Source organism: Tasmannia lanceolata, unplaced genomic scaffold (assembly GCF_043159265.1).
Source record: "Tasmannia lanceolata isolate RefF3 unplaced genomic scaffold, GAP_Taslan_0.1 ptg000012l, whole genome shotgun sequence".
In the NCBI taxonomy this organism is placed as follows: domain Eukaryota; kingdom Viridiplantae; phylum Streptophyta; class Magnoliopsida; order Canellales; family Winteraceae; genus Tasmannia; species Tasmannia lanceolata.
The window spans coordinates 12572502-12716680 of record NW_027518689.1 but is presented as its reverse complement, the minus strand read 5'-3'; the positions used below and the strand labels follow the sequence as shown (position 1 = coordinate 12716680).

The 144179-nt window shown below is 42.0% G+C and overlaps 2 protein-coding genes across 3 annotated transcripts; one reads left to right on the top strand and one right to left on the bottom strand.

Moving 5' to 3' along the window:
- Window positions 1–30761: 30761 nt before the first annotated feature.
- LOC143888556 (uncharacterized) lies at window positions 30762–32189 on the bottom strand. The gene has a single exon (XM_077393004.1). The coding sequence runs from the start codon at window positions 32187–32189 to the stop codon at window positions 30762–30764; it is 1428 nt and encodes a 475-aa protein (XP_077249119.1).
- Window positions 32190–40878: 8689 nt separating this feature from the next.
- Window positions 40879–86740, top strand: LOC143887082 (uncharacterized). 2 transcript variants are annotated; one of them, XR_013254021.1, is made up of 2 exons: window positions 40879–41478; window positions 73633–74618. XR_013254021.1 is itself a non-coding variant. In XM_077391193.1 (2 exons), exon 2 carries the CDS (start codon window positions 85572–85574, stop codon window positions 86676–86678), a length of 1107 nt encoding a protein of 368 aa, XP_077247308.1. In that variant the 5' UTR covers window positions 40879–41478; window positions 85564–85571; the 3' UTR covers window positions 86679–86740. The 2 variants fall into 2 exon arrangements, 1 of the variants encoding a protein (XP_077247308.1); XM_077391193.1 differs by lacking the exon at window positions 73633–74618 and adding an exon at window positions 85564–86740.
- The last annotated feature ends 57439 nt before the right edge of the window (window positions 86741–144179 follow it).

Below are 144179 nucleotides of genomic sequence, written 5' to 3'. Positions count from 1 at the left end.
ATTTCTGGTCATTTTCGGGTCCTAGATCTCTTATCTAGGTGGCGATTGTCATTCTCTTTTGTGTGGAATTCGGTTTGCTTCAGTAATCCCAAGTTCACGGAAATGATGAATTAATTCAAATAATAAACGGCACACGCCAACCGCGTGGGTACGAGAGACCAAGAGAGAGGGAGGCGGCTCGCGTGCCATTCCCCTCTCGCGAGATCAGGTCCAACAGATTGGCAACTCTGCTGGGGACCACCTAACTTCATTAAAATTCCAAAGGATAACTCATTTGAATTGATTTTAATTGGCTCATGAAAACTCTATCTTATATGCTTGATAGATTAGTTTCTCATCACATCATACTCAAACTTAATCTAACAAAATCTGAAGGCATCATAGATTCCTCAAACTTATTTCACACACTTACATCACTTGCATCTAAACCATTGCATCTCACATGTACACACATCCTATTTTAGGAATCCGGAGTGTTATCTAGCATGGTTGACTGGGATTTCATCACCTGGTGCCTCTGTGCTAGAGAAGCATTCTACTCTTAGCCTAGTACCTTTATGGTGCGTAAACAGATCTCTTATTCACGTACTGGTACGCCGGACACTGGTACAGTATATTGAGCACGGATTCGCACTAAGAGAATTCTTGGCCTTACCCCTAGATTACCCCACACATGCATATAGTATAAGAACACACGTGCATCACGTGTGTGAGCCTAGTTTAGGATATCTTACCTATTTGTGTCTAGATTAGGCCGTAGCCCATCTTCCAATGGCTACGATTGGTCCTTAGGAACACTAACAATGTCTTGAGTCGAGATCCTCTCTCCACTCCGTTAGATTAAGATTAGGGTTTGATGCCTTCAGGTAACACTGTTAAAATGTACGAAGATTAAAAAACTTTTCCTTTGGGATTAGGATATAAATCCCATCTTTCCTAAGATCTCATAGGATTAGTCATTCTTGATCTACCCGTTGACAGCAATCCTATGTAATCTCATCTAATCTTTTGATCATGTATCTTTCATTATTCTATCATGCGATTCGATCATGTCTTCATACTTTCTTTAAGATGGCAGGAACTTGTCCCAATCTCATGTTTATGTAATCCTGATCCTTCTTGTATCCCTTCTCTTGGCTTACAGGCACCATGTCTACTCGTAAAATTCTAGATTGGATCCGTGGTACATTAAAAGAATCACACATATATGCCTTAAGTGAGCAAGGGAAAAATCTCTTCTGCTACATAGCAACCATTAAGCTCGATTGAGGATTACTCTATGCCGCATCAGAGTGTTGGGATCCCGATCATCATGTCTTCCATTATGGCAACCAAGAAATGTGTCCCACCTTTGAAGAATGGTGTGCCTTGTTGGAATATCCTGTAGATGGCCCTCTCATGAAGCCATCATGTGTGCCAGATTACTGTCTTTTGTTCCTTCGTTTAATGAACATTCCAGATGAATCCATGGACTCCTTCGTAAAAGGCCAAGAAGTGTCCATGCAACAGCTGATCGACATTTACCCTCCTATTGGACACATTGGCGATGTTGATATTCAAAAGGCCCGACGTCGCGCTTTGAGATTCTGCTCTTTTGCTTAGGGCTGCAACTCGGGTCGGGCGGGTCGGGTTTTGGAGAACCCAACCCTACCCGAGAAATATCTCGGGTCGGGTCGGGTTTTTTTTTTCGAAAAACCCACGATTCCCAAACCCGGCCCTACCCATGATAAATCTCAGGTCGGGTCGGGTCGGGTCGGGTTTTTTCACGTTGATGCAATTTTTTAAGGAAAACTCTTGTTTGGCAAGGCAACTCAACTCATAGAAGCAGAAATTACACTCACATTGCACTTGAATCAAACAATGATGTAATTACACTCACATTACACTTGAATCCAACAATGTTGTAATCAAACAATGCTGTAATTACAATCAAACAATGCTGAATCAAAGACTTGAATCAACTCAACTCATAGAAGCAGAAATTACACCCACATACTATAACAGTGGGTGCGTGGATTTTCACTTTTAACTTTTAACTAACAATAGAAAAAAAATACATACTATAACTTATGTAACTCGGGTAGGGTCGGGTCGGGCCCCTTCAAACCCGGCTTGACCTGAGATTCATGCGGGCTTTTGGATGCTCAACCCGGCTCGACCCGAAACCCATGAAACCTGAACCCAACCCAGGCTATTTTTGGGTCAGGTCTATGCGGGTCGGGTAAAACCCGGCTCGAGTTGCAGCCCTACTTTTGCTAGGTTCATCACTGTCCAGTCTTCTCACTTTGCATAAGCAATTCTCTTATATCTCGTCGATCAAATGGATCGTGGTGCCAATCCAATCCCTACTATACTTGCAGAAACCTTCAATGGGTTAGATGATATGGCTCGCCTTTGTGCTAGCTCAGATCCAGGTCATTATGTTCGCTCTTTCAATGGGTCCTTCTCAGGATGTCCTGCATTACTCCAGGTGTGGTTGTGTCACAAGCTGAAGATCGCAGCTCCTGTCCATTTGATCATACTTTGTATACCTTTAGCGAGTGGCGTCATGACGTTTCCTTTGATCACAAAAATGATTGGGTTGACTGGTTAAATTCTCGCCAACAAGATCAGATTCGTTGGCAAATTCCTGGAATTCAAGAAGCTATCTTCAGCACTAGAGAGGTCAACTATGTTCGCCTTCTTGGTCTAAAAAAGACTTCCTTTTATGTTCCTGCCAGGATTCTACGTCAGTATGGAAGGGAGCAATCTATTGTGCCTCCCCTTCATCATTTCTATCCGCTTGAGGATCTCAAGCTCTAGATTGTCAGAGCTGTTTCATTTGCTTGGGATGTCAAAATCATCAAACCTTTAAAGGAGTCAGTTGAGGAAGATTATCGTCCGAAGAAAAAGTCTAGAAAGATTGTTTAGTTTCATGTTTAATCCTATCAGTTTATCTTTGATTTAATAAGAGTGAACCATGTACTCAAGCTTTAATGATTGCTCAATAAAGTTCATCTTTCTCTCTCATTATCTTTGTCTATGTGTGTATCATTGTCTATTTTCTTCTGTGATTTTAAAATATGTCTTTCAAATATTTCAGGAAAGTAACACCATAGCTAAGCCTACTACTCCTTGGGTTCGGATTTCTTCACGGTTGGAGAGAAGATCTGTCTCTCCACCACCTTCTCTGAGAACCCTGCCATCTCCTTCTTTCTCATCCTCATCCTCACCAATGGCAGAAAACCAAGATAATCCTCCACCCGTTGCTGTTACTGATACTCTCGCCTTAATTCTCTAACAACTTCAAGAGCTCAAAGAGGAGAACCGAGTTATCAAGGCTCAACTTTCCGAGAAGTTGGGGCCACGTCTTCCAAAGATAAGGGACCTATGCACCATACAGCTCCTTCAGCAGCACCTCCCCAGTCAGTGTTCATCCCTATCCAGGATAAAACTGAAGAAGAGTTGGAAAAGAACAGTATAGGGAGGATCACTGTAAGCCTTCTCAGTCCACGGTTGATAAGACGGTTATGGAGAAATTAGAAAGTCTTACCAGGAAAGTTCAAGACATCCAGCTTCAACACCAGGGTGGTTTCAACCCAAGTGATCTTACATTATTTCCAGAAATCTGTCTGCCTGCAAATTTTCAAATGCCGGATTTTGATAAATATGATGGTGTGGGTTGTCCAATCACCCACTTACAGATGTTTACCATCATGTGTCAGCCTCAAGGCTTATCTCCTGAGCAAATGGCCCAACTATTCCCCGTTTCGCTCACTAAAGTTATTAGGAGATGGTTCATGGTCCTAGACAAAACTCATTATAGGACATGGAAGGACATTGGTGAACAATTCATCAAGCAGTTCAAATATGATGATGGGACGGAGATCACTAGAAAGGATTTGGAGAGAACCAAGCAAGACTCAAAGGAATCTTTTCTAATTTTTGTGAAAAGATGGAGGAAACTAGCAGTGCAAATGATGGAGCGCCCTTCTGAGGAGGAGCAAGTCCAAATAATTATGAAGAATATTTTTCCCCAACTTCAGTATCACATGTCTCTACAGTATTACCCGGATTTTAAACATTTCATCGTGGCGGGCACCCAAATAGAGGAGGCTATGGCTCAAGGTGTATTCAACCGTAGTAACCCAAACACCAGGGATTTCAAAAAGTCTCCCCCAGCCTAAGTTGGTAGCATTTCTCGTTCCAATGCTCAGTCATCTAGGTCCCAAGAACCTCTAGTGATAGACTATGCCCAATTTGCGGCTGCACCTCGACAACGAACCCAGGTAGAATTTACCCCTCTGCCTCTTCCACCTTCAGAGGTACTTAAGCAGTGTCTTGCCACAGGTCGCATAACCCTACCCGCCATCCGGCCTCCCCCCAATCCTCTACCTACAAATTGGCGAGCTGGCCAACACTGTGAGTACCGCAGGGGTCCAGGTCATCTTACTGACAACTGCATTGCCTTGAAATTTAGAATTCAAAAACTCATTGATGAGAAAGGCATTGCATTCCAGCTAAGACCTAATGTTACCCAAAACCCGCTACCTGATCATGCCAACCCTCCTGCTGCCATTAATGCCATAACCATAGGAGATTCTGATTTTGACCCTCTCACCCTCATATGTGCCTTAGAACCTGTTTCTGAACCTCAAATCATCTTCTGTGATGAGTCATACCTAAGAGAGTCTGTATCTCCTTTATGGATTCCTACATTTTTATGCTCGTTCATAGTTACTTAAGGAGAGTGACTTATAGTTCTAAAGAGTTCAATTTAATGTGGACACAGTTTAATTGTAATTAGGCATTACACATCTGAATTTCTCTCTAATTCCCTGTAATTCAGTCCCATGTATGTTCAGATTGTAATTCATCCATGTTGCAGGTTTAGTAGCTATTGTTTTTTTTTTACATTTTTGGAATTTTGCTTATGCATGTATGCTTGGGTTATGATCTGTTATTAGTATGTTATTCATTGGACATATAGACTGAACTTTGCTGATGATATGGGTCCTTGGTTATATACCCGTAAAAAAAAAGAGGGTCTTCAAAGGTTCATTCCTCTGTTATCTTTTAAATATCATGAATATTGTCATGGTTATTTCGGCTTTCTCCTAGCTGATAGTTAATTCTAGATGGAATGTGAATTGTTATACATTATATTTTTGAGGAGGGGACTCATGATATGTGACTCCTTTATCATGAAATGAGGAGCTTTTCCTTGTCACCTATGTAATGGCAGTATGATATGCTATTCTATACTCATTTGTGGAGGCTCACTTTGTACATGACATGGTTTGGAAATCACTTTGATTGAACATTCCTAACCATTTGATAAGGGAACTTGACTGTGGACTGTTCCTCATTTATCTTTAATTGTTCTTTTTTTAAAATGTTTTAATTATTGCAAAATAGTTCTTCTTTGAAGACATGCCTTGTCGATTAGAGCTCACCCTTAGGAAGTTTACCTTGGTTTTGTAGAGAGTAAGCCCATAGGAGGCATGCTTGGCCTCATTTATAGAACCCCTCTCTAACTCGTACCCCAACTTGTACCCCCTACTAGTTGGAGACCAACTTGGTCCGTTAGTTGCCTTGAAGACATGCCTTGTCGATTAGAGCTCACCCTTAGGAAGTTTACCTTGGTTTTGTAGAGAGTAAGCCCATAGGAGGCATGCTTGCCTCATTTATAGAACCCCTCTCTAAGTCAAACCCCTACTAGTTAGAAGACTAACTCAGTCTCATAGTTGCCCCATCCTTCTATCATTGCAAGGGCGATGATAAAGATACTTGGAGCCCTCATTAGGAGACATGCTTTGTCTCATGAGTGTTAGTGGTTTTTTCTTTTTAGAAGACAAGCTTTGTCTCATTAGAGAGGTCATACAGTAGGAGACAAGTTTTGTCTCATTAAAAGAGTCAGCCATAGGAAGCTTGTTTAGCCTTATTTGTAGAAACCCTTCTAACTTGTCCTCCCTGTTTAATGATACATGTTTAGGAGTTTATCTTTTAGGAGTATATCCTTCGTGTGGTTGTCATTTTCTCAAAGAGTCTTGTTAGAACCTGCTTATTTGGGATCTAAATTTCATAGTGAAGACACTAGTTTACTTGTTTGTGTGTGTGGACCCCGATCCCGAGGACGGTGGGCGAGGGACACGAGATCCTATGCCGATCCTCTAAGATCTCCACAATGTGAAGGAGAGCTCTACCAAAGAACTCTCAAAATGGTGCCACTCACAGCATGGGTGGCGATATAAATGAGATACCTCTCGATTCAAGGACTAGCCCGGAACCAAGATGTACCTATAACAAAGAAGAGTCGACATCCAAGGAAGTAGGCCCTGGATCCCATGAAATACTCTGTTACAACGGATAACCAGAGATACAAAAGTCTGTACCTGCTGACGAATGGAGAAGGTGTTAAGCGCCCCCAATTCGCCCAAGTGAAAGCACCTGGTCTATTATGCCATTTTTAATTAATTTTGAAGAGTTTTGGGCTAAAATCATGTGAAATGGGAACAAGTATCCCCGAGAAAATGTCTATCTAAGCATGCATGACCCGGGGATGGGCAAAAAAAAATAAACATCCAAATCGTAACTCACCGCATCTAATCCTAACCCATCACATCTAGGAAAGCAATAACATCCGCACGCACAGCTATAGCTAAGCAGATAATCAAGATAATATGAATAAATGCTACAACTAAGCAGGTGAGGGGACAGATAAGCATAGCAGTACACTACCAAAGCAATAGAAAAAACACACTAGCATGCGAGCATATGTAAGAGATAATGCTACGAAAATAATAATCAATCTCATGCTAGGAAAGTAAGCAAGCTAACAGTAGCACATAAGAAGTCAAAGATAAACACACAATGAGCTAAAAGATACAGGGAAAGAAATGAATCGGAAAATCAACGGTACATGAGGACCAAGAATGCCAGGGAAAAGAAAAGGGAGAGTACGATAGGCTCAGGGAGCGATTCTAATGAATCAAGCTCGGCGATCCTGATCCGCTAAAGATCGGATAAGTCTCACGAACGTCATAGCATATCGTTGGGCTCAGCAAGGACAATCCCTGTGAAGGGGCCACGCTACGTCGTCGCCCGTCCCAAAACCCGATAAAAAGTCAAAAAACCAATAAAATCGAAAAATCACGATCAAAATCGGAAATGAAATGAAAGGAAGGCTCCGAGTGACCTGGTAATCATTCATCCTTGCCCATTTTGAATTTTGGTGTGAAAGGTTTGAAAGATTTTTTAGAAAATGTTTGAATGATTTTATTGAAAAGTTTGACCGAACTTAGGACGAGAATCCCAAGCTGCCTACGTACCCTGTGAAAAGGGATCAAGCCAACGTAGTTCGAAACAGCTTTTCGAAAAACGCTTTTGTTGTTTTTGGATTTTTATGTATTTTTTATCCCTTTTGATTGAAAGGGGGTTTTGGCTCAAGAGGTTGCCGTCCGTCATCGCCTAAACCCGATAAAGTGTTCCTGTAATCGAGGGAATCCTGAAGCTCGAAAAGGATCCCGAGAAACATAAGGAGAATGACTCTGAATGAAGAAGAAACCCATGGAAATGTCCATATAGTCGAAAGAATCCCGAAGCTCGAGTAGGATCTCTAAGAACGTGAGCAGAACGAACCCGAAAGAAGACAAGATAGAACCCCTGAACCCTATGAGAGTTAATGATCTCGAAGAAAAGGGAAACCCTTTAAGCCCTGTAAGAAAAGATGACCTCAAAGAAGGGGAAACTCCTAAGCCCATGAGATAGGAAAAGGGATATGAAGGACAAAGGGGTGGCTCAGGAAACATTCTGTCATCGCCGATCACGAAAGGAAGATCCCGAAAAATCAACGGCAAGGTCAAATGCTAGTGATAATCCCCAAACACCCATGAAGATCTCAAGATAAGAAGAAGCCCTAGAAAGGAGAAGTGAAACCTAAGCATACGCTTAAAACCTACACGAGAGAAGGAGAAAAGAAATAGGGGCTCCGAGCTCGAAAATCACGAAAGAAACGGGACTAGGCAATCCAAAGTTAAATTTGCACTGTTAGAATCAAAGACATGGGGAGCCACAAGAAAAACAACACTAAGGCTGATAATCAAACCCCTACTCCCTTGCCATTTCAATGCACTCATGCCATTTGAAGACATACAGAGAAAGTCTAAAGCCTATGACCAAGTCCTAATTCAGTATCATTTAATCATACACCCGCAGTCAAGATGAAACGGCAATTCTAAACAAAATCTTATCTATGCCTCCCCTTAAAAATGCCAAGACTGATGACCCAAATAGAAATGAAATTTTAATGAAAAGAGCCGAGACCTCTTTCAGCCTCTTTAGCAGAATGTAGAAGATTGATCGTTGTAATAAGTCTCAAAATATATATATATATATATATATATATATATATATATATATATATATATATATATATATATATATATATATATATATTCGGACTGGGCAATGATGGTATGGAGTCAAGATGCTTAAAGTTAGGGAATTGGACATACTAAAATGATAAGGTGATGTATCAATCCCCTCCTTTCTCTTGGACCAGCCACTTGTAGCATAGGAAGACCAAGGAAAAGCTTGGGACGAACATGCCATTTCCCAAGATTTGCTTGCCCCATCACTACTCATCAGTGTTTGACAAATGAACTACAGAAATGGAAGTGACCAACCGACCCTTTATTTCTCATACACCACAAAATTTTCCTAAGCATATTTAGAAAACCCATCCCAAATACTCAGTTAACTAAGAGCAGATTTGAGAAAATCCAACCAGAAATTTTAGAGGATTCAAGCATTAAATGACTCGTCAACTTCTACTATAGATTTGAGGTCATGATATTTGAAAGGGTAGGAAATTACCTATACCAGGTGAGTGCTCTTGGATGTCCATTGTCATCGTTGCTGTTGGGCAAAGCATTGTTGGTGAAATCCAAAGTTAATCACTAATCTTCTCTTAATTTCTTCTCCTTCTTAGACTATGAAACCCATTTGGAACCCTCGAATCCAGTTGCCAAGGAAGAAGGATATGAATGAAATGGCGCGTATCGAAGTTTGCCCGTATTGGACAGGCTATGATGGGTAGAAATTAGATGAAAATGGATTGGTTCTTTTAGAATAAGATTATGGAAATGATATGGGTTTGATTGTTGGGCTGTTGGGAATAATATAGGCTGTTGGGAATGGGTTTCTACGGTCTGTGAAATGGTGGGGATCTTGGAGGTGAGATGGGGTGAAATTGACGTGGGTTTGAGATAGGTTTTGTTGAGAGTGGGGTCTGATGGTAGTGAAATTGGGGTGTAGGGAAGACAAAAATGGGTTTGTGGCCGAGCAAAAGGGAATGAGGGGAAGGGTGGATTTGCTATAAAGGGGATGGTGGCTATGGGAATAAGATGGAGATGATGGGTTTAAAGGGATGATGGTGGCAGGGTTTGGACGAAATAGGGTAGGAGTTGGTTTGGTCGGATTCCGGCAAGCTTGCCGGAATCAATGGAGATGGGGGTGAAGGCTAGTGGTGGAGATGAAGAGAGGGGGTAGATGATGGTGGCTGATAGGGAGGTGAGAGGCGTCGGCAATGGGTCTGTGAAGGGTGGTGGTGGTGGTTCGGTGGAAGAAGAGGCTGGAGATGGTCGGAAGTGATGGAGGTGGATGTAGAGAAACAGGAGAGGTGGCTGGCTGATGTGGGTTTGGGTGGTCAGATTTGAGGATTTCCGAGGTAATGGATGATGGTAATGGAGGTTATGGTGGTTGCTAAGGTGGTGAGGATTTAAAGCATTCATGAGGTTGGGGAAAATGGAGAAGATGATGGTACGTGGAAGAGGGTTTGGGCGAAATGGGGTTATGGTAGTGGCAAGGAAGGTGATGAGGGTGGTCGGATCGGAGATAGGGTATGGGTATGGATTTCGGATCCGAAACAGAGGGCAGAATGGTGAAATAAATGGTGGAAATGGAGGCTGGACAAGGGAAGAAAATGAGGTTATGGTGGCTGGTGGTGGCTGGTGGTCGGAGAAGATGGGTTGGAGAAGATGAGGTTGGATGATGATGGCTGAGGTGGTGGAGGAGGTAGCAATCAGAGGTGACGATGAAGATTGGCCGGCCGGATTCCGGGTGGAGGCGATGGGGAGGTTGGGGAAGATGATCGGCCTTGCTCTCTCTCTCTCTCTCTCTCTCTCTCTCTCTCTCTCTCTCTCTCTCTCTCTCTCTCTCTCTCTCTCTCTCTCTCTCTGTGTGTTTTTGTGGCTCCCAAATGGGGCTCCCCTCCTTTGCAAAATGAAGAAGACTCCCCTCTATTTAAGCCCTAATCGATCCTCTTTATAGAGGAAATGACGTTGCTGCCCCTACTTTTTCCATGGACAGTCCCCTGGTAGATGAATTTATGACCATTCTTTTACCCTATAGGGGGTGTCTAGATAAGGAAAAGGGGGGATGAATTTTTTTACTCATAGGGACTGGTATTGGCACACCCCTACCAGGATAGTGCACCCCTCCTCTGCCTAAGTAAAAAACCAAGAAAGAAATGACATCAGTACAATCATTTCTTGGTATTCGCACTAAACTCGATCATCTTGCCTTTTCTCAACTTCTTTGTCCATTTTCTTTGAAAATTTGCAGAGACGCCCTCAGAAACAACAAGCATTCAAAGGTTGCACAATTAAGCCTCGGAACTCGGAGATTTGGGGGGGGGGGCAGTACCAAAGCTCTGGGATATTTGGTAAATTTTGTAAATTTTGGGGAATCATTTGGGCTTACAAAGGTTTCGACAATAATCTGCAAATGAAGATTTGTCGGGGTCTTTTGCATTTTGGGTTCGGCTCTTCAATTTTCAAAGTTGAAGTAGGGCTTTAGGACATCAGGGAATTGTTTTTGAGATCCAAGGGTTCAAGAACTTTACTCGATTTCAGGATTTTTATTCGATTTTGGGAATTAGGGTCTGGTCAAAATGGGGTGTCTACAATGTGCCCTTGCCATTTTTGGGACACAGGTTTGCCTTTTTAGGTTTTCCTTATTAGCCTTAGAGTTTTTTACCTTATGGTGTTTACATTCTGCCGCAATTTGGTTTACAGAGTGTGTTTTCTTATTTGTTTCCTTTGGCTAAAAGGGTGTATCATTTTTAAAATCCAAAAAACATCGAAAATTCAAAATTCAAAAACATTCAAAAACTTTAAGATTTAAAAACATTTGAAATATCTCAAAAATTCAAAAGCATTTGAAAGTTAAAAGATTTTAAGTGTAGTCTAGGAAAATTTGTTTCGAACTACGTTAGCTTGATCATCTTTCACGAGGTACGTAGTGCAACTCGGGATCTTTATCCCAAGTGCAGCCAAATTTTGTAAATAAACCATTTAACTCTTTTTAAAAATGCAAAAAATCTTTCATAAAACGTGTTTTTCGAAAAGATCTTCCTCTAAGAGTTAGAATTTTATCCTAGATAGAGTGTTTTGGTGTTTTGTGTTTGTTTTAGAGTTAGGAGTTTGTCTAGCTAGGAGTATGACGCCTCCGTCTGGTCAGTTAGCGATACACATCACCGACTGATGACTAGATTATGATGCATTAGATAAACCTATTATTTTTCTTAGGACATACAGCCTAGTTACACATAGGATATAGGAATCACCTGCATTAGCTTAGGGTTAAAAAAACTTGTATTTAGTTAGGGCATATAGGGTGTCCTAAAATCCATAATTCACTTGAATTTAAATAAGCGTTCTAAAAACTTTAAAAATCAGTCAAGTCTTTTAGGTTAAGTCTAGTTTAGTGGTCTAGATGTCTTAGGCATCATAGTTTAGAATAGGCGCGAAGAACTACGTTGCTTTGATTCTCGTAGAGGTAGGGATACGTAGGCGGCTTTGGATGATTACCAGACCATCCAAAGAATCGGGCAAAATCGTTTAAAATTTAGGGTTTGTTGTGTTGCGTCGTGCGTGGTATCAAGTTGTATTGCATGTTTTGTTGTATTTTCTTACTTTCCTGTGCAGACATTATACCTTTAGCTATAGCATGCATGTGTTTGTCCGCCAGAACTTAGACACCCATTAGGCATGACACTCATAACCTAGCAATGCTTAAGTGACACTTATCTTTTATTATTTTGTTCGTGCTTGTTATTTCTATCCCCGGATCATGCATGTTTAGGTAGACGTTCTTTCTCGGGGATATTTGTTCCCATGTCACATGATTTTCGCCCAAAACTCTTAGACAGATTGAGATGCTCTTCGGACCTTCCTCATCAGTAATCAGGCACGGACCCATATATATTTCTGGTTATCCATTGCACAGAGGATTTGTTTTTTGGGTTCCATGGCCTATCCATGGATGGCGACTCTGAGTTATTTTAGGTACATCTTGGTTTTGAGCCCTGGCTTCGGATCAAGAGGTATCTCTTTCATGTTATATCGCACACGTGCTTTGCTAGGAGGTTGGCACCTGTTTCGACAGTTCCTTGGTAGAGCTCTCCTTCACGTGGATGATCCAAAAGGACCGACGGGGGACTCGTTTCCTCGCCACCACCTCCGGATCCGGGTCCGCAGGTGGTAATTCCCCATACCTTTCATTCTCGTAATCAGGTAACGAATCTAGATTTCTGATCACTTATGGGTCTTAGATCTCTCATCTAAGTGGCGACTCCGTCATTCTCTTTTGCGTGAAATTCGGATTGCTTTAGTGATCCCAAGTTCACAGAAAAGATTAATTAAATCAATAATAAACGGCATACGCTAACTGCGTGGGTACGAGAGACCAAAAGAGGGAGGCGGGTCGTGCCGCCCCTCTCGCAGGATCGGGTCCCACACGCATCGGCGCCTTTGATAGGTAGGATGAAAAAGTCAATTGTAAAATCATGATGCTGCAAGGAAAGTGGGACTTGAACACATTTCTTATTACACAGTAAGGATTCGCCATTGCCAATGAGTACTTTGAATGGAGGAGCGCGCAAAATGGGCTAATTGAATGATTTTTCCACTTTCTCTTTGATAAAATTGTGTTTGGAGCCACTGTCGATCAATACATGAATGGATTGGTTCGCAGACACACCTGTAACTCGAATGGTATTGGGGTTTTGTTTACCAACAATGGCATAAAAGCTCATATCTGCTGCTTTGTCCTCAGTTATGGCTATCTTGATGGTCTGTGGCAATAGGAGCTGGCGGATCATCGTCAACAAGATCAAGATCATCATCGAAAGCGGCCAAGTGATACAACTGGTTGCGACAATCATGCCCTGGGGAATATTTATCATCGCAATAATAGCAAATCCCCTTTTCTCGTTTAGACTTCATTTCTTCCTTTGATAATTGACCTGTTCTAATAGGTATTTGTTTTAATGGCTGTGGTGGAATGGCTTTGCCAGGAAGAATTGAATGAGTAGGTAATATACCAGGGCCTCCGATGGGTTTTTGCCAAGTAGAGCTCCAAGACTTCCTAAGGTCATCATATTTTTCCTCATAGATTTTTGCCAGGGAAATCGCTTGTAAAAGGGAAGAAGGTTGTTCAACGAGGAGTTCCCTTTTAAGCTCTGGTTTGAGGCCGGAGATAAAAAAAACTTTTAAGGAACGATTCTGAAAGACCACTGACCTGATTGGAGAGCTCCTCAAATCGTGACTGATAATCATCAATTGAAGAAGATTGTTGTAATTTCGATAATTCCCCTTTTGGATCTGTATATAGAGAGCGCCCAATTCGCAGTTTGATTGCGTCCAAGAACCCTCTCTAAGAATTGATCAGATTGCTTGCTTTGGCCCATTGAAACCATGAAAGGGCTGGTCTTTCCAAGTGAAAAGAGCTAATTAGCAAACGTTGCTCATCTGGAGTGCTGTAGTAGTTGAAAAACTGCTCCACCCTGAAAATCCAACCAAGCGGATCAGATTCATCAAATTTCGGAACATCCATCTGAATGAATTTGCTGTAATTCTGTTGATTTGAGGCCATTACTTCAGCAGCGCTACTAGGAGACTGATCTTCGCCATGGATGAGAGGAAATCTTGTTGATAGAGGACGAACTTGCAATTGCTTAATCATATTGACAAGCTCCTCATGTTGCTGGGTTTGGGTAAGACGAAATTCATTCAGTTGATGCTGATGCAACTGGAATTCTCGTCGAATTTGCGTGAGCCCTCGTCTTATCTTATCGGCCATGAAGCAGATGAGAAGGATCAATGAAAGCAGCACCAATGATAGGGTCCCTACCCTCAGTTCTGTATGCAGAACAAAACTTAGAAAACAAAGGAGACGAGGAATGGAGAAGAAGAAGAAGAGAAGGATGGGAGAATTAGGGAAGGAATATTTCCATTTCATACCCTTTTCTGACTTATGATCATTCCCTTATAACAGAATGTCACTGTCAGTTCGTTATAATGACAGCTTGCACGTGGCATATATTCCTTTTGGGATTATTACAACAGAACAGAAATTAAAATGGTAAACTAATAAGCTAGACTAACTAATCTGAGATTATTTACTAAGTGCTAATGTAATCCTTCATCCATGTGGGCCTACGCTTCAACCGGTTCCCCCCATTCAAGCTTTCCACACTGTCTCTCAGCCCTTGATCCATGTACCTTGTTGATCCGCATTTGTATCAGTTAGTTACTATTTAGAGCTCTAAAACTGCCCCTAAATTTGGTGGTGGATATACCAACCTTGGTGACCCCACAAAAAGGCCTTGTGAATCTAATTCTCGTTGGCCTCTCACATGACAATGTCTTACCTGTCGACGTGGGTCCCACAAGATATCCGGATCGTCCAAATGATCACGATTTGGAGGCCATGGTTTAGATGGTTGGGATCATTTGACTAGTGGTGTTTTACCCATGAAGAAGATTTTTAGGACAAGATTTATCTAGGGCAGAGACCAACAAATGAGTGGGACCAAAAAATGAGTGGTTTAGATCATCCAAATAGGTAGGCCCACTACTTTTAACCCGGCCAACATATAAATTCTCTTGGTGGGGCCCATTTCCCAATACCCTCCGATTATGATAAAACCATGATAAGATTCACTTACATCTTGCCGCTTATGAATGGCATACGTGGCATCTTGCATGGATATAATGTTTGACAAGGGCCGGAAGTTGATTTGGAAATGGGACAATGATGTCAGAAGAGTGGGCCACAAGGCCCACAACCTAAAAGTCCACCAAATTTTTAACTTGCCAACAACATTTAAAGTGTACTTTTTTTCAAAAAAAAAAATTTCAGTTTGGTCTACGTTGTTTAAAGATCTAAACCGTTCATTTGTTCGGCCTCAACGTAAGCATGGTTTTAAATTTCGACCGAATTTCGGTGGGGACTGAAACTGAAATTTACCGAAATTTCATTTTTCGCCATTTACCAAATTTTGGTAATTTCGGTCTGAAATTTCGTTTAAATGCCTTTTTTTTTTTTTTAAAGTGTTACAAAATTTCAGATTTCGCCGAAATTTTGGTTTTCGGTGGGGTCCGAAACGGTTACCGAAATTTTAAACCATGAATGTAAGTAGGCCCTCCCATAAAGTCATCTCTGTAGGATGATCATAACCCTCCATTCTGTAGACGGATCATACCATATATAAACCTCTACAGAGATGGGGCCCACCTTGATCAAATATCTACACTTTTCAATTGTTGGGCCCTAAGGTACTGTACTCCGAAAATCATCTCCATACAATTATCCCAAGCGTTTGTTTGTCGATAGAGGGCTGGAATCATCCTATCAACGTAAATAAGCTATCGATCTTCCTAAGTATCTTTTAGGATAGAGCGTAAATGTGACCAGTTCTCCCTAGGTTGCACGGCATAGACTAGGATAGCAGGGAAATAAGTAGTCAAACGAGTGGAGACAAGCATTGGATTTGCCTAAAATTACCTTGAAGAATAGTGGTTTGGTGTTTGGTTGCGTAGGAATAGACTCAGGGAGTAGGAAAATACGTAGGGGGTGCCATTACCAATATAGAGAAGAGAAGAAAAGATAGAGAGAGAGGGCACATTCTCAAGAAATTTCAAGAATTACAACCCGGCTAGTAATCATTGATTTCCCGTCATCCAATCAAGCCTATCAGGCAATCAGCGGTCCCAATTGATCTTAGCCAAGGATAATTACCAAGCTACCCTAACTCTAAAAGGCTAAATTCCGACAATGCTCTTTTTCTCTTCAAACTTCTAAAACTACGCATAAAATCCCACTTTATTCTAAAATAAATATCCTAACAAGGTTTAGAAAAGCACGTATGTATTGCCGGGATCAGGGTTGGTAACGGGATGTGATGGGACATAAATACGGCGCTACTCCCAAATCTCGCCACGTGTCGTCCATGCACCAATGAAGCCTAACCATCATGAAGAAAGGCGCTGATAAACAGCAAGACCATACGATTACGACACGTGTCACCTTCTCGCCGTCCAAGCCTCATCATCACAAATTATGGAAGGGTTTATCCAGCGAAACCACGCGCGTCGTCAAAACAGGAGAACGGCCCAATCCCGCAAAGGAAGGTTCTCTCTCCATAATGATGAAAAGATCCGCACGCCACCCCTTAAATAGGAGAGAAGGGAAGAAGAAGAGGCAGATTTTGGATCTCCCACAAGACAACCGAAAAATAAAGAGGCAAGACAACAGCAGAGGAGGCCGGTAACTTAATCCCACTCTCCCTGTTAGTCCCCTCCGACCCATCCACCCACAGACCAAGAAAAGAATCTGCGCCTTTGCCTTAGTAAACCTAATCGAACCCTCTCCTCTTCTCGCTGTTCTTTATATTGATTGGTCGAAGAATCTGACTTGGGTGTCGAAGTGGTCGTCCGGGACCCATCCCAGACCCCCTGACCCCCTTTGTTTGTGATTGCAGACCCCGCGGAGGCTCTCTACCGACCGCGCGATCGCAGACCCGGATTCCGACGCCATCATATTGGCGCCATCCGTGAGACTCGTCCAGTATTGAACGTCTTACGGTGATGAGAAACCACACCCAACAGCAAGAAATAGGGGTAATGACCAAGAGCCAGGCCCAACACGCGCAAACCCACGCCTTAAGTTCCCGGGAGCCAAACTCGCCGCTCTCGGGCCAACACCAGCCCTCCTCCAGCACACCGCAAATGGTCCCCACCATGAAAATGTTTAACGAACTCCGCCAAGAGCTACTTCAACGTTTGCCTCCGCCGGAACCTCCGGTCCCGGGGAGGCCTCTGACAACACATGACCAGACGGAAGCCTATGAAGAAGGTGACAAGGAACAGCCGGGGGAGCTTCATCCCCGGCGAAGGCGAGTACCGGCCCGCCGGATGCCCTCCCCATCGGCGAATAGCCCTTTGCTCCCCACAGTTAGGGGGCACCAGCGAAACGACGGGAAGCAAGCTACGCTAAGCCGCGCTCCCCCTGTCCGGACGGCTCATTTCTAGGGACCACCCCCAGCTCGGACAGAGGAGGTAGCGACCTCAGCGCAACCCCTCGGTATGGACCCGCTAGCCGACCTGCAGAGGCAAATCCGAGAAGTAAAACTGGAAATGAAAAAGCCTTACGCCCACGACATCCTTGACGAATGGGAGAGGGAAACGGCATCCCCGTTCACCTCGGAGGTCTTAAAGACCCCAGTGGAAGTAGGAATAGACCTCTCCCGTTTCGGTCTGTACGATGGGAGCACAGACCCTCTTGAGTTCTTCCAAACTTTCAAAAGGGTAATGACGCTCCGGGGCGCGTTGGACGGATTTATGTGCAGAGCCTTTGCCTCCCTGTTAAGAAAGACCGCTAACGACTCGTACATGAGGTTGGAGCCCGACTCCATCGCATCCTTCCACAAATTCGAAAGGAAATTCAGCGCAAGATTCGCCAACAACCGCCTCCGCCACGATCCAGCAGCTCTTAGCCCTCCGACAAGAAAGAAACGAGACTCTAAGAGACTTCATGTTGAAGTTCAACGCCGAGCTAGCCCAACTTTCCAACATCGACATCCAAATAGCGGTCGCAACACTGAAGCATGCCACCACCGACCCGAATCTCAAACTGCATCTTACCCTCAAGCCACCACGGGACCTGCAGGAGCTTGAATCCAAGGCCAACAAATTTGTACGAGCAGAAGAAGCCTGCGCACGAGAGCGGAGCCGGCCCGGCCCCGATGAAAGAAAAAGCAACGACGGCCGAAGGACCATGAGGCCACAGGCCGAGGAAAGACAAGCGAGCCGGAACCCCGTCCCGTCTTCGAAAGACTGGGAAGCGCCCCCCTGAAGGTTCCCCTCTCCCATGTCCTGCTTGCTATCAGAGATCAGGGTCTCCTGACCCCCCCCCCCAAGAGAATGGCCACGGACCCGAAGAAGCGGTCCACAAGAAAGTTCTGCGATTTCCACGGGGACCACGGCCACGAAACCGACCATTGTTTCCACCTCCGGCTCCAGTTAGAAAAACTGGCCGAGGAAGGGCATCTAAATCAATATCTCAGGAGCCCTGTCGAAAACTCGCACGAGGCCCATCACCCCGCCGACAAACCCAGAAGCAGGCGTCAGTCACGTAGCAGGCGCCGGTCCAGTAGCCGACGCCGATCCACTAGCCGACGCCGATGCCCGAGCAGGCATCGCTCCCGGAGCAGAAATCGATCCCGCAGCAGACACGACACACGCCGCCACCAGCGCCCCAAGAAAGAAGAGCCCCCTGAACGGCCGCAGGCCCGCGAACAGCCGCCTACCATTATCGGAAAAATCAACATCATCGCGAGCGGACAGGCGGCGAGAGGACCAACAACAGCTGGCCGGCGAGCGTACGCGGAGCAGGTGTTCTCCCTAGAAATGCCTTCCAAAAAGGCCCGGACGGATCCTCCCCATGAAGATCAAGTCATCACTTTCTCCTCCGAAGACCTCAATGGAGTACAAGTTCCACACGACGACGCACTGGTCGTCAGGCTAATCGTCGCCAACTTCGACATAGGAAAAATTTTGGTTGACACGGGGAGCTCCGTCAATGTGCTGCACCTCGGAACCTTTGAAGAGATGAAACTGGGCGAGGGGAGACTAGGACCAGCGGAGTACTCCATCTACAGGTTCTCCGGGCGTTGGTACGGGTCAATGGCAAAATCGACTTACCCGTAACCTTTGGGACGTACCCCCTCCAAAAGACTATCTTGACCACCTTCATGGTCGTAGACATACCTTTCACCTACAGCGCCATCATAGGGCGCCCCGCTCTGAGAGACTTGGGAGTGGTAGTCTCCACCCCCCACCTCAAAATGAAGTTCCCCACTCAAACCGGTATAGGAGAAGTTCAGGGGCAGCAGATGATAGCACGCAAATGCTACGCGGCAAGCCTAAGAGGAAGCAACGCCCCGGCCGAAAGCTTCACGATCGGGAGTGAAGACCCCCGGGAGCGGGCCCGCACGATCAGAGGAGAGCCCGCCGAGGAGCTGGACTCCATCCCTATAGCCGAAGATCAACCAGAGAAGCAAGCCTGGATTAGTTCCTTGCTGAAAGGCACCTTACGAGACTGATCAGTTTCCTCAGAGCCAACAGAGACGTGTTCGCATGGTCCGCTCAGGACATGCCCGGTATACCCCCGGAAATGGTCGTTCACAGGTTAAACGTCAATCCGGCCCTCAAACCCGTCCGACAAAAAAAGAGGAACTTCGCAGTAGAACGCCAAACTCACATAAAAGCCGAAGTGGAGAAACTGCTACAAGCCGGATTTATCAGGGAGATCCGGTACCCCGAGTGGCTGTCCAACGTAGTCATGGTCAAGAAGAACAGTGGGGGCTGGCGGGCCTGTATAGACTTTACCGACCTAAACCGAGCCTGCCCAAAAGACCCCTACCCCCTCCCGCGTATAGACCAGTTCATCGACGCCACGTCCGGGCACGAGCTCCTCACCTTCCTAGATGCCTTCTCCGGTTACAATCAGGTAAAAATGCACGAACCAGACATCCCGAAAACTGCATTCATCACTGATCAGGGCGTCTACTGCTATACCGTCATGCCCTTCGGATTGAAAAATGCGGGGGCCACATACCAGCTGCTCGTAAACAAGCTATTCCGGGAGCAGATCGGAAGAAATGTGGAGGTCTATGTTGATGACATGCTGGTAAAAAGCCTGGAAGCTTCCAAACACATATCCGACCTTCAAGAAACCTTTGACACCCTGTGGCGAGCCCAGATGAAGCTGAATCCCGCAAAATGCGCCTTTGGGGTGACTTCTGGGAAGTTCTTAGGGTTCATGGTTAGCCAAAGAGGCATCGAGGCCAACCCCAAAAAAATCGAGGCCATCCTGGACATGGAGCCCCCGGCAACAGCGGTAGAGGTGCAGCGTCTCGCGGGACGAATCACCGCCCTCGGCCGTTTCATGCCCAAGTCGGCAGAGAAATGTCAGCCCTTCTTTAAACAGCTAAAAAACATACGAGAATTTGAATGGACCCCGGCCTGTCAAGAAGCTTTCGACGCCTTGAAATAGTACCTCCAAACACCGCCCGTACTAGCCAAACCTGAGCCTGGAGAGGAATTATTTTTGTATCTAGCCATCAGCCCTACGGCGGTAAGTGCGGTATTGGCCAAGCAGAGCGACAAGAGGGAGCACCCGGTGTACTATGTAAGCAAGACCCTCCACGGTGCGAAAGTTCAGTACTTGAACATAGAGAAATTCGCACTCGCAGTTGTCAGCGCCGCCCGGAAACTCCGCCCCTACTTCCAGGCCCATCCCATAATACTTTTGACTGCCCAACCCCTATGGAGAATTCTCCAAAAGCCAGAGACCTCGGGCAGGATGGTAAGCTGGGTCGTCGAGTTATGAGAGTTCGACATACAGGTCCGACCAAGGCCGGCCATTAAATCCCAGACCCTTGCCAACTTTATAGTGGAATCCACAGCCCCGGCCGCGGAACCGACAATAATGGAGAAGACCAGGGGCCCCACTGGGCAAACGGCTTACGAAGACATGGGGACCGACTCGACAGAACAGAGCGGCGAGATTCACTGGACCCTGCACGTGGATGGCTCAGCAAGTAAAACGGGCATGGGGCAGGAGTGGTCCTCCACGGCCCCGACGGATTCACAGCGGAGTACGCCCTCCGGCTAGATTTCATAGCCTCCAACAACGAGGCTGAATACGAGGCCTTATTGGCAGGGCTAAGCCTAGCCGCGGAGCTCGGCGCAGGAAAGTTAAAAGTCTATCGCGATTCCCAGCTCGTCGTCAATCAAGTAAACGGTGCATACGAGGCCAGGGGCCTCAGAATGAAGAGATACCTCCAGAAGGTAAAAGAAAAGCTGCAGAGAATGGGGGAAGTTGAGATTCTCCAAGTACCGCGAGACATGAACAATCGAGCGGATGCTCTGTTGAAAATGGCCTATGAAGAAACCCATGACTTCGGTACCGTGCTCACAGAAATACTGCTCCACCCCAGCATCAATGAGGTACAAGTCTTGGAAATTCCACCAGGACCAAACTGGATGGATCCCATCATGCGGTATCTAAAAGACGGGATACTTCCCGAAGACAAGCTGGAAGCCCGACGCCTAACCGCAAAGGCCGCCCACTACGTGGTACACGGACCCAGGCTGTACAAACGGTCATACACATGGCCGTACCTTCGATGCCCGGTACCCTCCGAATCGGAATACGCACTACGGAAGGTACACGAGGGAATCTGTGGAGACCACGGAGGCGGCAGGATCCTAGCCCAGAAGATCGTAAGGCACGACTACTTTTGGCCTGCAATCCTCAGAGACGCCAAGGAATTCGTCGCAAAATGCAGCCCGTGCCAGAGGTTCGCCACCACCCCCCGTCAACCGGCCACCCCATACACCGCGGTGGCAGGGCCCCTGCCTTTCGACATGTGGGGAATGGACCTGCTCGGGCCGTTCCCAAAAGCCCTGGGGGGGCACACGATGTTGTACGTCGCCATCGACTACTTCACCAAGTGGGTCGAAGTTAAAGCCGTAGCAAGGCCCAATTCAAAAGCAACAGAGAAGTTTTTCTATCATGATGTGGTCTGCCGCTTCGACATCCCAAGAATACTCGTAACAGACAACGGACCCCAGTTCCCAAGTGCTGAATTCGGCAGATGCTGCGATAATCTGAGCATCAAACACCGTTTCGCCTCCATAGCACACCCGCAGGCCAACGGACAAGTAGAGGTAACTAACAGAATCTTGCTTCAAAGCCTCAAGAAGCGATTGGGAGAAGCTGGAAAGAGCTGGGTAGAAGCACTCCCTAGCGTCCTAAGGGCCTACCGGACAACGCCACGGACCGCAACTGGAGACTCCCCTTTTAGTTTGACTTTCGGGGCCGAAGCGGTCATTCCGTTGGAAATCGACCTCTCCAGCTTCCGCACGGAGAACTACAACGAACAAGGAAATTCTGAGCTCCTCCGGAACGCTCTCGATCTCGTACTCGAAAAAAGAGAGCAAGCCCTCCTCCGAACCGCCTCCTACCAGCAAAGGGTAGCACGATACTACAACGCCCGAGTAAAAAAGCGCACGGTAAAGCTCGGATACCTAGTACTACGGCAGGCGGAGGTATCCGACCCCTGAAACACCGGGAAACTCTCACCAAAATGGGAAGGACCCTACAGGGTCGTTCGAGCGCTCCGCCCCGGGGCCTACCAGCTAGAGCACCTCGACGGGGCCCCAGTCCCTCGAAGTTGGAGCATGGATAACCTCCGAGAGTTTTACCAGTAAAAAGGAGGGGTAAGGTCTGTGTTTTCTTTTAAGTTATGATGGATGTTTTGTTTGTTTTCTTTTTGTTATTTCCAGAAGCGAGCCATGTGCATCTCCACTTTCCGGCCTATCATGAATAAAGGGCCGGAAAAAGACAGGGAGTGGGACAGAGGTAGCATCTGGGCTTATCCCCCCCGAAAAAACCATAAAACGCTCCACATGAAAAAAAAAGACCTCCCCTTTTTAAAAGGGCAGGCGGGACCCATTAACTCCGAGCTGATCACTCGAGGGGAAGATGGTCCTTCCATGAACAAGATGCCCTACAGGGGCGCACTAGAAGTATTCTCGCCAACCAAAATTAGAATTTAATAACCCACCGCAAAGAAAAATACCGAAAAGCTCAAGTGGCCCACGGCGCATTGTATATAAAAAAAAGAAAAAAAGAAAAAGAGTTCAAATAGTTATTACAGACCCAGCACGTCAATAGAAAAAAAAAGAATCAAAAAATCCCGAGGCATCCGAGCCTCACCGACCCCCCTCAGAAGTCTCAATAACAGTAGAAGCATCCGGGGCTACCGCCGGATCCTCAACCAGTCTCGTGGTATCCACTGGTTCCGGCGAAAGATCCTCCGGGACTGTTTCCTCGGCCTCATGCACCAACTTCTCAAGAGGAAAGGAAGGATCAACCTCGCGAACGCGCCGCCGGCACTCGACGAAAGCATCTATCTCAATATCCACGCTGAACGAGGCTGCAACCTTGAAAAACTCCTCAGAATCTCGCCATTCCTCCCGCGCTTTCACCAGCTCCTCAGCGAATGTTTGACGGGTCACCACCAAGTTATTTTCCACACGGTTCCTCCCGTCCTCGGCCAGCTGGAGTTCCCCCCGGAGTTGAGAAACGGTGTCGTCAAGCACTGCCTTTTCGGCTTGGGCCTTCTCCAAGTCCTCGCTCAGCTTGCGGACTCACTCCTCGAAAGCACCGATCTCGGACTCGTCCTCAACCATGTACTGCAGCATCTTCCTGGCGTAACTTTGAGCCTACAAAAGCCCCCGCCACAAGCAAACCATTAGAGAATTGCCGCGTGCGGTCTCACAGGCAACAAAAAAGGGAAAACACAAGAGAAAAAACCAGCCACTCGGTACTTACGTAGGACATCGACTAAAGGTACCGAGCCCCCAGGGCCCTACGAGGGAAGCTTTCCAACTCAGCCTCATCGCCAGGGAGGGCGGTCATCAACCCAAGCTCCACCCCAACCAGGGGATTCCCAAGGACACCATCCTCAACGCCGATCTTCCAGTCAGGCTTAAACAGTTCTCCTTGCACCCGGTAGCCCTGCGGGGAAAACTCCATTTGCTCCAGAAGCAGCTTGGTCATAACCGACCCTTCCAGCCGACTCGACATGTCCTCCGCGAAGGCGGCAGGAGGACGGGCCCCACGGCCGGCTTTCCCCTGCTTAGTGCCAAAAGGGGCAACCCTCTTGGCAGGAGGCTCCAACTCCCGGGGAAGAGACCTAGCTGTACCCCTCTCCCCGACCGATCGACCGGAAGAGCTAGACGGCGCGGACGGGGGAAGCTTAGTTTGCGACCGATCTTTCCTGGCCGCGGCCATAAAGCCGGAAGGAATCTTCTGACGGCTAACCGGACCTTTCGCCGCCGTCGCCGCAACCCCCTTTCCCCTACCAGCATCACCATAAGAAGACATACCTGCTGCCAAAAACAGAAGAGCAACAACAACTCAGAGCAAAGAAAATGACAGCTAAAAAAATGCTTGAAGTACATGTAGGCAAACCCAGGGAGAAAGGCTCACCGTGATGACTGGCGGAACTCTCCCCCGCCTCCTCGCCCGTGCAGCGGGCCCTCCTCTCCATAGCACCCAGCAAACCGAACCTCCTCAAACCCCTCTCCCATCTAAACTCAGAAACATCAATAGGCTCCCCGGAGGCAAGCTTCTCCAAGTTGAACTTACTACAATCGGACTCGTCGGGGAGGGATTTCCTTCGCCACTTGACGGAGCGCCTCCAAGAGCGGGGGAAGCCCCAACCAGCATCCGACGGAGGAATAATAAACACGTACTCCTCTTTCCACTTCTTAATGGAAGAGGGCAAGTTTGCCGCGATCTTCATCTGAGGACGCTGGGTCACCAATGGGCTAAGGGCAACGCAACTCCGAAGCAGAGGAAGAGTAGGCTGAATCTTGTGAAGACCCGCCTTGGCCACAAAAGCCAAGAGAGTACGCCAACTATTGGGCTCCAGTTGAGAGGGGGCCACCCGGTAAAACTCGAGGGCCTCTACTATGATACCCAAAAGCGGAAACCTAATCCTCGCCCGAAAAGCCTCCACGTAGAAAGCTACATCTTCCTCCGTAGCGCCCTCACACACCCCATCCCTAAAAGAAGGAACCCTAATCCCGTAATCCTCGAAAATGTGAAACTCCCTCCTAATCCTCTCTGCCGCCCCTTCTTCCAAAGAACTCTTACAGCATGCCACCCGACCGGGGCGGATAACGGCACCAGACCGAATGTCCCTAATCTCCGCCTCACGAGCAGAAGAAACTCGAGTGAGAGATTCAAAGGGAACGGCCCCCAACGACGATCCAGAAGCCCCGGAGCTATCTTCCAACTCCCAGGGAAGCTGTTCATCTCGAGAGCCGCCGCCCCCGCCTTTTACCAACCGCCTCCTTTTCCTTGGCGGAGCCCTCTCCACTACTTCTACTGACTCGGAAGACGGACTCTGAGAACCGGTTGCGACAGGCATCGTAAAATAATCAAATATCAGACGAAATAAAAAGCACAGAACTCACCGAGGCAAATAAACGAGGAAGGGCAAAAACCAGAGAGAAGTTGGTGAAAAGCAGCACCCAGAGAAATCGTCGCAGAAGGAAGCCCACTTCACCAGAGAAAGACGAAGAAATAAGACAAGAATGAAATCCCTAAAAAAGGCCTTAAAAGGAGCTAGGGTTTCGACACGCGTCGATTAATCTCCCTCCCTGTCTAATCAAATGGGACGCGCACACGTGGTGCCGATTGGGGAATTCGAGGAAACCGCCAAACAAATCGAAGCGCCATCCCCCCCCCCCCCCGACTGAAAAGACGTTGCTACCCCTACCACTAAATAACTTCCCCAACAAGCCATCCCTATAACATCCCCGCCAAAGAAAGGGCTCGGACTTCAAATCGCCCGCGCTGGCCCAGTTTCAACCCCTCCCCCCTGATGAAGAGGAAGGGTCCGGAGATGGGAAACCAAACAAAGGGATCCGACCTCAAAGCCACTAGGGGAAATACGCGCCTGGACCCAGAGCCACGGCACGAAAGCTCGACATACGAACCCAACAGGCAGAGGAAAATAAACGCGCTCGGTAAAGGCTCGGAACCCGCACAGGTTCAGGCGAAGCCGTCACAATTCCTCGAAACAAGGAAAATATATACCAAACACAGTGGAAAAGCAACCAAACAGATAGGAAAAGCAGCATAAGAAACACGGCACAAACTCATAAAAATCATCCATTCACGTCCTTTTGGCCCGCAGGCCTACAAAAAAGGGGGGGATAAGAAACCAAACATAGGGCATGCAGGCCCCAAAATCCCCGACAAGAAAGGGGAGGAAAGGAAAAAGAAACAGGAAGACAGGAGAAGCCAGAAACTAATCAAAAGAAGACTCCTCTCCCAAAGGGTTCCCCTCCTCTTCCCATGAGCTCTCCAGCAAGGGGTCCACCTCGTATTCAAGCAGCTGCTCGTTGAGGGAGTGAACATTTCTCTGCAATGCCTCGTTCTCCCGCTTTAAATCCTCAATCTCCTTACCCATCTTCGAAACCCGGCCACGCAGTTCCATCCCCTGGTGATAGGCCCTGGAGAAAAAAGACCACTCCCTGATGACACGGGAGCGAGACGACTTGTCCTTCCTAGGCAAGGAGGAAAGACGAAGGGGGGGAAAGCCCGAGGAAGGGCCCGAGTCCCTCCTAGCCCTTTTCCGGTGGGCCGTAAGGTCCTCCTCCGAGTCGGAGGACAGGTCAGGGACACTCGACGATTCCTCGGAAAGAGGGGCTTTGCTCCTAACCCGCGAAAGGGAACCAGACATGTTACCAAAAAAAAGAGAAAAGGTGCGGAGAAACACCTATCTCAGAAAGAAAGCAATGACAGAACGCTGGGATAGTCTTCCTTTTTAAGCTCGAGGGAGAAACCCTTGTGTCTCGAAACAAGGCGACCCACCCGACACGTGTCTCCTCCCTATCGGGTAACCGACCGGAAGCCACATAATGACGCTACCATTTCCCGGAGATAACCACCGGATAAAACGACACGTCTCCTCGTACTCCGGAGCCCCCATAAATGCCCTCACCATGGCATCGCTTGACCAGACATTACTCCCTTGGCCCATTCAATGGACCAAAGGAGTAAGGGGGTGTTATGATGGGACATAAATACGGCGCTACTCCCAAATCTCGCCACGTGTCATCCATGCACCAATGAAGCCTAACCATCATGAAGAAATGCGCTGATAAACGGCAAGATCATACGATTACGACACGTGTCACCTTCTCGCCGTCCAAGCCTCATCATCACAAATTATGGAAGGGTTTATCGAGCAAAACCACGCGCGTCGTCAAAACAGGAGAACGGCCCAATCCCGCAAAGGAAGGTTTTCTCTCCATAATGATGAAAAGATCCACACGCCACCCCTTAAATAGGAGAGAAGGGAAGAAGAAGAGGCAGATTTTGGATCTCCCACAAGACAACCGAAAAAGAAAGAGGCAAGGCAACAGCAGAGGAGGCCGGGAACTTAATCTCACTCTCCCTGTTAGTCCCCTCCGACCCATCCACCCACACACCAAGAAAAGAATCTGCGCCTTGGTCTTGGTAAACCTGATCGAACCCTCTCCTCTTCTCGCTATTCTTTATATTGATTGGTCGAAGAATCTGACTTGGGTGTCGAAGTGGTCGTCCGGGACCCATCCCGGACCCCCCTGACCCCTATGTTTGTGATTGAAGACCCCCGCGAAGGCTCTCTACCGACCGCGCGATCGCAGACCCGGATTTCGACGCCATTAGGATGTGATTCAGAATTAGAAGGGAGAAATACTGGAATCTGTTTCCCACGCTAAGAGGTGGTATTCTGATTCCCCCTCCTGTGGACATAAGCACACGGTCGAATCACATAAATCTTATGTGCTTGTTCTGTGCGATTGTGTTTCTTGCATTGCTTCAAAACGTTTTGCCGCACATAGTGTTCGATCCTTATTCGAGAAGGCATTTCTCAATTTTCTACATGGTCAAGCCCAAAAAATCGACTCCATATCTAATTAATACGTGAAAAAATGATATGAGGTTGCACTAGTGTCATAATTAGGATGGCCAATCCTTGCTCGTCATGCATGTGGCCAGGTCTGTGTGTAGGGGGTTTTGGTGTGTGCCCCTAACGTCCTGCTACTGTGGCTAGTAAGATATAGTTGGTTAGTCATGTAGTCCAAACCCGCATGCTCATAGGGAAATGATATATTCACCCCCTTTTCTTACTTGGGACACCCGCTCATAGTATACGAAGGTACTCATGAATACACTAGAAGGGGTGACCCAGGGACGAAAATGGGGAGAATATATCACTTCCCAAAATAAATCTATCCCAATTAAAAAATTCTAAGACCATGTTTCTCAACCTTGAATTTTTTTCAATGGAATATTAGATTACCAAGTGGTGAGGGAGGGAGAGGGTGAGTGAGAGAGGAAGAGAATTGAGGGGGCTTGAGTGAGGAGATGATGCCAAGTGGCCAAAAATTAAGGAAAGAAAAACTATACTTTAAGTAGAGTTTTTCCTTTCCTTAGTTTTAAGCCACTTCTCACCCTCTTTTCAATCATTTCCTCTATAATCTCTCTCCATCATTGCCACTCTCCCACAACTTGATAAACTACTTTCCATGAAAAAAATCATGGCAGCCAAACATGGCCTGAGCTTCCAATTTATTCAGGTTTACCATGGTTTTAAATTTTGACCGAAATCCGAAATTTCCGATTTCGGTGAATACCGAAACGAAATAGCGCCGAAACCGAAATTTTGAAAATTTTGAAAATTTTGTTGAAATTTATAATTAAACAATAATTTTGTATTTCGTTAGCTAATTTCGGGCTTAAGCTTCCAATTTATTTAGGTTTCCATATAAATAGAGAATGTTTCTCTTTTATGTTCAACGGGGGTGGATTATGTTGGCTTAACGAATTAATGATTTGGATCGGAATGCAGCTTTTACACATAATTATAAAAGAAATTTAGGAAATTTAACTGTTACCTTAGCACAAAGGGGGTGTAGCTCATATGGTAGAGCGATGCACCTCCATCATCTTTTCTTTCGTGAAGGGTGTTTACGGAAATATTTATACTCTATGCAATTTTGTGGCTAAAATTTGCACGAGAGGACAGCCACAGATACTTGCATTTTAGAAAATTTCATCTGAGGTGGTTGTTCTATCATGCAAAAGTCAGCCTTGAAATTGCCTAGCAAATACCTTACTATTTAGTTTGTGAAATGACATATTTGCCCACTTCTTCACCGGTAAATTTTTTATCCTAGGGAATTTTTAATCCAAACAGTGAAGTCAATGGGATTTGCTAGGTTTTTTTTCCCTACAATTCCTAAAATTCCTGCCAAAATGTAGGGGTGTCATTACCAAATATGGGAAGGGAGGGGAGAGAGAGGGAAGAGAGAAAAAGAGAGAGGACATCATTGCCTAGGAAAGAAAAAGAGGGGACAAGGAGTCCATGTCAGCACAGAAGCAATCATTACAAGAGTGAGATTAAAAAAATTCTAGTGCTAAAAGGCAACCAAATATGGGATGTGACGAAAATTTTACTAAAAACTTCCTAGGACAAAAATTTTACTGGCAACCAAACGGGGAAGGGTATTCATGAAGAGGAATGCTAAGAACAAACGGTTCTTAGCTGCTTGAATAGAAGCGGATGCTCGTTGGGGCACCTGTGACGTAGAATAAGTAAATAATTTCATCTGACGTGGTTGTTCTATCATGCAAAAGTTAGCCTTGAAATTGCCTAGCAAATACCTTACTATTTAGTTTGTGAAATGATATATTTGCCCACTTCTTCACCGGGCCACCCTGCTTTAGGGTATTCATGAAGAGGAATGCTAAGAACAAGCGGTTCTTAGCCGCTTGAATAGAAGCAGATGCTCGTTGGAGTACCTGTAACGTGAGCATCACTCTCAAGCAGGGTTTAAAATTTCGGTTTCGGTACCAGTTTCGGCCCCTGGAATTTTGAAATTTCGGTCGAAATCTGGTACAAAACCCTAAACGAATATTTTATTCCATATTAAATTTCGGAAATATTAAATTAATATTTAAAAAACAGATTGTTTGGGTCAAATTTTGAAGAAACCAAAATTTCGACCGAAATTATGAAATTTCGGCCGAAATAAATGACCGTTTCGGTTTTGATGCATTTCGGTGTCGGTCTCCACCGAAATTTCGAATTTCGGTTGAAATTTAAAACCATGTTCTCAGGCCCCTTCTTGCAACCATGTCGAGCCATTTTCAGGACTCTTTCTGCAAATGATCAGCCGTGCAACGGGCTTTCATCGTCGTTGCATCACCTTTCCACCAAAAGTGATGGATACAAGGAAAAATGTGTTGGGTATATAGTATAACCCTATATATGTTCTAATATAAGCCCAATAAGATAATGGACCGGTGTAGTGGGCCTACATGGGCTAGAGTCCATTAACCAGTCAATAACCCTAGTGTATCTCTATATATAAGGGCTGGACGAAACAAACTTGGTATTCCAAACTAGATACCTAGGGTGTAATGCTTCAAGCAATCATTCTTGATCTAACAATCTTGAAGCATTATTCCTACTTTTCCAAAAGACCTCTCCTCTATCTCTCGTTTCATTTGGATTCAGGTTTTTAGTGGAGGTTATTTTCTCTCTCGTGGGTTAAGGAATCCGACCCTTTCAAACATCAGAATCTGGAATTTTTTTTATTTTTTATTTTTGGTAGGCAAGCTAGCGTTAGGCGGACCCCTACCAGAGGTAATTATAAAAGAACTGAACATTACAGAAGGGGGCCACGAGGGCAGCTACAAGGGAAATATAGGAAAAATCATACAAGATCCCAAAACCACAATAACCTAAAGTCAAAAAACAGACTAGCCAAGGCACAAACAGCAGCTGGAGGGCGTTATGAACGAGTGTAAATTGTGCCGGAGAAGTCGGATCTGATGATGTTTATCAGATCACAAGGGAGGGAATCAGATGGGATGTCTTCACCTTTTATGGGGCATTCGAATTTGGATAGGAAATCTGCTGCTCCATTTGCTTCTCGCCAAGAATGGGTGATTTTCCAAGCAGGGAGTTCCGATAACTTGGCGCTAATAGTTGCAAGGGTTGGAATTAGTTTCCAAAGACATCTGGCCTTTCCACTGATCACACTGACTGAGTACAGGGAGTCAGATTCCAGCCATAAATTACTGATATTGTGTCTCAATGCAGTATAGATACCTTTCTGAATAGCCTCCATCTCTAATTCCTGAATTGTCTTCGGGCTTTTGTTGATGGAGAAGGAGCCGATGATGTTGCAGGCTGCATCTCTAAGTAATCCTCCAATTGCTGCCTTGTCTTCTTTTAAGGAAGCATCTGTATTTAGTTTCCACCAGCCAGGATCAGGAGTAATCCAATTACAGGTTTTGGGGTCTTTTTTGAGGATAAAGTTTGAGAGGTTTAGAGTCTCGGCCAAATTGATTTCCTTAGAACTGGAGTTTCCATCAAGGTTCAGATGTAGGATTTTGGTTCTGATGGTGTATATAATGTCAGTGAGAACAACTTGCTTGTGTCTTTTTTTGTTCTCAAAAACTCTGCAATTTCTTTCCTTCCAAATGAAGTAGATAGCTGCACAGAAGGCCATACGAAGGGCAGTCCCATATCTGGAGCAAGACTTCGAGTTGAGGCAAATCCATTCTTCATTCTTGTCTAGAGTTCGAGCTGGGGTTTTCCGGACGGAGAAGCGCCTCAGAAGAGTTTTCCAGATCCAAGTTGAATATGAACAATTGAAAAATAGATGATCTTTGTCTTCTCTACGAGCACTGCAAAGAGGATAGGAGATATCTCGGATGGATCCCAACATGAGAAGTCTAGCTTTGGTACTCAGTTTGCTGTGGAGGGCTTGCCAAGATACAATGCTATGTCTTGGGACATGGCCTTTGAACCAGATCGAGGGAGTCCATGGGGGTTTGGGGTTGTGGGTACGAATGCATTTCCAAGCACTGGACAGGGAGAAATCCCCAGATGAAGTGGGTTTCCAGATAGCTAAGTTTGAAGGGCTGGGAGAGATGAGAGCTGTATTGAGAATGGTATTAATGTTTGGGAGGGTAAACTGAATATTTGGATCCCATTCACCATCATTCAACAGTTGGTCCACCGAAGCAGTGGGGGAGACAGTATTCGGCAAGGAACTTTCGAGGTATAGATGGGTTAGGAGGCCAGCAGGGTGCCATGGTTGTTTCCAGAAGTCAATGCCTTTACCATCTCCCAAGACGTAGCAAATATGGTATCCAGCTTCCTCTCTAACTCTGAAAATGCTTCGGGCTCCCCAGGAGGGAGAAGCCGCCATTTTCCTAGTCCAGAAATTTTTATTCTTCAGATATTTTCTTGTAAACCACTCAGTCCACAATGTACTTTTACCATTAACGATAGACCAGAGGTTTTTGAGCTGACAAGCAAGGTTAATGTCTCGGATTTTTCTAATTCCCAGGCCCCCTTCATCTTTGGGTCTGCAAATAGTGTCCCAAGCAACTGGATGGAAAGACTTTCTCTCAGAGCACCCAGCCTAAATGAAATTTCTTATGATTTGGTCGATTTTGTCAAGGACACTAGCAGGGAGGTTAAAAGAAGCTGACCAGAACAGATGGAATGAATTGAGGACTGACTTGACTAATTCAATTCTCCCAGCTCTGGAGAGGAGCTTGTTGGCCCAGCTGGCAATGCGTTTTTGTATCTTACTGATCAAGGGGGAGCAGTCTGAACCTTTAAGTCTAGTGGAGATGAGAGGGAGGCCAAGGTATCTCACCGGGAATTGGCCTTCCGGGATATGAAGGATTGGATCAATTGTTGTTCTGAGAGACTTAGCAGATTCAGAGTAAAAAATTTCGCTCTTGCTGATGTTCACTTCGAGACCAGAGCAATCATTGAATTGATGGATGCAATTTCTAATACCTTGAGCAGAGGCAGGGGAAGCTTTCGAGAAGATAAGCATGTCATCTGCGAAGAGGAGGTGTGAGACAATTAAGTCTCCACAACAGAAAGGAGAGGAAAAGGACTTAGAGTGGATAGCATTCTCAACGATGCAGGAAAACATCTCCATGCAAATACAGAAGAGGAGAGGAGAAATAGGGTCACCCTGCCTAATTCCATTTCTGGAGGTGAAGTAACCGACAGGGGATCCATTGATAAGGATGGAGAACGATGGTGTGTCTATACACTCGTGGATCCAGTTGCACCAGATATCATTGAATCCAATTTTTTTCAAAAAGAGTAGGAGGGATTCTCTTCTGATCATGTCGAAAGCTTTCTTGAGATCAAGCTTTATACACAATGCAGCTACATTGGATTGGAGGTGAAAATTATGAACCAAATCATGGGCTAAAAGGATGTTGTCTTGGATGTTGCGGCCTTTGATATATGCAGATTGATTTGGGCTGATAATCTTGTGCATTATTAAGCGGAGTCTGTTAGCCAGGATTTTGGTGATTAGCTTATATAGGAAGTTACAGAGCGAGATTGGCCGGAACATTTCCGGGGAGGAGGCATCAGAAGTCTTGGGAAGTAGGGTGACATTTGTAGCATTAACTTCAGGGAGAAGCTTACCAGAGCGGAAGAAGTGAGAAATTGCTTTGGTTGTGTCTTTGCTGATGAGGTACCAGAAGGACTGGAAGAATTGTCCATTGAAACCATCCGGGCCAGGGGCTTTGCTTCCATCACAGTTCATCACAACTGAGTGGATTTCCTCTGCAGTAACTTCGCGGGTAAGGTAGTCAGCTTCCAGGCTATTAATTTTGAGGCTGGGCTCCGGGACCTGAGATGAGAGGAGAGGAGATCTTTCATGGTTTAGCAGACTTTTGAAATAGTTTACAAGAGTAGAGGCTATCAGGTTGTGATCAAGAGTGAAATCTCCTTCGTCAGTTTTGATGGCGGAAATGGAGTTGGTATTTCTTCTTGCGGCAATAGCAGAGTGAAAGAAAGCAGAGTTCGTGTCGCCTAGGTTTAGCCAGTCAATTCGGGATTTTTGCCGGAGACAACTTTCTTCAAGGTAGGAGATTTTATTCAGGTACTCTTTGGCTTCAATTTCTTCGTTACGAAGAAGGAGATTGGTGGGATCTTGGGCAATTCGGGTTTGGACTTCATCAAGAGCAGCTCTAGCTTCAGGTTTTTTAATATCCACACGGCCAAAGATATTGGAGTTCCAGATCTTGATATATCTCTTTACTTCTTTTAGTTTAGAAACCAATCTAAACATAGGATTTCCTATGGGGTTAATTGTCCAGGCTCTCTCGACAACTTCAAAGAGGGAAGCTTCTTCAAGCCACATGTTATGGAAACGGAATGGCTTCGGATTATGGGGGGAAGGGTTGGGTAAGTATTGGATGGTGAAGAGGGAATGGTCAGATTGGCCGGGATTAAGATGGGTAGCAAATGCAGTTGGATAATTACATAGCAAATCTTCGTTTACCAGGGCCCTGTCTAATCGGCGGAGCTTGAGATTACCTGATTTTGAGCTGTTGGACCAGGAGAGGGTCTGACCCATGGATTTCAGATCAGCTAAGAAGCAGTCGTGAATACAGGAATTGAATTCATCCATATCCACTAAGTTAGGGCTGGCGCCACCAAATCTTTCATTATGGTATCTGACAATGTTGAAATCTCCCAGGGCAATCCATGGCAGGGTGATGGAGGAGCTAATGGTTCGAAAGTCGTTCCATAAAGCTCTTCTTCCAGTGCCAGCGTTATGGCCATAAACAGCGGTAATGTTATAGTGGAGGTTAGAATGGATGTAGACAATTTCCCCATGAATGTATTGGTAGGAATCAGAAATGGGAAAAAAGTGAAGGATTTGAGGGTTCCACAAGATCCACAATCAACCTTTCGTTGTGTGGTTATAATTAGCGAAACAGGACCAGTTTGGGCAAATTTCAGAGGTATATTCAGAAAGAAGGTCACTTGTTGCTTTGGTTTCAGAGAGGCAAAGGAGGGGGAGTTGATGTTTACAAATGAAAAATTGGATATCATCGCGCCTTCGCTTAGAACAAAGGCCTCTAACATTCCAGTAGCCTAGATTAATCATTAGAGGAGGTGGGGAGGGAGATGTGGACACCTTCAGGTGCAAGGCCAGGAGGTGCTTTTTGGTTTGGGTTAGAGCATTGGGGAGGTTGTTGTGGGCAAGCCGAGGGATTTTTCAAGGGAGGGATATTGAGAGGGTCGGGGGTTGGAGTAGAAGGACTAGGCATCAGGTTAGATGGGTCTTCAATCCCAGGGGACCAGTTTCTCCTAAGATTTTCAAAACCGGGTGGGTTAACAGGATCTAATTCTTCATCAGATTTGTAGGTTTCAAGATTGTTTTCAGGATCTTCTGAAAGAAGGATATCAAAGGGGTTTTGGGTTGGGACAGATGGGAGATCATTTGAGGTGTGGATGGTGAGTAGGGGATGGTTCTTAGGGGGCTCAGAATCTGAGTTTGGGGGACAATCCATTGCCGACTGAGGGGCATCAGTTTCCACTTGGGGATAAGTCTTTGAGATCGGTCTCCATTCAGGGCGGGATATGGGAGGGGCTGGTTTTATATATCGGGGGCATTTCCCAGAGGAGTGGTTGAAAATCTTACAGTGGATGCAAGCTTGGGGTTTCCATTCGTATTCAATTTGTTGTGTAACTTTGCCAAGAGGGGAATTGATTTGGATTGTTTCTGGGAGGGGATCATCTGCCTCAATCTCAATGCATAACCTTGCATAGTTCAGTCTGGTTTCTTCAGCTGTTTTAGAGTCCATATAGAGAGGGTTTCCAATTGCACTTCCTATTTTGCTAATGGCTTCCTGGTTCCAGTATTGGAGTGGGAGTCCTGGAAGCCTTATCCAAATAGGGATGGAGGCTAGCTCGGGTTTTTCAAGGGGGACACCAGGGGTCCATCTGCGCAGTATGAGGGGTCTACCTGCATAGGTGTGGCCATCCATTTCGAGGATTTGGTTACAATCTTCTCCGCAACTAAAGCGGAATAAGAAAACCATTTTTGAGTGTGGAGACACTGATATTGCCTTTGGGGTTCCGTTTCTTCTGAAGATTCTCCTGTAGATTTTGAACGTAGGGTCTTTTCCCCATGAAGAAGCCTACAAGGCTATTGTCCCATTTATTACTTCCTCTGTCAACTTCTTCCAAGGTGAATGAGATGATAGTCTTATCTGAACCTGATTCTTTGGGGGAAACTCTTTGTAGTTTGACAGGGACTGAAAGCTTTGCTTTGGAAAAGAGGTTTGTCTAGGGATTTGGGGATTGGAATGATGGTCCACTACTCACAGGAGGGAGGGGAAGGAGAGGAGGGGGAGGTGGGGAGGAGGAGCGTGGGTGGTTGATTTGGGAAGGGTGGGCAAGATTTGATTGTGATGGCTGCCCTTGTTCAACTGGTTTGGGGGGAAGATTTGCAAAATGATTTGAGTGGGTAGCGGCATTTCTGGCATTGCCAGAAATCAGGGAGGGAAAATTTTCGGTTTGAGTGTAGATCTGGCTACTGGTGGGATTCGAATTTGAAAGGGGCGGGTTTTTTTTTTGGAATGGGGATTCAGAATTAGAATTGGGCGGGCTTATTTGGCGGGATTTGAGCTTCTCTGAAATTTCAAGCAAACCCGATTCCGGCCGGCGGCTCTCCGACAGCTTAAGGAACTGGTTTAGCTGGGGTTTAGGGGGGGGGGGAGAAAGTCTTGGATAGTTTTAGGGTCGTATAAGGAAGGCTCCAAAGGTTTCGGATCCGGATGGTTTCTGGGTTTTTCTGATACAGATCTTGTACTGGGTTTTGTGACTGAAGGGTCTACAGTTTTAGCAGGTTTAGGGAAGATCTTATGAGTTCGAGTACCCTTTTGATGATGTGTTTTAGACATGGATTCTGAGATGTTTTCGAGATTAAGGCTCTGGAGTAAAGGGGATCTATCGGATAGAGGGGAATGGGATCTCGAGGAGTGCCAAGGGAATCTGTGGGATGAAGGGATCTTAAGAAGGTCATCAACATGTTTGAGGAAGCTGGGTGCAGGGGAGGATTGCGTCGGCCATCCTTCACCTCTATCTCTCATTCCGTCAGCAAATAGAGCTTCAACTCGATGATCGAGCAGGGGGAAGAGGGGTATATTTTCAAACCCATACTCTTTTTCAATCTCCCGCACAAGGTGCGAAATATTTTCAGAGGCAAAAGAGGCTTTACCTGGGTCAGGCGGTTTCTCCATTTTTGACAGAGGTTAGCTGGTAGAGGATGGTTGCCAAACTTGGCCGAACAGTTTTAGAAAATTGAATGCCAATTTTCTTGGATACTGGAGAATTGGCGTTTAGCAGTAGAGAAGAATCGGGTTTTGGGAATTAAGCTATATTCGGTGATATCGAGTGTGAAAAGAGGATCGCCTCTTTTATCAATCAAGTGCGCTGTTCCACCGAAGATCGCCGGATTCTAGTTCATCCAGAAATAACAGAAAAAGAAAAAGAAAGAGATTCAGAAACGAAAATTTTGTTCCATCTTGTGGTTTTTACACGCCCTCTTCTCTCTCGAATATTTTTGGGTCGGTTGTAATTCTGTCTACAGAGATAACAAAATAAAACCAACAAGCAGGGACGATCTCTCCTACTCGTTTGGGTTTTATCTCTCTTCAATATTGTTTTGGGCGTGGTTTTGGGTTTTTCCCTCCAATTTAGTTTGGGTGTGGGTTATCTTCTCCCTCAAAACTCATTTGGGTGTGTGTACAGACTCCTTTCGCTTTTTAATTTGGAGTAAAGATTGTTTGGAAGAAGGGTTTCCAAACTGAGCAACCCTCTCAACCACTTGCTAATAGGAAGTCTTCTCATACTTTTGATATTGGCAGCACTTTGAGGCCCAATCTAGTTGACCGAACCACTTGGGGCCCAAATCTTGTGGTCGAGCACCCTATTGCCTCGAGCAAGGTTAGTTGACTTCTCTCCCTCACTTCTAATTTCGATTTGTGGTTGGTGCAAATTTGGAGCTGAAGGTGCAAATTTGGTACCGTTTTTCGTTGGTGCGAATTGGGAGCCGAATCCCCTTGGTGGTTTCTCTCTTGCAACCGGTTCAGGCGGTTAGGTTCCTGTGGTTCAGTTCTTGCGAACGGTTCACACGGTTTGATTCTTGCTGTCGGTTCTTGAATTTGGTACTGCGTTTCGCCAATCAGGAGCACTCTTTCTAATTTTATTTTCATCTCCAATGAACAATGGACAAGAATGCTATGCCTTTTGAGATGATCAAACTTCAATCGTTTGGTGGGTCTGAATTTAATTCTTGGAAGCAAAATACTCAATTTGGTATAAAATATCTGAATTGTTTTTACACCGTTTTGAGTACCTTTGCTGAGACGAATGAAGAAGTTGATGAATCTCAATGGCTTAAAGGTGAGGATTTCTGCAAAGACTATTTGTTGAATTGTCTTTCAGACCGTCTTGCAAAAACCTATAGCAAATATAGAATCTGCTAAAGAGATATGGGATAACTTAGATGCTCAATTCAAGAAATATGGTATCGCGAGACGCTTCTTCTGTGCACCGCGGTTTCCTTTGTCGCAATCTTTTCGCGACCACCTGGTATGTCCTTTGGACTTCTTTTTCAATTCAAATCAATTTAATTATTAGATTTTTAGGATGAATGTGTGATTTGATTTTTGGATTTCTATGATAAGTCCCCCCTACCATGACCACAAGGGGGTCATTGAGAGAGCTCTGGATGAGGTGGAGATCTCTCCCAGTCCAGTCCCAGATTCTCTCGAGCGGTCGGGACTTCAGAGACTCCTTTTAGACCCAGAGAGGGTCGGGCCTGACTTTGAGGTGGCCCTTGCAAAGCGATGGTGGGACACGACCCACACTTTTCACTTCCCGATCGGGGAAGTTGGGATGACCCCGCTGGCCTTCTCAGCGCTTTCGGGGCTTCCGATGGGGGGGGGGGATGCTGGTAATCCTGACCCCAATATCAGAGGCGGAGTTCAGAGAGATTCTCCATCAATCAGTCATTCATTGCAATGATGAGAGAAATCAGAAAATTACATAAAAAGAAAAGAAGAGGACCCGGCCTTTAGGCCTCCTTCTCAGACGGCTCCTCTATGGTAGGCACGACTGCAGGCTCCTCCTCAAGAGGCACGGAGGACTCCTCTCCAAGTGACATGACCATTGTCTCAACAACATTTGGGTTGCTCGCGTCAGACTCCTCCCCTTCGGAAAGATAGGTATCGGGGGCCCCTTCAACTTGTCAATCAGTGACTTGGGGTCAAGGCCCTTGACCTGAGTCCGACACTCGACGAATCCCTCAGCCTTGAAGTCTAGGACGTACAAAGTCATATCTGTATGATAATCTTGGGACGCCTTAAATTCCGTAATTGCCCAAGACTGGATCTCCTCCTCCAACCGGGTACCCTCCTCCATCTTCTTGACAAAATCAGCCCGAGCCTCCTTCTCCCTTAAGCCATGTTCACTTGAATTCCGGACCCCATGAAAGGAAAGGAAAGGATGTTTATTTTCCCAAGAATTACGTTTTCTGTTGTTCACATGGTTTCTTCAGAAAACATAAATACCCAGGTGGAATATGAAAAAGAATGACGTGGAAAATGTGCTTTCTCGCAAATACGGGAAATGGTTTCCGACCAAATACGTGAGATTTGCTTTCTTTTCTATCGAGGGAAACAGAGTCGATCGGGGTTTCACAAACCACGCGAAGCGAAAAAAAAAAAAAACCCTAGCGTCATCGTTACCATCTTCTCCGGCGAGAAGGTTGTCTCCAGCGTCCTCGATTCTTCGTCAACAGCAAGGTAGCTCTCTCTCCCTCACCTCTCTCTTTCTCTCTTCGTCTCTCTCTCTCTCTCTCTCCATCTCTCTCTCTATTTCAACAACTTCTTTCTGGTTTTTCTTGGAATATGGCTTATGTAGGTGGGTGTTTTTTTTGGATCCAAAACCCTTTTTTTCTTGGAATATGGCTTTTGTAAACGTGGGTTTTTTTTTTGTTGCAAAAAATAGTTTCAGAAAGGGTTTTTTCCTTGTTGGAAAAAGGGTTTCTGAAAGGGTATTTTCCTATTTCAAAAAAAGGTTTTATATCTATGGCTCATGGTTTTTTTTCTTCATCTGTCTCCCTCCCTCGCTCTGATTTTTTAATTTTTTGCGTGTGTTTTAGATCTCTGTCTCTCGTCTGCAGTCCAGCAACCTCGCCTGACCCGCGGATTTCGCTGAACAAACAAGGTATCTCTCTCTCTCTCTCTATCAACTTGAAAATGTTCGATCTGTCTCTCTCTCTTTTTTCAAACTGATTTTTCAATTTTTCAAGTGAACACGCGCAGGAAACCCTTTCTCAGGATTTCTCAGGTTTTCCTGCGCAAGTGAACAACTGCATGATTTCTTTTCGAGCACAGTTTCTTTTCCTTTCCTTTTCTTTCTGCCACGTCAGATTCTTTTCCTTTCCTTTCCCGAGAAAACAAGTGAACGGACCCTTAGGAGATCCTCCCGAGCCTTTTGAAGCTCGGTCTGGGCAGCGGAAAGGAGATTGCTATGGTTCACCATTGCTTCATCAAAAACCTTTTGTAGACACCCATTTTGACCGAACCCTAAATATGTTTTGTGAAAAAAAAATCATTCAAATAAGTGAATTAGTGTCTCAGGTTTTACTCTAGGGTAGGTTAGGATCCCGTGTAGGTCCCTGCAAAAGTTTATGAAATTCCGAAAAAATTTGCCTAATAAGACAAGCCGAGCAAGTGCAGTTAGCGGTGGCATGTGTGAAACATGGGGGAGTGAATTAGCCAGCTTAAGATTGCCTGAGGAAAGAGACAGTGATATATATCACTTCCTTTAAGAATAGCAAGGGGGGGCCGGGGGGGGGGGGGGGGGTCATCTGTGAGGTGTTGTACAGAGGAAGACAAGATGGAAAGTGTATTACTTGTGTTATTAAAGCCATAGATGGTGCATTAGCATGGAGGGGGTTGTCCAGTAAGTAAGAGGGGTTTCAAATATATTGTTTTCTTTTTTTTAATAGTCGAAGGGGATTGGCAAAAGGGGATCTCATTTTTCGTTTTCGAAATTAGGGAGAGAGAGAGAGAGAGAGAGAGAGAGAGAGATTTTTCGAAACCCTAACCCTTTAACCCTATATTCCGATCATTTTTCCGGCCAATTCCTCCGGCCATTAACATTATCGTCTGTACATTTTGCAGTGGCCACACATTTTCATCTCCATCAGCAACCCTAGATCTACTTTCCTAAGAGGAGTTGCAGAGAAGGTTTTAGGTTTTGGATAGATCTAAGAGGAATAAGGAATTCACCACCTCAAACTTTAGATCTGTGCCTTGTCTCCTCGATCTCCACCATTTCATCTCCATTAGCAACCCTAGATCTACTTTCCCTTTCGTCAGATCCAGACCTTACCATCATCGGAGAGAAAAGAAATGCAAACCTCCTTTCCAATTTCACCCCCCAAATCTCTCTTTCTTCCGTTCAAAACTCATGCGTTTTTTTCCCCACTATTTTTGTTCTTGCCACTCCCTTTCTTTCCCAAATTTCGAGAATCTAGGGTTTCGTAATATCTAGGGTTTTGCATTATTCTCCTTGGAATGAATCTTCGTCAAATGCCGATCAAATCTCTTGCAGAGACCACGTGCGGATCTCTCCTTCAGGAGTTGCAGGTATTTTTCCTCTTGAATTTCAATATCTTTTTTCTCTTTAATTTCGATTCTTCTTTTTTTCTGAAGTTGTGATGAATTTCTGTAAGTTTCTTATGTTCGATTCCCTTTTTTATATATGCATTTGAGTTTGCGATCTTTCTTCTTTGGTTTTTAGGGTTTCTCATATCTAAGATATGATGCAATGTTGTAGATTTCTATATAGGGTTTTACTGTCTTGTAGAGTCATTTTCCCTCTTTTATTTAGGGAAATGATCATTTTCCTTGTCTTCTTATTCATATTTTAATATTCAAATCATGCTAATTAAGGTAATGTAGGTTCTGTATTTTTAACTTTTTCCATTACTTGGCAAATTGTGATGATTTTATATTGCTTGCTTTTGTTGCATGTTGTACTGTGATTACATTCTTTGTTTTCATAACTCTCTTTCCATTACTAATATAGGTTCTGTTATCTTTGTCCAATGGAATTCAAGAAATTAAATTTCACCTTTGCTCACTGATGTAGGTGTTTTCATGTTTTGATAATTCCACTAGCGTAATCTGTTATTTCCTCTTAATTGATTTTCTTTAGCTCTTGGGAATTCTAGCAATTCTTTGCACAAGGTTAGATGATTATCAATTGCACAAGATGATATGATTTTCTTTTGATCGAATTTCTGTTTTGTTATCATGAATTCTTGGAACTAGTTACTTGTTAAGGCTGTAAATTTATTGAAGAGAGGGTGTTGGAGTCAAATGATTTCATTCAGTTTTACTTGTACCCTAATGAAATTTGGTATGCCCTTTATGCCATATACTATTAGAGCAATTTTTCATTCAGTATGGAAATATCGGCAACTTATTTTATTTTGATTTGGATTCCTTTCATTTGAGTTAGCTTTAATTTTGTAGAATAGACATCTTAAGATTTTCCTTTTTTTCTGTTCTTTGGGAATCCTCTTGGATAGCATATTTTAGAATGAGGGCATTCATTATGTTATCCGCATGCTTTTGTTACTTTGCAAAAGGGACCTGTAGAGGTTTCCCTTTTGATAGTATCTGTATAGATAACATGTCCATGCAATGTTGCAATGAATTGATATTTGCACCACTATATTTCAAAAATAACTCTGATCTGTGGTTTTTCACTCACACAACTGGTTTGGGATTGCAATGTGTTTATGTTATGGATATTAGTTCCATACCTTAAATATTAACAGACAATTTCAAAGGGGTTGGTCCATGAAACTTCCCTATTGTTTCTTAAGGAAAAGATGTATTAACTCGCTGTTGTTCCTTGGACCATCTCTTTTGAACATATCTGTAACCATTCTTTTACACTACAACCATGTAGGTTTTTTATGATTTCAACTCACTCTTGTGTTAAATGGTCCAAATGATTTTTCTAAGAAAATAAATAGCTCAGTCATGCTTTATCATTTTTTATGGAAAAAATTAGTTATGGCATCTAATCAAGGCTATGATTTTGCATGACTTCAAGGTGATAAAATTTACATTATCAAATGATTTTTTTTTTTGAAAAATCTTTTTGGGAAAGTAAGTCCCTGTGTTTTATATTGTGTTGACATATGGTTCAGAATCCATCAATGGGAATTTTGTAGTCCGTCAATTAATTTTTACGCTATGTCCCTTTGTAAATTCATTTTAGTTGGGTCACTCATTGAAAATTTAAAGTTCACCAAGTGGTTTTCTATTATAAATTTAGAAATTTGTCCATCAAATGTTTTTTAGAGCTTCATTAACCTGAAGTCATCAAGGCTTATAAAGTTACGCGCTTGTCTTGTTTTATTCGAACCATATATGTCAAATGAATTGTGACCAATTTAATTGATTCTGAGCTTTTAGTGCAATTTTTTTTTTTTTTTTTTTTTTGTAAATTGGCATTTCATTGAAATGGTTAAGGGTTTAATTCTTATAAACCTTCATGTTGGCCATTTAATTTTTCAAGTTCATTCTTTCAGCCCAATGACTGTATAGTTAAGGAATAGAAATAAATATACTTAATTCAAAAAGGATGATTGTATCTTCAGGCATATGTTATTTTGTGTCGTCCAGTTCTCTTAGTGTTATGCTTTTGTGCTTGTGGAATTTAATTTTATACACCCAACTTGATAAATCTTGGATTTGTGAGTTATTATAAAAAAAAGGGGGATTTCACCATGTGTACAGATGAGTTAGATGCCTTGCAATATTGTTATCACGAGTTCACATACTTGCTATTGTGTATTCTTGAGACACTTATTACGGTCTATGAAAATTCAATTATGTACAGGTAAGGTTTAGTGCTTATCATTTATTGCATGTTTAAATTTTTATTTTGGTTTTAAATAATCCAGTCATATGAATGCTTGGGTTATAGTTTATTTTTACACAGGAGTTATTGTCTGTTCGTGTATTTTTTAAGATCAATTCTGCTTATTTGTAACATAACCGGTCAGATTATCTCATGTTTCACTTGTTTGTTGGATTTATTTTCCTTATTTGATTGTCATGTTTTGAGAATCTGAAGCCTTGCAGTTTTATGACTAAGTAATGATAGATAATTCAACATTATTAGTTTTATGACTAAGTGATTTTTTTTATGAAGTAGAGCTTTATGATTTTAATTGCTTGGTGATTTTCAATCAAATTATGTACATTGTTGTAATAAGGGTAGAAAAATATTTGATATCTTAAGGATATTAGCTTTGCACTTCATTTGGTTGATTCATAGAAAAATGAAAAATTGTTATGACTGGTAACAGAGAATAGGTTGGTTAATGTATTAAATCATATTCGTAAGAGTAATGTTTCTTTTGTGAAGGGAAGTCAGTTGTTTACTCTTTGGGACAATGTTCCTTAAAAATGCGAATACATTTTGAATATTCTTACGTACAGTTGAAAGGTTTTTTTTTTATGCTATATTGATGCAGGGATCATATGCTCATTTTGATTAAAAATTCTATAATTATTTAGATACGAAATCTCAATACCTTTAAAAATTATAGCTAGGTGGATTCAAAATTTAATAATAGATATTAGGATTTCAGGGCTAAAGGTATATGTTTTTAAGGGAATATTGTTTCAGTGTGATCCTGATCTGTTATATGCTCTGTTTCATTTGGTTTTTCTATTCATTAGAACATAACAAGATCAGTTTGGCTTTGTTCGACAATTGTATGCAAATAACTTTCTTTTGGCTTCAGCTAGTTATTTATAATTGTCGGTATAAGTAATGGTCTGTTGATCGTCAACAATGTGTTGATTCTGAGTTTCCAGTTATTGTTTATGTTTATGGTATATTAAAGGAATCAAATATGCTTTAACTGCATTGATATAATTGGTTCTGTATCGTCTTAGGAAATAAAAAATGCCTCAGTTAAACTACTATCTTGCTTTGACTTCATATGATGTAGTTCTAGGTAAGCATATCAGGTTAAATCTTGGTTATTTCAGGCTTAATTTATTAATGTAGAAGACGATGAATTTATCAGGTTGTTAGTTTTACACTTGTTTTAAAAGTTCTTTCATTTTAATCATTTTTTTGTCAAATAGACTAAGATGGAAGAATATTGTTATTTATAACACAAGGTTATGTTGATATTGTTTAATAAGGATAGGAGAATCATTGATTCATTGTGCCCTGACTTGATTGTATTTTATGATGAAATTTCTTACTGTTCTTTCTTTTCATGGGCATACTTTGGGATTCCTTTCAACTCCCAAAATTAGATCATTATCATTGAAGGGGCAATGAAGGAGTCATCCCAAGCCCTTCCTTTAGAGGACTTGCCAAGTCCCAGTAGCATTTCCCCCTCTCTTTAGAAGACTTTTCTAGTCTTTTAGACATGAACCTTAGATGGTAGTTTCCTCTATCATTGCAAGGGCAATGAAAGAGTCATCTAGAGCCCCCATTAAGAGACTTGCTTTGTCTCATTTGGTAGTTCTCCTTTGGCGACAAACCTTGTCTTATTAACAAAGCACCTTTAGGAGACCATTTTGGTCTCATTAGAGAGTCATCTAGCCTCATATATGGCATCAACCCTATTATAAGAAGACTAACTTAGTCTTTATAGTTGCCCTAAACTCTATTTATCATTGCAAGGGCAATGATAAGGTTACTTGGAGCCCCCATAGGAGAGATGGTTTGTCCCGTTGGAGTTGTTTCTTTCATTAGCACCTTTAGGAGACCATTTTGCCTTCTTTCATTAGCACCATTTTGGATAAGACAATCCTTGTCTTATTAATAAAGCACCTTTAGGAGACCATTTTGCCCCTCAACAAGATGCTGAATTTCTTCAATTTCATCCCCGAATCTCCAAGGATGAGAGAAGGGGGGGGGGGGGCTTCTGTCCGACCTTCTGATTACATTGGGGAGATGAGCGTTAGAAGTGAAGTTCTCTTTGAAAAACATAAAATGGCATCTGAATAGGTTGCAAGAATTATATAAATCAAGTACATTTTGGGGTATGGATTAGGAATTCGATAAGTAGAGGTAGGGCCAGTGCACGCTGGGCAAAATGATTTTCAAAGTTCAACAAGGAAGGAATGCAATTTGGAGAATAATGGTAGTGGTGGTTATAGGTATGATGTGATTGATGGTTGGGTGGCAGTTAGGGGGGTTAAGGCTTGGGACATGGTTTTGTGTATAGGATGTGGGGTATTAGGTTTTTGTTTGGGGTGGGGATAGAGTTAGGTTATGATAGGACCGTCGATGGGTTGTAAGGTGGATGTTCTCCCTACCTCATATCTTTGGCTACCCTTTGGGGCTTGTAGAGCTAAAAAGATGAACAGGGGCCATATACCAGGGAGTGGAGAAGAGACTAGACACTTGGAAGAGAAATCTGGTGTCTAGAGGGGGCAGAAGTACTCTCATTAAGGCAGTCTTAGCCCTTATCCCAATTTAGCAGATGTCTGTATTCAAATATCCCATGAGCGTTGTAAAAAGAATTGATCAAATTCAGAGAAAATTCCTGTGGGGGGTTATGACGAAAAATGTGGAATCCCATTGGTGAAATGGGAAGAATTCTGTAAACCCATAAGGGGAGGTGGTCTAGGCATTAGAAAGGTAAAGGAAGTGGATATGACTCTATTAGGGAAATGGATGTGGAGGTTTGGGAAGGAGTCCCAGCTTTGAGTGAGAGTCATGGAATTGTTTGATTCCCTCCCCCCTTGAGTTCTTCCTTCATTTCTTCCTCTCTTCAAATAGTTCTTTTTCTCTTTTGTTTGGTTTGCGCATATATCTTCGTATCGACCACCTCGTTATTCTTTTTATTTGCAATAAAATTAGCTGCCATTCAAAAAATAAGGTAGGGCCGTCGATTGCCAGATGAGATTTGACCCTAAGGCCTTATAGTGTTTAGGAGGATTGTTTGCTTGGGTATTGTTATATGAGGGTTCGATAATCTATGATTGGTAGACACGTCAGTTTTTCAGCACAGACCCGTGTTGACACGAGGTTAATTTTGGGCAAATTACACGAAACACCGAAATTTCAGTGTATTTAGCAGTTTCGGTTTCGGTATGGATCCGAAATTCGAAATTTAGGATTTCGGTCGAAATGTAAAACCTTTATTGTAGCCTCAGATACTATTTTGCTTTCGGATACAAGGTCGCTTCGTATACTTTGTCGCCTTCGGATACAATGTTGCCTCGTATACAATGTTGCCCTTCAACTAAAATGTCGCGTCGGATACTATGTTGCGTTCGGATATAATGTCACCTCGGATACAATGTGGCCTCTGATTCTATTTCACTTTCCTTTATTATGTCGCCTTGGGATACAATGTCGCCCATGATAAAAATTTTCCTCGGATATATAGTCGCCTCGGATACAATGCTGTCCTTCAGCTACAATGTCGCTGCGGATAATATGTTTCCTTTGGATACAATGTCGCTTCGGATACCGTGTCGCTATCGGATATAATGTCGCCTCGGATACATTGTTGCCTCGTATATAAAGTCGCCTCGGATACAATGTTGCCTCGGTTACTATATTGCCTTCGGCTCCATTGTCGCTTCGGATACTATGTTGCCTTCGAAAATAATGTCGCCTCGGATACTATTTTGCCTTTGGATACAAGGTTGCTTTGGATACAATGCCGCCTTCGGATACAATGCCGCCTCGGATACAATGTAGCCTGGGATACTATATTGCTTTCGGCTACAATTTCTCTTCGGATACTATGTTGCCTATGGATAATATGTCACCCCGAAAACAATGTAGCATCGGATACTATTTTGTTTCGGATACAAGTCGCTTCGGATACTATGTCGCCTGCGGATATAATGTCGCCTCGGATACAATGTTGCCTCGGATATAAAGTCCCTCGGATACATTGTTGCCCTTCAGCTAAAATGTCGCTTCGGACACTAGGGTTGCTTTAGATATAATGTCGCCTCGGATACGATGTAGCTTCGGATACAAGGTCGCTTCGGATACTATGTCGCCTTCGGCTATAATGTCGCCTCGGATACAATGTTGCCTCGAATATAAAGTCACCTCGGATACTATATTGCCTTCGGCTACAATGTCGCTTCGGATACTATGTTGCGTTCAGATATAATGTCGCCTCACATACAATATAGCCTCGGATACTATTTTGCGTTCGGATACATATTCGCTTCGAATACTACGTCGCCTTCGGTACAATGTTGCCTTTGATATAAAGTCGCCTCGGATACAATGTTGCCTCGGATACTATGTTGCTTTCGGCTACAATGTTGCCTCAGATACTATGATGCCTTCGGAAATAATGTCGCCTCTGATAGAATGTAGCCTCGGGTACTATTTAGCTTTCGAATACAGGGTCGCTTCGGATACAATGATGCCATCGGATACAATCTCGCCTTGAATACAATGTTGACTCGGATACATTCTAGCCTCGGATACTATGTTGCCTATGCCTACAATGTTGCCTTCGGATATAATGTCGCCTCGGATAGAATGTAGCCTTGGGTGCTATTTAGCTTTCGGATACAAAGTCGCCTCGGATACAATGACGCCATCAGATACAATGTCGCCTCGTATACAATGTTGCCTCGGATTTAAAGTTGCCTCGGATACAATGAGGCCTCAGATACTATATTGCCTTCGCATACAATGCTGCCTTCGCATACAATGTTGCTTCGGATACTATGTCGCCTTTGATACAATGTTGCCTCGGATAAAAAGTTGCCTCGGATATAGTTTCGTCTCGGGTACTATTTTGCCTTCGGCTACAATGTCGCTTCGGATACTATGTTGCCTTCGGATATAATGTCGCCTCGGATACATTGTAGCCTCGGATACTATTTTGCTTTCGGATACAAGGTCGCTTCGTATATTATGTCGCCTTCAGATACATTGTCGCCCAAGATACAATGTTGACTTGGGTATGCATTGTTGCCTTTCAACTACAATGTCGCTTCGGATACTATGTTGCCTTAGGATATAATGTCGCCTCGGATACAATGTAGCCTCTGATTTTATTTTTCTTTCACATACTATGTTGGCTTTGTATCTAATGTCGCCCAGGATAAAATGTCGCCTCGGATATATAGTCGCCTCGGACACAGTGTTGCCCTTCGGCTACAATGACGCTTCGGATAATGTGTTGCCTTCGGATATAATGCCGCATCGGATAAAATGTTGCCATTAGATACAATGTCGCCTCGGCTGTAATGTTGCCTCGGATATAAAGTCGGCTCGGATACAATGTTGCCTTAGGTACTATATTGCCTTCGGCTACAATGTCGCTTCGGAAACTTTGTTGCCTTTGGATATAATGTCACCTCGGATACAATGTAGCTTCAGATACTATTTTGCTTTCGGATACAAGGTCGCTTCGGATACTATGTCGCCTTCGGATACAATGTCACATCGGATACAATGTTGTCTCAGATATAAATACGCCTTGAAAATAATGTAGCCTCGGATACTATGTTGCATTCGGCTATAATGTCGCATCGGATACTATGTTGCCTTTGGATATAATGTCGCCCCAGAAACAATATAGCATCTGATACTATTTTGTTTCGAATACAAGGTCGGTTCGGATACTATGTCGCCTTGGGATACATTGTCACCTCGGGTATAAAGTCGCCTCAGATGCAATGTTGCCATTCGATTACAATGTCGTTTCGTATACAATGTTTGCCTTCGGATATAATGTCGCCCCTGATATAATGTCGCCTCGAATTCTATGTCGCCTTCAGATACAATCTCGCCCAGGATACAATGTTGCCCTTTGTCTACAAAGTCGATTCAGATACTATATTGCCTTCGGACATAATGTCGTCTCGGATACGATGTAGCGTCGGATAATATTTTTCTTTTGGATACAAAGTCGGTTCGGATACTATGTCGCCTTCGGATACAATGTCGCCTTGGATACTATGTTGCCATCGGCTACAATGTCGCTTTGGATACTATGTTGCCTTTGGCTACAATGTCGCTTCGGATACTATGATGTCTTCAGATATAATGTCGCCTCGGATACAATGTAGACTCGGATACTATTTTTCTTTCGGATAGAAGGTCGATTCGGATACTATTTTGCCTTCGGATACAATGTCTCTCAGGATAAAATCTTGCCTCAAATATATAGTCGCCTCGGATACAATCTTGCCCTTCGGCTACAATGTCGCTTTGGATACTATGTTGCCCTCAGATATAATGACGCCTCTGATTCGATGTAGCCTCGGATACTATTTTTCTTTCGCATAGAAGGTCGTTTGGGATACTATGTCGCCTTCGGATACAATATCACCTTAGATACAATGTTGTTTCGAATATAAAGTCGCACCGGATACAATGCCTCAGATACTATGTTGCCTTCGACAACAATGACGCTTCAGATACTATGTTGCTTTCGATACAATGTAGCCTCGGATACCATTTGGCTTTCAGACACATAGTCACTTCGGATACTATGTCGCTTTCGGAAACATAGTCGGTCCGGATACTGTCACCTTTGGATACAATGTCGCCTCGAATATAATGTTGTCTCGGATACTATGTTTCCTTCTGCTACAATGTCGCTTCAGATACTATGTTGCCTTCGGATATAATGCCGCCTCGGATACAATGAGCCATGGATACTATTTTGCTTTCGGATACAAGGTCGCTTCGGATACTATGTCGTCTACGAGTACAATGTCACCTCGGATACGAAGTTTACTTCGATATAAAGTCGCGTCGAGTACAATGTAGCATCAGATACTATGTTGCCTTCGGCTACAATGTCGCTTCGGATAATATGTTGCCTTCGGATATAATGTCCCCTCCGATATAATGTAGCCTTGGTTACCATTTTGTTTTCAGATACAAGGTCGCTTCGGATACGATGTCGCCCAGGATATGTTTCCTTCGGATATAATGTCGCATCCGATACAATGTAGCTTCATACACTTTTTTTGCTTTCGGATAGGTCGCATCGGATTCATTGTCGGCATCAGATACAATTTCGCCTTGGTACAATTTTGCGTCGGATATAATGTCGACTCGAATACTATTTTGCTTTCGGGTACAAGGTCGCTTCGGATATTATGTCGCATATGACTACAATGTCGCCTCGGATCCAATGTTGTCCCGGATATAAAGTTGCTTCGGATACAATGTAGCCTCAGATAATATGCTGCCTTCGGCTATAATGTCGCTTCTGATATTATTTTGCGTTCGGATATAATATCGCCTCGGATACATTGTAGCCTTTGATACTTTTTTCTTTTTGGATAGAAGGTCGCTTGGATATTATGTCGCCTTCGGATACAAGGTCGCCCCAGATACAATGCTGCCTCGGATATAAAGTCGCGTTTGATGCAATGTTGCCCTTTTGCTATAAAGTCGCTTAGGATCCAAGGTCGCTTCAGATACTATGTCGCCGTCGGATACAATGTACACTCAGATACTATTTTGCTTTCGGATATAAGGTTGCTTCGGATACTATGTCGCCGTCGGATTCAATGTTGCCTCGGATATACAGTCGTATCTGATACAATGTACCCTCAAATACTATGTTGCCTTCGGCTACAATGTCGCTTCAGATATTCTTTTCCCTTCGAATATAATGTCACGTCCGATATTATTTTCTTTCGGATAAAAGGTCGCTTCGGATACTATGTCGCCTTCGGATACAATGTCGCATCGGGTACAATGTCGCCTCGGATACTATGTTGGCTTCGGCTCAAATATCGCTTCAGATACAATGTTGCTTTCGGATTTAATGTCGCCTCGGATACACAGTAGCCTCGGATACTATTTTGCTGTTCGATACATGGTCCCTTCGAATACTATATCTCCTTTGGATACAATGTCGCCTCGGATAAAATATTGCCTCGGATATAAAGTAGCCTTAGATACATTTCTTCTCTTCGACTACAATGTCGCTTCGGGTACTATGTTGCCTTCGGATATAATGTTGACTCGGATACAATGTAGCGTCAGATGCTATTTCGCTTTCGAATACTATGTCGCCTTCGGATACAATGTGGCCCCGAATACAATGTTGCATTGGGTATAAAGTAACATAGGATAAAATATTGCCCTTCGGCTACAATATCTCTTCGGATACTTTGTTGCCTTCAGATACAATGTTGCCTTCGGATATAATGTCGCCTCGGATACATTGTAGCCTTTGATACTTTTTTCTTTTTGGATAGAAGGTCGCTTGGATATTATGTCGCCTTCGGATACAAGGTCGCCCCAGATACAATGCTGCCTCGGATATAAAGTCGCGTTTGATGCAATGTTGCCCTTTTGCTATAAAGTCGCTTAGGATCCAAGGTCGCTTCAGATACTATGTCGCCGTCGGATACAATGTACACTCAGATACTATTTTGCTTTCGGATATAAGGTTGCTTCGGATACTATGTCGCCGTCGGATTCAATGTTGCCTCGGATATACAGTCGTATCTGATACAATGTACCCTCAAATACTATGTTGCCTTCGGCTACAATGTCGCTTCAGATATTCTTTTCCCTTCGAATATAATGTCACGTCCGATATTATTTTCTTTCGGATAAAAGGTCGCTTCGGATACTATGTCGCCTTCGGATACAATGTCGCATCGGGTACAATGTCGCCTCGGATACTATGTTGGCTTCGGCTCAAATATCGCTTCAGATACAATGTTGCTTTCGGATTTAATGTCGCCTCGGATACACAGTAGCCTCGGATACTATTTTGCTGTTCGATACATGGTCCCTTCGAATACTATATCTCCTTTGGATACAATGTCGCCTCGGATAAAATATTGCCTCGGATATAAAGTAGCCTTAGATACATTTCTTCTCTTCGACTACAATGTCGCTTCGGGTACTATGTTGCCTTCGGATATAATGTTGACTCGGATACAATGTAGCGTCAGATGCTATTTCGCTTTCGAATACTATGTCGCCTTCGGATACAATGTGGCCCCGAATACAATGTTGCATTGGGTATAAAGTAACATAGGATAAAATATTGCCCTTCGGCTACAATATCTCTTCGGATACTTTGTTGCCTTCAGATACAATGTTGCCTTCGGATATAATGTCGCCTCGGATACAATGTAGCTTCGGATACTATTTTACTTTTAGATACTGGTCGCTTCAGATACTATGTCGCCTTCGGATACAATGTTGCCTCGGATACAATGTTGTCTGGGATATAAATTCGCATCGGATACAATGTTGCCTCGGATACAATGTTGTCTGGGATATAAATTCGCATCGGATACAATGTAGCCTCGGATACTATGTTGCTTTCGGCCTCAATGTCGGTTCGGATACTATGTTGCCTTCGAATATAATGTCGCCTCGGATACAATGTAGCCTCGGATACTATTTTGCTTTCGAATACTATGTTGCCTTCGGATACAATGTCGCCCCGAATACAATGTTGGCTCGGGTATAGCGTCGCTTACGATAAAATGTTGCCCTTCGGCTACAATGTTTCTTTCGAATACTAAGTTGCGAACGGATATAAATTCGACTCGGATACTATGTTGCCTTCGGCTACAATGTCGCTTTGGATACTATGTTGCCTTCGGATATAATTTCACCTCGGATACAATCTAGCCTCGAATACCATTTTGCTTTCGAATACAAGGTCACTTGGGATACAATGTTTCCACGGATATAAAGTCGACTCGGATACTATGTTGCCTTCGGCTACAATGTCGCTTCGGATACTATGTTGCCTTCGGATATAATGTCTCATCGGATACAATGTAGCCTCAAATACTATTTTGCTTTCGGATACGAGGTCGATTCGGATACAATGTCGCCTATGATAAAATGTTGCCTCGGATACAATGTTGCCCTTCGACTACAATGTCGCTTCGGATACTATGTTGCCTTCGGATATAATGTCGCCTTATATACAATGTAGCCTCGGATTTTATTTTGCTTTCTGGAACTGTCGCCTTCGGATATAATGTCGCTTAGGATAAAATGTTGCCTCGGATACAGTGTTGCCCTTCCGCTATAATGTCGTTTCTAATATCATGTTGCCTTCGGATATAATGTCGCTTTGGATACAATGTCGCCATCGGATACAATGTTGCCTTAGATATAAAGTCGCCTCGGATATAATGTTGTCTCGGGTATTATATTGCCTTCGGCTACAATGTCGCTTTGGATACTATGTTGCCTTCGGATATAATGTCACCTCGGATACAATGTAGCCTCGAATATTATTTTACTTTCGGATACATGGTCGCTTCGGATAATATGCTGCCTTGGATACAATGTCGCCCCGGATGGAATGTTGCATAGGATATATTGTCGTCTGGGATACAATGTTGCCTTCGGATACAATATCGCTTCGTATACTATGTTGCCTTAGGATATAATCTCGCCTCGGATAAAATGTAGCCTCGGATACTATTTTGCTTTCGGTTACAAGGTCGCTTCGGATATAATGTCGCCATTAGATACAATGCTGCGTGGGATACAATGTTGCCTCGGATATAAAGTCGCCTCGGATACAATGTAGGCTTGGATTTTATGTTGCCTTCGGCTATAATGTCGCTTTGGATAATATGTTGCCTTCGGATATAATGTCGCCTTGGATACAATGTCGCGTCGGATACTATTTGCTTTTGGATACAAGGTCGCTTCGGTTAAAATGTCGCCATCGGAAACAGTGCCGTCTCGGATACAATGTCGCCTCAGACATATAGTCGCCTTGGATACTATGTTGCCATCGGCTACAATGTCGCTTCGGATACTATGTTAACTTCAGGTATAATGTCGACTCGTATACAATGTTGCCTTGGATACTATTTTCCTTCCGGATACAAGGTCGCTTCGAATACCATGTCGCCTTTAGATACAATGTCGCCTCGGATACAATGTTGCCTCGGATAACATGCCTTCGGCTACAATGTCGCTTCGAATACTATGTTGCCTTTAGATATAATGTCTCCTCAAATACAATGTCGGATCGGATACTATATTGCTCTCGGATACAAGGTCGCTTAGGATACTATGTTGCCTCGAATAAAATTTTGACTCGAATATAGTCGCATTGAATACAATGTTTCCCTTTGATACTATTTTGCTTTCGAATACTATGTTGCCTTCGGATACAATGTCGCCCCGAATACAATGTTGGCTCGGGTATAAAGTCGCTTACGATAAAATGTTGCCCTTCGGCTAGAATGTTTCTTTTCGAATACTAAGTTGCGAACGGATATGAATTCGACTCGGATACTATGTTGCCTTCGGCTACAATTCGCCTCGGACAGAGTGTTGCCCTTCGGCTACAATGACGCTTCGAATAATGTGTTGCCTTCGGATATAATGCCGCATCGGATAAAATGTTGCCATTAGATACAATGTCGCCTCGGCTGTAATGTTGCCTCGGATATAAAGTCGGCTCGGATACAATGTTGCCTTTGGTACTATATTGCCTTCGGCTACAATGTCGCTTCAGAAACTTTGTTGCCTTTGGATATAATGTCACCTCGGATACAATGTAGCTTTAGATACTATTTTGCTTTCGGATACTAGAATGCTTCGGATACTATATCGCCTTCGGATACAATGTCACATCGGATACAATGTTGTCTCAGATATTAATACGCCTTGAAAATAATGTAGCCTCGGATACTATGTTGCATTTGGCTATAATGTCGCATCGGATACTATGTTGCCTTTGGATATAATGTCGCCCCGAAAACAATGTAGCATCTGATACTATTTTGTTTCGAATACAAGGTCGGTTCGGATACTATGTCGCCTTGGGATACATTGTCACCGCGGGTATAAAGTCGCCTCATATGCAATGTTGCCATTCGATTACAATGTCGTTTCGTATACAATGTTTGCCTTCGGATATAATGTCGCCTCGAATTCTATGTCGCCTTCGGATACAATCTCGCCCAGGATACAATGTTGCCCTTTGTCTACAAAGTCGATTCAGATACTATATTGCCTTCGGACATAATGTCGTCTCGGATACGATGTAGTGTCGGATAATATTTTTCTTTTGGATACAAAGTCGGTTCGGATACAATGTCGCCTTGGATACTATGTTGCCATTGGCTACAATGTCGCTTTGGATACTCTGTTGCCTTTGGCTACAATGTCGCTTCGGATACTATGATGTCTTCAGATATAATTGCCTCGGATACAATGTAGACTCGGATACTATTTTTCTTTCGGATAGAAGGTCGATTCGGATACTATTTTGCCTTCGGATACAATGTCTCTCAGGATAAAATCTTGCCTCCAATATATAGTCGCCTCGGATACAATCTTGCCCTTCGGCTACAATGTCGCTTTGGATACTATGTTGCCCTCAGATATAATGACGCCTCGGATTCGATGTAGCCTCGGATACTATTTTTCTTTCGGATAGAAGGTCGTTTGGGATACTATGTCGCCTTCGGATACAATATCACCTTAGATACAATGTTGTTTCGAATATAAAGTCGCACCGGATACAATGCCTCAGATACTATGTTGCCTTCGACAACAATGAGGCTTCGGATACTATGTTGCTTTCGATACAATGTAGCCTCGGATACCATTTGGCTTTCAGACACATAGTCGCTTCAGATACTATGTCGCTTTCGGAAACATAGTCGGTCCGGATACTGTCACCTTTGGATACAATGTCGCCTCGAATATAATGTTGTCTCGGATACTATGTTTCCTTCTGCTACAATGTCGCTTCAGATACTATGTTGCCTTCGGATATAATGCCGCCTCGGATACAATGAGCCATGGATACTATTTTGCTTTCGGATACAAGGTCGCTTCGGATACTATGTCGTCTACGAGTACAATGTCACCTCGGATACGAAGTTTACTTAGATATAAAGTCGCGTCGAGTACAATGTAGCATCAGATACTATGTTGCCTTCGGCTACAATGTCGCTTCGGATAATATGTTGCCTTCGGATATAATGTAGCCTTGGTTACTATTTTGTTTTCACATACAAGGTCGCTTCGGATACGATGTCGCCCAGGATATTTTTTTTCGGATATAATGTCGCATCCGATACAATGTAGCCTCATACACTTTTTTTGCTTTCGGATAGGTCGCATCGGATTCATTGTCGGCATCAGATACAATTTCACCTTGCTACAATTTTGCGTCGGATATAATGTCGCCTCGAATACTATTTTGCTTTCGGGTACAAGGTCGCTTCGGATATTATGTCGCATATGACTACAATGTCGCCTCGGATCCAATGTTGTCCCGGATATGAAGTTGCTTCGGATACAATGTAGCCTCAGATAATATGCTGCCTTCGGCTATAATGTCGCTTCTGATATTATTTTGCGTTCGGATATAATGTCGCCTCGGATACAATGTAGCCTTCGATAATTTTTTCTTTTTGGATACAAGGTCGCTTGGATATTATGTCGCCTTCGGATACAAGGTCGCCCCAGATACAATGCTGCCTCGGATATAAAGTCGCGTTTGATGCAATGTTGCCCTTCTGCTATAAAGTCGCTTAGGATCCAAGGTCGCTTCGGATACTATGTCGCCGTCGGATACAATGTACACTCTGATACTATTTTGCTTTCGGATATAAGGTTTCTTCGGATACTATGTCGCCGTCGGATTCAATGTTGCCTCGGATATACAGTCGTATCTGATACAATGTACCCTCAAATACTATGTTGCCTTCGGCTACAATGTCGCTTTAGATATTCTTTTCCCTTCGAATATAATGTCACGTCCGATATTATTTTCTTTCGGATAAAAGGTCGCTTCGGATACTATGTCGCATCGGGTACAATGTCGCCTCGGATACTATGTTGGCTTCGGCTCAAATATCGCTTCAGATACAATGTTGCTTTCGGATTTAATGTCGCCTCGGATACACAGTAGCCTCTGATACTATTTTGCTGTTCGATACATGGTCCCTTCGAATACTATATCACCTTTGGATAGAATGTCGCCTCGGATAAAATATTGCCTCGGATATAAAGTAGCCTTAGATACATTTCTTCTCTTCGACTACAATGTCGCTTCGGGTACTATGTTGCCTTCGGATATAATGTTGACTCGGATACAATGTAGCGTCAGATGCTATTTCGCTTTCGAATACTATGTCGCCTTCGGATACAATGTGGCCCCGAATACAATGTTGCATTGGGTATAAAGTAACATAGGATAAAATATTGCCCTTCGGCTACAATATCTCTTCGGATACTTTGTTGCCTTCAGATACAATGTTGCCTTCGGATATAATGTCGCCTCGGATACAATGTAGCTTCGGATACTATTTTACTTTTAGATACTGGTCGCTTCAGATACTATGTCGCCTTCGGATACAATGTTGCCTCGGATACAATGTTGTCTGGGATATAAATTCGCATCGGATACAATGTAGCCTCGGATACTATGTTGCTTTCGGCCTCAATGTCGGTTCGGATACTATGTTGCCTTCGAATATAATGTCGCCTCGGATACAATGTAGCCTCGGATACTATTTTGCTTTCGAATACTATGGTGCCTTCGGATACAATGTCGCCCCGAATACAATGTTGGCTCGCGTATAGAGTCGCTTACGATAAAATGTTGCCCTTCGGCTACAATGTTTCTTTCGAATACTAAGTTGCGAACGGATATAAATTCGACTCGGATACTATGTTGCCTTCGGCTACAATGTCGCTTTGGATACTATGTTGCCTTCGGATATAATTTCACCTCGGATACAATCTAGCCTCGAATACCATTTTGCTTTCGAGTACAAGGTCACTTGGGATACAATGTTTCCACGGATATAAAGTCGACTCGGATACTATGTTGCCTTCGGCTACAATGTCGCTTCGGATACTATGTTGCCTTCGGATATAATGTCTCATCGGATACAATGTAGCCTCAAATACTATTTTGCTTTCGGATACGAGGTCGATTCGGATACAATGTCGCCTATGATAAAATGTTGCCTCGGATACAATGTTGCCCTTCGACTACAATGTCGCTTCGGATACTATGTTGCCTTCGGATATAATGTCGCCTTATATACAATGTAGCCTCGGATTTTATTTTGCTTTCTGGAACTGTCGCCTTCGGATATAATGTCGCTTAGGATAAAATGTTGCCTCGGATAAAAAGTCGCCTCGGATACAGTGTTGCCCTTCCGCTATAATGTCGTTTCTAATATCATGTTGCCTTCGGATATAATGTCGCTTTGGATACAATGTCGCCATCGGATACAATGTTGCCTTAGATATAAAGTCGCCTCGGATATAATGTTGTCTCGGGTATTATATTGCCTTCGGCTACAATGTCGCTTTGGATACTATGTTGCCTTCGGATATAATGTCACCTCGGATACAATGTAGCCTCGAATATTATTTTACTTTCGGATACATGGTCGCTTCGGATAATATGCTGCCTTGGATACAATGTCGCCCCGGATGGAATGTTGCATAGGATATATTGTCGTCTGGGATACAATGTTGCCTTCGGATACAATATCGCTTCGTATACTATGTTGCGTTAGGATATAATCTCGCCTCGGATAAAATGTAGCCTCGGATACTATTTTGCTTTCGGTTATAAGGTCGCTTCGGATATAATGTCGCCATTAGATACAATGCTGCGTGGGATACAATGTTGCCTCGGATATAAAGTCGCCTCGGATACAATGTAGGCTTGGATTTTATGTTGCCTTCGGCTATAATGTCGCTTTGGATAATATGTTGCCTTCGGATATAATGTCGCCTTGGATACAATGTCGCGTCGGATACTATTTGCTTTTGGATACAAGGTCGCTTCGGTTAAAATGTCGCCATCGGAAACAGTGCCGTCTCGGATACAATGTCGCCTCAGACATATAGTCGCCTTGGATACTATGTTTCCATCGGCTACAATGTCGCTTCGGATACTATGTTAACTTCAGGTATAATGTCGACTCGTATACAATGTTGCCTTGGATACTATTTTCCTTCCGGATACAAGGTCGCTTCGAATACCATGTCGCCTTTAGATACAATGTCGCCTCGGATACAATGTTGCCTCGGATAACATGCCTTCGGCTACAATGTCGCTTCGAATACTATGTTGCCTTTAGATATAATGTCTCCTCAAATACAATGTCGGATCGGATACTATATTGCTCTCGGATACAAGGTCGCTTAGGATACTATGTTGCCTCGAATAAAATTTTGACTCGGATATAGTCGCATTGAATACAATGTTTCCCTTTGATACTATTTTGCTTTCGAATACTATGTTGCCTTCGGATACAATGTCGCCCCGAATACAATGTTGGCTCGGGTATAAAGTCGCTTACGATAAAATGTTGCCCTTCGGCTAGAATGTTTCTTTTCGAATACTAAGTTGCGAACGGATATGAATTCGACTCGGATACTATGTTGCCTTCGGCTACAATGTCGCTTGGGATACCTTGTTGCCTTTGGATATAATTTCACCTCGGATACAATGTAGCCTCGAATACCATTTTGCTTTCGAATACAAGGTCACTTGCGATACAATGTTTCCACGGATATAAAGTCGACTCGGATACTATGGTGCCTTCGGCTACAATGTCGCTTCGGATACTATGTTGCCTTCGGATATAATGTCTCCTCGGATACAATGTAGCCTCAAATACTATTTCGCTTTCGGATACGAGGTCGATTCGGATACAATGTCGCCTATGATAAAATGTTGCCTCGGATACAATGTCGCCCTTCGACTACAATGTCGCTTCGGATACTATGTTGCCTTCGGATATAATGTCGCCTCGGACAGAGTGTTGCCCTTCGGCTACAATGACGCTTCGAATAATGTGTTGCCTTCGGATATAATGCCGCATCGGATAAAATGTTGCCATTAGATACAATGTCGCCTCGGCTGTAATGTTGCCTCGGATATAAAGTCGGCTCGGATACAATGTTGCCTTTGGTACTATATTGCCTTCGGCTACAATGTCGCTTCAGAAACTTTGTTGCCTTTGGATATAATGTCACCTCGGATACAATGTAGCTTTAGATACTATTTTGCTTTCGGATACTAGAACGCTTCGGATACTATATCGCCTTCGGATACAATGTCACATCGGATACAATGTTGTCTCAGATATTAATACGCCTTGAAAATAATGTAGCCTCGGATACTATGTTGCATTTGGCTATAATGTCGCATCGGATACTATGTTGCCTTTGGATATAATGTCGCCCCGGAAACAATGTAGCATCTGATACTATTTTGTTTCGAATACAAGGTCGGTTCGGATACTATGTCGCCTTGGGATACATTGTCACCGCGGGTATAAAGTCGCCTCATATGCAATGTTGCCATTCGATTACAATGTCGTTTCGTATACAATGTTTGCCTTCGGATACAATGTCGCCTATGATAAAATGTTGCCTCGGATACAATGTTGCCCTTCGACTACAATGTCGCTTCGGATACTATGTTGCCTTCGGATATAATGTCGCCTTATATACAATGTAGCCTCGGATTTTATTTTGCTTTCTGGAACTGTCGCCTTCGGATATAATGTCGCTTAGGATAAAATGTTGCCTCGGATAAAAAGTCGCCTCGGATACAGTGTTGCCCTTCCGCTATAATGTCGTTTCTAATATCATGTTGCCTTCGGATATAATGTCGCTTTGGATACAATGTCGCCATCGGATACAATGTTGCCTTAGATATAAAGTCGCCTCGGATATAATGTTGTCTCGGGTATTATATTGCCTTCGGCTACAATGTCGCTTTGGATACTATGTTGCCTTCGGATATAATGTCACCTCGGATACAATGTAGCCTCGAATATTATTTTACTTTCGGATACATGGTCGCTTCGGATAATATGCTGCCTTGGATACAATGTCGCCCCGGATGGAATGTTGCATAGGATATATTGTCGTCTGGGATACAATGTTGCCTTCGGATACAATATCGCTTCGTATACTATGTTGCGTTAGGATATAATCTCGCCTCGGATAAAATGTAGCCTCGGATACTATTTTGCTTTCGGTTATAAGGTCGCTTCGGATATAATGTCGCCATTAGATACAATGCTGCGTGGGATACAATGTTGCCTCGGATATAAAGTCGCCTCGGATACAATGTAGGCTTGGATTTTATGTTGCCTTCGGCTATAATGTCGCTTTGGATAATATGTTGCCTTCGGATATAATGTCGCCTTGGATACAATGTCGCGTCGGATACTATTTGCTTTTGGATACAAGGTCGCTTCGGTTAAAATGTCGCCATCGGAAACAGTGCCGTCTCGGATACAATGTCGCCTCAGACATATAGTCGCCTTGGATACTATGTTTCCATCGGCTACAATGTCGCTTCGGATACTATGTTAACTTCAGGTATAATGTCGACTCGTATACAATGTTGCCTTGGATACTATTTTCCTTCCGGATACAAGGTCGCTTCGAATACCATGTCGCCTTTAGATACAATGTCGCCTCGGATACAATGTTGCCTCGGATAACATGCCTTCGGCTACAATGTCGCTTCGAATACTATGTTGCCTTTAGATATAATGTCTCCTCAAATACAATGTCGGATCGGATACTATATTGCTCTCGGATACAAGGTCGCTTAGGATACTATGTTGCCTCGAATAAAATTTTGACTCGGATATAGTCGCATTGAATACAATGTTTCCCTTTGATACTATTTTGCTTTCGAATACTATGTTGCCTTCGGATACAATGTCGCCCCGAATACAATGTTGGCTCGGGTATAAAGTCGCTTACGATAAAATGTTGCCCTTCGGCTAGAATGTTTCTTTTCGAATACTAAGTTGCGAACGGATATGAATTCGACTCGGATACTATGTTGCCTTCGGCTACAATGTCGCTTGGGATACCTTGTTGCCTTCGGATATAATTTCACCTCGGATACAATGTAGCCTCGAATACCATTTTGCTTTCGAATACAAGGTCACTTGCGATACAATGTTTCCACGGATATAAAGTCGAATCGGATACTATGGTGCCTTCGGCTACAATGTCGCTTCGGATACTATGTTGCCTTCGGATATAATGTCTCCTCGGATGCAATGTAGCCTCAAATACTATTTCGCTTTCGGATACGAGGTCGATTCGGATACAATGTCGCCTATGATAAAATGTTGCCTCGGATACAATGTCGCCCTTCGACTACAATGTCGCTTCGGATACTATGTTGCCTTCGGATATAATGTCGCCTCGGACAGAGTGTTGCCCTTCGGCTACAATGACGCTTCGAATAATGTGTTGCCTTCGGATATAATGCCGCATCGGATAAAATGTTGCCATTAGATACAATGTCGCCTCGGCTGTAATGTTGCCTCGGATATAAAGTCGGCTCGGATACAATGTTGCCTTTGGTACTATATTGCCTTCGGCTACAATGTCGCTTCAGAAACTTTGTTGCCTTTGGATATAATGTCACCTCGGATACAATGTAGCTTTAGATACTATTTTGCTTTCGGATACTAGAATGCTTCGGATACTATATCGCCTTCGGATACAATGTCACATCGGATACAATGTTGTCTCAGATATTAATACGCCTTGAAAATAATGTAGCCTCGGATACTATGTTGCATTTGGCTATAATGTCGCATCGGATACTATGTTGCCTTTGGATATAATGTCGCCCCGAAAACAATGTAGCATCTGATACTATTTTGTTTCGAATACAAGGTCGGTTCGGATACTATGTCGCCTTGGGATACATTGTCACCGCGGGTATAAAGTCGCCTCATATGCAATGTTGCCATTCGATTACAATGTCGTTTCGTATACAATGTTTGCCTTCGGATATAATGTCGCCCCTGATATAATGTCGCCTCGAATTCTATGTCGCCTTCGGATACAATCTCGCCCAGGATACAATGTTGCCCTTTGTCTACAAAGTCGATTCAGATACTATATTGCCTTCGGACATAATGTCGTCTCGGATACGATGTAGTGTCGGATAATATTTTTCTTTTGGATACAAAGTCGGTTCGGATACAATGTCGCCTTCGGATACAATGTCGCCTTGGATACTATGTTGCCATTGGCTACAATGTCGCTTTGGATACTCTGTTGCCTTTGGCTACAATGTCGCTTCGGATACTATGATGTCTTCAGATATAATGTCGCCTCGGATACAATGTAGACTCGGATACTATTTTTCTTTCGGATAGAAGGTCGATTCGGATACTATTTTGCCTTCGGATACAATGCCTCTCAGGATAAAATCTTGCCTCCAATATATAGTCGCCTCGGATACAATCTTGCCCTTCGGCTACAATGTCGCTTTGGATACTATGTTGCCCTCAGATATAATGACGCCTCGGATTCGATGTAGCCTCGGATACTATTTTTCTTTCGGATAGAAGGTCGTTTGGGATACTATGTCGCCTTCGGATACAATATCACCTTAGATACAATGTTGTTTCGAATATAAAGTCGCACCGGATACAATGCCTCAGATACTATGTTGCCTTCGACAACAATGACGCTTCGGATACTATGTTGCTTTCGATACAATGTAGCCTCGGATACCATTTGGCTTTCAGACACATAGTCGCTTCAGATACTATGTCGCTTTCGGAAACATAGTCGGTCCGGATACTGTCACCTTTGGATACAATGTCGCCTCGAATATAATGTTGTCTCGGATACTATGTTTCCTTCTGCTACAATGTCGCTTCAGATACTATGTTGCCTTCGGATATAATGCCGCCTCGGATACAATGAGCCATGGATACTATTTTGCTTTCGGATACAAGGTCGCTTCGGATACTATGTCGTCTACGAGTACAATGTCACCTCGGATACGAAGTTTACTTCGATATAAAGTCGCGTCGAGTACAATGTAGCATCAGATACTATGTTGCCTTCGGCTACATTGTCGCTTCGGATAATATGTTGCCTTCGGATATAATGTAGCCTTGGTTACTATTTTGTTTTCACATACAAGGTCGCTTCGGATACGATGTCGCCCAGGATATGTTTTTTTCGGATATAATGTCGCATCCGATACAATGTAGCCTCATACACTTTTTTTGCTTTCGGATAGGTCGCATCGGATTCATTGTCGGCATCAGATACAATTTCACCTTGCTACAATTTTGCGTCGGATATAATGTCGCCTCGAATACTATTTTGCTTTCGGGTACAAGGTCGCTTCGGATATTATGTCGCATATGACTACAATGTCGCCTCGGATCCAATGTTGTCCCGGATATGAAGTTGCTTCGGATACAATGTAGCCTCAGATAATATGCTGCCTTCGGCTATAATGTCGCTTCTGATATTATTTTGCGTTCGGATATAATGTCGCCTCGGATACAATGTAGCCTTCGATAATTTTTTCTTTTTGGATACAAGGTCGCTTGGATATTATGTCGCCTTCGGATACAAGGTCGCCCCAGATACAATGCTGCCTCGGATATAAAGTCGCGTTTGATGCAATGTTGCCCTTCTGCTATAAAGTCGCTTAGGATCCAAGGTCGCTTCGGATACTATGTCGCCGTCGGATACAATGTACACTCGGATACTATTTTGCTTTCGGATATAAGGTTTCTTCGGATACTATGTCACCGTCGGATTCAATGTTGCCTCGGATATACAGTCGTATCTGATACAATGTACCCTCAAATACTATGTTGCCTTCGGCTACAATGTCGCTTTAGATATTCTTTTCCCTTCGAATATAATGTCACGTCCGATATTATTTTCTTTCGGATAAAAGGTCGCTTCGGATACTATGTCGCATCGGGTACAATGACGCCTCGGATACTATGTTGGCTTCGGCTCAAATATCGCTTCAGATACAATGTTGCTTTCGGATTTAATGTCGCCTCGGATACACAGTAGCCTCTGATACTATTTTGCTGTTCGATACATGGTCCCTTCGAATACTATATCTCCTTTGGATAGAATGTCGCCTCGGATATAAAGTAGCCTTAGATACATTTCTTCTCTTCGACTACAATGTCGCTTCGGGTACTATGTTGCCTTCGGATATAATGTTGACTCGGATACAATGTAGCGTCAGATGCTATTTCGCTTTCGAATACTATGTCGCCTTCGGATACAATGTGGCCCCGAATACAATGTTGCATTGGGTATAAAGTAACATAGGATAAAATATTGCCCTTCGGCTACAATATCTCTTCGGATACTTTGTTGCCTTCAGATACAATGTTGCCTTCGGATATAATGTCGCCTCGGATACAATGTAGCTTCGGATACTATTTTACTTTTAGATACTGGTCGCTTCAGATACTATGTCGCCTTCGGATACAATGTTGCCTCGGATACAATGTTGTCTGGGATATAAATTCGCATCGGATACAATGTAGCCTCGGATACTATGTTGCTTTCGGCCTCAATGTCGGTTCGGATACTATGTTGCCTTCGAATATAATGTCGCCTCGGATACAATGTAGCCTCGGATACTATTTTGCTTTCGAATACTATGTTGCCTTCGGATACAATGTCGCCCCGAATACAATGTTGGCTCGGGTATAGAGTCGCTTACGATAAAATGTTGCCCTTCGGCTACAATGTTTCTTTCGAATACTAAGTTGCGAACGGATATAAATTCGACTCGGATACTATGTTGCCTTCGGCTACAATGTCGCTTTGGATACTATGTTGCCTTCGGATATAATTTCACCTCAGATACAATCTAGCCTCGAATACCAATTTGCTTTCGAATACAAGGTCACTTGGGATACAATGTTTCCACGGATATAAAGTCGACTCGGATACTATGTTGCCTTCGGCTACAATGTCGCTTCGGATACTATGTTGCCTTCGGCTACAATGTCGCTTCGGATACTATGTTGCCTTCGGATATAATGTCTCCTCGGATACAATGTAGCCTCAAATACTATTTCGCTTTCGGATACGAGGTCTATTCGGATACAATGTCGCCTATGATAAAATGTTGCCTCGGATACAATGTTGCCCTTCGACTACAATGTCGCTTCGGATACTATGTTGCCTTCGGATATAATGTCGCCTTATATACAATGTAGCCTCGGATTTTATTTTGCTTTCTGGAACTGTCGCCTAGGATAAAATGTTGCCTCGGATAAAAAGTCGGCTCGGATACAGTGTTGCCCTTCCGCTACAATGTCGTTTCGAATATCATGTTGCCTTCGGATATAATGTCGCTTTGGATACAATTTCGCCATCGGATACAATGTCGCCTTAGATATAAAGTCCCCTCGGATATAATGTTGTCTCGGATATTATATTACCTTCGGCTAGAATGTCGCTTTGGATACTATGTTGGCTTCGGATATAATGTCACATCGGATACATTGTAGCCACGAATATTATTTTACTTTCGGATACATGGTCACTTCGGATACTATGTTGCCTTGGATATAATGTCGCCTCGGATGGAATGTTGCATAGGATATATTGTCGTCTGGGATACAATGTTGCCTTCGGATACAATATCGCTTCGTATACTATGTTACCTTAGGATATAATGTCGCCTCGGATAAAATGTAGCCTCGGATACTATTTTTCTTTCGGTTACATGGTCGCTTCGGATATAATGTCGCCATTGGATACAATGCTGTCTCGGATACAATGTTGCCTCGGATACAAAGTCGCCTCGGATACGATGTAGGCTCGGATTTTATGTTGCCTTCGGCTATAATGTCGCTTTGGATAATAAGTTGCCATCGGATATAATGTCGCTTTGGGTACAATGTAGCGTCGGATACTATTTGCTTTTGGATATAAGGTCGCTTCGGTTAAAATGTCGCCATCGGATACAGTGTCGCCTCGGATACAATGTCGCCTTGGATACATTGTTGCCGTCGGCTACAATGTCGCTTCGGATACTATGTTGACTTCAGGTATAATGTCGACTCGTATACAATGTAGCCTCGGATACTATTTTGCTTCCGGATACAAGGTCGCTTCGAATACCATGTCGCATTTAGATACAATGTCGCCTCGGATACATTGTTGCCTCGGATAACTTGTAGCCTCGGATACTATGGTGCCTTCGGCTACAATGTCGCTTCGAATACTATGTTGCCTTTAGATATAATGTCTCCTCGAATACAATGTAGGATCAGATACTATATTGCTCTCGGATATAAGGTCACTTAGGATGCTATGTCGCCTCGAATACAATGTTGCCTCGGATATAAAGTTGCATCGAATACAATGTTTCCCTTCAACTTCAATATCGCTCCGGATACTATTGTTCCATTCGGATACGATGTAGCCTCGGATACTATTTTGCTTTTGGATGCAAGGTCACTTCGGATACTGTCGCCTTCGGATATAATGTCGTCTTGAATACAATGTTGCCTCAAATATATAGTCGCCTCGGATACAATGTAGCCTCGGATAGTATGTTGCCTTCGGCTACAATGTTGCTTCGGATATTATGTTGCTTTCGGATATAATGTTGGCTCAGATACAATATAGCCTCGGATACTATTTTGCTGTCAGATACAAGGTTTGCTACAATGTAGGCTCGGATACCATATTGCCTGCGGCCTCAATATCTTTTCGGATATTATGTTTCTTTCAGATATAATGTCACCTCGGATACAATGTAGCCTCGGATACTATTTTGCTTTTGGATACTAGGTCGCTTTGGATACTATGTTGCCTTTGGATACAATGTCGCCTCGAATACAATCTTGTGTCGGATATGATGTTCCCTCGGATACAATGTAGCCTTGGGTACTATGTTGCCTTCGGCCTCAATGTCGCTTTGGATACTATGTTGCCTCGGATACTATTTCGCTTTCCGATACTATATCGCCTTCGGATACAATGTCGCCCGAATACATTGTTGTCTTGGGTATAAAGTCGCGTAGGATAAATTGTTGCCCTTCAGCTACGATGTCTTTTCAGATCCTATGTTGCCTTTCAGCTACAATGTCTTTTCAGATCCTATATTGCCTTCTGATATAATGTCGCCTCGGATACAATGTAGCCTCAAGTACTATTTTGTTCTCGGATAGAAGGTCGTTTCGGATAGAATGTCGCCTCGAATACAATGTTGCCTCGGATATAAAGTCGCCTCGGATACAATGTTGCCTCTGATATAAAGTCGACTCGGATACAATGTTGCCTCGGATATAAAGTCGCCTCGGATACAATGTAGCCTCGGAAACTATGTTGCCTTCGCCTACAATGTCGCTCTGGATACTATGTTGCCTTCGAAAATAATGTCGCCTCGGATACTATTTTGCTTTCGGATACAAGGTCGCTTCGTATATTATGTTGCCTTCAGATACAATGTTGACTCGGATATACAATGTTGCCCTTCAACTACATTGTCGCTTCAGATTCTATGCTGCCTTAGGATATAATGTCGCCTTGGATACAATGTAGCCTCTGATTTTATTTTGCTTTCAGATACTATGTTGGCTTCGTATAATGTTGCCCAGGATAAAATGTTGCCTCGGATATATAGTCGCCTCGGACACAGTGTTGCCCTTCGGCTACAATGACGCTTCGGATAATGTGTTGCCTTTGGATATAATGCCGCTTCGGATAAAATGTTGCTATTGGATACAATGTCGCCTCGGATATAAAGTCGGCTCGGATACATTGTTGCCTTAGGTACTATATTGGCTTCGGCTACATTGTCGCTTCTGAAACTATGCTGCCTTCGGATATAATGTCGCCTGGGATACAATGTAGCTTCAGATTCTATTTTGCTTTCGGATACAAGGTCGCTTCGGATACTATATCGCCTTCGGATACAATGAAACCTCAGATACAATGTTGCCTCAGATATAAATACGCCTCGGATACTATGTTGCGTTCGGCTACAATGTCGCTTCGGATAGTACGTTGCCTTTGGATATAATGTCGCCCCGGAAACGATGTAGCATTTGAAACTATTTTGTTTCGGATACGTCAGTTCGGATACCATGTCGCTTTTAGATACAATGTCACCTCGGATATAAAGTCGCCTCGGATGCAATGTCGTTTCGTATACTATGTTGCCTGATACAATGTAGCCTCATATTCTATGTCGCCTTTGGATACAATCTTGCCCAGAACACAATGTTGCTGTTTGTCTACAAAGTCTATTCGGATACTATATTGCCTTCGGATATGATGTACCTCGGATATTATTTTGCTTTCGGATAGAAAGTCGCTTCGGATATTGTCGCCTTCGGATATAATGTTGCCTCGGATACAAAGTAGCCTCAGATACTATGTTGCCATCGGCTACAATGTCGCTTCTGATACTATGGTGCCTTCGGCTACAATGTCGCTTCGGATACTATGCTGTCTTAGGATATAATGTCGCCACGGATACAATGTAGACTCGGATACTATTTTTCTTTCGGATAGAAGGTCGATTTGGATACTATGTTGCCTTAGGATACAATGTCGCTCAGGATAAAATCTTGCCTCAAATATATAGTCGCCTCGGATACAATGTTGCCCTTCGGTTACAATGTCGCTTCGGATACTATGTTGCCTTCAGATATAATGTCGCCTCGGATACGATGTAGCCTCGGATATTATTATTTTTTCGGATAGAAGGTCATTTGGCATACTATGTCACCTTCGGGTACAATATCAACTTAGATACAATGTTGTTTCGAATATAAAGTCCCCTCGGATACAATGTAGCCTCGGGTACTATGTTGCCTTCAACAACAATCACGCTTCGGATACTATGTTGCCTTTTGATATAATGTCGTCTTCGATATAATGTATCCTCGGATACCATTTGGCTTTCGGATACATAGTTGGTTAGATACTATGTCGCTTTCGGATGCATAATCGCTCCGGATACTATGTCACTTTTGGATACAATGTTGCCTTGAATACAATGTTGCCTCAGGTACTATGTTGCCTTTGGCTACAATGTCGCTTCGGATCCTATATTGCCTTCAGATATAATGTCGCCTCAGATACAATGTAGCCTCATGTACTATTTTGCTCTCGGATAGAAGGTTGTTTCGGATACAATGTCGCCTCAGATACATTGTTGCCTTGGATATAAAGTTGTCTCGGGTACAATGTAGCCTCGGAAACTTTGTTGCCTTCGCCTACAATGTCGCTTTGGATAATATGTTACCTTCGAAAATAATGTCGCCTTGGATACATTGTAGCCTCGGATACTATTTCGCTTTCCGATACAAGGTCGCTTTGTATATTATGTCGCCTTCAGATACAATGTCGGCCAAGATACAATGTTGACTCGGATATACAATGTTACCCTTCAACTACAATGTCGCTTCGGATACTATGCTGCATTAGGATACAATGTCGCCTCGGATACAATGTAGCCTCTGATTTAATTTTGCTTTCAAATACTATGTTGGCTTCGTATATAATGTCGCCCAGGATATAAAGTTGCCTCAGATATAGTCGCCTCGGACACAGTGTTGTCCTTCGGCTATAATGATGCTTCGGATAATGTGTTGCCTTGGGATATAATGCCGCTTCGGATAAAATGTTGCCATTGGATACAATGTTGCCTTGACTGTAATGTTGCCTCGGATATGAAGTCGGCTCGGATACAATGTTGCCTTAGGTACTATATTGCCTTTGGCTACAATGTCGCTTTAGAAACTATGTTGCCTTCAGATATAATGTCGCCTCGGATACAATGTAGCTTCAGATACTATTTTGCTTTCGGATACTATGTCGTCTTCGGATAAAATGAAACCTCAGAAACAATGTTACCTCAGATATAAATACGCCTCGGATAGTATGTTGCGTTCGGCTACAATGTCGCTTCGGATGCTATGTTGCCTTTGGATATAATGTTGCCCCGAAAACAATGTAGCATCTGATACTATTTTGTTTCGGATACAAGGTTGGTTCGGATACTATGTCGCCTTCGGGTACAATGTCACCTCGGATATAAAGTCGCCTCGGATGCAATATTGCCATTCGATTACAATGTCGTTTCGTATACTATGTTGCCTTGGGATATAATGTCGCCCCTGATACAATGTAGCCTCGGATTCTATGTCGCCTTTGGATACTATGCCGCCTTCGGATACAATCTCGCCCAGGATACAATGTTGCCCTTTGTCTACAAAGTCGATTTGGATACTATATTGCCTTCAGACATAATGTCGTCTCGGATACGATGTAGCCTCAGATAGTATTTTGCTTTCGGATACAAAGTCGCTTCGAATACTATATCGCCTTCGGATACAATGTCACCTCGGATATAATGCTGCCTTGAATATAAAGTCGCCTCGGACACAATGTAGCCTTGGATACTATGTTGCCATTTGCAACAATGTCGCTTCGGATAATATGTTGCTTTCAGATATAATGTCGCCTCGGATACAATGTAGCCTCGGATACTATTTTCTTTTCGGATAGAAGGTCGTTTGGGATACTATGTCGCCTTCGGATACAATATCGCCTTAGATACAATGTTGTTTCGATTATAAAGTCACCTCGGATACAATGTAGCCTCGGATACTATGTTACCTTCGACAACAATGACGCTTCGGATACTATGTTGCCTTTCTATATAATGTTGTCTTCGATACAATGTAGCCTCGGATACCATTTGGCTTTCGGATACATAGTCGGTTCAGATACTATGTCGCTTTCGGATACATAGTCGCTCCGGATACTAAGTCACCTTTGGATACAATGTTGCCTCAAATACAATGTTGCCTCGAATACTATGTGTCCTTCGGCTACAATGTCGCTTTAGATACTATGATGCCTTTGGATATAATGTCCCCTTGGATACAATGAGCCAGGGATGCTATTTTGCTTTCCGATACAAGGTTGCTTCAGATAGTATGTCGCCTACGAGTACAATGTCGCCTCGGATACAATGTTTCCTTCAATATAAAGTCGCGTCGAGTACAATGTAGCATCGGATGCTATGTTGCCTTCGGCTACAATGTCGCTTCGGGTAATATGTTGCCTTCGGATATAATGTCCCCTCAGTTACAATGTAGCCTTGGTTACTATTTTATTTTCGGGTACGAGGTCGCTTCAGATACAATGTCGCCTTCGGATACAACGTCTCCCGGGATATGTTTCCTTCGGAGATAATGTCGCATCAGATACAATGTACCCTCAGATACTTTTTTGCTTTCGGATAGAAGGTTTTTTCGGATTCAATATCGGCATCGGACACAATTTCGCCTTGGGTACAATTTTGCTTTGGATATAATTTCGCCTCAAATACTATTTTGCTTTCGGATACAAGGTCGCTTCGGATATTATGTCGCCTACGAATACAATGTCGCCTCGGATCCAATGTTGTCCCGGATATAAAATTGCTTCGGATACAATGTAGCCTCGGATACTATCCTGCCTTCGGCTATAATGTCGCTTTAGATACTATTTTGCGTTTGGATATAATGTCGCCTCGGATACAATGTAACCTTCGATACTATTTTCCTTTCGGATAGAAGGTCGCTTTCGATATTATGTCGCCTTCGAATACAAGGTCGCCCCGGATACAATGCTGCCTCGGATATAAAGTTGCGTGTGATTCAATGTTGCCCTTTTGCTATAAAGTCGCTTTGGATTCAAGGTCGCTTCGGATACTATGTCGCCGTCGGATACAATGTACACTCAGATACTATTTTGCTTTCGGATATAAGGTAGCTTCGGATACTATGTCGCCGTCGGGTTCAATGTTGCCTCGGATACAATGTTGCCTTGGATATATTATTGCATCTGATACAATGTACCCTCAAATACTATGCTGCCTTCGGCTACAATGTCGTTTCAGATACTCTGTTCCCTTCGAATATAATGTCGCGTCGGATATTATTTTCTTTCAGATACTATGTCGCCTTCGGATACAATGTCGCCTCGGATATAAAGTCGCCTCGGATACTATGTTGGCTTGAGCTCCAATATCGCTTCAGATACAATGTTGGTTTCGGATTTGATGTCGCCTCGGATACACAGTAGCCTCGGATACTATTTTGCTGTTGGATACATGGTCCCTCCGAATACTATATCAGCTTTGGATACAATGTCGCCTCGGATAAAATATTGCCTCGGATATAAAGTCGCCTCAGATACATTTCTTCTCTACGACTACAATGTGGTTTCGGGTATTATGTTGCCTTCGGATATAATGTTGCCTAGAATACAATGTAGCGTCCGATACTATTTTGCTTTCGAATACAAAGCTGCTTCGGATACTTTGTCCGTTTGTAAATTCATTTTAGTTGGGTCACTCATTGAAAATTCAAAGTTCACCAAGTGGTTTTCTATTAGAAATTTAGAAATTTGTCCATCAAATGATTTTTAGAGCTTCATTAACCTGAAGTCATCAAGGCTTATAAAGTTACGCGCTTGTCTTGTTTTATTCGAACCATATATGTCAAATGAATTGTGACCAATTTAATTGATTCTGAGCTTTTTAGTGCAATTTTTTTTTTTTTTTTTTTTTGTTTTGTAAATTGGCATTTCATTGAAATGGTTAAGGGTTTAATTCTTATAAACCTTCATGTTGGCCATTTAATTTTTCAAGTTCATTCTTTCAGCCCAATGACTGTATAGTTAAGGAATAGAAATAAATATACTTAATTCAAAAAGGATGATTGTATCTTCAGGCATATGTTATTTTGTATAGTCCAGTTCTCTTAGTGTTATGCTTTTGTGCTTGTGGAATTTAATTTTATACACCCAACTTGATAAATCTTGGATTTGTGAGTTATTATAAAAAAGAGGGGGATTTCACCATGTGTACAGATGAGTTAGATGCCTTGCAATATTGTTATCACGAGTTCACATACTTGCTATTGTGTATTCTTGAGACACTTATTACGGTCTATGAAAATGCAATTATGTACAGGTAAGGTTTAGCGCTTATCATTTATTTGCATGTTAAAATTTTTATTTTGGTTTTAAGTAATCCAGTCATATGTATGCTTGGGTTATAGTTTATTTTTACACGGGAGTTATTGTCTGTTCGTGTATTTTTTAAGATCAATTCTGCTTATTTGTAACATAACCGGCAGATGATCTCATGTTTCACTTGTTTGTTGGATGTATTTTCTTTATTTGATTGTCGTGTTTTGAGAATCTGAAGCCTTGCAGTTTTATGACTAAGTAATGATAGATAATTCAACATTAATAGTTTTATGACTAAGTGATGTTTTTTATCAAGTAGAGCTCTATGATTTTAATTGCTTGGTGATTTTCAATCAAATTATGTACATTGTTGTAATAAGGGTACAAACATATTTGATATCTTAAGGATATTAGCTTTGCACTTCATTTGGTTGATTCATTGAAAAATGAAAAATTGTTATGACTGGTAACAGAGAATAGGTTGGTTAATGTATTAAATCATATTAGTAAGAGTAATGTTTCTTTTGTGAAGGGAAGTCAGTTGTTTACTCTTTGGGACAATGTTCCTTAAAAATGCGAATACATTTTGAATATTCTTACGTACAGTTGAAAGGGTTTTTTTTTATGCTATATTGATGCGGGGATCATATGCTCATTTTGATTAAAAATTCTATAATTATTTTGATACGAAATCTCAATACCTTTAAAAATTATAGCTAGGTGGATTCAAAATTTAATAATAGATATTAGGATTTGAGGGCTAAAGGTATATGTTTAAGGGAATATTGTTTCAGTGTGATCCTGATCTGTTATATGCTCTGTTTCATTTGGTTTTTTTATTCATTAGAACATAACAAGATCATTTTGGCTTTGTTCGACAATTGTATGCAAATAACTTTCTTTTGGCTTCAGCTAGTTATTTATAATTGTCGGTATAAGTAATGGTCTGTTGATCGTCAACAATGTGTTGATTCTGAGTTTCCAGCTATTGGTTATGTTTATGGTATATTAAAGGAATCAAATATGCTTTAACTCCATTGATATAATTGGTTCTGTATCATCTTAGAAAATAAAGAATGCCTCAGTTAAACTACTATCTTGCTTTGACTTCATATGATGTAGTTCTAGGTAAGCATATCAGGTTAAATCTTGGTTATTTCAGGCTTAATTTATTAATGTAGAAGAAGATGAATTTATCAGGTTGTTAGTTTTACATTTGTTTTAAAAGTTCTTTCATTTTAATCATTTTTTTGTCAAATAGACTAAGATGGAAGAATATTGTTATTTATAACACAAGGTTATGTTGATATTGTTTAATAAGGATAGGAGAATCATTGATTCATTGTGCCCTGACTTGATTGTATTTTATGATGAAATTTCTTACTGTTCTTTCTTTTCATGGGCGGGGGGGGGGGGGCTTCTGTCCGACCTTCTGATTACATTGGGGAGATGAGCGTTAGAAGTGAAGTTCTCTTTGAAAAACATAAAATGGCATCTGAATAGGTTGCTAGAATTATATAAATCAAGTACATTTTGGGGTATGGATTAGGAATTCGATAAGTAGAGGTAGGGCCAGTGCACGCTGGGCAAAATGATTTTCAAAGTTTAACAAGAAGGGAATGCAATTTGGAGAATAATGGTAGTGGTGGTTATAGGTATGATGAGATTGATGATTGGGTGGCAGTTAGGGGGGTTAAGGCTTGGGACATGGTTTTGTGTATAGGATGTGGGGTATTAGGTTTTTGTTTGGGGTACGGATAGAGTTAGGTTATGATAGGACCGTCGATGGGTTGTAAGGTGGATGTTCTCCCTACCTCATATCTTTGGCTACCCTTTGGGGCTTGTAGAGCTAAAAAGATGAACTGGGGCCATATACCAGGGAGTGGAGAAGAGACTAGACACTTGGAAGAGAAATCTGGTGTCTAGAGGGGGCAGAAGTACTCTCATTAAGGCAGTCTTAGCCATTATCCCAATTTAGCAAATGTCTGTATTCAAATATCCCATGAGCGTTGTAAAAAGAATTGATCAAATTCAGAGAAAATTCCTGTGGGGGGTTATGACGAAAAATGTGGAATCCCATTGGTGAAATGGGAAGAATTCTGTAAACCCATAAGGGGAGGTGGTCTAGGCATTAGAGAGGTAAAGGAAGTGGATATGACCCTATTAGGGAAATGGATGTGGAGGTTTGGGAAGGAGTCCCAGCTTTGAGTGAGAGTCATGGAATTGTTTGATTCCCTCCCCCCTTGAGTTCTTCCTTCATTTCTTCCTCTCTTCAAATAGTTCTTTTTCTCTTTTGTTTGGTTTGCGCTTATATTTTCGTATCGACCACCTCGTTATTCTTTTTATTTGCAATAAAATTAGCTGCCATTCAAAAAATAAGGTAGGGCCGTCGATTGGCAGATGAGATTTGACCCTAAGGCCTTATAGTGTTTAGGAGGATTGTTTGCTTGGGTATTGTTATGTGATTGTTCGATAATCTATGATTGGTAGACACGTCAGTTTTTCGGCAAAGACCCGTGTTGACACGAGGTTAATTTCGGGCAAAATACACGAAACAACGAAATTTCAGGCAAAATACATGAAACAACGAAATTTCGGGCGAAATTTCAGTGTATTTAGCAGTTTCGGTTTGGGTATGGACCGAAATCCAAAATTTCGGTCCGAAATTTCGGATTTCGGTCGAAATGTAAAACCTTTATTGTAGCCTCGGATACGATTTTGCTTTCGCATACAAGGTCGCTTCCTATACTTTGTCGCCTTCGGATACAATGTTGCCCTTCAACTAAAAAGTCGCTTCGGATACAAAGTTGCGTTCGGATATAATGTCACCTTGGCTACAATGTAGCCTCTGATTCTATTTTGCTTTCCTTTATTATGTCGCCTTCGGATACAATGTCGCCCTTGATAAAAATTTTCCTCGAAAATATAGTCGCCTCGGATACAATGTTGTCCTTCAGCTACAATGTCGCTGCGAATAGTATGTTTCCTTTGGATACAATGTCGCTTCGGATACAGTGTTGCTATCGGATATAATGTCGCCTCAGATACATTGTTGCCTCGTATATAAAGTTGCCTCGGATACAATGTTGCCTCGGTTACTATATTGCCTTCGGCTCCATTGGCGCTTCGGATACTATGTTGCCATCGAATATAATGTCGCCTCGGATATTATTTTGCCTTTGGATACAAGGTTGCTTTGGATACTATGCCGCCTTCGGATAGAATGTCCCCTCGGATACATTGTAGCCTGGGATACTATATTGCTTTCGGCTATAATTTCTTTTCGGATACTATGTTGCCTTTGGATAATATGTCACCCCGGAAACAATGTAGCATCGGATACTATTTGTTTCGGATACAAGTCGCTTCGGATACTATGTCGCCTGCTGTAGACACCCCATTTTGACCGGACCCGGGTCCGCTGTATTTGTGCAAGAACCTACCCAATCAAAGAGTTAGGACCACAATTTCTACCCTAAGACAGATTAGGGTCTCCCTGAGATCCCCATAAAATTTCGTTGAAATCCGACTCGATTTGTCGAATAGGGCGAGCCCGGAAAGAGGGAGTATCCATGCTAAAAAGGAGAGTGATTCATCTTAAAGGGGGTTGTCCATGGGAGAAAGGAGTGCAATTATATCATTTCTTATGAAAAGAGGGGTGCATAATCCCGTCCAGATCGCGGCCGATTCGCGCGCCCAGTAATATTCGTGCACCCATTAATTTTGGTGCGTTCATCAAATAGTGGAGTGCCAATATCAGAGGCCATCATAAAGGTATATAAAAAAAAAAATCAAAGAGGAGGGGCACTGTTCATTTTTCGTGAAAAACCCGAGAGAGAGAGAGAGAGTGAGAGAGAGAGAGAGATCCGGCTCACCTCCGGTCATCTCCCTAATCTCTCCGGCCGGCTTCTCCGATCTTCTCTGGCCTGTAGAAGCAGAGAGAGAGAGGGAAAGCAGATTTTGAGTTAAAGCCAAACCTCATCTTCTCTGATTACTATCTCCGGCCAGATTTAGGAGCTCCGGTAGATTTCCGGTCATCTTCCCCGCTCCTCCATTTCCCCACCGTCACTCCATCATCCTCTTCTTCCATCTTCATCAACACCTTTTCTGCAAGCCCTCTTCTTCTCCTTCTCCGATCGGATCCACCGGCAACCTCCTTCTCCGATCCAAGCTCCGGCCGTATCTTTGCTGGATTCCAGATCTGAGATCTGAAATCCCAGATCTGAGATCTCAGATCTGAGAAAAGAGGGAGAAGAGGCAATTTTTTGAAAAAGCAGAGGGAGAGAAGAAAGGGAAAATCCTTCCCGCCGTCCAATACCCCTCTTCCTCCGGCCCAACTTCTTCTTCTCCGGCCTCCATCTGCTCCGGCAGCATCCTCCACCATCCGATCTGTGCTCCGATCCACCTCCACAACCGGCCATTCGAGCTTTCTCCGGCCATCCCTTTTCCTCCGGCCACTTACCTTATCACCGATCCTCCCTCTCAGATCTTCTCTTCTTCCTCTGCTGCATCTCCATCTCAGATCTCCATTAATTCCGGCAATTTTGCCGGAATCCATTCGCCTTTTCCCTCTTCCCCGATCGGATTCTCCGATCGGATCCATTGGATCTCCGGCCAACCTCCTCCACCATCCGATCCTTCTCCGATCCACCTCCCCACAACCTCTATATTCTCCGATCGCATCCTTTTCCCCATCTCCACCACCGGCCGTCTCTTCTCTCTGCAAATCCAACCGGAGATCCATCATCTCCGGCCATTCCATCATGGCTCTGATCAACATTTTCATCTATTTCGGCGAGCTCCGATCTGCCTTCTCTAATCATCTCCGATGAGATCCGGCTAAGCTTCCGACTACCTCTGCAAATCTGAGATTCACTCTCTCCGATTCTCCTCCGGTTGAATCCATCGGATCTCCGGCCATCAACTCCGGCAACATCTCCAATTCTCAGATCTGATCCAAGGGATATCCATCTCCTTCTCCGGTCATACTCCGGCAAGACTCCGATTACAAGCGTGCTCTTCATCTGAGGTGTTTGCGGCATTAATCCTTCCTTCGGTCATCTTTTCCTTTGTTCAGGTAATTTCTCCAATCTTTTGAAAATTGGTGGTGAGCTGTATGATTTGAAGCATTTTCTTTGTGATGCTCACGGATTTTGGCATATAATGTGATTTTTTGTTTTGAATCTGCAGTGGTCTTTTTCATTAGATTGCGATGATTTTGGTGTTGACAATTGTTTAAATGGTGTGTGATCGCGATTTTATTTGAGATCATGTAGGTTATAAGGCAATTGTTAATGAAATAAGGTGATGAGAGTGAGTAGGTTTATAGATCCATGCATTTTATGAATAGTTCATATCCTCTGTGTTATTTTGCATTGGATCTGTTAGTATCTGAAATTACATGTGACGAATCTGGAATTCTAGTTCTAATGGAAAGTGTGATAAATGAAGTCTTGTACCTTATTACTTGAAGAAAATTTGGAGTATCCGCTTAAGCAAGGTAGTGTATACATTTTTGTTCTTGTTAAGGCAATAACAATTCTGGTTGTTATTCACTCTGTTGATTATCCTTAATTCAGGACATGATCAAGGTACACAACAGTTCATTCACCTGTGGTACAATCATGTTCTCTGTATTACCAGATTAGCCTATTCATTCTCATTAATTCAGTGATTCTTGTTATAAGGGTATTTTGATATTCATGCGAGCATAAATAATTGAGCATTGTTTTCAATTGTCATTGTTTAATACACGAAGGGAGTTTCTACTGTCCATGCTTTCAATTGGTTTGTTATTGGACTATCTTAGATAATTGATTCATTTTGGATTTACTTGTTATTTTGAGTAAAGTATGGTGGTAAATGATAAATTTAGGGTTAATCAATGTACTGAAAATTTAATTGCATGCATTTGTATAATTTGTTGAAAATTTAAGATTCTTCTTTTATGTTAAGTTTCGAGTTAGGTTCTGAAGATGAATGGACTGTTCAGGTGAGACTATCTTGAAACCTTATCATACTTGTTTTTACTTCATTAGGCTACCCAGCGGCTGGTCTGGGCTAATTAATCTTATTTTAAATAAATTGTTTAATTGAAGAAGGAAATCAGATGATTTGCACTATTCGATGTCCTTGACACGAATATCGTCTGATTTCAAGGCGGTTTGTAGAAATACTATATGTGTAGGAAATCAGATGATTACTTTGGCATCATCTGATTTCATTGGAGTCCCTGTATTGGGGTTTGTGGTTGGCTTTGAAGTGTTTGATATTGTTTTACTTCATTAGGCTACCCAACGGCTGGTTTGGGCTAATTAATGCTGTTTATCATTTTATGATTGCTCCAGGTTGTGCACTCTTTAGTTGTAGATCATATTTGGCTGATATTTGATTTGTTTTTATAATAATTGATTGAAAATTTGAGATTATCTGGTATCCTTTTTCCTCTCTCTTTGGATAGACTAGCGCAGTCTTCTAGACTTCTTTAGATAATAGAACCTGTACTAGGAGACATACTCTGTCTCGTTAGGCAATCCTCCTTTGGAGGCAAGCCTCATTTGTAGAATCCTCTCTGAGATCGCACCTCAATTTGTTCCTCTCTTAATTAGAGACCAATTTGGTCAATTAGTTGTCTTAGCCTTGCTTACCCCTTGCAAGGGCAATGATAAGGTTACTTGGAGCCCATCTTTGTGTGTGTTTGGGAGACCCGCCCGGTCTCATTCTCTTGCTAAATCTCCTCTTTGTGCGTCGTTTGGTTTTGGGAGAACACCCTACTCGGCTTGGCTTCATACCCCTACCCTTATGGGTATTGGGTTGCACATTTGTTGCACCCTAGGGCTAGGTAGCTGTCCGGCCCGGCTGGGTGTTTTACCTTTGCCAAATGTGCACAAGGTCTCTTATTCCTTTTGCTTGTGAGCTTCTCCTTATTCGATAGTTCATTCGCATAGGAGTTAGCCCTTGATTAGAGAGTCTTTGACTCATTCATCCTTTAGATGGTGTTATTAGAATCTTTGACTCATTTGCCTTTTAGGTGGTGTTATAGGAGAGTCTTTGACTCATTTGTCTTTAGTGTAGTGTTATTAGAGAGTCTTTGACTCATTTATCCTTTAATTAGCATTAGTGGAGTCTTTGACTCGTGTTTCTTTCTCTCTTAAAGAGTCTTTGACTCATTTATCCTTTAGTCGGTGTTTTTGGAGTCTTTGACTCGTGTTTCCATCTCTTAGAGAGTCTTTGACTCGTGTATCCTTTAGTTGTTATCAGTGGAGTCTTTGACTCGTGTTTCCATCTCTTAGAGAGTCTTTGACTCATTTATCCTTCAGTCGGTGTTTTTGGAGTCTTTGACTCGTGTTTCCATCTCTTGAGAGTCTTTGACTCATTTATCCTTCGGTCGGTGTTTTTGAAGTCTTTGACTCGTGTTTCCATCTCTTAGAGAGTCTTTGACTCGTATATCCTTTAGTCGGTGTTTTTGGAGTCTTTGACTCGTGTTTCCATCTCTTAGAGAGTCTTTGACTCGTATATCCTTTAGTTGTTGTCAGTGGAGTCTTTGACTCGTGTTTTCATCTCTTAGAGAGTCTTTGACTCGTATATCCTTTAGTTGTTGACAGTGGAGTCTTTGACTCGTGTTTTCATCTCTCTTAGAGAGTCTTTGAATCGTGTTTCCATTTCTTTCAGAGAATCTTTGGCTCATTTATTCCTTTGGTGATGTTATTAGAGAGTCTTTGACTCATTTATCTCTTTCGCAGTTTTCTTAGAGAGTCTTTGACTCATTTGTTCTTTCAGTTGGATTTATTAGAGAGTCTTTCACTCGCCTTTCCTTTTGCAGTCATTAGAGAGTCTTTGACTCCGTTATCTCATTTTCAGTGTTATCGGTTACTCTTATTAGAGAGTCCTTGACTCATTTGCTCTTATAACGATATTATTAGAGCATAGTTTCCCTTATTCACCCTAGGGTTTGTCCCTAGGGTGTTATTTTGTATATTCCCTCCGGTCTTTGGCCAAAAAGGTGAAAGCATCAGAAATTTTAAAATCCATAAACATTGAAATCATTAAAAATCTCAAAAACATTAGAAACTTAAAGCATAAAAAATAGTTGATTTGCTGTAAGTGTTTGTTAGGTAGAGAGTTCGTTTCGAACTACGTTGGCTTGATCCTCTCCCACGAGGTGCGTAGCGCAGCTCGGGATTTATATCCCAAGTCCAGCCAAACTTTTTGTAAATAACATTTTAAAATCTTTTTCTTTGAATAAGCAACCTTTCTAATCTTGTTTTTAAAAGATCTTCCTCTAGAGTTAGGAGTTTCTCCTAGATAGAGAGTTTTAGAGTTAGGTTTTTCTTTTGCTAGGTTGCTTGATTGTTTGTTTGTTGTGTGCTTGTTTTAGAGTTAGGGGTCTGTCCTAGAGTTATAGGAGCGCCTCCGTCCGGTCAGTCGGCTATCCACATCGCCGAGTGATGACTAGAGTAGGATACGCTAGTTCACCCTTGGTTTTCCTTAGGAAATGCAGCCTAGTTACACATAGGTTGTAGGAACCACCTGCATTAGCCTAGGGCTAATCTGCATTTAGTTAGGGCATATAGGGTGTCCTAAAATCCACAATTCACTGGAATTTAAATAATCATATAATAAACTTTAATAACTAGTCCGGTCTTTTAGATCGAGTTTAGGATAGAGGTCTAGGTGTCTTAGGCATCATAGCTTAGAATAGGCGCGAAGAACTACGTTGCCTTGATTCTTGTGGAGGCGGGGATACGTAGGCTTCTTTGGATGAATACCAGACCATCCGAGGACTCAGGCTAATAATTTAGAGTCTTAGGATTTGTTGTGTAGTTATTGTATGATTTGATATGTTTTCTCATTTTTTTTGTACTGATCTCATACCTTTAGCTATAGCTTGCATGTGTTTGCATCAGAACTTAGACACCCATTAGGCTTGTCACTCATAACCTAGCTATGCTTAGGGTGGCATCCGTTTTGAGAGTTCCTTGGTAGAGCTCTCCTTCACACGTGGATGATCCAGAAGAGGGTGTTAGGGACCCATTCCCTCGCCATCCTATCTCGGATCGGGGTCCACAGGCTGGCGACTCTGCTGGGGATTTTTTTTGAAACATTGCCTAACTCTATAAAAATGCCATTTTTACTAACTTTGGAGAAATTTGAGCTAAAATCATTTTAAATGGGAATTCTATCGTTAGAATCCAGGGGCACCAGATAGGTTTGTTAATTAAAACGAGGGATTCACACACTGCACATCATGCATTATCATATTTGTTATTTCTTTAATTGTTTTTCCTTGTTTTTTATTCTTGGCTCCACAGGATAGATTCAATGCGTACCCGACTGGGATTTCTTTACCCTGATGGTACTGTTGAATCTATTTCCAAGCTATGCGCTAGAGCTGCAGTCGTAGACATTGGGCGTACTTTTGTCTACAGCAGCCGATGAGCAATGAAGCATACTATGTATGACACGGGGCGTACTTGTGTTATACATGTTAAGTATGTTTCATACGCATAGTACCCTTTAGATTGAGTCCGGAGCCCTACTTTGTTTTTATATATTATGTATATACTTATTGACCTAGTGAAATCGAACTAGGAAGTACCCGTGTTTATATAAATATATTACATTCATATAGGGTCGAACATGTGTTGCTCACACATGTGGAGACTAGAGTTAGGAGCTTTGCCCCATTTGTAGACTAGGGTAGTTCATTTTATATGACTACGACACGGTCCTAGTACACTTATCAGTCTGTCTTGAGTTGAGATTTTCTTGACTTAGCTAGATTAGAATTAGGGCTGGTGCCCCTGGATAGGATTTGTGTATATGTGTATATACCTATATATACTGATCATGTGCATTATGGTTCTTCTCTTAGTCAGAGATTTCTTATTCATTTCAATCAGTTGTATCCATCTCGATTTCAGATCTAGATTTCGTCAGTAGATTTTTTTACCACCATTACCTTTGCCAGGTTTAGTCCTTGATCTGTTGATTATAGGGTTTGACCCGTTGTTGTATATTCTCAGTCTTTTAGTTGATCACCTTTCTCTGGTAATCATTGTTCATATCTTTGGTTGAGCTCTGGGAATCCTTTGTATAGTCGTTATGCTGCCAGATTTTATCCTGAATATTTTTGAGCATAACTGCTATCTCTTAGAGTTAGGAAAGCCATGAGTTTACCTTACCTTACTTCCTTGTCTAGCGTTGTTATGCTGCCGAATTTTTTGCAGAATATTTTGAGTATAACCGTATTTCTTAGAGTTAGTTAAACCATGAGTTCACCTTGCCTTGACCTTCTCGTATAGCCGTTGTGCTGCCGAATTGTTCGCAACACATGTTGAGCATGATTGCTATCCTTTGGAGTCAGTTTACCTTATCTTGATTCCCATATACAGCTTTGATTAGCTTGGAATCCACTTCCAGTGAGAACTTCTGATTTGATCAGTTATATTTATATCCTTTCAGTTTCATTCGGTCAGTGGCCTGTACTTATTGTGCTTGTGGTCACAAATTATTTGTTACCCTTTGATTATGTATCCACTCTTTTGTTATGTCATAAGTTCATCCTGTGTGTTCATTGCCCAGTAGGATTAGATCCTTACTTGTTTTGTCTTGAGATCTGGCCGATAGCTCATTTGCTATTCCTATGACCATGGTCTATCATTTTGATCCTTTTGATCGGATAGTTGATGATATTCATCGCCAGATTTAGATCCGGTTTGCGACCTACGTTTGTCATTTTATGGCCGTGGTCTATTGTCTGATCTCTTGATGATCTCTCATCTTTGATGAAAAATTCCATGTCCCAGATTGTATCCTTCCTGTATATTTGATTGTCAAATTCATTCTTATTGTTTACTTAAAGGTTATCTTCTCTCCCTTATCATCTTGTTCTATCTGAATGTCAGGTCTGATCATGGCGAATAATCTGCTAGACAAGTGGATAGCCGAGACCATTAAATCTTTTCCGCTGAGGTGTGAAGAATGGAGTATCACTGAGCGTTTCATCGGTTCATTTGCTCATCTGAATAGTCGCGGTATAAATTGGAAGTTTCTTCAAGCAGCTGCTAGATGTTGGGATCCTGTTTTCCATGTCTTCCGATTCGGGTCTTTTCAACTCTGTCCTATATTTGAGGACTGGTGTGCCTTGTTAGAGCTTCCTCCCGAGGGACTCTGGATCCGACCTTCAAGCACAGACTCCCCTCATGATCTTTTTTGCAAACTTTTTGAAAATAAGATCGTGAAAACTTTGCCATGCTTAACTGAGAAAAATGTGCAATTTCAAGCCCTCATCGAACTTTTTTCTAAAAAGGTCGATCCTACTGACTCCCGTTTTCAGCAGTGTCGACGTAGCGCCTTAGTATTTGCTGTCTTTGCACGTCATGTCCTTCGCAGAGACTCTAGTGCCGCTCCTTTCACTTTGTTGACAATAATAGATCAGATAAATGAGGGGAGAAATCCTGTCCCTACTATGCTGGCTGAAACCTTTTATGGGTTAGACTTTATCGCTAGTAGAAAGGTGCAGGATAACTTTTTTGGATGTGCCAAACTGTTATACGTGTGGTTATGTGAAAAACTCACTATCCTTCAACCACCAAACCGCATTGAGTACACCCTTAAGAGTTTTCATTCCTGGAAGGTAAAGATTAAGCAACTTCAGCTTAATGAATGGCACCATTGGTTGCAGACCATAGGAGAAAATCAAATTCGTTGGGTGAGTCAATCATGTCCACAAATTATTACCAGTACATGCCCATACTCATTTGTCCATCTTATGGGTTTAGAAAAATCATCTTTCTATGCACCTTTGTGTTTCCCTTCTCAGATTATTGGAATCTTGTATCCTTCTAAGGTTATCACACCACCTTGTTGTGAAGACCTTACTCCTGATCTCATTGCATCCATAGTAGCTGCTTGGAGAAACAAAATCACGGAGAGGAGATCCGTTTTCATGTCTAAGCTTCGGAAGGGAGGAGTATTTGGAGAGCCTGCAAACCAAAGAGCTCGAATTGGTGAACCATGAAAATCTTCGGCTCAAGATTGTCATTTCTTTTATTGTTTTCATTTGTTTTACTTGAATATAATCAGAGTAAAAAATTGTAAATCTGATTTCATTATAGATGAAAATTTAAAGAAAGAAATTTTACTTGATACATGTTATAGACAGTCGGTAATTCAGGGTTTCATCATTTTTCATGTAACTAATTGCTGGCGTTGTAACCTGTCAATATAATCAATACAAAGGATGTTTGTTTTTCTTTCCTCTCTATTGGTGCAAATTATCTTATTTCATTTGTCAATCATTTAATCTAGTTTGTTAACTTCCAATCAGGATTCTGAAAGATAGCAACCATCGCTCCCAAAAAGGATTCCCAAGCTAAACCCGCCTGGTCTAGACCTACTTCAGTGTCTAGACTTGTTCGTCACTTTGATTCTCCTGTGTCATCCGCAGTACATTTACCTCCTTCACCAGAGTCTTCCGGTTCCTTTGAAGTGAACCAAATGGCTGACCCAACTGACCTTTTGCTCAGTATGCAAGAAATGATGAAAAACCTTACTCGGGACATGGCCGGGATGAAAGAAGAAATGGCAAACATGAAAACACAGATAAGTGATAAGACTTCCACATCGAGACCTGTACTTCAGCATACTCGTGCTGCATCTCCGGAAGCGCGTAGACCTGATATCTCGCCCTTTGAGGTTGATATAGATGACGCCCAATACGCTGCAGAGTATTGCGCTCCAAAGGTTGATGGAGAAAAAGAAAAATTTGAAAAATTTGAGAAAGAAATGTCCGAAAAATTTAGCAAGATGGCTCATGAGATGGAGCAGATGAAGGTACAGGGGCCAAAGAAATTTGATGTCTCTGAATTAATATTATCTTCAACAGTATCTTTGCCGCCCAACTTCAAAGCTCCTGATTATGATAAATATGACGGAACTGGGTGCCCGCGTAACAACATGAGGTGGTTTATCATTTTATCCCAGCAGTACGGTTTGAGCCGTGAGCAGATGGCCCAGTTATTCCCGATCTCTTGACTGGAATTGCGAAGAAGTGGTTCCTAAGGCTGAAACCGGAAGAAGTGAGAACCCTGGAAGACATTTCTGAGAAGTTGATAGAACAGTTTTCGATGGAGGAAGGTATTGAGGTCACGAAGAGAGACCTAAAACAGTTGAAGCAAGGTCCTCAGGAGACCTTTACTTTCTTTATCAGGCGCTGGAGACGCAAATCTGCTCAGCTGAGCCAGAGAATGTCTGAATCAGAGCAGATAAAGCTGGTTCTGAAAAGTCTGTCTCCCCAATACTTTCATTTTCTCGCTCCTCAGCATTATCCGAGTTTTGACCATTTGATCAAAACGGGTACTCAGACAGAAGATGCCATAGCAAAGGGTCTGAGAGCAAAAGTTTCTACAGAGATCCGAGAAGGAAAAAGACCTATGGTCCAGCCCAAAGAAATTCATGCTGTCAGTTACACCAGGCCTGTGGCCAAGGTTATTACAGAAGCTGCCAGAGCACCCAGGAGAGGTACATTTGACAGAAAGTTTGATCCTCTTCCATATCCTATCATAATGATATTCAAGAGGCTCATGAAAGATAGAAAAATCCGGCTCCCGGATATCAAACCTCCACCCAATCCTTTACCCGCATTCTGGAAGATGGACCAATATTGTGAATATCATAGAGGTCCAGGGCATTTGACTGAGAATTGTTTGGCCTTGAAGCATGCCATTCAAAATATGATTGACAAAAATGAATTGGCAGTGGAGAGACCAAACGTCACTCAGAACCCACTTCCCAACCATCATGCCATGCCTCCTTCTACCACCAATGCCATCTTTACTGATGAACCTTTGCTTGATCCATCAAACCTCATTTGTGCCATTACCACAGAAAAAACCTATGTCATGAAGTTTGACGAAAGGGAGCTGGAAGCAGCAGAAAGGAAAGAGCGTTACGTGATTTCCTTCAATGATGACGAATTTGCTGAGTCTTCTTCTTCTCAGTCTTGTGTATTTCAGACTGACAGTGCTGGAAATACAAGGACAGCTCCGTATGTACTGAGAGCTGAGGACTTTGAAGAGGGGAATGACAGTAGAGAGCCGTATTTTGTCCAAATGGAAGAAGATGGGATATTATTGTTAAATGACCATTGTGATGAGATGCGTCATATGACCCGCGGTGGGCGTGTATTCAAGCCTCAGGAATTGTGTGTTGAAAATCCTGCAGAATTTCCAAGGAATGCAGAGAATCCGAGGCAGAACAAGGTCAGTGTAGATGAAGAAGAGGAGAGCTTGCTGAAACAGCTAAAAAAGACTCAGGCCAATATTTCCGTGTGGGGTTTACTCATTGCCTCATCTAAGCATAGAAAATTAGTCCTTCAAGAGCTTAATTCAGCACAGATTTCAGTTGACACTACTCCTGATGAATTGGTGAGCTTGGTTGCCATGACAAGAGTGTCTAAGACTTTGTCTTTCACTGATGATGATTTGCCTGCTGAAGGCCGAGACCACACAAAATCTCTGAAAATCACAGTCGTTTGAGATGATGGCTTGTGCCGGTTGGAGGTTGAGATGGAGGTTAAAAAAAGAGGCGGGTTTGCGAAAATGGGTTTGCAGGTTGTAAGGTTTTGTTGGAAAGAGATGAGGCTGGCCGGATTTAATGGAGGTCGGGCAAGGTGGAAACGAAGATTGGCTGGAATTAATGGGGTCTTTGACCGGACTTGGGTTGGAGTAGGCCGGATTCCGGCGAGATTGCCGGAGCTAGAAGAAAAAAATGGGGGAAATGAGGTGGAAATGGTGGCTAGATGGGGAGGTTGCAATGAAGAAGAAATTGAGGTGGAAATGAGAGTGAAAATGGTGGTCGGAAAAAAATGGGGTCTCCGGCAAGGTTGCCGGAGAAGATGAAGGTGGAGTTTGACCCTCCCTTCTTCAGCTCTCTCTCTCTCTCTCTCTCTCTGCAATTTTTCCTTTTGTAATTTTTTTTAAGATCTGCAATTTCTTGCGAACCAAGGTGGTCGGAGATGGTGGATCCTATAGTGATGGTCGAGGAGATGGTGATGGCGATGGCGATCGGGTAGAGTGGCTGGCCGGTGTGGGATAGGCTTGCCGGATTTCGGCCGGTGTTGGAGCTCCTACAGTGGTTGAGATGGGTTTGAAGAAAGAGATGGAATCAAAGGCGAAAGTGGTGGGGATAGTAGGAGTTGCAGATGGAGGCCACGGTGGGAGAAGATGGAGGAATGGGTGTCGGATTCTGGCACAACTTGCCGGAGAAGAAGGGTTTTCTTCCCTCTCTGTTTTCTCGATTTCTCTTGCAAAAATTAGGCCTCCCCCGCTTGAGAAACCCTAGCCGAACACACATATGAAATCCCAAAACTAAGATTAAAACAATATTTTCGAAAATAAAACATCACTCCCCAAATCTTTCGAGATCATTCAACAAATAGTGCATGTATAAACACTTGAAGACTATCACATGAATAAATAAAAAAAAGGCACTCGAGACCAACTTCTCCCCAATCAATGCAAATTCCACTGACCAGACATCATTTTAAAAGATTATTTGAGATGCAACAACCAATTCTATGCCATTTTCCCGAGCATGTTAACACAAATATGAAAACATCAGAAGATGGTAGAACATTACCTGAACTGATAATGATGGTAGTTATCGAATTGCAGAAACGAAGTAGATCTTGCGAGCTAACCAAACTATTGATTCTATTCTCCTCTCTTCGTTGGCCAATGCCGATGGGGAATTGTTGTGACGGAGGTTAATAGATGAAAAATGGGGTAGAAATAGGGCCTAGCTGATTGGAGATGGACGATGGAGGTTTTGATGGATTTGGGTTGCAGAGATGGTGGAAAATGGAGATGGCGGCTCCTCCTCTCCCCCTTTCTCGATTTCTCCTTCTCTCTGCTTTTCTAAAAAAAAAAAAGGGAAAATCCCTATTGTTTCTCTGTGTAACTTTAAATAGAAGAACCAAATGGGTTTGAAGGTGGGGGTGTAGGTGGTGGCTTGGAAATTAGAGAAGGGGAATAAGGGGAGATATAGCAGAGGTGATGGTGGCTAGATCTGGCGGTAAGGGTTTGAAGGGTTCGTAAGATAAGGGAAGTGAAGAAGATGGGTTTGCAAAGATATATTTCCAGGGGTGTTGAAGTAGAGTTATGATGGAGACCAAATGTATGGGCGGCTGGAGGTTGAAGATGCTCGGCACTGGTGGAGTTGCTGGAGAATAAGGTTGTCGGAGATGATGATTCTCGCCAGAGAAGGATGAAATTGATAGAATCCGGCAACATGACCAGAGAAGATAGAGAAGAAGGGTTTGGACAATGGTTCTCTTTTTTTTCTTTTTCTTTTTTCACGAAAAAATGGGGATGGGTTTTGGGTTTTAGAGAATAAGAGAAAAATGAAAAAGAAGATGGAGATGGTTGATTGGTGGTGGTGGCTGTGGGGATCGGATGGTGGAGGTGGGTTAAAGAAGGGGGAAATGGTGATTGATGTGATTTTGAATGGAAAAATGAAATGGGTTTTGGGGTTTTTGAGAAGTGGGAATGAGAAGTGAAATGGGTTTGGATGAGGGTGGTGAGATGGAAAGGAGAAGAGGTGGATTGGGATTTTAATGGAAAATAGGGTTTGGAGGAGGATTTAGAAGGGGAAATGGAGATGGCGTGGTAGTAGAGGTCATCAATGGAGGTCCCTTGCTGGGGTTCCGGCAAACCCACCGGAAAATCCGTCGGTGGTTGATCGAAGAAGATGGAGGAGAGGCTAGGGAATGAAGATGAGGTTTCGGATTTTGGGGTAGAGGTAATGGGGTTTGAGAAAATGGGGAAGTGGTGTGTAGGTGAGAATGGAGGAAACGGTTGCAATGGAAGATGGGTTTGGGGTGAAAATGGGTTGCAGAGGATGAATCCGGCTGGATTTGGATGGTGGCTGGCCGGATTCCGATGGGTTGGGGAGGTGGAGATGGGGTAGAGGAGATGGAAGATGATGATGGTGGCGGCTTAGATGGTGGAGGAGATGAAGGGAAGAAGAAAAAGAATAAAAGGATGGTGGCTGTGATGAAGCTTCGGTGGAGAAAAAGAAGTAGAAAATGGTCGGAGGAAGGAGGTATTGGCCGGAGAAGATGGAGTTGGGGAGGTTAAGCTCTCTTCCTCTCCTCAAATCTCTCTGTGATTCTCTCCCTCCTCTGCTTTCTCTCGAAAAATCGAAGAAGACCCCTTCAAGCCTAATTCGATGGGGGTATATAAGGAAAATGATACTTGGCCCCCTTTTCATTCCTTAGACAGCCCTCTCAATGGGTAATTATAGCTACTCCTCGATTCCACATGGGGGTGTCTCGGGTAAGACAAACCTAAACAAAATGATGCATTTGACCCCCCCCCCCCCCACCCACTCCTTTCCATGGACAACCTCCTCTGGAACATTTTTAAAACTTTTTATACTGGCAGGGGGTGCCCCCCATGTAAATAATAAAAGGGAAAGCTTTAAGAAAATATCTTTTCCTCCTTACATGATCTCAGCCCTTCATATTACCTTTATGAACAAAGGGTTGAGATCAAAACCCTCTAACCTCCTAGGAAGCTTCCCAATATTCCCTCATAACTAATCCTAGCCTTAAGCCTCTCACTAACCTGGATTAGAGCCTAATGGTGACTTGGAGGGGAAGAAAAACATCTTCACTATTTATGAAATTGCCCTGGTTCAGGATAATACACCCCGTAATTATGTTACACACTAATCTGCCCCCCTATATCTTCCCGGACAACCCATTACATAAAATTTGAACTAGTTTTCTAGGTTCTAGCGCACCCCTATTCCTGGCTAAATTGCCACCCTTATTCCTACACCACACTATACCACAAACTTCGCTCGTTTGCTAGGCAAACCGCGACGGACTTGGATGAAAATTTACGGGGACCTAAATGAGGCCATAACCTACCCTAGGAACAAATTGGGGGCGCTAAAACGCTTGCTTGATAGGGTTTCTGTCCTAACAGGTCTTATTAGAGTTCGATCAAAATGGGGTGTCTACAGATGCCCCTCTTTGGCAGAGCGTGTGTAAGACGCAAATGCCAAAGCTGAACAGACAACACATTTCGGTCGACCAGAAAATAAAGCAATTTTTTGAGTTTTGGGTTCTAAAAATGGTATTCACAAAGGTAAAATAACAAAATAACGCTACGAGACTCAAAGGCTACAAGCCAAAGGGAACCTCTCACCGACCCTTAACTCGGCGATCATGATATCTCAATGGGATGGCTTCTCTCTAATACTCATGACTCAACTATCTAAACCAATACGGAAGGACTCTATGAAAACAAAATACAAAACACAAACATACTCTTTTATCTTTAAAACAAAGTTTTATGAAAATGAACACAATGAAATTACTTCAGAGAATGTAAACCATTATCAATGCAAATGTAAATCAATCACTCGAATAATATCAAATCAATCACTCAAAGAGTCTGTTACACTCAGAGAGTCTCGAATCAAACACTCAAAGAGTCTAAACACATACAGAAACCTTTATACTCAAAAAGTCTCAACTACTCAAAGGGTCTCAAACACACACAAAAACCTTTATACTCAAAGAGCCTCAACTACCCGAAGAGTCTGTAACACTCAAAGGGTCTCAATTACTCAAAGAGTCTCAAACACATCATAAAAACCTTTATACTCAAAGAGCCTCAACTGCTCGAAGAGTCTGTAACACTCAAAGGGTCACAATTACTCAAAGAGTCTCAAACACATCATAAAAACCTTTATACTCAAAGAGCCTCAACTGCCCGAAGAGTCTGCAACACTCAAAGGGTCTCAATTACTCAAAGAGTCTCAAATACATCACAAAAACCTGCTAAATTGTCCCACATGAACCCACATTTATATGCCCGTGATGTAACACGGTTCCATATAAATCCAGATTTGTATGCCCGTCATGCAGCACGGATCCATACAAACCTCCTCGCAAATATGCCTGACTCATAACCTGTTAGGCAGGGACACATTGCGGACACTCAAAGAGTCCCGAATCAATCACTCAAAGAGTCTTTAACACTCAGAGAGTCTCAAACCAATCACTCAAAGAGTCTGCAACACTCAATGGTCTGAAACACTCAAAGAGTCTCCTTTTCTTTGAAATCGAAGCTTTACCAAAGCAACACTAACCAAATACTCGAAGAGTAAGAATTAAATAAGTAAACTAATAAATCAAAAGCTCTTCTTTTGCTGGGGATAAGATTTTTGAGAATCTTGATCTAAAAGAAAACAACTCGACAAGGGAACTTGAACTAAAAGAATGTGTTCAAACTTCTCTAGTATCTGTAGACACTCCCATTATGCTACGCTTTAAAAAGCGAAAGATTCGGTAGTATCATCGAGTCTTGAGTTCGTATTCAGCATTAGATTAGGCATCCATGCATTTTAGGGTATATTTCACCTCATTATGGGAGTTTTGAAGTTGATTCGCGATCCTGAAGATCTCTAGGGGGTTCCTTTGGCCTTCGGAAGATGTAAAATCAAGTTTCCAAGCAAGTGAAAAAACCTGCTATTTTTAGAATTTTTAGGGTTTACCTCATTTTTGCCTATTTTGCACTACAGGGGTATTTTGGTCATTCGTGATGTGTCCCGTTTGAACCCCGAGCTGTGTCCGAGAGATCTTGAGCGATTACATGAATTTTGAAAAAACTGCTATTTTTAGAAACTCATGGGGCTTCCACATTTTCATCATCTTATGGATGTTTCAATCATTTCTCATATATCCAAAACCATCTCGAGGGTACGGCTGAGGGATTAGGAGTAATTTCGTAAGATTTGGAAAACCTGCTAAATTTAGATCTCTCAAGATTTTCTTTTAGTCTTGCACTTCGGGGGTATTTTAGAGATTTCCAATATATAATATTTGGTCCCTAAGTTGTGTCTAAGAAATCTTGAGTCCGTTCATAAATTTTCAAAAATCTGCTATTTTTGGAATTTCTCAGGGCTTTCCCTAGTCTCGCCAAATTCTAGCACCTCGGGGTAATTTGGTTTTTTCCTGTGTAATTCTTTTGATCCCCGAAACATGTCTGAGAGATTATGAATGATTTCCTGAATTTTGGAAAACCTGCTAAATTTAGGATTTCTCAGGGGTTTCGCTTAATTTGGAAATTCTAATTGTTGAGGGCATTTTAGGTATTTTCATGGGATACCAAATGATCCTGTTTAATATTGCTCACCAAAAGGACCCAATTTTGAAAGTTTCTATTTTTGAAGTTTGACCACAAAGACTTTCCATTTTTAATTTTTTCCTTTAGGGGTGAACCAATCCGAGGGTATTTTGGTTGCATTTGGATGTCTAACAGTTAAATAGGGGCATTTTGGTCCGAAAAGTTGTTTTCCAAAAAAGATGGTCCGATCATTTAGAAAGATTTTATTGAATTTTTACGGAAAAACCCGAAACCCGTGTGAAATGGCCCATTGGGCTAAAGCCCGCAAAGATGGAGCTCATGTGGGTTCACCCATATGGGTCGACCACCATGGTGGCGCCCCACATGGCTGACCCACATGAGTTGAGCACCCAACCTTGATGATGTCACAATGGTGACATCATATTTGTTAAAAGAAAAATAAAAAGAATAAAAAAAAGAAAAGAAGGAAAGAAGGAAAAGATGAATGATTACTTAAAAAATGTTTTCTTCCAAAGAAGCAATGCGGAATGAAGAATAACGTGTCTTGATTGATAAGAAATTAATATTGGAATCAAATCCAATTTGGAAACAAAAAAGAAAGAAAGTAAGAGGGAAAAATTGGAAACAAGCAAAAAAAGTAGCTCTCACATTGGAAATTACTATTTCTCTCTTAACCCTAGCTTTTTGTATAAAAATCAAAGCAAACAATCCTAAAAAAGATCTGAAAAAAAATCCAAATTCGTCCTTTTTCTCTCCTCCCAAGAAAAAAAAAGAGAAAAAAACTTCCTCTCTCTTGAAGTGTGTTCATCTCTCTCTCAAGTGTTCTTCATAAAATGAATTCTTGAATTCCTTCTTCTTCTCCAAGGCATCACACAATCAAGGATTATTTGAGTGTTCTTTGGATCTTTTTTAGCGTATAAAAGGGTTGGACAAAGCGTATATCTTGGATCACCAACCCTAGAGACAAGGATCGCGATCAACGGTAAGGATTCGTCATCTTTGTGAAGTAGAAAAAACATGCTAGGGTTTTAATTTTGATAGATCAAATCAACGAGTTTTTCTTTGAAATTTCAGTATGTTATAATATAGATTATGAGTTTTCAAAATCCAAAATTTGATCTAAAAATTAATTTTCCTCCATTTAAAAATGGTTTTCTTTTGTTTTTATTCAATATGGATTTAAATTAGATTATCAAAGCAAGTGTTTAAAAACATGGTTCTTTTTAAAAACTGATATTTTTTGGATTTTATATAAAATACAAAACTACTGGAAACTTAATTTCCAACCGCGGTTCGGCTGTTTTATTTTTCATTCTATTTTTCAAAGAATAACCCCGAAAAGGGTTATTTCTTGATGAATGGAGCCAAAAGTATATCAAATCATGTCTAAATTTAGTGAAATTTTGTTTCCAATAGTTTTACAAGGGTTTTAGATCACCCAAAAAATTTCATATTTTTTGGAGTTTATTTAATCCGATTATTAATTATTTTAAATTTCGGCTATTTTTAATAAATACCAAATGGTTTTAAAAATTGATGAAACTTTCCAGAATTAAAGATTAATAATAAATGGAATTTTTCATTAAAAACTATTTTTAAAAAAATATGCTTTTTACTGTTTTATAATCGCTATCCCGTTTTACTTGCCCTAATTCTTTTTCTTATTAAATTAATAAATTTTCAAAATTTTTCTTTACAAACTAGTAACTTAGGTTACTGGAATGTTAGAGAAATATTTTCAATTGATTTTGCAAAGATTTGATAACGTTTTACAATTTATTTTAATAAACGGGTTTTAACGCCTAGGAAACAAATTGATCTCTTATATTTAAAAATCAATTTTATGGAGAAGATTTAATTTTTAATTTTTGAAATTTTGATAAATTTTTTTATAATCTATTATATATCTACTGGAATTTTTTATTTGATTTTAGGATACTATTAGATTTGCTTTTTAAGTAATTCTTTGGTTTTATCTGATTTTTGTGTGAATTTAAATGGGCATCAAATCGTAATAAAAATCCATGAAAGTCATACAGTAGTCTAAGCTCATGATTATATTTATACTGTAAGAGTTTAAGTTAATTTGAAATTGATATGCTATAGGTTGATGTGTTAATCTATAATCTGATTTGAATTTTGAAAAATCAGAAATTGATATCTAATCATAATGATAATTCATGTAAATTTTTCAGTAAGCTTTAATCATCTATATCTTTATTCTGTGAAAGTTTGGAGTAATTTAAAATTGATATGATATAGGTTGTTGTGTTAATCTATAATCGGATTTGGATTTTGAAAAATCAGAAATTGATATCAAATCTTAATGATAATTCATGAAACTTTTCCAGTGAGCCACAATAATCCATATCTTGTTACTGGAAAGGTTTTAACTGATTTGGAGTTCGATTGCTTAGGATTTCTGTGTAATCCTAGCAATATGGTCTTAATGATATTAAATCACAATTTAATAGCAAATCAATACAAAAGTCAGTAAAAATCTCCCCCATTTTCTTCTCGGTTACAAAATATAATAAAAGTTGGGTGTACATATTACCAAATTTGATCCCTTTTTGCTTTCAACTCTAATGTTATACGGTGATTGATGAGTTGTAAGGGGGTGAATTCATCCATTCCACTCAACTTTTTCTGTGCTTGTGAAACTACCATATTGTTCCTACTCTTCAAAATAATTACACCCATCGCCATAATTATTTGCAAATGGCAAGACTACCCCTCCTTTATATTGTACACAAACACTTGATATTTCTCCTCTCATCTTCATCTCAAATAAACGATCCAAACCATTCAATTGACGGTCAACTTGTAAATTACTTGCACGACTAAACCGTCCCATTGATATGATCTGAACCGTTAAATTTGCAGGCCTCGATATGAATTTTGATCTTTCAAATGAGCGTACCTCTTGAATCCTTTTTGTGGGCTGATCTGGACCATTCAAACCACGGTCAATAAATGTGAATTAATTTCCCCTCCAAGCCCATTTTCCATGGATTTTCTGAAAATAACCTGAAACATAAAAACAAGGGAAAATACCATCATAGCAGTGCTTTAATTCAATAATATGCATCCCTAAGTACCTAAAATTCACACATTAATGTGTTCATCAGATTCCCCCATACTTAAGATTTGCTTGTCCTCAAGCAAACAAGAAGAAAAAGAAAACTAAACTAAACTAAAAACAAGTAAAATAAAATTCTAACTCACTTTCGTAGGAATCACAATTGCACTTAGCACGTGCAACAAGCCTTTAAACCCCTAGGTTACCCTAGTGGACAAGTTGTGTCTCGTAAGTGTTTACAGTGAATTTACACACAAAATTCAAAATTTTTCTGACTTAAATGCAAAGTCGAACTACGAAATAAAATAGAATATAACAATTCCAATGCCTTGATGTTTTACTCAAGAATGAAATCCACCAAGAGTACCCCCATACGTAAATTTTATTATCTCACCATACGTAAATTTTACTATCCCATTTCAAGTTGTGAAATTATTATATATCTTAATAAAGAAACCATTTCAATGTTTTTCACACTTTTGTCCCTATAGGATAGATCCAAGTATGCCGTCTAGTCTACAAAAGATCTAGTGCGGAAATTTGATAAAAATATAGACAGTTACATGATTCCATCCTTTCTTTCCACATTCCCAAATTTTTTTTTTCAAGGTTTGAACTCATTTATTCCTCTACTGCTGTTGGCGTGAATGACATGCAGGGCATGCACCAGACACCCAGGTTACTAAGCAGCGTTGGAATTATTGTTGCATATTTCTCCAAATCATATTTTTCATGAGACTTTAGAAAGTGATGCAATAGAGTTCAAATAACTTTGATCCGTGCAATGTCTCGACCCCTTAAGCTTTCTAGATGACCCTTGAAATGAGCTTTAGGCCAATTACTCTCAAGCCAGTTGGCTTTAAGGAATTAGGTGTAAACACCCCTCGGGCTTACTTACTCGAGCCAAAAAGGCTACAAGTCAAGACTGAATCAAAGAAACTTTTTTTTTTCTTTCCACTATTTCATTCCACATTTTTCCTAACCATGTAAAAGTCCAAAGTCTAATCTCGTCTCCTAACTAAGACTTAAGTAAAGAAGATTACACATTGGATCGCCCTATAGGTAAAAAGTGTTTTTTTAAAAAAAAAAAAAAAAAAAAATTCTCAAATTAAGATATAGTCCAGTTTCCTTCCTTAAACGGAATAATATAAAACAAAAAATTTCTTTTAAAATACAAGAGGGTATCTAAGTCTTTCTTTCCTTTACAAAATATCAAAAAAAAAGGGAAAAAGCAATAATCCTACTTTAAACCATAGAAAGAATTTTACAAATAAGTTAACACCCCCCCATATGTAAATCGTGCAGTGTCCTCAATGCATGCAAAAATAAATGAATATAAGGACAATTAAAAAGAGAGGGGGCATACCTCATACAATCATGATGGCATAGAGTAAAGAGGCTCATGGAGATCCATGGCCTCTTCCAAATTTGTAGAAAGTAGCGCAATGAACGGGTTTAACCGTTGTCCATTCACTTTGAAAATCTCACCATTCTTTTGATTTAAAACTTCAATAGCACCATGTGAGAAAATTTTATGCACTAAGTACAGACCATCCCAACGGGATCTCAACTTACTTGGAAAGATGTGCAATCTTGAATTGTACAAAAGGACTTTTTCACTTTCCTTGAAAGATATTCTCAAAATATGCTTATCGTGAAAAGCCTTTGTCTTCTCCTTGTAAATTCTTGCATTCTCATAGGCATCATTACGTAATTCCTCTAATTCCACAAGTTGAAGATTTCTAAGATTTCTTGCCTTAGACAAATCAAAATTCAAATTTTTAATTGCCCAAAAGGCTTTGTGTTCTAACTCAACAGGAAGATGACATGCCTTCCCATACACAAGGTGATAAGGAGACTGACCAAGGTCAGTCTTAAATGCGGTTCTATGAGCCCATAAGGCATCCACTAGCCTAAGGGACCAATCCTTGCGATTGGGGTTGACAGTCTTCTCTAAAATTTGCTTTATTTGCCTATTGGACACTTCCACTTGGTCACTAGTTTGGGGGTGATAAGGAGTAGCTAATTTATGGGTGATCCCATATTTCGTCATAAGGGCCTCGAAAGGTCTATTGCAAAAATGTTTACCCCTATCACTAATGATAGCACGTGGTGTACCAAAGTGGGAAAAAAATGTTTTCTTTGAGAAATTTGACCACAACCTTGTGGTCATTGGCTTTACAAGCTATGGCCTCAATCCATTTTGAAACGTAATCCACGGCCAATAAGATGAACAAATTCCCAAAAGAGTTGGGAAAAGGACCCATGAAGTCTATGCCCCACACATAAAAAATCTCAACTACTAAAATGGGATTGAGGGGCATCATATTCCTCTTGGTGACACGACCTAAAGACTGACAGGCTTTGCAAGCCTTGCAATACTCAAATGAATCCCTAAATAAGGTCGGCCAATAGAAACCACACTGAAGGACTTTGGCTGCGGTTTTCTTTGGCCCAAAATGTCCTCCACAAGCCTGATCATGGCAAAAAGATAAAATAGAATGGTGCTCATGATCTGGAACACAACGTCGGACAATCTGATCCGAACATGTCTTGAATAGATAAGGGTCTTTCCAGAAAAAATATTTGACCTGTGAGTGAAACCTATACTTGTCTTGGGTGGACCAATGATCTGGGGTCGCACCCGTGACCAAGTAATTTACTATATCTGCATACCAAGGCTCACTAGAGATGGCCAATAATTGTTCATCTGGAAAACTCTCATTAATGGGATATTCGTCATCCTTTGCAATGGGGAGACGGGACAAGTGGTCTGCAACCAAATTTTCTTTGCCTTTCTTGTTCCTAATCTCTAGGTCAAATTCTTGAAGAAGCAAAACCCACCTAATGAGGCGAGCTTTGGCATCTTTCTTAGCCACAAGATATTTGATGGCGGAATGATCTGTATAAACAATCACATGTGAGCCAATCAAGTAGGACCTTAACTTCTCAAGAGCAAACACAACTGCTAGGAATTCTTTTTCAGTGGTAGTATAGTTGAGTTGCGCATCATTGAGGGTCCTACTAGCATAATGAATAACATGGGATAAGTTATTAATTCTTTGACCCAAAACAGCCCCAATGGCAAAGTCAGAAGCATCACACATGATTTCAAATGGCTCAGTCCATATGGGTGCTTGAATGATAGGAGCCGTGGTTAGCTCCTTCTTTAAATGCTCAAAAGACTCTAAGCACTCATTGGAAAAATCAAAATTTTCATCCTTTGCAAGCAAGTTAGTTAGAGGCCTAGCTATTTTACTAAAGTCTTTTATGAATCTTCTATAAAAGCCAGCATGGCCAACAAATGATCAGATGTCCTTCACATTGTTGGGTGATGGTAGATGGGAAATAAGGTCCACATTGGCTTTATCTACCTTTAAACCCTCTTTTGAAACTACATGGCCTAAGACTATGCCCTCCTTCACCATAAAGTGACACTTTTCCCAATTAAGAACTAAGTTCTTTTCTCTACTTCTTTCCAATACCAGCTTTAAATGGTGAAGGCACTCATCATAGGTGGAACCATGAATAGAAAAATCATCCATGAAGACCTCGAGAAATGTCTCCACCATGTCCGAGAAGATACTCATCATACACCTTTGGAACGTGGCAGGTGCATTAAATAACCCAAAGGGCATGCGTCTGTAAGCAGAAGTTCCAAAAGGGCATGTAAAAGTAGTCTTTTCTTGGTCCTCAGGGGCTATAGGGATTTGATTATAACCAGAATATCCATCTAAGAAACAATAGTAATCATGTCCTGCTAGTCTCTCTAACATCTGATCAATAAAAGGCAAAGGGAAATGGTCCTTCCAAGTGACGGCATTAAGCTTTCGGTAGTCAATACAAACCCGCCACCCCGTTTGAATATGAGTAGGTATAAGTTCATTGGTGGCGGATTGTATAACGGTAACTCCCGACTTCTTAGGCACCACTTGGACTTGACTGACCCACTGACTATCTGAGATGGGATAGATAATCCCATTATCAAGACACTTTAAAATTTCTTTTTGAACGGCTTCCTTCATCACAGGATTAGCCCTTCTTTGGGATTCCCTTGAAGGTTTGGAACCCTCAATCAAATGTATATGATGTTGGCAAATCGAAGGGCTAATTCCTTTGATGTCAGCCATGGTCCAAGCTATGGCTTCCTTATTTTCCTTTAACAAATTAACTAACTCATCCTCTTGACTAGAAGTTAAATCAGAAGAAATAATAACAGGAAGAGTTTCATTATTGCCTAAGAAAGCATACCTGAGATTTGAAGGCAAAGGCTTCAAATCTAGCTGTGGGGGCTCCTCTATGGATGGCTTGGGAAGGGATTTAGAAAGGGGTCCCACGGGCTCCATTATGTGTTGTAGGCTGAAAGCCTCAGAGAAGAAGTCTTCTCCCGGGTCTCCCAACTGCTCTAAGCATTCTTGAAAATCTGCAGCAAAATCAATATCAAACTCATTTTCTATCTCATCTGGGAATGAATGCAATAAATTAACTTCTTCATGCAAACTAGGATGCTTTCCTAATATAAAAATATTGAAATCTACTGATGTGTTACCAAATGAGAGTTTCATGAGGCCATTTCTACAATTTATTAATGCATTACTAGTAGCAAGGAATGGCCTACCTAAAATGATTGGGATTTGATCTTTAACATGCGCAACAGGTTGGGTATCTAAAACTATGAAGTCCACAGGAAATAGAAATTCACCCACCTTAACTAAGACATCCTCCACCATCCCTTTAGGATTTTTGACTGATCTATCTGCCAACTGAAGAGTGACAGTAGTTGGTTTGAGTTCTCCTAGTCCTAATTGCTGGTAGACAGTATATGGTAAAAGATTGACACTTGCCCCCAAATCAAGTAGGGCATGGTCAATTCTTATGTTGCCAATGTTGCAAGCTATTGTGGGACATCCCGGGTCCTTATACTTGGCCACCATTTGCTGAGATAAGATGGAACTAACATTGGTGGCCAAGAAGCCTTCTTAGGTACGTTTGTTGTGCGCTTTTGAGTGCACAAGTCCTTAAGCACCTTGGCATAAGCAGGGACTTGGGAAATAACATCTAATAATGGGATATTCACTTGCACTTGCTTAAAAACATCTAAAATCTTGTCCATGGCAGCAACCTTCTTATTATTTTGAAGCCTCTTAGGATAAGGAGCTTTAGGTATAAACTGTCTCTCTGGTTGTGGAGCTGGCTGCTCCACTGCGACACTGTCAGGCTCCTCAAGTGATCCTGTGACAGGGGGCTGATCTCTAACCTCTACAGATGAATCTTTGGAGTCCTTAGATGGTTCGGATCTGACCTCCTCCTTCTGATACTATCGGCCATTCCGTAAAGCATAGACGGCATTACACTGGTTGGAGGGCTCTTGCTGTGGGTTCTGTTGAATTACATTCAACTGACTCGGTTGACCCTGTTTGTTTGGATTGACATTCCTAGGGTTAGGAATGGGTTGGGAAGGCATTTTTCCTCTCGCCCTCTCATGTAAGGCATTAGCAAGTTGGGAGATTTGCTTCTCTATGTTGTGTTGACTAGACATGAAAGTACTCATGAGAAGTTCTACGCTCTTTTCTAAGGAATTGATCCTAGCCGAATCAGCTTGTTTTGGGAAACCTGGGGGGGGGGGGTTTGGATCTGATTTGAAAAGTGATTTTGGATCTGACTTTGGAAGTGATTTGGGTTGGGTAGGGGGTTGGTAGGTGGCCTAATAAGATTTGGTGGCAGATTTGGCCTTGGTGGGCCAAATTGGCCCTGATTTTGGAAACTAGGTTGTGCGGCTTGGTAATTGGGTTGACTCCACAAGAAATTAGGATGATTCCGCCAACCCGGGTTGTAAGTGTTACTAAATGGATTATTTTGAAACATAGCACTTGCGTTCTCAGTACCACTGCTGGGCTGAGAAAGGTTGGGGCACTCTTCCACAACATGGCTTGGATCTTGACACCAACTACACATAGGAACTGTTTGACTAACATGATTGACCTGTGAAGGTCCTTTAACCACTATGGCTTCTAGCCTTTTGATAAGACTATCTAGGTGAGCCTCTTTAGCTACTGTAACCTCAATGAAACCTTTACCAATGGCTCTTTCACTCTCCTGAGTTGATTCCCACTCACGAGTCTTTTCAGCCAATTCAATTAAAAAGTTCCAAGCATCGTTTTCATCCGTATATGATGTAAATCCTGTTGGGCACATAGATTCTAACAACTGCTTGGTTTGATAGTCAATACCCTCATAAATAATTTGGCATAAATGCCAAGTGTCAAGTCCGTGGTGAGGGCACTCTTGGAGAAGATCCTTAAACCTCTGCATGAACTTGGAAAAAGACTCATGGGGTTTTTGCCTAAACTGAAGAATGTCATTCCTTAGTTTATTCGTTTTATGCATAGGAAAGAACTTTTTAAGAAAGGCAACAGTGAATTCTTCCCAAGTAGTGATAGAATTGGTGGGAAGACCATAGAGCCATTTCTTAGCTCCATCCTTGGGTGAAAAAGTGATAAATCTAAGCTTTACCGCATCATCTGAGAGTTGCTGCATTTTAATGAGGACACACACTTTCTCAAACTCCCTAAGAAATAGATAGGCATCCTCAGAAGGTAGCCCATGAAAATGAGGTAACATGGTGATGAATTGGGATTTGAGTTCAAAATTATTTCCCTGCACAGCAGGCAAACATATGCATGAAGGTTGTGCTGTACTAGCTGGATAGCATCTATCCCTAAGGGTTCTAAGTGCTTCCTCATCTGCCATGTCTATTGGTATAGGTTGAATTTTTATTTCTGTTTCTGATCTAATTGCTCTTTCTAATCGGTTCACAGAATTTCGTACCCAACCAGTACTCATGCAAAAAAATCAAAATCACGAAGGCAAATAAAGAAGCAACTAAAAATATGCAATAATTAAATCTAATATAAACTAAAAAAAAAAAAAACTAAAATTAAAACACTTCGAATAGTTAAGAATTTAATAAAAACTCCTCCCCGGCAACGGCGCCAAAAACTTGTTTGCACAAAATTATACCGCAAGCGCACGGGTCAATCGTAGCTACAGGTCGATCAAAGAGAAGAGCTATTAAACCTCTTAACTTAGGCAAAGTGAACAATTATCCAAATATTACTACTAATTATCTTCTGATTATCTAATCTAGATGACTAACTTAAAGCCAATTTACTAGTCTAACAATTTTCCAATTAATAGAAACAACTTCTCTAATCTAAGGGAAACCTATTCAAGCAATTTAACTACTAAATTTTTTTTTATAAAATAAATTAAAGGACTGATTTGATTGAGAATTTTAACCACTAATTTAGTCATTAATCTAACACAATAATTATTTAATTTAATGAAAAACTTAAAGAACTATCGAGGTGCAAAGTTGTAAAACTATTAGAATGTTGCCTAAAATTCAAATAAAAAGTCTTAGGGTTAGAATCCACCATAGGTTAGATAAAAATTATTAGTTTGTATATATAGATTCGCTTCGATCACAATCTTGAATTAGATTGACTTGTATAGATGATTAATCCGATCAATGAAAAATTTAATCAATAGATGAGATTTCCAATTAGTAATTGATCAAGTACACAAACAATTTTCAATATCTATACAAGACTCTATAAATTCTCATCAACGATCACATATACAAGAGATAATCAATGGCATATATGATCTATAATTCGAATTTACAACCCCTTGTATATATAAATTATATTCACAAAATTGAATCTAGACCGTTAGATCACACAATCTAACAAATTTAATCTACCCTTAAGGCTTCATCTAAACCCTAAGATTAAAAATTTAGCTACTCATTATTTATTCAAAACACAAATAATAAAAAATTACCATGATCAATAATTTAAACTAAAAGAAATAAAAATAAACAATAATTCAAAAGAGTAAGAGTGCTTCCCCTTTAATTGAACTGTCCAAGTACAAGCATATTCCAAAAGAAAGAAAAGAAATTTTCGACCCTCCTCTTTAAAGCTCATCTCCAATTCTTCTTGGATGGTTCATGATGATTGAGCCTTCTTGTGAATTTGAGTTCTTGGAATTGGTTGATGGTAGCCAAGGGAGAGAAAAAATTGAATTTCTTTAGTTAACTATATATAGGAGAGAAGAGAGAGAGCCCCCATAAATAGAAAACGTCCACCTCCTCTTGGTAATTGCCAACTTTCGTAATGCAAGTAGGAATCGTCCACTTCCTTCTTATTTTGGCTCCTTTTGCTTTTGGAAACTCTCCACCAATAGGAAATAAGTGGATTGCTAAGAAGTAGGGGTGGATATTACTAAAAATAAGATTCCACATGTTTTTCCTAACCATAATAGTGTGGAAATAACGTCCAAAGAGGGGAGAAAACGTGTATAATTTGGGCTCAAATTTGGTTTGGTTGGAAGTTACCAATTTTGATCCCTTTTTCTTCTCGGTTACAAAATATAATAAAAGTTGGGTGTACATATTACCAAATTTGATCCCTTTTTGCTTTCAACTCTAATGTTATACGGTGATTGATGAGTTGTAAGGGGGTGAATTCATCCATTCCACTCAACTTTTTCTGGTGCTTGTGAAACTACCATATTGTCCCTACTCTTCAAAATAATTGCACCCATCGCCATAATTATTTGCAAATGGCAAGACTACCCCTCCTTTATATTGTACACAAACACTTGATATTTCTCCTCTCCTCTTCATCTCCAATAAACGATCCAAACCATTCAATTGACGGTCAACTTGTAAATTACTTGCACCACTAAACCGTCCCATTGTTACGATCTGAACCATTAAATTTGCAGGCCTCGATATGAATTTTGATCTTTCAAATGAGCGCACCTCTTGAATCCTTTTTGTGGGTTGATCTGGATCATTCAAACGACGGTCAATAAATGTGAATTAATTTCCCCTCCAAGCTCATTTTCCATGGATTTTCTGAAAATAACCTGAAACATAAAAACAAGGAAAAATACCATCATAGCACCGCTTTAATTCAATAATATGCATCCCTATGTACCTAAAATTCACACATTAATGAGTTCATCAAACATCTTAGATGAAGTCCTAGGATAATAAAATCTTCAACTTGAATTAAATGATTTCTCTTAAACTGTTAAAATAATGAATCCAGTCTAGGTCGGTGTCCTAGATGAGTTAGGCATAAGTAGCTTAGTTCAGGTGCACCGAACTACGATCGACTCTGATTCCAGTGAGGCTGGGATACGTAGGCAACTTGGATACTTGAGTGGCATACTAAGCCCGAGTCGGCTCCACATATAAGTGGTGGGGTTTTATACATTAGTCCTTAAATTAAAAATAATTAAATCACTTAGGACTTTCCATGAAATTATAATTTTAGGAGAACTTTCACTTAGATTGAATTCAAAGAAATTAAGAAAATCAAGATACATATTTATGAATTACACTGAAATTAGATCTTAGGATACATGTCATGTAGTTCGCATATTAATATAGAGTTAAATGAGCAATTTAAAAGAAATTCAAAAGAGTTAACTTTTGGAATTGAAGACCGATTATCGGGCAGGAATGGTGCATGTGGTGGTAACTCCCCATACCTTCCATTCTCGTAACCAGGTAACGAGTCTAGATTTCTGGTCAATTATGGGTCATAGATCCCTCATCTAGGTGGTGACTCTGTCACCCTCTTTTGCGTGGTATTCGGATTGTCTTAGTGATCCCAAGTTCACGAAAAAGATGAATTAAATCACACCTTACTAGGATCGGCGGCTTACCCCTGCCCTTATGGGTACTGGGTTGCACGTTTGTTTGCACCCTATGGGCTTGGTTCCTGCCTGCTTGGTTGGGTAATTAAAATCAATAATAAAAGGCACACGCCATTCGCGTGGGTACGAGAGACCAAGAGAGAGCGTGGCGGCTCGCGCCTCACCCCTCTCGTGGGATCGGGTCCCACGAACTTTCTTGTTGAAAGCTTTCTCAATCCGGACACGAACTTTCTTGTTGAAAGCTTTTTCAATCCGTCTCTGATATCCCTGTATATGGTACAAGGCTCTCAGCCTCTTCTCATCTATCATCTGTAGCTCGTCATATCTGGCCTTTGCCCATTCTGACTCTGGCAGGTTAGCCTCCATCATCACTCTCAAAGAGGAAATTCTTAACTCAACAGGGAGAACAACTCCATTCCGTATACCAAAGAATACAGAGTTACACCCGTTGAAGACCTGATCGATGTCCTATAAGCCCACAAGGCATAAGGAAGTTTGTTCGACCAGTCCTTGTAAGTCTCAGTCATCTTACTGATAATGACTTTGATATTCTTGTTTGCAGCCTCTACAGCCCCGTTTGTTTGAGGTCTGTAAGGAGATGACTTGTGGTGCTTGATTTTAAATTCTTCACACAGGTGTAACACCTCTTTCTTGAATTGTGATCCATTATCTGAAATCAACTCGTGAGGTACTCCATATCTGCAAATTATATTGGTACAGATGAACTTTGCAACTGTATTCAAAGTGATGGAAGCATAAGATGCAACCTCTATCCACTTCGTGAAATAATCAATAGCGACCAGAATGTACTGATGCCCACTCGAGGACTTTAGATAAATTTTCCCAATGATGTCTATTCCCCATACTGAAAACGGCCATGGCGAAGTCAATGAGTGCAATTCTGAAGGAGGAACATGAATAAGATTAGCATAAACTTGGCACTTGTGGCACTTCTTCACGAAAGCAAAGCAATCGACTTCCATAGTAGGCCAATAGAACCCAATCTCAAAATCTTTCTGGATAACATTTTCCCATTCATATGAGGTCCACAAACTCCCTCATGGGTCTGCTCAATGAGTTCTGCAGCTTTATCTTCATCAACACAAAGGAGTTGTATGCCATCAAATGACCTTCTTTACAGTTCTTCACTGCAAATGATGAAGTTAGCAGCTAACTTTTGAAGAGCCTTCCTTTCTTTGCTTGAAGCTTCTGGAGGATGTCCCTTGCCTGAAATGAGGTTTCTGATATCTGTGTACCAAGGTTTCCCATCTGGACATCTGGCTGAAATTTCTATAGCATTCACATGCGCAGGAGCCCATTGCAGTCTGATGGCTAGCGGCAGAAATATCTAACATCGAGGCCAGAGTAGCCAAAGCATCAGCAAAATGATTTCTAGTCCTTGACAAGTGAGTAAATGTGACGCTCCTTAATTTCTGGACCAGAGATTCCAAATATGCATTATAAGGGATCAATTTATCTTCTCGAGTTTTCCATTGTCCATTAATCTGGCAAATGATCAGAATGGAGTCCCCAAACACATCGATGTCTTGAATCTGTAAAGTCGAGGCTGCTTCGAGTCCGGCAATACAAGCTTCATACTCTGCCATGTTGTTGGTGCACTCAAACTGCAACTTGATAGAGATAGGAATATACTCCTTTCGAGGGGATACAAGCACAGCTCTTACTCTCTGTTCTCAATTATTGACAGCTCCATCAAAGTACATAAGCCACCTAGTACTCAGAGTTTCTTCTTCAATATCCATTATCTCTTCGTCAGGAAAATCTGCCTTCAAGAATGCATTTTCTTCTACAGGAGCATCAACCAATTGCTCAGCAATATCCTATCCCTTTACCAATTTCTGAGTGACATAGGTGATATCAAACTCAGACAATAACAACAACCACCTGGTAGTCCTTCCTGTAAGAGCAGGTTTCTCAATAAGTACTTTAACGGATCCATCCGTGAGCAAAAGAACCTTGTTTGACAGCAGATAATGTCTAAGCCTCTAGGTAGCCCAAACTAATGCTAGACACGTCTTCTCCAAAACTGTGTACTTTAATTCATACTCTAACATCTTCTTGCTGATGTAGTAAATAGGCTTCTCCTTTTTAGTTTCTGGATCTTGCTGAGCAAGCATGCAACCCATCGCTGTATCCATGATAGACAAGTAGAACAACAACGGCTGGCCTGGAATGACAGGTGATAGAACAGGGGCTGCTTAACTTTTTCAAAGGCCTCCTGACATTCTGCATTCCACTTCTTCGAGGAATTCTTCTTCAGAAGCTTGAAAATGGGTTCACATTTCATCGTCAGATGAGATATGAACCTTCTTAGATACTGAACCTTGCCAAGGAAACCTCGGATCTACTTTTCTGTCTTAGGCGGCTGCATTTCTTGGATCGCCTTGATCTTTTGCGGGTCTACCTCTATTCCTCTTTCGCCGACTATAAACCCTAAGAATTTTCCTGATGTAACGCCAAATACGCATTTACTCGGGTTCAGGCGAAGCTGATACTTCCCGATCCGCTCAAAGAACTTTCTTAGGGCAACAGTGTGTTCAGGCCGAGTCTTCCCCTTTACGATCATGTCATCCACGTAAACCTCGACCTCTTTGTGAATCATATCATGAAGAAGAGTCGTAGCGGCTCTCTGATATGTAGCACCAGCATTTTTCAAACCAAACGGCATCACCCTGTAGTAATAAGTACCCCACTGAGTAATGAACGTTGTCTTCATCATGTCTTCAGGTGCCATCTTAATCTGATTGTAACCTGAGAACCCATCCATAAAGGATAAAAGAGCATGCCCGGCAGTGTTATCCACCAGGAGATCAATGTTTGGAAGAGGAAAGTCATCTTTAGGACTTGCCTTGTTCAGGTCTCGAAAATCAACACACATTCTGACTTTCCCATCCTTCTTGGGCACCGGTACAATATTTGCAAGCCACTCGGGATATTCGACCACTTGAATAAATTTTTACTTCTAACAGATTCTTTACTTCTTTATACACCTTCAATTCCTACTCCATTTTGAGTTTTCAGAGTTTTTGCTTCTTTGGTTTAGCACCAGGGATTAAGGGTAAGCGATGCTGAACAATTTCCTCGCTTAATCCTGGCATGTCATTATATGACCAAGCAAAACCTTCCTTGAACTCTTTAAGTAGGGTGATCAATTCCTCGCGCTCCTCAGGAGAGATAAAGCTTTGCCAATCCGAATCTCCCGAGCCGAGGTTTTGTCACCAATATTCACAGTCTCAATTTCCTCTTCAAGCGGTTTTGCTCGGCGACTCTCCTCCTGTTGAATCATATGTCTGATTTCAGGGGGAGTTTCGTCGGCATCCTCGTTAGAGGGGGAGTCTTGATTGTTATTATTAAAATTATCAAATTTTAAAGCAGATTCAGTAGATGAAATAGACATAGAGACAGGAATGTACACAGAAGAAGAATCCTTTATTTCATTGAAATTTGAATCAAATACATCAGAAGATGAATTACCCTCTTCGGGGTTTACAATGAACTTTGGACTCTTTTTTACAGACTCGATGGATATGTCGACACCAGTGTCAACTGACTCAGAATTATGCGAGAAAATAGAATCAGATGCTTTATTATGAACAATCTCCAGCTCAATATCGCAAGAAAAAGAAGAACCGCTACCGACCTCGGGAGAATAGTCCTCTATGGTACCTGCATCAAAAGATTCATTAGAAGAAATAGACTCTGAATCAAACTCAGAGACCGACACATACTTACAGACGTCTAACTCTTTTGAAGGGATGTGATTGTACTGGAAAATAACCTGGGGTAGGACTTGAGAAGTCCAGTTAGTCAGAGGTTCCTCAGCCGGGGTGATAAGACGAGTTGGGTCTAGTACCAGCGAGCTCCTGCCAATCATGGCCACAGTCTGTGATCCTTCTTGGAAAAGTGAATTCAGATGGCTTGGCTCCATGTGGTCAGCCCAGTCAATCTCAGACTCTATCTCTGTAATCTGCGCACTCATCAGCTCATCTTCTAACTCAAGATCAAAGAAAATCTCGAACCCCGGAAGCATCTGCCCTGTACTCTCATCCAACCAAAACTCAATAAAGCCACAGAAAGGAAAGGTTGCGTCTTCTTTTCGAAATCGGCCATTCATTTTCAAATCTATAGGTGCCATTGGTAATCCCAACCCACGACGACGGTTTTCTGCCCATTTCAGCATTAACTGCTTCATCTCTCTGATTTCTTTCTCTGTAGGTTTGTATCCCAGCCTTAACAAACCATTGAATGCTTTGAACACCAGAAACTCAGTCAAACCATGATGATATTTGCCTAATCCAGCACCTGGTATGTACCCTTATCGGTGAATCATCCTGATGACATTCGAATTCGTGCTGGTTAGGAAACAAATTTCCTCATTCATAGCCTCTTCGAAAGTGATCGCAGTCACTTCTAATGAAAACCAAGTCAAACTTACATCTTCGGCCTTTCCCGCAGTCAAGTCTGGAGTAATCTGCCCTATCTCAAGGTCTGGATCCCCCTTTACAGTTATCACTCTATTCCTGCGAATAAACTTCAGCTTTTGGTGAAGAGTAGACGGAACAACCCCGACCTTGTGCATCCACGGACAGCCAAGTAACAGTAGGAAGGAAGCCTTAATATCTAAGACTTGGAATTCTATCTCAAAGTCCTCTCCTCCGATCTGTATCTCAGTGACCAGAGTCCCGATTACATCTCTGCGAGTGCCATCATATGCCAGAATACCCTGTTCGGATGGAATAAAGCTCTCAGGACCGAACCCAAGGGTTATTACGGTGCTTAACGGGCAAACATTCAGCGCAGAGCCATTGTCAACCAACACCTCTGGCACCTTCTTCTTGTTACAGATGACTGTGATTTTAAGAGGTTTGGTATGGTCTCGGCCCTTAGGAGGTAAATCGTCATCAGTAAATGACAATGTATTTGCTGCTCTAGCCATGGCTATGAGACTGACAAGCTCATCGTGTGTGGTGTTAACAGAGACTTGTGCTGCATTAAGCTCTCGAAGGACCAGCTTTCTGTGCTTTGATGAGGCCATAAGTAAACCCCATACCGAGATATTAGCCTGAGTATTTTTCAGCTGCTTTAACAGGCTCTCATCTTCTTCGTCTGTGCTTGCCTTATTCTGCCTCTGATTTTCTGCGTTTCTCGCAACCTCCGCCGAATTTTCTACACTCAATTCCGGAGGTTTGAATACTCGCCCACCTCTAGTCATGTGACGCATCTCGTCACACTGATCGTCTAGCAGCAGCAGTTCGTCTTTGTCCATTATGAAAATATAAGTTGCATTACTAACATTTTCCTCTTCAAAGTCCTCAATCCTTAGAACATAGGTGGTTTTCTTTGTTTTTTCCATACCAACATTTTGAAGTGCATAGAACTGGGACGAAGATGACTCAGCGAGTTTAGTGTCATCAAACGACAGCACATAAGGCTCTTTTTCTCTGAATTCTTTGAGCTCTTCATCGTCAAACTTCAAAACATATTTATCTGACATGATAGCGCATATGAGAGCAGAGGGATCAAGGATGGGCTCATCTACAAAGATAGCATTAGTTGTAGGAAGAGCAACAACACGATGGTTGGGAAGATGATTCTGAGTAGTATTCGGCCTTTAAACTGCAAGTTCATCTTTATCGATCATGTTCTGAATCGCGTGCTTCAAAGCCAAACAGTTCTCGGTCATATGCCCCGGGCCTCTGTGATATTCGCAGTATTGATCCCTTCTCCAGTTTACAGGCAGTGGATTAGGTACAAGTTTGACATATGGAAGTCTGATCTTCTTGTCTCTGATCAATTTCTTAAGTATCATGGGCAGTGGATACGGTAATGGGTCAAACTGTTTGAACTGCTTCTTTATCACTGGTCTAACAACTTCTGCAACAAGCTTGGCCATCGGTCTGGTATAATTGACCGCATGGACTTACTTTGGCTGGAACATAGGCCTCTTCCTTTCTCGAACATCAGACAGAGTCTTGGCTCGAAGGCCCTTGGCAATAGCATCTTTGGTCTGGGTGCCGGTCTTGATCAAATGATCAAAATTCTGGTAGTGTTGCGGTGCCATGAAGTGAAAGTACTGCGGAGACAAGCTCTTGAGGACCAACTTTATCTGGTCTTCTTCTGACATTCTCTGGCTCAGTTGGGCAGACTTGCGCCTCCAGTGCCTGATGAAAGATGTGAAAGTCTCCTGAGGATTCTGCTTCAACTGCTTCAGATCTCTTTTAGTAACCTCAATCCCTTCTTCCATGGAGAATTGCTCGACAAACCGGCTAGAGATTTCTTCCAATGTCCTAATCTCTTCGGGTTTCAATCTCAAAAACCATCTTTTGACCACCCCTATAAGTGACATGGGAAACAAATGGGTCATCTACTCTCGACTTAGGCCATGCTGCTGAGAAAGCATGATGAACCACCTGACGTGGTTTCTTGGACACCCAGTTCTATCATACTTACCGTAGTCAGGAGCCTTAAACTTAGGCGGGAATATGGTGCCGAGGGATATCAGGAATTCTGAAATGTCGAACCCCTTGGAACCTTGAACCTTCATGCTCTCAATTTCACGAGCCATCTTCTCATACATATCAAACAACTCTTTTTCTTTATTTATCTGAGGGACAAAATATTCCTCGGCATATTGCTCCTCCTCCAGATCGATCTCTACGGGAGGGATGACTGGTTTGGCGAGGTTAGGAGATACGGCCGGAGGAGGTTGAATGGCGAGATCTCTAGAAGTAGAGACCTTTTCAGTATTCTAATTCTTTAGATGAGTCACTTCATCTTTCAGCCCTGCTATATCTCGACACATATTTCTCAACATCTCTTGTATAACTATCATGGGGTCTACTGGGTCAGCCATTGTGCTAGGAGTAGGTTGAATAGGAGAAAGTGCTTCCCGAAAATTTGACAAAGGTAATATAGGAGAAGTAAATGAAACGGGCGACAAAGATTGTCTACTCAGCCTGGAAACAGAAGACTGACGGGACCAGGTTGGTTTCGAGATGATGGTTTTCTTGGGAGCTATGACTGCTCGCCTTTAGAATCCTGAGATGGAAGTATAAACACTAGATTAAAACATTGATAATTAGAACAAAATATTCTGATCAAATAGAGATAAGCTGAAACTCAAACACATTTCATTGATTCAAATTAAACTGTGGGTATGACTGCCAAAATTTTAACTTCTGATTACAATTGTATGAAAGTAACTCTCTGCAATGAAATTTGAAGAAATTAAAAATGACAATTTCATGAAAAAGAATCCTCAAGGCTCTCCAGTCCGAGCCCTCTTGCCCGCGAACTTTCCAGGTAATCCCCCACATCGAACTTTAGATAGCAAGGCAAATCTCTTTTCCACGACTTTATTTCTCCAAGCAGCTACAATGATCTTGACGAGATCAGGAGACAATTTTTCACAAAGAGGAGGTGTTACAGTTTTGGGAGAACATGAATGTCCTGTGATCTGATGAAGCAAACGAGTTGGTGCATAAAAGTTTGACTTTTCAAAACCCATGAGATACACAAATGGATATGGGTAAGTGCTAGTGATAACTTGGAAGCACGGATGACTCACACAGCGAAACTTTTCGCTGATTTTCCTCCACGTGTTGTAACCAATTACACCACTCATCAATGGATTGCGGTTGGTTGGCCATTAGTTGCCAGGACGAAAAATGCTTCAGGGTGTACTTGTCGTGGCTTTGTGGCAGGAGGATAGTGAGTTTTTCACAAAGCCATACGTATAACAGTTTGACATACCCAAAGAATCTATTTTGGACTTTTTGATGGTCAATATGGTCCAGTCCAGAAAAGGTTTCTGCCAGCATAGTAGGAACATGATTCCTTCCTTCGTTAATTTGGTCTACTATACCAAGCAAAGCCAACGGGGCAACACAGGAGTCTCCACGAATGACATGACGTGCAAGAACTCCAAAGATTAAGGCGCTACGCCGACAATTCTGAAAACGGGAGTTAGCAGGGTCGACGTTTTTGGAAAAGAGTTCGATGAGGTCATAACTTCCACGTATGTGCCCTTGAAACAAGGTAGACCATCAACAATATCATTTTTGAATAGCTCGCAGAAGAGAGAATTAGGAAAATCCAAGCTCGAAGGTCGAATCCAGAGTCCTTCTGGTGGGATCTCTAACAAGGCGCACCAATCTTCGAAGATTGGACAAAGTTCAAAGGGACCGAATCGAAAAACATGAAGGGTGGGATCCCAGAGTTTTGCAGCTGCTTGGAGAAATTTCCAATTCACACTGGATATGCTCAAATGATTGAACGTGCTTATAAATCGATCAACCATGCTCCTCTCATGCTCACGCGGGAGAGCTTTGGTAGCCTCACTTATCCAATCCTTCAATACATTGTTCGACATGATTAAACACCTGACATAGAGATAGGATAAGATTATGAGAAAATGGAGATAACTTGGTATAAATAAATGACAGGGATAAATTTAATGATCAGTCATGCGGGAAGGATACAATTGATGACACATAATTTTTCATCAATGATCAAAGATGGTCGGCAGATCAGAAAGACAGACCATCACCACAAAATGACAGAAGTAGGTCATAGACCAGATCTAAATCTAACGATGGAGATCGACAACTGCACACTCAAGGAGATTGGTATTTACAGACCATGGCCATAAAAACAGCGGGTGAGCAATCGACCAGATCTGAGACAAAGCAGACAGACAAACCAAAGTCTAACCTAAAGGGTAATATACACAATGTGGATAAATGACACGAAAATAGGATGGGTATACAATCGGAGAGTAATATATACATAACTCGAACCTATGACACAACAAAAGAATGTGTAATGTACACACGATATGGACCTATAACAAAAGAATGAGCACACAATTGAAGGGCAATATATATTGTGGCCATGAGAGCGACAAGTACGGGCCATCAATCGGGTGAATCTAAAAGAATGTAAATACGATTGATTGAACTAGAAATCCCCCACTGGAAATGGGCTCTAGTTTAATCAACCGACAGAAAGAGATGTATATACAAAAGATCTATATAACTTGAGAACAAAAGACGAGTTATGGTCACAACAATGGCAAAATAAATGTCATCCACCATATCGATAGGATACATTAGACCAGGAATACCCACTGAAAATGGGTCCTAATCTAAACGATTGACTCAACAAATAGGATATGCATAAGAAGATGACAAAACTCTATATCGACTTAGGAAATAAGACATGAAAAAAAGAATGACACAACTGTACACTCCAGAAACAGATCCTAAATCATGGCCAAGATAACAACTGAGGAAAACTACTGACCAGGTTAGAGGATTGGAGAGTGAAAGAAATTAGCTAATAGTTAGACCCGAAGATTGTACTGATGGACAAGTCCTGGTCTAACAGCTATCACAAGGAGTGATTAGGCTCACAGATTTCGATTAAAACGATTAACGAGGAATCAAGAAATGGACCATGGTCATAAAAGGTGAAGAACAAGAACCATCGACCATATCCAAGACTGAAATAGTGAACAAACTCCAATTGTTGATAATAGACCGGGAAATCTCAGCAGAAAGTAGGCCCCGATCTGACAGCCGACAAAACGGATATAAATCAGAGATACTGAATCATATGATAAAGATGACAGGGTGAACCATGATCTGGATGATGACCAAGCCAGAGCAAGGGTCATTGACTAGGTCTGAAAGAATGATATGACTGAAATAGATATAGAAGCCTAGTCTAGAAGATAGGCCCTAACCTAAGAATAATACATTATACACACACACACACACATATATATATATATATATATATACATATATACATATATATACACCATAACCAGGGGCACCAGCCCTAATATAATCTAGCGAAGTCAAGAAAGCTTCGACTCGAGACAGACTAGTGAGCATACTAGGACTGTGTTGTAGCCACGCAAGGTGAGCTACCCTAGTCTACAAATGGGACAAGGCTCCTAACTCTAGGCTTCACATGTATAAGTAATACATGTTCGTCCCTATGTGAATGCAATATAGATGTATATAAACACATGTACTTCCTAGTTGGATTTCACTAAGCTGGTAAGTATATACATAATATATAAAACAAAGTAGGGTTCCGGACTCAATCTACCGGGCACTATGCATATGATCTATACTTTAGATGTATAATACAAGTGCACCGAGTGTTATACATAGTATGCCTCATTGCTCATCGATTGCTGTAAACACAAGTGCACCGAGTGTTTACGGGTGCAGTACTGGCGCATAGCTTGGAAATAGATACAACAGCACTATTAGGGTAATGACATCCCACCTGACACGCATTGTATCTATCCCATGGAACCAATGATAATGAAAAATAATAAAAGAAATAAAGAATATAACAATCTATGTTGTGCAGTATGTGATTCCCTTGTTTTATTTACACACCTATCTGGTGCCCCTGGATTCTAACGATAGAATTCCCATTAAAATGATTTTGGCCCAAATTTCTCCAAAGTTAGTAAAAATGACATTTTTATAGAGTTATGCAATATTTCAAGAAATCCCCAGTAGAGTCGCCAGCCTGTGGACCCCGATCCCGGGGACAGATGCCGAGGGACGCGAGATCCCCTACAATCCTCAAAGATCTCCACATGTGAAGGAGAGCTCTACCAAGAAACTCTCAAAATAGGTGCCACTCTCACAACTTAGCATGAGTGGCGATACAAAACGAATGAGATACATCCTAGCCAGGGCTCGAAATCGAGATGTACCTAAAAGTAACTCAGAGTCGCCATCCATAGATACGCCATGGAACCAAAACAAATGCTCTGCCTGCAACGGATAAGCAGAGATACAAAAGGTCCGTGCCTGATTACGAATGGGGAAGGTCCGAAGAGCACCCCAAATTCGTCTGAGTGCAAGCACTTGGTCTCTTATGCCATTTATTATTAACTTCGAAGAGTTTTGGGCAAAAATCATGTGAAATGGGAACAAATATCCCCAAATGGACGTCTAACTAATCAGGCATGACTCGGGGATGAAATAATAAGCATACACAACATAAATGAAATAAGTGTGTCACCTAAGCATCTCTAGGTTATGTGTGACATGCCTAATGGGTGTCTAAGTTCTTGTGGACACACACATGCATGCTACAGCTAAAGGTATAAGGTATGCACATGAAAATAAGGTAACACAACAAAATACACAACACAACAAATCTTAAGACTCTAACGATTGAGCCCGAGTCCTTTGATGGTCTGATGTTCATCTAAAGAAGCCTACGTATCCCCGCTTCCACGAGAATCAGAGCAACATAGTTCTTCGCGCCTATTCTAAGCTAGGATGCCTAAGACACCTAGACCTCTATCCTATACTCGACCTAAAAGATTGGACTAGTTCTTAAAGCTTCTAAAGCGATTATTTAGATTCTAGTGAATTGTGGATTTTAGGACACCCTATATGCCCTAACTAAATGCAGGTTAGCCCTAAGCTAATGCAGGTGGCTCCTACAACCTATGTGTAACTAAGCTGTGTTTCCTAAGGAAAACAATGGGATCTAACGCAACCTATTCTAGTCATCAGTCGGCGATGTGGATCTCCAACTGACAGGACGGAGGCGCTCCTATAACTCTAGGACAAACCCCTAACTCTAAAACAAGCACAAATAAGCACACAACAAATCAAAGACAAACTCCTAACTCTAAAACTCTCTATCTAGGACAAACTCCTAACTCTAGAAGAAGATCTTGTTGAAAACAAGGTTTTGAAGAAAAAGGCTTAAAGTATTTATTTACAAAGTTTGGCTGGACTTGGGATGAAGATCTCAAGCTGCACTACGTACCTCGTGGAAGAGGATCAAGCCAACGTAGTTCGGAAGGAACTCTCCTAATTACTACTAAAAAAATTCTAACCTTATCAGATATTTCAAATGTTTCAAGTGTTTTTTTTTTTTTTTTGGATTTTTAAAATGTTTTTACCCTTTTAGTCAAAGACCTAAGGGAATACACAAAGCAACACCCTAGGGCCAAAGCCTAGGACTAACAGCCCCTAAACCTGGTAAACTAATGTCAAAGACAAGAAAATAATACGATCTCAAGAGGCAAAGCTCTACTGAGACTATGCTAGTCTCCAAAGAAGAAAGGCAATGACAACACTAAAAAGAAACTCCTAACTGATAACACTAAGGAGATGAACGAATAAGTCAAAGACTCTCTAATAATACCGCTACAGAAGACAAATGAGTCAAAGACTCTCTAAAAGAAGGGTACTCTAACATGAGGCTAGATAAGCCTCCTAAAAAGGAAACTCTCTAAACGAGATCATGCTTGCTTCCAAATGGGGACTCCATAAATGAGGCAAGGCATGCCTCCTATGAGTAAAACTCTTTTTCAAACTAAAACAGACTCCCTAAGGGGGAGGCTTTAAACGACGGGGCTTGCTCCCAAGGAAACTGCCTAACGAGACAAAGCATGTCTCCTAGTGTAACTCAATATAAGACCACAGTGGTCTCTTAAATGAGGGGTTCTTCTATATAAAAGATATCTAAAAGACTGTATTAGTCTACTAAATAAAGAGGGGAGCACTACTTGGACTGAGGACCCTAGCTATGATAGGCCTTTACATTTAAGAGCAACTCTAAGGAATTATGCAAGTCCCCTAAATGAAACAGAGAAAGGAGGGGAAAATGCTATTGGGACTATGCAAGTCCCCTAAATGATGGGCTTGGGATAACTCCTTCTTCGCCCGACAATATACCCAACCACTACCTTAACCTGCCCACCAACATCTGCGTTGAATGCATCTGAAGAAACATTTTTTAGCTCTTCAATTCTAGCATCCAAATCCAAATATGGTACAATTCGATTAATAGAACCTTGCGATGCCACAGTCAGAGCAAAACTTCCCTGAGAAGGACTGATTTTATTTTACACTTCCAAAAACTCTTTTACATCTAAAGACAAACATATTCTTTACGCTATGGCTACCTCTCTTTCTATCACAGTGAAGGCCATCCATCACCAACTATGCTAAATTTTGATCACGTACTGATAGAATCCAAATCAAACAAATTTTTATAAGCATCCAATTATTGCTAATTTTGATGTTAGCATTTCCGTAAGCAAGCCAAAGAGTGTTACCACCTACAAAGATAGTAGCTATGTGATGCTTAGAGGCCAACTATATGCTTTTTATCTACACCCAAAATCACAACTATATAACACATAAACTGTAGGACAACAACTATACGATAATGGACAGCAGATATGTAGTGCAGAATAGCAGCTCTATGCTCGTTAATCCAACCCAAAATCACAACTATGCAGCACATAAACTGTAGGACAGCAACTATATGATAACAGACAGCAAATTTGTGCTTCTGAACGAAGAAAAAAAACACAAATGCGAATGCATAACCAGTGGGACAGCAATGGGACAAATGTGATCAAGTAAAAATCACAAATGCGATCGTATAACCTATGGGACAGATTTGTGCCAAAATCTGGGGCTAAACGATGGACAGAATTGTGCCAGAAATTTGGGCCAAACTTTTAAGCACCTTTCCAATTCTGTGGGGGTTATTCAAGTCTCATATCATGCAGTTAAGTCTGTGATCAAAATTGATTTTATCAATATCAAAGGTGTAATAGTGCTTCACTGGAATGGGGAAATACAAATGTAAATTTCCTATGAAAATGTCATAAAGAAAATATTATGACCACCATGCTTCTCCAAGTACAACAACTCATCCGGTTTTTCCTTCAAGGACACAATAACAAAAAGTTATCTCTATACACCAAAACAGTGCTATGATGACCCCATTAAAATGGAAAGGACAGGTTGAATTTGCGCGTTTATCGAAACATGGTGAAGCTAACATTAATAGCAGAGGACTAATATCCTTATTATGACATTTAATGACTACTCTTCTAGCTCTAATCAACTGACTTAACATTGATTTCATAGACTACATGATGCATATTTGAAGCTACTACCTGAAATTGATTTCAGGGAAATGAAAAATAGATGAGTGAATTAATGTGGTCTTCCAGGGAAAACAAGAGGGAAAGAGATATTGTCCTTAATCTATGGACAGAAGCTAAATTCTTGGATCACAATAAGAATTCAGTCCTTATAACCTTTGCAAATAGACAATCAATGATCTAAAAAAAAAATAGCAAGTAACCTCAATTCTCCTTGTATTCTCAATACAACAGTAATATGAATTCACTAAACTCCACATGGAACATGACATCTAGCCCAAGGTTCAAGTAATCCGGATAAACACACAAGAAATTGTAGAAACCGGGCCAAATTCAGAACCTTGAATTAACTCTATTTACATCACTCTAGATATCAACTAAACACATATTGCTTTCATACCTTTGAACTAGTAAACTCTTTTCTGAGAAGAAACTTTTATACGAACCAACAACATAATTCATTTAATGACAGTAGACTCTATGATCAATAACTTTAGCACTTCAATGTATGATAATAGTACTATCAATTTGATTGCTTTTGCATGAAAACTCTCACCAATTTATTTCTTTAACCATAAAAGAAATGTTATCATCATAGTATTTATGCAGACATCAACCCACGCCACCAAACATCTCAAGGAAATAATATCTACATGACCATGTCTTACAATCTATGCCTCTTAAATTTCAAAAGCAAGCAAAAATTGATAGTTAGGACTCGAATGAAACCTTAAGTTTTACTCAAGTATCTTTGAGAGGACAAGACAGATCAAAGGAAGAACCCACACTCCTAAAAGATGACTCCTTACCACAACAACAATAAATCAAGCTTTGAAACATTGAATGCCAAGCAAAATACCAGATACGAATTTATACATAATTGAATTGATGGACCCGATTGGCTGAGAGAAACAAAATGAAGACAAACTTGGAATCCCGTACCAGTTCACTCCATTCTTAAAAATAACAGAGAGCACAGCTTAAACACCATCTATTTACCAAAATGAAGGCTAAATCTCAGCTTTGCGATTGTCAAAGACATGCATAAGGACCAGAATTAAAACCAAATTAGGACTAACAAATAGATTTTACGTTCATTTCCATTTTTTATCGCTCAGACACACATCCGAAATCCCAAGACTAAGATTAAAACAATATTTTCAAAAATAAAACATCACTCCCCAAATCTTCCGAGATCATTCAACAAACAGTGCATGTATAAACACTTGAAGACTATCACATGAATAAATAAAAAAAGGCACTCGAGACCAACTTCTCCCCAATCAATGCAAATTCCACTGACCAGACATCATTTTAAAAGATTATTTGAGATGCAACAACCAATTCTATGCCATTTTCCCGAGCATGTTAACACAAATATGAAAACATCAGAAGATGGTAGAACATTACCTGAACTGATAATGATGGTAGTTATCGAATTGCAGAAACGAAGTAGATCTTGCGAGCTAACCAAACTATTGATTCTATTCTCCTCTCTTCGTTGGCCAATGCCGATGGGGAATTGTTGTGACGGAGGTTAATAGATGAAAAATGGGGTAGAAATAGGGCCTAGCTGATTGGAGATGGACGATGGAGGTTTTGATGGATTTGGGTTGCAGAGATGGTGGAAAATGGAGATGGCGGCTCCTCCTCTCCCCCTTTCTCGATTTCTCCTTCTCTCTGCTTTTCTAAAAAAAAAAAAGGGAAAATCCCTATTGTTTCTCTGTGTAACTTTAAATAGAAGAACCAAATGGGTTTGAAGGTGGGGGTGTAGGTGGTGGCTTGGAAATTAGAGAAGGGGAATAAGGGGAGATATAGCAGAGGTGATGGTGGCTAGATCTGGCGGTAAGGGTTTGAAGGGTTCGTAAGATAAGGGAAGTGAAGAAGATGGGTTTGCAAAGATATATTTCCAGGGGTGTTGAAGTAGAGTTATGATGGAGACCAAATGTATGGGCGGCTGGAGGTTGAAGATGCTCGGCACTGGTGGAGTTGCTGGAGAATAAGGTTGTCGGAGATGATGATTCTCGCCAGAGAAGGTTGAAATTGATAGAATCCGGCAACATGACCAGAGAAGATAGAGAAGAAGGGTTTGGACAATGGTTCTCTTTTTTTTCTTTTTCTTTTTTCACGAAAAAATGGGGATGGGTTTTGGGTTTTAGAGAATAAGAGAAAAATGAAAAAGAAGATGGAGATGGTTGATTGGTGGTGGTGGCTGTGGGGATCGGATGGTGGAGGTGGGTTAAAGAAGGGGGAAATGGTGATTGATGTGATTTTGAATGGAAAAATGAAATGGGTTTTGGGGTTTTTGAGAAGTGGGAATGAGAAGTGAAATGGGTTTGGATGAGGGTGGTGAGATGGAAAGGAGAAGAGGTGGATTGGGATTTTAATGGAAAATAGGGTTTGGAGGAGGATTTAGAAGGGGAAATGGAGATGGCGTGGTAGTAGAGGTCATCAATGGAGGTCCCTTGCTGGGGTTCCGGCAAACCCACCGGAAAATCCGTCGGTGGTTGATCGAAGAAGATGGAGGAGAGGCTAGGGAATGAAGATGAGGTTTCGGATTTTGGGGTAGAGGTAATGGGGTTTGAGAAAATGGGGAAGTGGTGTGTAGGTGAGAATGGAGGAAACGGTTGCAATGGAAGATGGGTTTGGGGTGAAAATGGGTTGCAGAGGATGAATCCGGCTGGATTTGGATGGTGGCTGGCCGGATTCCGATGGGTTTCTCCGAGGTGGAGATGGGGTAGAGGAGATGGAAGATGATGATAGTGGTGGCTTAGATGGTGGAGGAGATGAAGGGAAGAGGAAAAAGAATAAAAGGATGGTGGCTGTGGTGAAGCTTCGGTGGAGAAAAAGAAGTAGAAAATGGTCGGAGGAAGGAGGTATTGGCCGGAGAAGATGGAGTTGGGGAGGTTAAGCTCTCTTCCTCTCCACAAATCTCTCTGTGATTGTCTCCCTCCTCTGCTTTCTCTCGAAAAAATCGAAGAAGACCCCTTCAAGCCTAATTCGATGGGGGTATATAAGGAAAATGATACTTGGCCCCCTTTTCATTTCTTAGACAGCCCTCTCAATGGGTAATTATAGCTACTCCTCGATTCCACATGGGGGTGTCTCGGGTAAGACAAACCTAAACAAAATGATGCATTTGACCCCCCCCACTCCTTTCCATGGACAACCCCCTCTGGAACATTTTTAAAACTTTTTATACTGGGAAGGGGTGCCCATGTAAATAACAAAAGGGAAAACTTTAAGAAAATATCTTCTCCTCCTTACATGATCTCAGCCCTTCATATTACCTTTATGAACAAAGGGTTGAGATCAAAACCCTCTAACTTCCTAGGAAGCTTCCCAATATTTCCTCCTAACTAATCCTAGCCTTAAGCCTCTTACTAACCTAGATTAGGGCCTAATGGTGACTTGGAGGGGAAGAAAAGCATCTTCACTATTTACGAAATTGCCCTGGTTCAGGATAATACACCCCCTAATTATGTTACACACTAATCTGCACACCCCTATATCTTCCCGGACAACCTATTACGGAAAATTTGAACTTGTTTTCTAAGTTCTAGCGCACCCATATTTCTGGCTAAATCGCCACCCTTATTTCTACACCACACTATACTACAAACTTCGCTCGTTTGCTAGGCAAACCGTGACGGATTCAGATGAAAATTTACGGGGACCTAAATGAGGCCCTAACCTACCCTAAGAACAAATTTGGGGCGCTAAAACACTAGCTTGATAGGGTTTCTGTCCTAACAGGGCTTATTAGGGTTCGGTCAAAATGGGGTGTCTACATAACCCGACCCGAGGAACCCTTTTTCCCTACCCGAACCCGACCCGACCCGAGTTCAACCCAACCCAACCTGACTCAACCCGAATTTTTAAGCTTACTTTTTTTAAAAAAATGATAAAAAATGTCGGGTTAAACTCGGGTCGGGTTGCCCGAGCCCTCAACTTGAACCCGACCCAAACTCAACTCGGGTTGGGAAAACTCAACGCGAGAACCCGAACCCGCCCAAGTTCAACCCAACCCAACCTGACTTTTTTTGGGTTGAACCTGACAAGTTCGGGTTGTGCCCAACCCGAGTTGCACTCCTAGTTTGTAAGCCCAATGGTTCCCACCTTGGCATTCCCATCTTCTTTTGATGAATCCAATACACAAGTGATTTAAGATCACTAATGTGTTTGAATGTCTAAGTTGTAGATCATAATTGTGCTAAGACAAGATTGCTTGGATTGAGGCCAAGAAGCTCTCATTGGACCGCTTATGAAGGCCAAAGACATCGGAGATCCAAGACGAACGAAGACATGAAGCATCGCAAATTTAAGATCGAAGACTTTTTAGAATGTATAAGATCCAATCTTAGTTTAGATTTTAAGAGGCATAAATAAAGTAATCTAACACACCCTAAATGTTTAAGTGATTGTCCTTGTGGTGTTCCAACACTTTGGAACCCTCATAACAATCCCAACTTGGTGTAGAGTTGGAAGCCGAAAAAACAGAATTGTAAATCTGCTGGAAATAGGCTTCTTGGAACTCTGAGAGAATTCTCGGAGCTCCGAGCTCGGAACTCCGAGAGATTCCTCGGAGCTCCGAGAAATGGTCTAGTAACATTTTTCCAACTTCTGTTTGTATTCCCGGAACTCCGAGATAAATTCTCGGAACTCCGAGACTACTATGTTCGGGAAGAAATTGTGACTGTTGGGAACTTTGCCAGAATTACGACTATGCCCCTCAAACGGTCATATTTGGTTTTTCTATATATATGGGTATTCTCTACTTCCCAATTATCAATCCTAACACTCAAAAAACCTATTGGAAAACGAAGCAAAGAGGTCCGACCTCAACCCCACTAGAGGAAAAGCGCGCACCCAGACCCGGAATCCCGGCACGAGAACACGACGCACAAACACAACAGGCGAAGGAAACTAAACGCACTAGAAAAGGGCTCGGAACCCCGCACAGGTTCGGACAAAACGCCACAAATTCTTCGCGACAAAGATAATTTATGCCAAATAGATGAAAAAAGCAACACAAAGAAACACGGCGCAAACACATGAAGATCGTCCATTTACATCCTCCTAGCCCACAGGCCTACAAAAAGGAGAGGGAATAAGAAACATAGCGCAGAGCACGCAGGCCCCAAAATCCCCGACAGGAAAGGGGAAGAAAAAAAAGAAAAAAAACACACAGAAAAATAGGAAAGGCCAGAGACTAATCGGAAGAAGACTCCTCTCCCGAAGGGTTCCCCTCCTCTTCCCAGGAGCTCTCCAGCAGGGGGTCCACCTCATATTCCAGCAGCTGCTCATTAAGGGAGTGAACCTGTTTCTGCAAAGCCTCGTTCTCCCGCTTCAAGACCTTGATCTCCTTACCCATCTTCGAAACACAGCCACACAGTTCCATCCCCTGGTGATAGGTTCGGGAGAAAAATGACCACTCCTTGGCGACGCGGGACCGAGACGACTTGTCCACCCTAGGCAAAGAGGAAAGGCGAAGGAGGGGAAGCCCGAAGAAGGGCCCGAGTCCCTCCTAGCCCTCTTCCGACGAACCGCAAGGTCCTCCTCCGGATCAGAAGACAAGTCACTCGACGATTCCTGGGAAAGACAGGCCTTGCCCCTAACTCGCGAAGGGGAACCAGACATATTGTTGAAAAAGGGCAAGGAGAAACGCCTACCTCAGAAAAAAAGAGGGGGAGAGAGAGCCACAACAGAGCGCCGATGTATTCTTCCTTTTTCAAGCTCAAGGAAGAAAACCTCGTGCCTCGAAACAAGGCGACCCATATAACGACGCTACCACTTCCCGGGGACAGCCGCCGGATAAAACGGCACGTCTCCTCGTACTCCGGAGCCCCCATAAATGCCCTCATCATGACGTCGCTCGAACAAAATGTTACTCCCTTGGCCCATTCAATGGACCAAAGGAGTAAGGGGGTGTTATGATGGGACACAAATATGGCGTTGCCTTCAGATCTCAACACTTTGGAACCCTCATAACAATCCCAACTTGGTGTAGAGTTGGAAGCCGAAAAAACAGAATTGTAAATCTGCTCAGAACTCCGGTGAAAAGGACCCACATGCCCACTTCCTTTCCCCCGCCACATTTCTTGGGCGGGACCTCTCTTTGCTTGCGTCTCGAAGCAAAGATACTAAATCCTATCGCTTAGTGTCTTTCCACTTCCGTCGTTCAGGAACAAAGACAACAAACACTTCGACTAGGATATTACTCTTGTACGATGGAGAAGGATTATAGCTTGCCGGATTCGTAAAAGATTAGTTGACGCTTGATTTAAGCAAATACACAAAGACCACAATAGTACCTAAAAAAAGAGCAAGTTCTGTAGCAGAGGGAGAGGAAGAAACCTCAGGAGTAACGACAGAAAGATCAGAAGAAACCGCGGAAGACACAGGAGGAACCACGGAAGAATCCAAAAAAACTGGATCAAAAACACCACCAGATACAGCGGCAGCGGGAACAGAAGGAACAAACAACATACGAACCACATACGGATCATAATAAGACCAAAACAAGAAGCCAAGCAAAAGGCTTGGCAAAAGAGAATGAATCAAACCTATACTAGGAAATGAAACTGTGCTATCCGCACTACGCAAAAAAACAGCACTATGCGGAGAACGAGGAAGGGGAGAAAAAGGAAGATCACGAGAATGATCAACAACAGAATGACCACGAGCAGGAACAGAGAGAAGGCACGAGTATACATTGTCAAAGCCTACACGAGACTTAAACACCTTGAAACCATTGAAACCAGGAACGTTATAAAGGGGAGGGAAATTAATTGTAGCTACGTGGGAAACAAAAGCCAAGACGAGAAGCAGGAGAAAGGCTTGAGGGAGAAAAGCGAGACGGAGATGATGGAAAAATACGATCCATGGGAAGGAAAATAATCAATAAACCTGTAAGGCACGCTTCGAAGAGAGGAGGAAACCTCTAAGCAAAGAGAGTAACAAACCTCAGCAATAGCAACAACGAATAATACGCACTACTTTTCTAAACCGATCTTTCTTATGAAGAGTGGGACTCGCTAAATCGTTTAACTCGCTGGGTCCAAAACTCGTTCATAACCAAGGGTCATTACTTTACTTTTTCTATGTTTTCACTCACATAAGGATTCGTCAAGCTCGTGATGATTTGCATGGAGTAATTCGTAACCCCGCTCGTATGTAAATAAGGATGAAATCTTGTTCTTCAACTCACTTAACTAAGCGAATAAAGTCTCGTACGTAAGTCAGCCCGCCTTAGCTGTATATTATGCCACTCTTTCGGCTTATTGATTAGGGCTCCCCACTATACTATAATCTACTACCACTCCTTCTAAACTTGTTGTATTCCGGTCGATGGATGAACTGGTCTTCGAACCTTGTCTTTAGTTATGGGCCCCCGCCTGCCAGGCCTGCCTCTGTCAGATAGCTAGCCGCACCTTCAACCTCACTTGTAACCTTTACCGTAGCCACAACCGAAAACCGGAGGAGGTATTCTCAATCTCAGGAAAGCATATCTCCTTGCCCCAGAATGGCAAATTGCTCAAGTGGGCTGTCGGGTGAAATTACGTATTGAGCTCCAAGCGCTTCGAACGCGCCCTCTCGAAAGTAAGAGCTGGAAGATCCCTTTTGCTGTAGATCATGGAGGATCGCTTGAAGCACCTCAAGATCCGTGCGCTCCGAATGAACCCATCACTCTAAAAACGGTATTATCTTAGAAAGATTTGTCTATGGCTTTTTCCCTTTCAATGAGTTAGGTGCTCCCTATCTTCCTTCAATCCTATCTAAACAGGGCAGAAGAGGAAGGCTCATAAACTCGCTCCTCGGATCGGGCTCTGTTAACATATTCAGAGAAGATGGGAGACCTCGCCTATCATTGTTATACATCCTATGTATGACTCACTGGAATCCCATTAAACACTTGGGCTAATGCCCTAGAATCGCATCTTTCTCAATCAAGCAAGCACCAATCCATCGGCCTTAAGACGTCCTAATAGAGTGAAGTTCCAGTCAAGGTCGAAGAAGGCGAGGCTTCTAAGTCTAAGAGTGATGAATGCCCCTGCTACGAAAGATCTTCAGGACGACGATCAAAGCCCAAATCCCTAACTCCTTCTAGAACAAGGTGCAGCAGATCTAGGCTATATAGAACCACCACAATCATTGTCCAGATCTTCAGTCCTGGCATGGGGCTGCTCTTGGTAATTCACTCGACTTGGAAGAGAGGCTAGGCCATGAATCCATCTAGCCCCGAATCCTTGAGCCCTTGGGATTGCTCTTCCTACTTCACTTAGTAAGGCAAGGCAGCAGCGGAGTCCGAGTCTAAAAAGCTTGGGTCCATTGCTTTATCGAGTTGTGGGACCGGCTTCCACTCTAAAGTTGGCTCTTGAAAAAGGAAAAGGGACCCAATGCACAAAGGGAGATCGGTAGCTAAAGGAAAGAGGAGAGAGAAGCATGTATTCGCTTCTTATACCGAAAGCCTTATTAGACTTAGACCATTCCACTCGGAGTGGCTTCCTACGAGTGATTGATCCGGCTCAAGATCGGTCGCTGAGCTCCCCCTTGAGTTGAGGCTAGTTTGCGAAGAGATAACAAGGGGAGTGCTCACTAAATCAACTAGTGAGGGGGTCACCTTTCAATCCAGAGCTAGGTCGTATAACTCCCTCCAGCTCTTTATGAAAGACGTTGAGAATACCAAGTCTGATAACGCTATGTAGGGCTTACCCAATGGGCAAAGGATCCCTATCTCCTTTCTAACAAGGTATGCTAAGATATGCCGCTTATCCAGTCTAGATAAAGGGGGAGTAGGCCTCAGTGAAGCGACGCTTTGATCTAACAATGGGTCAATTCGCTTAGCATGTGCTCTTTCCTCTGTTCTATATAGGGCTTCTCATGCCTCTTATCCTTCTTAAGCTCGCTAAATCCCTTATTGGACTCTAACTAATTGCAGACTATCGGTCCGCCCTTGAAGAGGATAGGGAGAGCAAGGCGACCGTTTAGAGGCGATCGAAGTGAGGGCTGTCTTCAATCAGCGTCCGTACAACCAACCACAGAAAGGCTCTCCTCCCGATTTGCATAGTGTTCTCTACTATGCTGCTTGTTGAACCGGCTTCAAACCTTTGTCATCCACAAGAGGTGGGAAGAGCTCCATTTTTATAAAGAGAGCAGTCCTGGCTGCCACTCATAGGGGAAAGCTATATCTCACTCCCTCGATTTATACGCTTTCTGTAACAATTCTTCTCACGATCTCTCACCGAATGGAAGAAGCGGCAGGGTGAGTGTTAACGAACGGTTCGCTATCAACCTTGAGGCTGACCCTCGAATGTGATATGCTTCTTCCTCTTCTCATGAGATAGGTCAATCAAGTTGAGTTCTAGCCTCCATCTCTGTCTAAGGCCAATTCGCTCCCATTTATCGTCATATGCCCGCCTTGCTTTGATTTATTCGAGCTTTGATAGCACAAGGTGATCTTGCAAGATGGCAAGCCTGCCAAGGGCTTGCTCATACGAACTTCCTTCATGCCACTCTCTCTGTCTTTGAATAGGTGAAAGAGTAGGGGAGCCAGCTTGATGTCCATGGTGCGTAAATGGCTTTGCTTACTCTTCACTTCTTTCTTAGATCAAGTTGATGACGCTTCCCCTTCGTTAGATCCCATGCCATGCCTAACTCCCTTCGGTCGCCTTACTCGACCGCCGTCAAGTCTACCATCCGCCAGTAGTAATTCAAGTTCGATTGGCTCTGACTTGCTTGACCAATGCTTCAATAAGAGAAGGGTCGATGGCGGGAGTTGAGAAAGAGGCTTTTGACAGGCCTTTCTCGAAGCATACAAGCCATGCTTGCCAACTAGAGATAAGGAAGCAGAAGTTAGAGCCTATTTGTATCTTATTCATGACCTCACTTCGATCGGCCTCCGCTCTATCATTGGTGATTCGCATATCAAAGGCAGCGCCAAAGAAATACACTGTCAATATATATATATGGGGGACACCACAAAGAACAGAACAAGGCACAGAGGAAGAAGATCGCATCGCAATGCACCAGCAGAAAGGCGCGAGGCCAGCTGGGTAAGATCGGCTTCAAACGTCAATTACTGCCGCCATGATGCACAAGAAGAACCCGTCAACTCGCACATTGACAGGATCAAGAGATATGCCCCGGAAAACTTCTCTATGCCTCTCGGAATTACACACCGAACTTCCACTATCCGGGGAGCGAATGGTATGGGGTTCACGGTCCTTGCGCGCGACAATAAAATAACGAGAAGCCAATCATTTTCATCCCCAGAATCTCCACGAAAATGCAAGCCATTCAAGGACGAAGAAGAATCGATGTTCCAATGGTACTCCAAATAGGCTCGACGAATCATGCAAACTCAGGGTTATGATTTAAGCAAACCCTTACTAATAGGGGGACTGATCCGGACTGACAACCCGAGCCCTTCGTAGACTGAACTCTCTTTAGGCTCGCGTAGTATACGAAACTCGCCTCCTTCACTGCTTCCACTCCAACTCGAACTCAAAACCTCTTCCTCATCTGACCCTATAGAATGAAGTTCAGCCAAGGGGCAAGCGGAGGAAAAGAAAAGCACTGTTGACTTCCTGAAACAAGAACTCAACTCCCCGATTCACCGAACCGAAAGGAAACTCCCTTGACTTCTTGAAACAGGAACTCGAACTCATTTACCTCAGCCTAAGCCTAAGACTGATATGCATGACATGGTCATGGTCATGGAACTCGTTCTGCTTCATCGACGAAAGTATGCTAGGGGTTGTTGCTTAGTCACGAGAGCTCTGCTGCCCATGCCCGCCAAGCAAGCATTCAACTCTTGACTCCGGAAAACTCTTTCTTTGGAAAGCAAAAATCTTCCTTGAGTCTGATTTTGAGGCTGTGCATAACTCCTGTGTTGCGGCCTCTACCACGGCCACCACGAGCCATGTTTGCATTTGATGAGCCTGACCAGTAGCAGCAACCGGGTCATGTCTGTGCTGTGACCTTATGAACCGTGTCAGAATGAGCCTGCAGTTTTCAGCTTCTTTCTAAAGTGCTTCAGTTCGACGTGATCTATCACAGACGGGTTTTGAATCAGACTCTTCCCCTACTTTCCACGCATCATGAGCAGATTCACCTTTCTCCCTCTGCAACTCCAATACACAGAACAGCAAAATGGTTCGGGGATGACGGTCAACCGTTTGATCTAGATGATGACCAATATGCTGCAGAAGTGATCCGAGGGTTGATAGAGAAAGGGAAAAGTTTGAAAAGTTTGACAAAGAGATGTCTGAGAAATTTAGCAGGATGGCCCAAGAGATGGAACAAATGAAGGTCCAGGGACCTAAAAAGTTCGACGTCTCTGGATTAATACTGTCTTCGACAGTATCTTTGCCACCAAACTTCAAGGCCCCTGATTATGATAAATATGACGGAACCAGGTGTCCACGCAATCACATGAGATGGTTTATCATTCTTTCACAGCAGTATGGTCTGAGCTCTGAGCAGATGGCCCAGTTATTCCCGATCTCTCTGACGGGAATTGCGAAGAAGTGGTTCCTAAGGCTGAAGCCGGAAGAGGTGAGAACCCTAGAAGACATTTCTGAGAAACTGATAGAGCAGTTCTCGATGGAAGAAGGCATAGAGGTCACGAAGAGAGACCTAAAGCAGCTGAAGCAAGGTCCTCAAGAGACCTTTACTTTCTTTATCAGGCGTTGGAGACGCAAATCTGCTCAGCTGAGCCAGAGAATGTCTGAATCAGAGCAGATAAAGCTAGTTCTGAAGAGTTTGTCTCCTCAATACTTTCATTTTTTGGCACCACAGCATTACCCGAGTTTTGATCATCTGATCAAGACTGGTACTCAGACGGAAGATGCCATAGCAAAGAGTCTGAGAGCAAAAGTTTCTACAGAGATCCGAGAAGGGAAAAGACCTATGGTCCAGCCCAAGGAAGTTCATGCTGTCAGTTACACCAGGCCTGTGGCCAGAGTTGTTACAGAAGCTGCCAGGGCGCCAAGGAGAGGTACATTTGACAGGAAATTTGATCCTCTTCCATATCCTATAATAATGATATTCAAGAGGCTTATGAAAGACAGGAAGATCCGGCTCCCGGATATCAAACCTCCACCCAATCCCTTACCCACATTCTGGAAGATGGACCAATATTGTGAATATCATAGAGGTCATGGGCATTTAACTGAAAATTGTTTGGCCTTGAAGCATGCCATTCAAAATATGATTGACAAAGATGAGTTGGCAGTGGAGAGACCAAACGTCACTCAGAACCCACTTCCTAACCATCATGCCATGCCTCCTCCTACCACCAATGCCATCTTTACTGATGAACCTATGCTTGATCCATCAAACCTCATTTGTGCCATTACCAAAAAAAAAACCTATGTCATGAAGTTTGACGAAAGGGAGCTGGAAGCAGCAGAAAGGAAAAAGCGTTACGTGATTTCCTTCAATGATGATGAATTTGCTGAGTCGTCTTCTTCTCAGTCTTGTGTATTTCAGACTGACAGTGCTGGAAATACAAGGACAGCTCCGTATGTCCTAAGAGCTGAGGACTTTGAAGAGGGGAATGACGGTAGAGAGCCGTATTTTGTCCAAATGGAAGAAGACGGGATATTATTGTTAAATGACCATTGTGATGAGATGCGTCATATGACCCGTGGTGGGCGTATATTCAAACCTCAGGAATTGTGTGTAGAAAATCCTGCAGAATTTGCAAGGAATGCAGAGAATCCGAGGCAGAATAAAGTCAGCGCAGATGAAGAAGAAGAAAGCTTGCTGAAACAGCTAAAGAAGACTCAGGCTAATATCTCAGTATGGGATTTACTCATGGCCTCATCCAAGCACAGGAAGTTAGTCCTTCGAGAGCTTAACTCCGCGCAAGTTTCTGTAGACATTACTCCTGATGAGTTGGTGAGTTTGGTCGCCATGACCAAAGTGTCTAAAAGTTTATCTTTCACTGATGATGATTTGCCTTCTGAAGGCTGAGATCACACAAAATCTCTAAAAATCACTGTTGTTTGCAACAAGAAGAGAGTACCAGAGGTGTTGGTTGACAACGGCTCTGCTTTGAATGTTTGCCCGTTGAGTACTGCGACAACCCTTGGATTTGGTCCTGCGGACTTCATCCCATCTGAACAGGGTATTCTGGCATACGATGGTACTCGCCGAGAAGTGATCGGAACTCTGGTCACTTAAATACAAATCGGAGGAGAAGACTTCGAAATAGAGTTCCTAGTTCTGGACATTAAAGCTTTGTTTCTGCTATTGCTTGGCCGCCGTTGGTTGCACAAGTTCGGGGTTGTTCCATCCTCTCTTCATCAAAAGCTGAAGTTTCTTCACAAAAACGGAGTGATAATTGTAAAAGGGGACCCAGACCTTGAGGATATTAGTTTGACTGGATTTTCATTAGAGGTGACTGCCATCACCTTTAAGGAAGCTATGAATGAGGAAATTTGTTTCCTGACCAGTACAAACTCAAATGTCGTCAGGATGATTCGCCGGCAGGGATATATGCCACGTGCAGGGCTGGGTAAATACCATCAAGGTTTGACCGAGTTCCCTGAGTTTGAATCCTTCAACGGTCTATTTGGGCTGGGGTACAAGCCCTCAAAGAAAGAGGTTAAAGAGATGAAACAGTTGATGCTGAAATGGGCTGAATGTCGCCGCAGGGGGTTAGAATTACCAATGGCACCGATTAATTTGACAATGAACGGCCGGTTCCGACAAGAGGGTGCAGATGTCCCTTTCTGTGGCTTTGCCGAAACTTGGCTAGACAAGAGTTCGGGACAGAGGTTACCGGGCTTTGAAATCTTCTTCGATCTGCAGTTAGAAGACAGGCAGATCGGTATGCAGATCACAGAAGCTAAGTCTGAAGCTGATTGGGCAGAACATGTAGAGCCGAGCCTGCTGAATTCAATGTTCCTTGAAGATTCGCAGACTATTACGGTGATTGATCGGAGGGCTGTGATTCTGAACCCTACTCACTTAATCACCTCGAGAGAGGAATCATTGACTAACTGGACCTTTCAGGTCATACCTCAGGTTACTTTCCTATATAGTCATGTCCCTTCAAAAGAGTCGGTTGTCCGTAAGTATGCGTCAGTCTCTGAGTCTGATTCGGAGTCTGTTTATTCGAACAATTCTTTTGATGCAGGTACTATAAAGGTTGAGTCTCCTAAAGTCGATGGTGATTCCCCTTCTTCCAGCGAGATTGAGTCAGATGCTGTTTCTATTGATGATTCAGATATTATTTCAGTGCATAGTTCAGAGTCAATTGACACAAATGTCAATATATTCATTGAGTCTGTAAATTTGTTTCAAGAGTCTATTGTAAAGCCCAATGTGGGTAATTCATCATTTGATGTACTTGATTGAACATTCAATGAAATAAAAGATTCTTCTGTGTACATTCATATCTCTACTTTTATTTCTAATGTTTCTGCTTCAGAATCTGATAATCTTAATAATAACAATCAAGACTCCCCCTCTGATGAGGATGCCGACGACACTCCTCTTGAAATCAAATACATGATTCAACAGGATGAGAGTCGCCGAGCAAGACCACTCGAAGAGGAAATTGAAACTGTGAATATAAGTGATGAAACTTTGATTCGGGAGATTCGAATTGGCAAAATTTTATCTCCTGAAGAACGTGAGGAATTAATCGCCCTACTTAAAGAGTTCAAGGAAGTTTTTGCTTGGTCATAGATGACATGCCAGGATTAAGTGAGGAAATTGTTCAGCATCGATTACCCTTAATCCCTGGTATTAAGCCGAAGAAGCAAAAGCTCCGAAAACTCAAAACTGAATGGGAGTTGAAAGTTTATGAAGAAGTTAAAAAGCTGTTAGAGGTAAAATTCATTCAAGTGGTTGAATACCCAGAATGGCTTGCAAATATTGTACCGGTGCCCAAAAAGGACAGAAAAGTTCGAATGTGTGTCGATTTTTGAGACCTGAACAAGGCAAGTCCTAAAGATGACTTTCCTCTTCCAAACATTGATCTCTTGGTAGATAATACAGCTGGTCACGCTCTTCTATCTTTTATGGATGGATTCTCAGGCTACAATCAGATTAAGATGGTGCCAGAGGACATGATGAAGATAGCGTTCATTACTCAGTGGGGTACTTATTGCTACAGGGTGATGCCGTTTGGTCTGAAGAATGCTGGTGCTACGTATCAGAGGGCTACTAGAACTCTTTTACATGATATGATCCATAAAGAGGTCGAGGTATATGTCGATGACATGATTGTAAAAGGCAAGACTCGACCTGAGCACATTGTCGCCCTGAGAAAATTCTTTGAGCGAATCAGGAAATATCAGCTTTGCCTAAACCCAAGTAAGTGCGTCTTTGGTGTTACATCAGGAAAACTCTTGGGGTTTATGGTCAGCGAAAGAGGGATCGAAGTAGACCCGCAAAAGATCAAGGCGATTCAAGAAATGCAGCCACCGAAGACAGAAAGGCAGATCCGAGGTTTCCTTGGCAAAGTTCAGTATCTGAGACGGTTCATATCACATCTGACGATGACGTGTGAGCCCATTTTCAAGCTTCTGAAGAAGAATTCCTCAAAGAAATGGAATGAAGAGTGTCAGGAGGCCTTCGAAAAGGTTAAGCAATGCTTATCCTTGCCTCCTGTTCTATCACCTGTCATTCCATGCCAGCCGTTGTTGTTGTACTTGTCTATCACAGATACAGCGATGGGTTGCATGCTGGCTCAGCAAGATTCAGAGTCTACAAGGGAGAAGCCCATTTATTACATCAGTAAGAAGATGCTAGAATACGAGTTAAAGTACACCGTTTTGGAGAAAACATGTCTAGCATTAGTTTGGGCTACCCAGAGGCTTAGACATTATTTGCTTTCAAGCAAGATCCTTTTGCTTTCACGGATGGATCCGCTAAAATACTTGTTTGAGAAACCTGCCCTTACAGGAAGAACCGCAAGGTGGTTGTTATTATTGTCTGAGTTTGACATCACCTATGTCACTCAGAAATCAATTAAAGGGCGTATCGTTGCTGAACAGTTGGCTGATGCACCCGTTGAAGAGAATGCTTTTCTGAAGGCCGAATTTCCTGACGAAGAAATCATGGATATTGAAGAAGAAGCTTCGAGTACTAAGTGGCTTATGTACTTTGATGGAGCTGTAAACACTAGAGGACAAGGAGTAGGAGCTGTGCTTATATCCCCTCGGAAGGAGTATATTCCTGTCTCTATCAAGTTGCAGTTTGAGTGCACCAACAATATGGCTGAGTATGAAGCTTGCATCACCGGGTTAGAGGCAGCCTTAGCTTTCGAGATTCAGAATATTAATGTGTTTGGGGATTCTATCTTGATCATTTGCCAGATTAATAGGCAATGGAAAACTCGAGAAGACAAATTGATCCCTTATAACACTTATTTGGAATCTTTGGTCAGAAAGTTTAAGAACATTACGTTCACTCACTTGTCAAGGACCAGAAATCATTTTGCTGACGCTTTGGCTACTTTGGCCTCAATGTTAGACATTTCTATATCAATGGAGGTTCAGCCGTTAGTTGTCAGACTTCAGTGGGCCCCTTCGCATGTGAATACAATAGAGATTTTAGCCAGGTGTCTAGATGGGAAGCCGTGGTATTCAGATATAAAGAATCTTATTGCTGGTAAAGGACATCCTCCAGAAGCTTCAAGCAAAGAGAGGAAGACTCTTCAGAAGTTGGCTGCCAGCTTTATTATTTGTGGTGAAGAGCTGTACAGAAGGTCATTTGATGGCATACAGCTTCTTTGTGTTGATGAAGACAAAGCTGCAGAGATTATCGAGCAGACCCATGAAGGAGTTTGTGGTCCTCATATGAATGGAAAGATGTTGTCTAGAAAGATTTTGAGACTTGGATTCTATTGGCCCACAATGGAAGCAGACTGCTTCGCATTTGTGAAGAAATGCCATAAGTGTCAAGTCTATGCAAATCTTATTCACGTTCCTCCTTCGGAGTTGCACTCTATGACTTCTCCATGGCCGTTTTCAGTATGGGGAATTGATATAATTGGGAAGGTTTATCCGAAGTCTTCGAGCGGGCATGAGTACATTCTGGTCGCAATTGATTATTTTACGAAATGGATTGAAGCTGCTTCGTATGCTTCCATAACTTCGAACACAGTTGCGAAGTTCATCCGTGCTAATATTATTTGTAGATATGGAGTGCCTCATGAGCTGATTTCAGATAATGGGTCGTATTTCAAGAAAGAGGTGTTATACCTGTGTGAAGAGTTCAAAATAAGACATCACAAGTCATCTCCTTACAGACATCAAACAAACGGGGCTGTAGAGGTTGCGAATAAGAATATTAAAGTTATTATTAGCAAGATGACTGAGACTTATAAAGACTGGTCGAATAAACTTCCATATGCCTTATGGGCTTATCGGACATCGATCAGATCTTCAACAGGTGTAACTCCGTATTCTTTGGTGTACGGAATGGAGGCAGTCCTCCCTGTTGAGCTAAGAATTCCCTCTTTGAGAGTGATGATGGAAGCTGACCTGCCAGAGTCTGATTGGGCTAGAGCCAGGTATGATGAGCTGCAGATGATAGATGAGAAAAGGTTGAGAGCCTTGTATCATATTCAAGGATATCAGAGGCGAATCGAGAGAGCTTTTAATAAGATAGTCCGTGTCCGTGATTTGAAGCCTAGAGATCTTGTTCTGAAGTCCTACAGGGCACCAGTATATGATCCGAGAGGTAAATTCAGGCCAAACTGGTCTGGTCCTTACATCGTTGATGAAGCCCTGCCTGGAAAAGCCGTAAGACTCCTCAATGAAAATGGAGAAAAATTAAATGAACCTACAAACCTGGATCAATTAAAAAAGTATTATGCTTAAGTACACCAGGAGTCCGTCTTTGATCGACCTGAGCTTTGAGCCAGCAACCTAAATGTTTTAAACCGTTTTGCAAACCCTTTGGGCCTATGAAACAACTTGTTTTCTTTGATAAACCCAAACTAGGGGCATTTTATATATATATATAAAAAAAGAAAAAAAAGAAGTAGTTTGAACTACGTTATGACCTGATCCCTTTTTAAGGGTACGTAGGTAGCCTGATCAATTCAGGTTCAGTCACGTCTTTTGCAAGTCCAAATGGGGCGAACTACGTAGACCTGATTCCCATTTTCTTCAGGGATACGTAGGTAGTCTGGAGGGTCCAGATTCGGTCCAATGACATGCAAACACATTAGGGTTTAGCCTTTTTCGAATCTAAGCCTACCTAAAAAGTTCTTCTGGTGTATTTAGGCCCAGGTTTGTAGAGAAACAGAAAAAATAAAATAAAAATGATGGAGTCTTAGACCCGCTAAGCTGAAAACCCGAAAGGGCAGTTTAGGCAAAAATCAGGGTGTTAAGCGTGCTGGATGGAAAATCTGCAAGGGCAAACAGTCCAGGCAAAAATTAAGGCATGCGGTCCGCTAAATCGAAAACCTTAAAGGACGATTTGGTCATGGCAGGACTTCATGAAGGGCAGAGCTTTCTGAAAGCCGGTTGTACTTTTATTTTTCTCTTTGGCTCTTCTTTAATGTCTGAGTAAGTGCCATCAGAACTTCTTTTGTTACTCTTTGAGTTAGGCAGATTGAAATTAAGCAATCTGAAGGGATAATAACCATAACGGAGATCTTGAAAAGAGGTTGAAACATCTTTAAACATGGTATTTAAAAGACTCTAAGAGTGGTGGACCTTTAACCATTTTAAAATGTTTATCAGTTTAAGAAGCAGATTCAGTCTCTTTTGGAGTCTTGTCTAAAACTTGTCAAAGTCTTTAGTCATTGTCTATCAGAGTCAGTCAATTGTCGAGTCAAAGTCAATTTTCAAAGTCCTGTTTAGTCAGTACTCCTCCCAATGCCGGGGTGATAAAGGCTCAGACACTCAGAGAAGCAGAGAATTTGTGGTTCCTGTGGATAATGTAAAGCAGAGCAGTGTTCAGAGGTTGATAAGCTTTTAGCTCAGCTCCTGTATGAGCAAATGGCAGAGATGAGAAAATTTTGAATAGAATAAGTTTCTTGTACCGATGAAAAGCCTTGTAAACCCAATTGTTCATGAGAAAAATTTGTTGTAATCCCAAATGTTCATTAATGAAAGCCTTTGCCCCATTCATTGTGTTGCTCTCTAATGAATTTTACCGTGGAAGTCATACTAGGGGCATCTTTTATAACTTATGTCATAAAAGATGTCAAGTAATCATTGATATTTGAGATAGATATTTTCATAAAATAGAGACTAGAGAAGTTCGAACGATCTTTATATTGAGCTTCTTAGTCAGGTTATTCTCCTTTGGAGTTGAATTTCTTTGAAAAATCTTTATCCCAGCGGAGTCTAGAATTCACTCCAGAGATTTTCAAATTTTAGTCGAATGCTTTGCATCTTTTTAAAAGGGGTTGGCACTCTAAAATTCATTCAAGTTACTTGAGTCCGGTCTTTGACCAAAGTCATGCTTTTCAGTCACTCTTTGTGAAGAAATGACTGGTACTTTAATGAAATCATTAAGAGTTGATCTCTTCTTTCAGTCATTATGAGTTTCTCAGTTTCCTGTTGTTTTGAAAGTTTTTAATAAAGATAGAAATGGGCAGATTCCATATTCCATGGTCTAGCCTTTTCTCTCGCTATTTTGAAGGTTTTAATAGAGTAAGAAATTGCCGGATTTAGTGTTACACTATCTGGTTAATTTTTTCAATCTTTGTTTTGAAAGAGATTTTAAAAAAAATGAAAGTTACCGAACCTGTGTTACACGGTTTTGTCTTTTTTTGAAAGATTTTAATAGAGATAAATTACCGAACTTGTGTAACACGGTTTGGTCATTTTGAAAGGTTTTTAACAAAAATGAAAATTACCGAACCTGTGTTACACGGTTTAGTCTTCTTTTTGAAAGATTTTAACAGAGATGGAAATAACCAAACCTGTGCTACACGGTTTGGTCCCTTTGAAAGATTTTAACAAAGTTGGAAATTATCAAACCTGCGTTACGCGGTTTGTTCTTTTTGAAAGGTTTTTAACAGAAATGTAAATTACCAAACCTGCGTTACGCGGTTTGGTCTTTTTTGAAAGATTTTTGACAGAAATGGAAATTACCAAACCTGTGTTACACGGTTTGGTCTTTTTGAAAGGTTTTTAACAGAAATGTAAATTACCAAACCTGCGTTACGCGGTTTGGTCTTTTTGAAAGATTTTTGACAGAAATGGAAATTACCAAACTTGTGTTACACGGTTTGGTCTTTTTGAAAGGTTTTTAACAGAAATGTAAATTACCAAACCTGTGTTACACGGTTTGGTCTCTTTTTTGAAAGGTTTTTAACAGAAAGGAAAATTATCAAACCTGCGTTACGCGGTTTGGTCTTTTTGAAAGATTTTTAATGGAGGAATTCACTGAACTTATGTTACACGGTTTGGAATTTTCTTCGATCATTTTGGGGGTTGCAATAAGGAAAATGTTTCCAATCCAGCGTTACGCGAATTGGTCTTTTCTTCCTTCCCCCGGGTATTTAGTACCCTGATGATTAGTAGTGTAATGTCAAGTAGTGACTTGCCTGGTCATCGTTCTGCAATGTGCAGCTTCCTAACGTGTTAGGAGTAATGTGTATCTGCAAAGAGGTTTGTATGAGACTGTTTAGCAGGACATACGAATTTGGGTTTATGTGGAACTGTTTAACAGAACCGCGTGATCTGGAGTGATTCGCTACCTTGAAAGAGAGGAGTCAGAGTTACTCGGATAGTTAAACAGATTTATTTTCAGCAATGATTTGTATATCTATCGCCTGGCTTGAGACTTAGTTTCGCCTCGGTATTAGATGTTTGAGTTTAGCTCAAATATTCGAATACCCTAGTATTTGGTCAAGTTTTAGACTGATCAACATGTAATAAAAAAAAATAAAAACTCTTTGAGTGTTTGGAGTTATACTTGTCTTAGACAAATCGCAACGTTGGTTTCTAAAAAATTGAAAAAATGAAAACTCTTTGAGTGATTGAAATGATTTGTTTGTTTATTTGGTTGGTGCTCTTTGAGCAATTGTTATGTTTACTTTGGCTTAGCCTAGAAAAAATAAATAAATGTGTGTTTGTGTTTTATAACTGTTCTTTCATCTTTGCTGGCTAGTTTAAATAGTCGAGTCATGAGTATTAGGGAGAGACTATCTCTTTGAGATGTCTTAGTTGCCGAGTTAAGAGTCGGTGAGAGGCTATCTCCTTATTGTTGGTGGAGTCTTACCTTTGTGAATATCGTTTTAAAACTGAAAACCCAAAAATTTGTTTTGCTTTCGGGTTAGTCAAAATGTGTCGTCTGTTCAGCTTTGCCATTCGCGTGACAAGCACGCTCTGCCAAAGAGGGGCATCTGAAGACACCCCATTTTGACCATACCCGAGTTTGCGTTGTTTGTGTGAAACCCCATCCAATGAGTGAGTGGGTACCCCAAATTTAACCCCAGCGTAGATTAGGGTCCCACCAGGGTCCCTGCAAATTCTCGTCGAGGTCTGAGCGCTTGCACCTAGCAAAAGAACCAAATAAGAAGGGAAATGTGATTGAATAAGGGGATTGAATTAATCAAGGTAGGGGCTGTCCAAGTGGGATGGGAGGGGTTAAAATTTTATTCTCATATATAAGACGTGAAAAGGGGGTTGAATTAGCCCGTCCAAATCGCGGCTTAGTTGGCGCGCTTATCATAGTTTGTGCGATCATCAATTAGGGGGGGTGCCGTTATCAGCAGTTTTTAAAGGTTATAAAAAAAATCAAGAAGAGACGGGACGGTTCATTTTCGTCTGAGAGAGAGAGAGAGAGCGAGAGCAGAGAGAGATTTAGGTTTTCCTTTTCATTTTCTTCCCTCGCCGATCGTTTCTCGGAAACTCCACCTCCGATCCGAAATTGTGAGAGAGAGAGAGAGAGAAGGAGAAATCGGAAGAGAGATCTTCATTCTCGTAAGAGATTATAGAGAGAGAGAGAAATCTCAGATCTGAGAATTTAGATCTGAGAATATAAAAAGAAAGAGAGAGAGAGAGAGAGAGAGAGAGAGAGAGAGAGAGAGAGATTTTACTCTTCTTCTTCCCTCCGATCGTCTTCTCCGGTCGGATCTAGTCGGATTCCGGTCGATTTCCGATGGCAAGTTGATTTTCCTTTCTCTTTGTTAGCTCTTGATCATTATCTCCTTCATCAATATTTGTTTTCTTTCTTAGTTTTCTTTTTATTACTTTCTATTGTTCCCTTTCACCCAAACCCTAGATCTATGCAATTTCTCTTTAGATCTGAGTCTCATAGGTTTATATTTTCTTTATTTCATTGAATTGAAGATTCAGATCTACTGATTTGAACTTGACCGGAAGCTATCTTGAATCAAATTTCATTCCATTTTCTTCTTCTTCTTTTTCCCTTGCTCCCTGCAAACCCCATTATGAGCTCAAGAAAACCTTAGATCTAGTTGTTTGGTCATAAGATCTTGCTTAAGATCTAAGCATCGGCTTCAAGAAAATTTCTCTACAGCAGCCAGAATAATTTTAGGTATTTTATTTTTTTTTCCTTTTAATTCAGTTTTTCGCAATTGTGTGATCTAATTGGTTTCTTGTCATGGTA

What these genes read in the sequence shown, in the direction of transcription:
- LOC143888556 (XM_077393004.1), bottom strand. Translation starts at nt 32,189, where the DNA reads ATGGCGGCTTCTCCCTCCTGGGGAGCCCGAAGCATTTTCAGAGTTAGA.
- LOC143887082 (XM_077391193.1), top strand. Translation starts at nt 85,572, where the DNA reads ATGGCGAATAATCTGCTAGACAAGTGGATAGCCGAGACCATTAAATCT.